The sequence below is a fragment of the Vulpes vulpes genome, chromosome 2 (genome assembly GCF_048418805.1).
Source record: "Vulpes vulpes isolate BD-2025 chromosome 2, VulVul3, whole genome shotgun sequence".
Taxonomy (NCBI): Eukaryota; Metazoa; Chordata; class Mammalia; order Carnivora; family Canidae; genus Vulpes; species Vulpes vulpes.
The window spans coordinates 140,625,047-140,769,225 of NC_132781.1; the positions used below are offsets into that span (position 1 = coordinate 140,625,047).

At 43.3% G+C, this 144,179-nt stretch overlaps 2 protein-coding genes across 3 annotated transcripts; one reads left to right on the forward strand and one right to left on the reverse strand.

Moving 5' to 3' along the window:
• Nucleotides 1-15,743: 15,743 nt before the first annotated feature.
• Nucleotides 15,744-36,540, reverse strand: IRX5 (iroquois homeobox 5). 2 transcript variants are annotated; one of them, XM_072750214.1, is made up of 4 exons: nt 36,175-36,540; nt 34,707-35,112; nt 33,769-34,548; nt 15,744-15,858 (listed from the first exon to the last, which is right to left on the reverse strand). In XM_072750214.1, the coding sequence occupies exons 1-4, from the start codon at nt 36,421-36,423 to the stop codon at nt 15,794-15,796; spliced, it is 1,500 nt and encodes a 499-aa protein (XP_072606315.1). In that variant the 5' UTR covers nt 36,424-36,540; the 3' UTR covers nt 15,744-15,793. The 2 variants fall into 2 exon arrangements, with proteins under 2 accessions (XP_072606315.1, XP_025867497.2); XM_026011712.2 differs by lacking the exon at nt 15,744-15,858 and having other exon boundaries at nt 33,175-34,548.
• Nucleotides 36,438-98,140, forward strand: LOC112929561 (uncharacterized). Its single transcript, XM_072745282.1, has 5 exons — nt 36,438-37,451; nt 43,821-43,886; nt 48,521-48,601; nt 90,746-90,820; nt 95,945-98,140. The coding sequence occupies exons 1-5, from the start codon at nt 36,438-36,440 to the stop codon at nt 96,017-96,019; spliced, it is 1,311 nt and encodes a 436-aa protein (XP_072601383.1). The 3' UTR covers nt 96,020-98,140.
• The last annotated feature ends 46,039 nt before the right edge of the window (nt 98,141-144,179 follow it).

Genomic DNA, 144,179 nt, shown 5'->3' on the forward strand with positions numbered 1-144,179 from the left:
GGAGCAGCGACCAACTCAAATGTTGCTGGTTGATGAACTGAGGGGAAAGAGAATGATGAAGGTCTTGAGCCAGCAATCCTGCTCCGGCTTATGTATAACACATGTCCCCTCTGTTCACGCTCATTGGCCAGAACTAGCCTCCTGGTCCATCCAACCACAGGGAGCCATGACCTAGAGAGGAAAGTCCAAAATACCCAGTGGACGGCATTAACGCCAACCACGAAAATCACAGAATGTACTTCTAAGGTTGTTGAGGAAATGAAATGACCAAAATCCACAGTAAGTTCTATATAAGGACAGGCTGCTTGTGTTGTGATGACGATGATGGTGGTGGTGGTGGTGGTGGTGGTGCTTCTTATTAGTAAGGATATTAAAATAGGACCCAAGTAGGCGCTCCTGGGTGGCTCAGTTGGTTAAGCATCTGCCTTCAGCTCAGGTCATGATTTTGGGGCCCTGGGATGGAGCCCCAAGTCAGACTCCCTGCTCAGCAGGGGGTCTGCTTCTTCCTTTCGCTTTGCCCACCCCCACTCATGCTCTATCTCTCTCTCAAATAAGTAAATAAAATGCTTTTTTTAAAAAAGCAGGATTCAAGTAAACTATCAATGAAGGTATAACCACTGCGCTAAATTGTTATTAAAATGGTATTAGAAAATTTGGTTTCCTGGCTCTGCCACTAATTTACTGTGTGATCTTAGGAAAGATGCTGTCCACCTCTGATCTTCTGATTCTTCTTTTGTACAATGAGGGTATTGGGTTTATTACCTGGGAATGAGCTTGGGGTTAGTAAATGTAAATCAAAGGAGTCAAGGGGTTGGCTTTTGCTCACCCCACTAGCTGGGGTGGCATGCGCTCCTTGGGGCTGAGCTCAGGAAAACCCTTGACTTTGGAGCAGTCTGCATCAGGCTTATGAATCTCAATCCCTAAATTATGGGTGACAGTGGCTTCTTAAAGAGGAAATGAATTGTTGCAACACAATCCAGCCATGTTGTATCGATATGATTAGCTAGTTATCCATGGAGTGCAGTAATTTGCTTTGATTTTTAAGTATCCGTTAGCAGCCAAGTCCTAATGAGGCGGCTCTAAATTGATTAGATACTCCAAGATACAGCACGGTTCACAGATTGTTTCAGAAAACTGTCAAGAACCCGAGACTGGCATTTCATTGGATTTAATGATTGCCGGAGAAGGTGTGCATCCCAGCCAGATACAATCACATTTGTCAGCATGATCCTTTTAAGCACAATTCAATTAAAGTGTTATTCTCTAATTTTATTAGAACCAGAGCCCAGAGCTAATGCAAGCTCCTGATATTGCGTCAGGAGGGGAGTGTGCACAATTTAATTTCCCTAATTGGAGTTTAGTGATCTAACATGCTTTTCATATCTTAATTCTTGGGATAATCTCCAGTTTTTGCACCTGCTACAATTCCTTTAATGGAAATGAGGAATCAGATGCAGCGGTTATTCCTGGCATGGAATCACTGGGTCACATCTGCCTCATTGAAGGGAATTTGCACATCTGGATCCTCTGCTTTGACCTGATCCTTTCCCACTGATCTTGGCCTTGACTTTGATAAGGAGCATCTCTAGCCTGCATATGACCAGCATTTACAACCAGGCTGCCAGCCTCAGAATGAGGCTATGGGAAGAGCATGGGCTGGTTGGAAATCAGCTCCATCATACAGCCATCCATCCACCTGATCAATACTTAGCAGGCACCTACTGTGTGCCGGTACTGTGTTAGGTGTTGAGCAAATCAGACATGGTCTCTGATATCAGAATTCAGAGCCTGCTGGGGACAGGGTCCAAAAATAGGAATCACCTGAATAACAAAACATTGGCCCTTGTGATAAAAGATGTGAGGGGATAGGACAATGTAAAAGAGACATTGTTCTACTCTAGGTTTGGTCATAAGGAGGGCCTCTGAGTATTTCATCCAAGACTCTAAGGAGTTCCTGTGGTCTTGTATGAGGGCCAAGGGAAATGCTTTGAAGCCCTCATGCAGGGCTTTCCTTCTGGTTGCAATGTCAACTCCCTGCCCCAGAGAACTCCGTCCTCCAGGTCTTGAGAAGTACCCCAATGCAGGAAGAAGCCTGGAACATTTGCGGAGCCAATAGTGGGCCATTTAATTTAAATGAAGTGGAAGGTTCCAAGAATTTAGGTTAGAGAGGATGGAGGCCAGATCCAATAGAACCTTATAGGTCTCAGTTTATGGCTTTTGTCCCCATGCTTTTGCCCCAGTGTGGGCAGTAAATGATGAGGCCACCCACTTACCAGTCAAGGTGAGGTGGAGTATTTTATTACTGACATTGTCTAGAATTGTTAGTGTGTGGTGATAACAAGACTATAAGAAGAGAAAAACAGCAAAAATGTATTGAGCTCTGTGTTCTGCTCTTCTTTGCATTATCATTGGATTCTTTTGATGGCCATAGGAGGGCACTGTGATTGTGTCCTGTCTACAGATGGGAGAACGGGTTCAAGGAGGTAAGTACTTTGTGCAAGGTCACCAGCTAGTGAATAACAGAGGAGTCTGGCGGAGCCTTACCCACTTGATCTCCTGATGTCATATCCTCCCCTCTACCCTGAAGCATAGGGCCTGTGAAAAAAGGAAGTTCTGAAGCTTCATCTAGGCCATGTTGGATGTCTAAAGCCCCGTGGACCTCACCTACCCCCCTCCTCAGCTCTAGACTGGCCTAAGCCAGTCTGAATCTGGCCAATATTCAATGGCAAGATGTCCAGGACTTCCCTCATTCCTGACACAATTACTCTTGGGACCTGGCCTGGCCACATCAGCTGGTGTTGGTCTCGCTGAAGAAATAACACCCTCACCATGGTCCACAGCTACATGACAAGTAAGGATGCTTCTCACTGATCAGAAATGGCTTCCCATTGTGCTCAGAGTCAAACCTCAAGTTCTTTCTGTGGTCCATAAAGCTCTGGAAAATCTGGCCCCTGCTCAATCTCCAACTCTGTCTCCTAATACCCTCTTCTGTGCTCCAAGTCTTCTTTCTGCTCCTCCCTTTCTTCTCAGTACTTTTGGATTTATTGAACCCTCTATCTAGAACATTCTCCATCTAGGATACTCTCCCCACAAATCCTTTTTCAAATCTGAGTTCAGATGTCACCTCTCGCACAGGCTTTTCCTGACCAGCCAATCAAAACTATCCCTCCATTCTTGGTCCTATCCATCTATTCTATATTTTCTTACAGCACCTATCACTATCAAAAATTATCTGACATATGTATGTTTTTGCTTATTTATTATCTCTCCCTCCTGACTAGAATGTAGTCCCATCAGGGTAGTCCTAGTCTATTTTATTTTATCCAGCACCTACTACACAGCCTGGTGCACAGTAGACGATTAATAAATATTTGTTGAATGGATGTATTAGTGGAAAGATGGACAGGAGGGTGGATGGATGAATAGGTGGATGGATGGATGGATGGATGGATGGATGGATCAATGGATAGATGATGGATGGATGTTGGTTGGAAAGATGAGTGAATATATTGATGGATGTCACAGAAAGAGCAACTAGAACCTTAGACCATTGGGCCTAGAATAATCTTCAGAAAGAAGGTCTAAGCCTCTTATCTTACAGAAAAATAAGCTGATATCCTAAGATGAGAATAGACTCATCCAAGCCCAGAAACCTGGATTATAGTACTTCCTTTGATTCTGGAAAAGAAAGAAATAGGGGGGAAAAACAGAAAGAGAAAGAAAGAAAGGAAGAAAGAAAGAAAGAAAGAAAGAAAGAAAGACAAGAAGGTGTGCTGAGTAACTAGAGGAGGTCTAAGTGATAAAGTGGAAAGAGCACTGGATTAGGACTCAAGCATTTTGCCAAATTGAGTCTAATATGTTTTCAGATATCCAGCCTCATATTCCTTAATCAACTCAGTTTTATCCCACATGACCACCCCCCAACCTCGGCTGCTAGGCTAAGAGATCAGCTGATCCATAAGCAGCAACTCCATTGCAACCCTGCCTGAACGCATGAGCTAACCAATCCTAGATCCTTCTTGGGGATCTGACCCAGGAAACACCAGGAGAAGAAAGTGTAGCAGAAACACGGAGTCATGATAAAGAACAAAGTTGCAGACTAGGACCACAAACTTGTTTTATTCAGCCTTCAGAATAAAAGTTGAAAACTTAAATTTGCTGCTGACATGTAAAACTCAGACATCATATAGAAATCCAGATACCTGCCTTTGCTGAAGAGATCAAATCAGGCAAGGCTAGGCCCACATGCCTGTGGGGCAACCATTGGCTGGCACAGAGCAACAACTGCCCTTTGTATCTGTCACTCACAGTACATCGAGGAAAACAAAACCCATTCCAAGAATGCAACAGAATTTAAGGCAGGTCCTTAGCTGCAAAGATGTTCAAAGAGCTTAAAAAAAAAAAATCAATGAGGAGAAGGTGAAGCAGTCCTGAGCTAGGAACCAGGACAAAAGGGACAGAGAGGAGGTGATATTACAACAGCTCCAGCATAGACACTGCTGAGAGTCTAGAACCATGGGGGGGGGGGGGGGGGGGCGGGCTGCCCTGCAAGAGTGAGGATTGTGGAGAGAGGGGCCAGCCAGCAGGAGGAGGAGTCACAGATCTAGCACACCTGCTGCCAGAGACACTATCCACAACAGAGAGAGAGAGAGAGAAATACCCTGGCTTCTCCCTTCTTCCTGTCCACCCACTCCACTCCATCCCATGTCTCCCACCAGCACCTCCTATTGGCTGAACCAGTAGTTAAAGGATCATGGGAAATGTAGTTTACAGGCATCCACCCTGTGATGCAGCACACAACAGGAAAGGGAAGGGGAATCCATCTGAGAACAAACAGGTGAATGACCTTTCAGATGGCACAGATGCTATCCACTTGCCACCTGGCCCACTGCACCCATTATGTTAACTGCCTGGACCCATGGGCAAGTGCATTTGTGACCCGTGGTGTTGAGAGAGGACCCAAGAGCCAAGCAAGTCTGGACAAGTTGATGTTTTAAGACAGCAAAATTCTGAGAAAGCAGGTGTAAGAGTAGAGGAACAAGGTACCTCTTGGGAGGCTGAAGAAGCCAACTGTCAGCGAGGCTTCAAGGGTGGTAGAGCCCAGGAGTGCCCAGGGAACACATGCACTCCTGACTTGAGACTGGAGCCTCTTCCAGAAGCTGGTGGCCTTCTTTCTCTGGTTCTTGCCAGTGTGCCCTCTACGACATGAGGTCCCTTAAATGATCCTGTTTCTTGCCAGCAGTAGAACCCAAATGGAGGGGATTCCTGGGTTGCTCAGTGGTTTGGTGCCTGCCTTCGGCCCAGGGCATGATCCTGGAGTCCCGGGGATCAAGTCCCACATCAGGCTCCTTACATGGAGCCTGCTTCTCCCTCTACCTGTGTCTCTGCCTCTCTCTCTCTCTCTCTCTCTCTCTCTCTCTCCTCTGTGTGTGTGTGTGTGTCTCATGAATAAATAATTAAATCTTAAAAAAAAAAAAAAGAGCCCAAATGGAACAGGCAACTTTGAGCTCTGAAGTACTTCCCTCACTCTCAGGACATCTGCTTCCTGATGATCTTATTTGAGTTTTATAATAATATGGGAGATGGGCAAATGGTCATTCCCATTGGACAGATGAGAAAACTGAGGCCAAAAGAAAGATTTTATTCAAGGTCACACAGGGAGTCGCTGGCCTAGCCAGGACCTGCCCCCCACCCTCCCCCCGAAGGCCCACTTCTGGGAGTTTCAGCTCCTCATCATCTTGTCCATTGTGTCACTGACGAAGGTGCCCCTCCTAACAACTCAACTCCTTTGAACTCCCAAGGGCAGGCTTTGGCTCTTAACATGCATGAGCTCATGTCAGCTTCCCAACGCTCCTGTACCCACGTACTCTCAGTACCTGCCTTGCAGAGGAAGTAAAACTGAGATTCAAGGAGGAAACGTGATCTGCCCAAGGTTTATGGCTTATTATCAGCAAGTCAACAGGCTTGCTCTCTTTGGGTCCAGGCCAGATGGCACCTCCCATGCCTCACATCGTATCCCCAGGTTGAGACATGAGATGGTAGATACTGATGACAACGAGCCCTGACTGTGTACTTGTAATATGTCAGCTACTTTTCTAAGTGTTTTACAAGTATTAACACATGTAATCCTTGCACGAGCCCTATGAGGAAGCTATGACTTGCTGCCATTACAGATGAGGAAACCAAGGCCCAGAGAGGTCAGGCAGTTTGCCCGGGATCACACAGCTGGGAAGCAGTGCGGTCTGGTCCAGAGTCCCTCTGCTTCTCTGTCTCATCTGCTAGACAAAAGCCCTCTTCAGGCCTGGGGGGACTAAGCAGCATAGGAGAACAGCATCTAGGGATGGGGACGGGTATCCAGGGGAGCGCTGGCCGCCCCAACTCAGCACAGTACCAGATGAATAGCATGTGGAGCCCAGACCAAGGGCTGGAGGGCGCTCCCAGCTGGGATGGCAGGGACCTGAAAATGAGATGCTCTTGTCTGAGCCCCACACCCTCCCCCACCAGGGGCTGGGTTCACTAATGGAAACCCACGGGCTGTGGCCAGTGAAAGATGTTGCTGCTGGGGCAGGTGGGCACCTTGCTCTGCACAGGGGTGATCTCACTGTCAGAAACGATTAGGGGTGAAGTTTGTCTGCTAAGTCAGGCTGGGGGCCGAGGCAGGGGAGCGGGAGAGGGAGGCTATTAAAGCAGAAAGAGAAGCAGACAGAAGATGGGGGGGGGCGGGAGGAGGCGGAGTGACATGGGGAGAGAGAGGGGGAAGAGAAGAGAGACATATTGAAGCAATTGGGAGAAAAGCAAAATGAGAGAGCAGGATTGCGAGCAAGCCCTTCTTCGTGTCCCCTCCCCCATGCCTCTCATCCATCCCTCTTTTCCTCCCTTTCCCCCCTTCCAATCCCCCACCCACACCCCAAGTTGGCGACTGTCATCCTATAAATAACAAACAGAATGAGACTGGCCTTCTGGAGGATGATTGAGGGAAATGATTAAATAATTGTCTTTGCAAGCCCTGGCTGAATAAAATGATTCTTTCCAGCCTGTTCTTCCCCGGGGTGGGGGGGGGGGGGGGGAGGAGGCTGGGGTGGGGGGGGAAGGGCAGGGGAACCAGGTCACATGCCTGCTGGTGGAATTACCTCTCAGACTCTCATGGGTGCTGAAGATTCATTTCATCTCATCATCATGTCTGACTGTCCTGGCCAGGTAAGTGCTCACGACAGTGAAAAATGATCTGTGGCTCTGGAAAGGGCACCGGAGAAATAAAGGCAGGCCTCCAGCCTCCATCCCGGAGTGGGAACCCAGAAGCCAGCACCTGGGGTGACAGGGAGCCCAGAAGAGTCCCCTGAGCCCCCCCAGATTCCTCAGCCCCGCATTCCACGTCTTTAGGGCAGGAACCTCTGCTACTCTTCTAGGCCCCAGGGAGAGAGAGGGTCACCCCCAATTATGTCCCTGCTCCAACCGAGCAAGGGTTACGATGCTCCCTGACTTTCATTTGATCAGAAAGATCAACTTGTCCCCCCGCCCCCCAAGAGAGTAACTTCTATAACACACTTTCCTCCACAACTTGAAATCCTAGCTCGGGAGCTTCTGGTTAGAACTCCCAGCTACAGGTGACCAGCTCCCATGAAAAGTCTCTGCAGACCGTAACTGGTGGGATTTCTTTTTGTTTCTGTATTTGATAGCGACAGTGCTAATGGTTTGTCACACTGTGCCCCTGGCACCACTTGGCCATGTCTCCTTCCTTCCTTCCTCCCACCCCCTCCCTTATTTCAACAAGCATTGGCTGGCACCTGCTCTGGTACCCAACCCTGTTCCAAGCTCTGAGAATATATAGCAGTGAAGAGGACAAACGAGGGGCACCTGGGGGGCTCAGGGGGTTAAGTGTCCGACTCGTGGTTTCAGCTCATGTCATGATCTCAGGGTCGCGAGATGAGCCCCAGGTCGGGCTCCCCATGTAGCACAGAGCCTGCTTGCGGTTCTCTCCCTCTCCGTCCCCCTCTCCCTCTCCCCCTCCTCCATTTGAGCTCTCTTTCTTTCTCAAATAAATAAATAAATAAAATCTATTTTTTTTAAAAAAAGAAGTCAAACGAGGTCCCTGCCTTCATGTGATTTACATTCTACAAGAGATTACAGCCAATCGATAAATCCACAGACAACAACACTCTAGTGTTCAGTGCTACTTTTTTCTTTAAAAGGGGGGTCATGGGTGGGGCAGGGAGGGATGGGGTGGGCAGGGGCGCTAGGAGGCCAGGCAGCAGGGAAGGCTCTCTGAGGGGGTCTGTGAGCAAGTGGAAGGGTGGTCAGAGGTGAGGTGGGCGTGGGAGGATGCGGGTGGGTCCGTGTGGGGCCGGCTGAGCCCTGGCTGAGATGGGGGCCATCTGGCTGCGGGCCTGGAGGGGGACACGGAGGCCGTGGCCCCGTGAGAGGAGCGCCAGCGGGTGGCGGGGGACATCGGGCTGTGTTGGGAAGCTAGAGCTGGCCGGATTTGCCTAGACATTGGAGAAAGAGTGGAATTATCTTTGGTTGCTGGCTGGGTGAAGGGAAGCCGAGGAAGCCGTCCCCCACCTCGACCTTCCTGCCTGAGCTCTCTGGTGGCCAGTGGAGGAGAAGGCCCTCCTTGCAGAACATTTACTCTTGCCACCCCTGGCGGAGGCCCCTCTGCAGTGTTATAGCCCCCTTTTTGCACAGGGAAAAAAAAAATATGCCTCGATTTCCATTGATCCATCCTGAATCAATGCTTTTAAAAAATCTCACGCACATTTGGCTTAAGAGCCAAAGCATACATTTTATGTTTTGACATGGTGTCATCGATCGGAGGCCCGCGCGTGTGCCCCACCTGCTGGAGCCCCCGCCCACCCTGGCGGCTGGCCTGGTCGCAGTGCGTCCTTAATGGCCTTGCCCCCGCCTGCACCCTCCACGCCTCCCCTGGCCCTCAGCACGGGGCCCTTTCTCAGGTTTTTTGAAAGGATCGATATGGTGCTGGGGCCCCCCGCTGCTGCCTGTCACTCACTCTCCACCATGCTATAAATTATGTATCTGCCTCTCTCTCTGGCTCCGGCTAATTTCTATTGCATTTGGCCGTGGCCCCGCGATGCTTGACTCTTCTCGGCCTCGGAAGCAGGGGTGCAGTTGAACTTCAGTGAGGACGCGGGGCAGGGCAGCAGGCTTAGGGAGAGGGGTGGTGATGGGGGAGAAGGAGGCAGCAGCTGGAGGTGGGAATGGAGTGGGGGGTGGGCTGGCACTCGGGACAACTGAGCGGCTTCCACGGTGGTCCTGGGACATTTTCAGGGGTCAGGGGGCCATCAGGGCCCATCTCCCCCACCTAGGACAGAGGAACATAATTCTGGGGCAGAAGGAAGAGATTCAAGGTGGCATAAAATGGATCTTCTGCCTCGGTTTTTATGCCAACAGGGAATTTTGCCAAGACTGGAGCAAGCCATTGGTAGTGAAGACAGTGGGCACAGCACCCGCTTGCTGGGGAGTGGGCTGTCCTGGCTCCGGAGGCTCCAGAGCACCCACCCAGAATGCTGCGTGGTGTGTTCCAAGAGCAGTGGGCTGGAAGGCAGGAGCTCCCCTATTTGCTGTATGACAGAGACAAGCCAGTTCCCTTTCTGCAAAGGCATAGGCAGGAGACCAAAGAAGCTGGTGTTTGTGACAGCTGGCAATTAGTAGACACTTACGATGTACTATTTCAGGCCAGCTTCACAACAGCCTGGGGACAGTCCCAACGCCTATTCACAGATGAGCAAACTGAAATCTGAGAGGTTTAGCCAGTTACCCAAGATCACACAGCTAGAACTGAGAGTTAAACCAGCACTATCCAGCTCCGAAGACCTGCTCTCTAGTCACTCTGCCCTGCTCCTCTTGAGGTTCCCAAGGCCCCTTCCTGGTCTCTTCCTCTCTGGTTCTCTGAGAATCTGTTCCAGTGGGCTTTGCACTCTTGCTTCCCCTGCCCCCGGAGCCTTTCCCGGCTACAGTCCTGACACCTTCTCCCCCTCTCCTCAATCTGCATAATCACCATGCCCTCCTCTATGTTGACCTGCTATGTTGGACAAAGGTGCCCAATAGGTTCCTATGTTTTCCCCACCTAAGCGAATTTTTGCAATGAGACATAGATGAAGATTTGAGCCAGAAATCCAGGTTATATCATCTCTGCTTTGCAAGATTCACCTAGAGCAAATCCTTTCCTCCATTTGACCTTATTTTTCTCATCTGTGAAATGAGTATAAGGTAATGCACATTTTAAGTGCCTCACAACAGACCCAAGGAGGAGGGAGAGAAATGGGGTAATTCTTCAAGATCAAAATAGGTAACCAGTGAGGAAAGATTTTGAAGCTCTGAAACATCGTACACAGGAAAGATTACTACAAATCTTTGTGCAAACACAGAGGTGTTTGCTTTCTTTAATTATTTATTGGGGCACCTGGGTGGCTCAGTGGTTGAGCATCAGCCTTTGGCTCGGGTCATGATCCCAGGGTCCTGGGATCGAGTTCCACATTGGGCTCCCCACAGGGAGCCTGATTTTCACTCTGCATATGTCTCTGCCTCTCATGAATAAATAAATAAAATATTTTTTAAATAAAGATATATTTATTCATTTTAGAAAGAGAGCATGAGCAGAAGAAGTAGAGGGAGAGGGAGAGAGAATCTCAAGCAGATTCCACATTGAGCATGGAGCCCAACTTGAGCATCGATCTCACAATCCTGAGATCAGAGCCTGAGCAGAAATCAAGTGTTAGGCAACTAACTGGCTGAGCTGCCCAGGTGCCCCACAAACACAGACTGTTTTACTCCGCACTCCAGGGAGTAAGACTCTGACACTCTGGGTAATACTAAAGGGGAAACTGGGAAGATAATCTAGCTCTGCTAGGTGATAATGACTTCTGTCTACTGGTCTTGGGGTTCCACTAAGGCCTGGGGTGGATTTTGAACAAGGAACAATGTTTCCAAATTGAGAACAATCACAGTCCCTGACCCCCGTTCCACTGATGTGAGTGGATCTCTAACCGACAGAGCCCCCAGGTCTACAAAGCTCAGAGCTCAGAGCATCCACTCATGTCTCCCAGGGAGGAAGGGTCTCCGGCCCTGAGCTGAGAACCAAGCAGAGAGACCTATTACTTTGAAATTCACTCATATAGGCACTCATTTATGAGTAAGTCAGTATCTGGAAAGCACTTGGCACAGTGCCTGGCACACAGTAGGTGCTCTATAAGTGCCCATCTTCATCATTCATTCATCATTTTACTCATTTGCTCCTCAATCACAGCACTGGTTTGTTTGCACCACACCAGGGGTGACACTTGTACGTATCGGGGGTCCTTGCTCAGTCCCTTTCTGAAGCCAGACCCTGGACCAGGGCCTTTGGGCTGCACCCATGAATAAGAGAGCACCCCACCCAAGGAGCTCAGTCTGTAGCAGAGGAGATGGAGATGTCTATAAATATCAGTACCTCCAGCGTAAGGTAGAAAGCAAGAAATAGCCTTTACAAGAACCGAGGAGGAGGCAAGGGGCAGATAGGGATCTCAGTAACCTTCAGGACGGGCTGTCAGTCAGGGACACACCAGAGGTGGAAAAATCTAGTAGCGCCTGCCCCACCTGCAGTGGGCAGCAGTGACCCATCTCCAGACAATGTTTTTTGTTCAGGAACAGTAAGGCCAGGATTGCCAGGTCTTCAGACTTTTTTTTAGAGAAGCTGGAAATCCAAATTTTCTTGCAATATTTTCCAATTTTTAAAAATATAAAGCGGGATGCCTGGGTGGCTCAGCGGTTGAGTGTCTGCCTTTGGTCCAGGGCGTGATCCTGGGATCCAGGACCGAGTCCCTCATCAGGCTCCCTGCATGGAGCCTGCTTCTCCCTCTGCCTATGTCTGTGCCCCTCTCTGTGTCTCTCATAAATAAATAAAAAATATTTTTAAAATGTTTTAAATATGTGTATATATATATATATATATATATATATATATAGTGCAAGGGCACCTGCGTGGCTCAGTCAGTTAAGCATCTGCCTTCAGCTCAGATCATGATCTCGGGGTCCTGGGAATGAGGCCTACATCAGGGCTCCCTGCTCTGTAGAGAGTCTGCTTCTCCCTCCGCCCCTCACCCCACTTGAGCTCTCTTTCTCTCAAATAAGTTTTTTAAAAAGCAAATATAGGGGATCCCTGGATTGCTCAGTGGTTTGGCACCTGCCTTTGGACCAGGGGGTGGTCCTGGAGACCCAGGATCAAGTCCCGCGTCGGGCTCTCTGCATGGAGCCTGCTTCTTCCTCTGCCTGTGTCTCTGCCTCTCTCTCTCTCTCTCTCTCTCCTGAATAAATAAATAAAATCTTTAATTACAAAAAAAAGCAAATATATAATGCAAATCGAACAAAAGGGCCACCAATTTGCAAGTCTGGTTTGAGCTTTACAAGAAATCAATGCTTTCCCAGAGAAGGCTTCGTGGTGGTGTTTCAACCTGACCTTGAGGACTTGTTGATTCTGACAAATGGGGCAGGAAGACAGGATTAACAGGGACCTTAGAGAGAGAATCCAGTTCATCAACCTCATTTCTCAGATTAGAAAACAGAGGTCCCAGGGACTGGTTCCACTTGGTTGCTAGTTAACAGGGAATGTGAAAATGAGGACAACTTTTGAAGCATAGGTGGGAGACAAATTGTAGAGGGCCTTGAATGCCAGGCTAAGGGACCTGGATCCAAAACATGTATGCCTGAGAGCTAACTCTTCCGTCACTTACCACGGGCCAGGCTCCACGCACCACCTCATTTAATCTCCCCAGTGCAACTCCTGTCATCCCCATTTTACAGATGAGCAAACTGAGGCTTCGAGTGTTTGAGAATCATGCCAAGTCCTCACAGCCGGCCAACAGCAGAGCAGGGGCTCAGATCCAGGCCTTTCGACCCCCAGAGTCTGTGTTCCCCACCACCATGTGACACAGCGAGAGAAGAGTAGAGCAGTGGATTTCCAAGAGATGTGCCACTGCCTACACATACTTTTAAATCCTCTCACTCATATACTCCCAGGGCCCTGTTTTGTTTTATTGACTTGAAGATTAGGTTTCCACATTTCTTGAGAACTCTCTCCCCTCCCCTTTTTAAACACAGCTGTCTTGGAGGGTGGGGAGGAGGAGTGTTTTAAACAGGAGTTGTTCAACTAATTGCCAATTATCTCTGAATAGGGTATGGTTTCCAACAGCTGTAAGGGATTTTGGTCCCCATCCATTGCCTACTGTTGCTGGTACTTGGAGTGTGTTGAGATATTCTTGGCCTCTTGCTTCAAAGAGAGGAACCAGTGCCTCAACCCTCCCCCAACCCCCCATTCCTGCAGACTCTCTCAGCCCTCTTTTGTACTGGCTGGCTGGCTTAGGAGGCACTGGCTGTTTCTGGCTATAAGAAGATGGGCAGAGACTCTCTTTCTTTCTCTGAGCATGAGTGGCTTGGTACCTATGGGAGCCAAATTCTCCCCGGGGTCTTAATACCTGTGCTGTCACTTCCCAGTCTGTTCTAGCATCTCCCTAAATGTGCAAACGGTTCTTGCTCAAATATGACACCAGACTTCACCTCCTTCCTGCTCAATCCAGGAGAAAGCTCCAAAGAAAACCCTCTAATGCAAAATGCCAGAAGACCCCAATGCAGATGGGTGATGTTAATTGTCCCTTCTGGCTCTGTCTGCTGGATTCCTGGGAACAGGCCGAGGGGCAAACCTTTGTAAATGTTAATCTCCTTATGCTTAAGATATCACACTAGCTTTGATGTTTGCAAACATGTTGACTCCTATCTTGGTTGAGGGTGTGTGGCCCAGACAGGCCAAATGCCTGTTTTGTCTTTCGTCTTCCTCCAGGAGAGTTCAGTGATAATATGTTCACCTCCAGCTGAAGTATGAAAAAGCCTCTCTTCAAAGCCAGGTTGGGGTGAGGGGTGGGCAAGATGCAGTGATGCTTGGGGCCACTACACCCTCATCCCCAGAAACCAAACTCAAGTTGAGTCATTGTCTCACCCAAGACCCATTGGAGTCAAGTAGATGACTCTGTCCATTATAAACTCCCGCTGATGTAGGAAGGAGGAAAAAAGGATGGGTTTTAAAAAAAATCCATTCATATTTTTATAGTTAGAGTCGTGCTAGTCCTGCAACAAATCAAACCAAGAGTGTATAATGGCTCAAATACAACGGAAGTTTATTTTTGCCCGATGTCGAGTCCAAAATGGATGCTCCTGATTGGAGGTGGCCTTCCTCCAAGAGATGATTCAGGAATCCACATATTCATTGTCTTGAGGTTCTTTTATTTTCCTGCATGGTGTTGTTGTGCTCATCTGCAACAAGCTGTGGAAGGAGAAAGAGAGGGAGGAGAAGGCACACCCACTTCTTCACAGCGAGCACCCGGAGGTATCACTTCCTATCAGATTCCGTTGCCAAGAATGAGTCATATGACTTCACCTAGAAGCCAGGCGGGAAGCCAGAGTTCCGGCTTGTCACTGACACCCACTGATGACCTACACTCAGGAAATGGGAGCGTGGGTCTTTGGTGGACAGTTCGCCTCTCTGCCACATACTTGGGTTGTAAGGAGACCCCTGGGATCTGGTTGAGTTAGAGTCAGGAGGTATAGACTTGAGCTTTCAGTCTGGCTGTCAGAGTCCTTTGGGGTGAATCATGTCATCTCTATGAGTCTCAATTTCCTAATCTGGAAAGTGGGGATAATGCAGAAGGGAAGGGGGAAGGGACGACCATGTTACATACCATCACACATTCTCCCTGCAGTTGCCCACTCGTTTTAGATATAATAGTATTTTAGGAAAAATGTGATGATGTTGACAATTTACATGGCTTCCAATGGAGGGGAAAAAAAATGGTTGAGAGAGCTAGTGATGCTGGACCTAGATTCCTAGATGATGACTATCAGCTAGAGCCGTTGGAGAGGCATCACCACAAAGTATCGTACCATCCCCACCACCACCCCTGTGTGGTCCACTTTACTCATTTACATGGCTCATCTGGTCCCTATCAGCAAGCAATTTTGAGACCCCTGAGCTATACCAGTGTCATATAGGTTAGTAATGATAATCCCTCTCAAGCTGGGGAATGTTTTACTCCCACTGTTCTGCTTCCCAAGGAACTTAGGCATTTGCCAAGCCTCCTCCCCAGCTGCAGAAGCCTCATGCATCGGCTTAATGAACTGATCAGCTCTCGAAATTGCTTATCAACAATGAAGGTCGAGGTATAGAATGTTTTTGAATTGTTGATTTTTTAAGATCTTGGCAAGACCATTAATGTTATGAATATACCACAGCACAAACTTCAGAATCTTGTCAGTTTTCATAATGTAATGAATGGAGAAGGTTTGATTCAGATCCTTGTGAGTCCAATAATATGATTAGGAGGCTGGCCTGCTAGGAGGTTGGAGCACTAGGGGAAATGACTGGCTGACTGCTATAATTGATTGGCACCAGTGGTGATGCCAGGGGCATGGCTTGGTTGGGGCAGGCTAGTTATCTTCTACCAATGTCCACTTGGATATCCCCGGGAAGGCAGTAGATGAACAATCATGGAAACCTTTAAAAGTCTGTCGACAGAAGATAAGTTAAGAAATAGAATTATGTAAGACTGCTGGGCAGAGCAGGGCAGCAGTAGAAAAGAGAGAGAAAGAGGGAGAGAGAAGGCAGGAGAAGAAGAAGGAGGAGAAAGAGGGGAATGATTCTGTATCTATTATTTGGGACAGACTAAAAGATGCTGCTGTAACAAAAGAGCCAAAATCTCAATGGCTTGAATCAACAAAGGTTTATTTCTTGCTCACGGTCTGGATCCATCGAGGGTCAGCAGGGCTCTCTGCTCCACATTGTCCTCAGTCTGGGACCCAGGCTGATGGAGCCTCCACCATCTGAAAATTATTATGGGAGGGAAAGAGAGAGAGTGGTAAATCATGCAGTGGCTGTTAAAGAACCCCACCTGGAAGTGACACATACCACTTCTCTGTACATTTAACTGGCAAAGGAAGTCTTAGGCCATGCCCCACCCAGAATGACTGGAGAAGTACAATCCCACCACACACCCAGGAGAAAAATGGGAAGTCTGTGATCAATCGTCATATCTACCTCTCAGAGTTTGCAGGATTCTGGATCTGGAAAGGATCTATACTTGTTGGGACTCTTTGGGTTGCACTGAAGAAGAAACTACTTAGAAGGGAATTTATTAACTCCCAAACCCCAAATCCAGCAGCAGATCTGTCAGTCTTCAGGCAAAGCTGAATCCAAGGATTCAAGGTCTCTAAGGTCTGCTCTCTTGCCATCTCTCAGCTCTGTTCCCTTCCATGTGGACTTCCTTCTCAGGTTCCCTAGTTCCAGAGTGCAAGTCCAATGGGAAAAGACTGACTCCACCCCTCCCCCATTTTAATAAAAATCCTGAGCCTCAATGTCATTAGACCAAATTAGGTCACATGTCCATTGCTGAACCAATTATTGTATCCAGGGCAAATGGAATGCTAGTCAGGCTTACATCCTAAGTCTAGAATTGAATTAACTTCACGAAAATCTCATGGACCAAGGAAAGGGTAAGGGTGGATCTCCAGGGAATTTTAGGATGCTGGACCAGAATGGGTGTCCAAAAATATACACAAAGAAAACAATGCCCAACCACTACAGGATGCAGAGGGGCTCCCACTCAATGATTTTTCCAAGTGTTGTTTTGTAGATATGCTTTAGGGATTGCCAGTGAAGGCTAGGATGGGGTTCCTGCACTCCTTAATCTCCTTTTCAATTAAAGTAGTTGTACTATGTTCCACAGAAAAATCTTTTTGGAACCAAAAAGGGAGGTCCTCTGCTTTCAAAAAAAGAAAGAAAGAAAACATGCAAGCAGGGGGATTAAACACTACTGCTCTTTGATTCCTCCTCCTCATTTTACAAGAAATTGAAATTCAGAAAGATTAGTAGATTTCTCCTCATGTCTCAGCCAGAATTGGTCATATGGACACCTAGCTGCAAGGGATGCTGGGAAAGTAAGCATCTGGCAAAGGGGAATGAAATGATCACGAATGACCTAGACATAAATGGCATATCCCTTAAGGCTGGGCACATTGCCACCCCCAGCAATGTTGAAGTTCCTTCAGGAAAAAAGGAAGGAAATGGCTTTCACGGAGCTGTTGACTATGGTGGTATGAGTCTGATCTCACTGAGAATTCCTTCAGGCTATGGCTGGTCCTTATGCCTCTGTTTATTCCTCCATTGGTCTCTAAAATTTGCCTGCAATGATCTCCTTCACCCCTCCTCAAGGTCCTATGAGACAATGAATCATACACTGACTTTTAAAGTGCCCACCCAGGGGTGGCCTGGCTGGCTCAGTCAGTAGAGTACATGGCTCTTGATCTTGGGGTCATAGTTCCAGCCCCACATCTGGGACAGAGTTTTGTATTTTTTTTAAAGATTTTATTTATTTATTCCTGAGAGACACAGAGAGAGGCAGAGACACAGGCAGAGGGAGAAGCAGGCTTCCTGCGGGGAGCCTAATGTGGGACTCGATCCCAGGACCCCAGGATCATGCCCTGAGCCGAAGGCAGATGCTCAACCACTGAGCCACCCAGGCGTCCCAGAGTTTATTTTTAAAAAATTAAAAAAAAAAAAACCTGTGAATTGCATACCCAAGATCATGCAACTAGTAAATTTTGCTCATCCTTTACTATATGCCTTTAGCACAGAGATAGAAGACTGAGGGAGGAGGGAGCTTTGAGCAGTCCTTTTACCACATAGGGATTGACTCTACAGGGTGGGGGACAGAGTGAGAATGTTGGGCATGCCAGGCAGAGGGAACAGCATGTGTGAAGGCCTGGAGGCCAAACAATACAGAACAATAGAAAACAGTTTTACATATTTAGAGCATAAAGTCTGAAGGAGCATCATCTTATGGAGTTTGGGCCTTGCATGAGGCCAATAGAGAGCCGTTAAATACTTCAGGTGGGGATTTATGCCATTACATATGCAGTCTATCTTCAGTGGGGAAAATCAACTAACTGCAGGAGCAGGACAAGAGCTGGGAGGCCATCAAGGTGGCAGGAGGTGACAGTGATCAGTGGCCTGGATCACAGTGATGGTGGCAGGAATGAAGGGAAGTGTAGCCTCAAGAGAAAAATCAGAGGTGTGGAATCCACCAAATCTGAGTCCAGATTTGGTAACTGGAGGTGACAATTGGGAGAAGTTGGGAAAAGCTGAGACTGACTCATAGGTTTCTTTTTACTTTTTTTTTTTTTTTTAAGATTCATTCATTTATTTGAGAGACAGAGAGAGAGCAGAGGGAGGAGCAGAGGGAGAGAATCTTCCAGCAGACGTCCTGGTGGGTGCAGAGCACAACTTGAGGCTCAATCCCACGATCCATGAGATCACGACCTAAGCTGAAACCAAGAGTCGGATGCTCAATCGACTGAGCCCCCCTGGTGCCCCCTGACTCATGAGTGTCTAGATGGTGATGCCCTTTACTGAGGTGGGGCCGGTGGGAGTGAAAGATGGAGGACAGGAACCCAGGCAGCCTGGCTCCGGAGCCTACACTCTTAGTCACAATGTGCTTAGGACTCAGGACTGGGCTTGGGGCATTAAGGGAACCCTGATCAACGTGAGAAACCTCCCTCACTGGATGTGGGTACACTGGACTTCCCAAGCCTTCATGCGGCCAGCTCTGGACCCTGCGTCCAAGCCACCCCAGGCCTTTGCTCCTCCATTCCATCCAAGATAGACACCTGTGTCCTCAGCTTTGCCCCAGGACAGACAACCAGGGTGCCTGATACACATCCTGATAGAACTCTAGTATGTGCTTTACTATTTCCTCAACCTGCGTTCCCAGAAAATCACTTGGATGCTCTCACCTCAATAACCCTGAAGCTAAGCCTCTACACCTGACACAGTATTCATAGCAAGGAGACAAACATAAATTATTTAAGCACTTGATAAACTCATCTTTAAAAAAGTGTTGAAGAATCAATGCCCCCAAAGAGCTAAGTCAAATAAATAGTTTCAAAAAAAAAAAAAAAAAAAAAGAGGAAGGACTGCCCTGCCAGATTTTGAGACTGTGCTGCAAAGCCATAATAGGACAAACTGTATAGTACTGACTTAAGATAAATAGACCGGGAGAGCTTAAAACCACATCTCCCTGTTTATAGAAACATACGTGCAAAGACAAAATGTCAGTTCAAAGGTCATGGAAGTGTGTGCTTTCTGGAATCATCTTGCTTCTGTCCTAATGTACAGGCACTGAGTATGTTACAGGCAGTGCTAAAATGAATGACTTCCTAAAGCACTCCATGGACAGGCTCACACTTATTCCAACCAGACTTCTAGGACTCAGATAGTGTCATCACTGCTTTACTGTGGGGAACTCAGGCTCTGAGAGGTTAAGACGCTCGCCCGGGTCACACAGGTAGTATGTGGCAGAGGTGGGATGCAGACCCAGCTTACTCTGACCCCAGAGCCAATGCTCTCTGCTGTCTCTTCCCCACACAGAGAGAAAGCAGTGTAGGCTGGAGCCCTTGAGAAAGCCTAGAAGCTCCCAGAAGCCCTTGAACTCAATCTCCAGTCTCTGAAGCATGAGTGGCTTTAGGCAGGTGACTGGCATGGATTGTTCTGAGCCTAAGAATCCAGCCTGGAAAAAAGGCTTGGAGTGAGTGTTTAGCCAGTGGGACCACACAGCACAGGATACCCATGAGGGATCTTGGGAGACAGGACCACATAGGAGAGAGGGGTCAGACTCATGAAGAGCCTCGACTGACAGAGAGGAATTGGAACTTTGAATCTTTTTGAAGTGCAGCTTTGATTTTGTCACTCTCCTGCTCTACAACCTTCTATAGCTCCCCTGGCTACTGTCTCCTAGTTAATAAGGGGAGAGTATGTAGATGCAAAGATGTGGGGGAAAGCCTGGAGACAGACCTATTAGACATCACAGTCCAAGAGGAAGAGGACAAGGTGTGCAGGGGAGGTGAGAAAGGAAGAACATGTGGTTTGGGGCAGGATTCTGTGAAAAGCCCCCACCCTTCTAACCCCACCAGCATCCTACTACTCTCACAAAATTAAGGGTCACTGCTTCCCTGAAGCATCGGATAACATTGCAAGGTTAGCAACAAGCAGGGACCTTATTATACTCACAGAAATGAGCCATGAAGAGCCAGAGAAATAGCTACTGCCTAAAGCAGCAAAGAATAGCCAACAACTCCCTCCTGTGCTCCTCTAGGCACAGAAAATAAGGGTCAGACATTCCCAGGGGTTCATATCTGGCACCAACTCAGGCAAGTAAATCTTTCAGGGTCTTGGTTTCTTCATCTGTAAAGAGGGCCCACCCTATAGTTTTGAAGAGGTTCTACTGAGATCATGTACATAAAACCTTCCATATAATAACGGGCATATCCTAGGAGCTCAATAAGGTAGCTACTACTGTTGATAACCAAATTATTGTTTAAGCAACACACTAACCCTTGAACCATGTGATCAGCAGCTTTCGACAAAAGAATAGGTGTTAGAATTTTCAAATATCACATATTTTATAGCCCCCACCCCCACCCACTGCGAGGTGGAGGCAGGTGGGCTTTAGGACCAAAAAAATGTCAGAAGACAAATTCCACTCGATTCAATTCCAGAAGTTATAAATTGTCATTCTTCCCGCTATGGAGATTGCTAACTATAAATGGGTGGAGAGATAGATGAGCAGATAGTAAATCGTGAAAGCTGAACATGTGTTCTCTCTTTGAGGTAATGATTGCAGAAAGAAAGAAGAGAAAGAAAGAAAGAAAGAAAGAAAGAAAGAAAGAAAGAAAGAAAGAAAGAAAGAAAGAAAGAGGAAGAAAAACCAGTTCCTCTTCCACAGGCCCCTTCTTGTGTGACAGAAGCCCACAGTGTCACCTCTAGGAGTTTCTCATTATTCAGCAGTTTTTGGAATGAGTGATTGATGTAATTAAAGTTATTGGTAAAGAAAGACTCAGTCACCAAGGAATAGATGAGTCAGCAGAAAGTTTAAGTAATGAAATAATGTTCCAAGGAGTGATTCTTAAAATAAGCTCCCCCCCTCCACCACCACCACTTAACTCTAGACATCTTAACCATTGCCGGTCAGCAAAAAGAACTGAAGTAGTTAAGACGTGGGAAAACACCACGCGATTATAGAAGTTCTCGGGTGAAGTCATTTCAACAAAAAGAAACCGTTGTATGGAGTAGTATTAGGAAAAGCATACATTTCTAGAGCATCAACCATGTGCTTTGGTGAGCTTTGCTCACGTTATCTCATTGAATCCTCACCTCTGTGGTGAATACCATAGGTATTCCTGTTTTTTGGATGAGGACACTGAATTTCAGAGACATTAAGGAAATCTCCCAGGGCTGCACAGCGGGCAGTTGGCACAGATGGGAACGGAAGCCAGGCAGATGGGCGCTGGGGCCCACCTACCTGTTCAATCACTACAGCTCCTGGGCCTCTCTGTTCAGATTTCTCAGCCGCTTAATCTGGTTCACTAATATACTCTGGAGAACAGAGTGCTGGCGGGATTTGAACTCATGTCAGGCTGACCCCAGAGTGGTTTCAAATTTCACATTTCTTTTTTTTTTTTTAAGATTTTATTTATTTATTTATGAGAGACACAGAGAGAGGCAGAGTCATAGACAGAGGGAGAAGCAGCCAGTAGGGACCCCGATGTGGGACTCGATCCCAGGACCTCAGGATCACACCTGAGCTGAAGGCAGATGCTCAACCACGAAGCCACCTAGGCATACCCAAAATTCATATTTCTGCAGGAGAATACAAACCAGTGCATTGACTTAGGATCCATTCACTTGTTTTCATTTCTGCTACCATGTATTGGGCCCTGGACCCTGTGTTGGTTTCATGAAGGTGACTGGGGCAGGGAGACCATCAGGAGGATATAGGACAGTCCATATGACAGATGACAAAGGCCCAGACCAGAGCAGCAGAGAGGAGGCAGTTGAATGAGATCCCATAGAAGGATCTATGGGACCTGGGAAGTAAGGGCATGTGGAGGAAAGAAAGGAGGCCCCACCAGGTGAGCAAGCTGTGCAGGAGGTCCTCACCTGGGAAGAGAAGAGGAGGAAGGAGCAAGATGTGATGAGGAGTATTGACTTCCCGTGACATTACATCCAGGGCCCAACAGTCCCCCACTTATTAACCATAAACAAGATTACTATGTGTCACCGTGGGTGGCTTCAGAAAAAGGAGAGTGGGATGGGCACTTGCCACTTGTGAGCAGCTGGAGAAAGAGGACATGTGGGACAGCTAGAGGTAGGGAGCTCTCAAATTTGGGGGGTGGCATCTAGCTCCTCAAGCCCTTCACCTTCCCCCATACAACTTTGCTCAGAGTTGGAGGCCCAGGCCCCCTCTCCTTTTCCTAAAGAAGGAAAGAAGGTCCAGAGTCTTTTGTGGTGTGAAATGGTATATTGGTCTTGGCCATTTCCCCCCCAAGAATGGCCCACAGACAAGAAAAAAGGGGGCTGAGGCCTTGCAGATCCAAGGGGACAGAAAGAACAGCAGCTCAACAGGTTTGCAAAGATCCTCCCAGTTTGGTCCTGCCTTCTCTAAAACAGGCGTGGACATGGGCATGACAGTACAAGGGATTTATTAAGAAAGGAGCATGGGTGGGCAGCCCAGGTGGCTCAGCGGTTTAGAGCTGCCTTCAGCCCAGAGTGTGATCCTGGAGACCTGGGATCGAGTCCCGTGTTGGGCTCCCTGCGTGGAGCCTGCTTCTCCCTCTGCCTGTGTCTCTGCCTCTCTGTCTCTTTCTCCTCTCTGTGTATTCTCATGAATAAATAAAAATATTTTTTTAAAAAAAGAAAGGATCATGGGGGGGCACCTGGGGGGCTCAGGGGTTAAGCACCTGCCTTTGGTGTGATCCTGGGGTCCTGGGATCAAGTCCCACATTGGGATTCCCACAGGAAGCCTGCTTCTCCCTCTGCCTATGTCTCTGCCTCTCTCTGTGTCTCTCTCTCTTTTCTTTTAAGTTTGTTTCTCCTTTGTTTTTCTCTGTGTCTCTCAATAAATAAATAAAATTGAAAGAGAGAGAGAGAAAGAAGAAAAAAGAAAAGAAAAGAAAAAAGAAAAAAGAAAAAGAAGCATAGGGGAACCAAGGTGGGGATGGGGAGGCAGCCATCCCCGGCTCTGTCACCAAACAGCTTTGTCATCTTGAGCACCTTGAACAAGTCAGGGACCTCCGTTCCCATATCTGTAAAACGAACAGTTCCTATTTTCCAAAATATGGTAAGCACATCTCTGGGGCCACAGGACATGGTGCTAGGTAGGGCGAAGAGATGCTCATGTGGCCTGCATGCCTTTGAAGACAGCGTGCAAAGCAGGTAGGGAGCCCAATGCCGGAATGGGGAATGGGGTTGGGGAGACTTCTGGGAGCAACCAGAGACCCCCAGAGATGTGCTCACCTTCCAAGCCCAGGCCACCAAGAACCTCACTTCATGAATTTGCTTTTCGTCATTGTCTTGTTTTGATGGAAAGTGATTGTCGCTTTTCAGTTACAGCAATGGTATAAATATTCCTTTCAAAATGATGGTGACAAAACTCCAAAACTCGAAGGATGTTATTATGTTAATAGTAGTTGCAATGAGGCTGGGACAGGGGTTTGGAGGATGGGAGCCCAGAAGGTTTTGAAGAGCACTTAGCAAAGCAAGGGCTCATTCCTTACAGACTCAGGTCCCATGGAGCCTTCTCAGACATTGCTCCTACATGGTCTAGGACCTATCAGGTGTTTGCCAGATTCAAATGGGGAAATTAAAAAGGAAAAATAAAGTAAGGAAGGAAAAAAAAAAATGTCTGGAGAGAAAAACAACCCCACCAACCAAAATAAACCAGGCCAGTGATTTTTCTACCGCACTCTTCATGAGAGCAGAGAGGTGGTGTTTATTCTAAATGAGTCCTTTGCTCCAAGCTGCCACTAATCCACGCTTTTCTGTGATCCAGGAAAGCTGGTCCTCAACAGCCAATGAAGATCTTTGCACGTATGAGTATTTGGAAAAAGAGCCACCTATTACCACAGGGTTTGGATTTAGATGCTGGATACAAGTAGAGGGCAAACAAAACTAACAAACAGATAAAAAAAAAAAAAAGAAAAAGAAAAAAAAAAACCATTGTGGTTTGGATCTAAAAAAAAAAAAAAGTCTCAGAAATGACAACTGTGTGGTAAGTCTGATGTCAAACCGAGTTAGCTGGGGAAGGTGTCTGGGATGCTCTGGAACGGTGAGGGTATTTGGAATCTAGGGCTAACAGATGTCTCACTCTGCTTGAAAGATGTCAAGATGCTGTTCCTAAGGGCCTGTGGGTTCCCTTGGGGACAAAGCCACTGATAGTTTTACAGAAAAAAAATGCCCAAGCTGACGACCATATATTCAACACAAGGAGTCAAGAAAAGAATTGAAGGAGAAAAAATAAAAAAACAAAACCAGTCAAGCTGAGACATAAGGAAAGGAAGGAAGGAATTAAAAAATAAATACATGAAAGATTCACGATTCAGGGCCTTGCCCCCTACTCAAATCTTTGGTAGGAGTTGCTCTGTGAACCTCTGGGTAAAAAAAACATTAATTTTTGTTCGCATTATGTAGGATAATGGTGGGCAGGCAGACAGTCACTTCCAAAAGGAGGAGCAAGCAAATCTCCTCAGATAGCAATGACTTCTGGAAGAAAACCCTCCCTGGCAGGGGCATCAGGCTCAGTCCCTCCTTGCTGCTGAGTGTCTGGGAGAGATGGCACATTCCTAGCCTTCCCCTCATCTGTACCTTGCACACGGAGTCCTGAGGAGGCAGCCGTCCTCCAGCAGCATTGGAGGAGGGCTAAGATGTTTCCCGGCCCAGCCTAAAAATATCTCCCTTGACAGCCTGTCACAGTGTCTGAGATTCCACCATTATAAATTCATTCCTCTCTGTTAAGGCGTTTTGTTTCCAGTTCTCTGTTAAAATACAGATATCCCCGAGAATTTAGCTTGGGTGAGGCACAGATGGGACACAGCCCAGGAGTTAGCGGGCCTAGATTTCTCACTCAGTTCTGCCTGTAAGCTCACTGTGAACTTGGGTGAGGCATTTTCTTTCTGGACCTCAGTTTCTCCACTGATAGAAAGAAGAAAGAAAAGAAAGAAAGAAAGAAAGAAAGAAAGAAAGAAAGAAAGAAAGAAAGAAAGAAAGAAAGGAAGGAAGAAAGAAAAAAGAAATTAAGAAAAAGAAAGAAAGAAAAGGGCAAATGTTGTGGGCAGGGAGCTCTGAGATGTCTGATTCCCGGAAGGAGCATGACATGTTCGTTTTAGGGTTTGCCCTGGACTCTGTGCTCTTTGTCACTGGAGACCCAGCATGCCCATTTGGGCAGTTCTTTTGAGCTGAAGGGCTTGGAGGTCAGGTCAGACAGTGTCTTATTTTCTAATAATCATAATCATAATCATAATAATAAAATTTTTAAAAAATACCTGTTCCTCTCTTCTATTTGACATCTCAGCAAATGGCATCTCCCAAGCCCCTTAGTGCTCAGGTTGAAACCCTTGGAGGCATCTAGAACTACCCCCTGCACCTCACCCCCCTCTCCACATTCAATCTATCAGCAAAGCCTGTTGACTCTACTTTCAAAATGCAGCCTAAATCTGATCACTGGGAGCAACCACCACTTCTCTGGCTACGACTGTGGTCCAAGACAGTGTTCTCTCTCCCTGGATTCTCCATCAGCCCCCTAACTGGGCCCTGCTTCTATCTTGTCCACCCAGAGTCTCAGCTCCTCATGCCTGAGAATGCCTTGAAGACATAAATTAGATCCCATCACTCCCCCCAAACCATCCCTCTCTTCCTTTCTCTCTCTCATCATTAAACCCAAAGATCTCACTAGTAACAATAAAGCGTCATATAACCTGGCTTTGCCTTGGCCTCATCATCTCCAACAAAGGTCCCCTTACTGTTGCTCGAATCTCTTCCTACCTCAGGATCTTTGCACTTGCTATTCCTTCTGCCCAGAAATGGTCCCCTCCAATATCTTCATGGCCTACTCCCCAACTTCTTTCAGGTGCCTGCTCCAGGGCCACCTCTTAAGGAATGCTTTCCAGACTGCCCTGGCTAAAATGGCTAAAAGAGCACACCCCCTTCCATGTCCTTATCCTACTAAATTTTTCTGCCAATACCCATCACCCAGACATTGTGAGAAGACATCATCACACTCATTTGTTCACTTTACGTCTCCTCCTCCACAGTGTAAGCTCCAGAAGGGCAACCTTTGTTTTGTTCACCGCTGTAAAATCATACCTGGAATGGTGCACCGGGGATATTTTAGGTGCTCAGTTAGTAGATATGAGAGGAAGGGAAGAGAACAGGTTAAGCAGAACTGCACTAACCTGGAGGCTAAATCTAAGGATTCCATTGGAGGGATCAATGCCAAGGTCCTTCCTGCACTATTCCAGCAGGGTAGGATGTCCTGGGGAGTCAAAGGTAGAGTGGACTGTCAGAAGAGGGAGGTGGGGCAGCATGGGAAATACAGGGTAGGCAGGGGAGGTAAAGCATCTCAGCTGAATTTATAAGTTTATGGGCTGCAAGTTCTTGATTGAGACCAGAGGAAGCTAAACAGCCATTGTGGACAAGTTCCAAAAGACAGGATCCTGCAGACAAAGGGTAGGTTGTCAGTGAACCACCAGGAGGACCAGCCTGAAATTGGTTCTACACCAAAGCAGGTTTTCTCAGGTCTGATCAGGTCACTCCTCTGTCTAACTGCCTTCTCGGGATCCCAGTGTCCCCCATCAAGCCCCAGGGAGTGTAGCGAGGCCAGAGAAGGTGGGAGGAGGGAGAGTGCAACAGCCATTATGTGGCAGGATCTCCCCACAGCCTCAGTCTCCTGCCCTTCTCTCTTATCCCCAGGCCTTGGCTAGTGTCTCTCATGAAGTAAAGTCATAAGAGAGCATCACCCTAGTAACTATATTGAAGGACAAGTGGGTGCCTGCCACTCAATAGAATCCTCACAAAACCAGGGGAGGTACAGGCTTCGTTTTACAGATGAGGCCACTGAGGTTCAGAGAGGTTATCTGATTGATCCAAGACATACAACCTAGTAAGTTGCAGAGGTTAGGACTTAGCCACCAAAGCCCAAGCACCCAACCCGTGAGCCATAACGTCTCTGAGCTGCAGCCCACGTCTCCATCCCGACACTGCCTGGGGTTCCCTGGTCACAGCAGTCCCAGTAATTGAGAGGCTGAGGCTGGAGAGGCTGGAGAGGCTGGAGAGGCTGGAGAGGCTGCCTCCCGCTTTGGGCCTGCAGCCACAGGAGCCTGGCCTCCCCCCCAGGCCTGAGCAGCCCGCCCGCAGGGGGCGATGATGGGACGGCGGGAGTCGCCCTGAACGCGGGGTTGGCCAGCAGAAAGCAGAGAAGGGCAAGGAAAGCGCCCAGGGCCAGGGCCAGGTGCTAGGGGAACCCCTTGCAGGGCTGAGCAACCCCCCGGTTGGGGGGGGGGCCGCACCCCAGCTGTGTTGAGCGCCGCCGCCAGGCCGCTGGTGCGGTCGGGAGCTCTCCAGCCCTTGTTTGATGAGCAGCGGCCAATAAATTCATTAATCATCATTTTATGCCTCATCAAACCCCCTCCAAGCCCCTCCATGGGAGTTACACAAATTAGCCCCTGAAAAGACAGTAATTTCAGTATAGCGAGGTAAGTGCTTTCTGATGGGCTCCGCGCACAGAGCTCTCCTGACAAGCCAATCCATCAGCGCGTTGGGGTTGGGGCGCGGCCGGCGCCCAGCAGCCCTGGCCGGCCTCCCCTGCTCCAGCCCTCCCGGCCCTGGCCAGCCTAGCCTCCGCGGGCTACCTGGAGTGGGCCTCCGACTAGGGCACCCCGGGCCGCGGCTCCTTTACAGCCGCACCGCAGGCTGTGTGTCCGGCCTCCTGTCCTCACGCACCCCCACCTCCTCCCCAGCCCTTCGCAACAGGAGAGAAATCTGGCGGTGGGGGAAATCCCAGGCCCCATTTAGGGAACGAACGGGGAGGGCGACGGAGGACTAGTGCTCAAGTTCTGAACTCCAGCCCCGGGGAGGGGAGAGCCAAGCAGCCCTTTCTCCTCCTAATGTCTAGATGTCCGGGTTCTGGGGCCCCTTGAAATTACTGAAGAGCTGTATGTATTGCGTGCGCCCTTTATGGGGCGGGGTGGGGCAATCCATGGCATCCTGACGATTGGGAAAGAAATCCCAATCTTTCCAAAAGAGAGCCATCTGGGAACAGAGAAGGGGGTCCTTCCACGGGACCCTGGTGGCGGAGGTGGGGTGGGGCGTACCTAGCCTTTTCTGTGGCCCCAGCGTCTTTCTCTCTGAGACCGTCACCTGGGGTGAAAGACGACGCCTGGGGAAGAGAGTAAGAAAGGATTTTCTGTGGAATGGGCCGGGCCAGTTGGACTCCAGCCTGGAGAGCTGAGCATGACAGGAGAAAGGAAAGAGCCGGAGAAAATTGTGGTGAGGAGTAGGATATTTGCAAACACGAAGCCCGCCCGGCGCCTTCTCACTTTCTGGTCCTGGTGCCCAGAATGTCCCACGGGCACCCTACCCGGCGGGCAGGGGCCATGCAAACGGGGTCAACGAGGAGCCGCAGGCCGAGCCTACCGGCCAGCGCACCGTGACCGGCCAGAGCCCGAGCGCCGAGCGACGCGCAGCTCCTTCATTAGCTTCCCCTCCGCGGCGCTGCATGCCTCGGAAAATAAGTTAGCAAACGGGGAGCCGTTTATCTCTTTTATCTTGGGGCCTGATCCAATTAAATAAGTGCACATTTACATTTGCATCCATCAGGCGGGAGCGCTGAGAGCCCGGGGTTTGCTCCGAGCAAATAAAAGCAGATTTCACTGGGAAAAGTGGCGTCTGGGCGCGCCGGGCTCGTCCGGGCGCAGGAAACAAGCGCAGCCAGGAGGGCCGCTTTAGGGACTCAGAACTGGGGCCTACGGCCAACAGGAGGCTAGAGACCCGCAAGGCCCCAGAGAGGCAGGCCTGGGCAGGGGCTGCAGCCAGAGCTGCATCCCCGCCCCAGAGGCGATCCTCCGTTAGGCCACAACCTGGGCCCCGCCTTGTGCCCTGGACCCAAGTCACATTTAAACGAAAACGAAAAGGAGACTAACTCTGGCCAGGTCACCGAGGGAGACCCCTGAGGTGGGTCTAGGGACAGTCCTGCAGTTTTGGCCAGTTTGGAAGGAGGGCAGGTGGCAAGGTCTCAGTCAGGCCCGATTTTCCTATTCGATGGCCCGAGTGGAAAGAGATTCCAAGAACCAGGCCGAGGACGCGCCTCCGCTTTCCCCCCCAGTATCTCTGCAGGACGGGAAGACCAGTTGATACCAGCGGTTAGCGCTTCTGGAGGGGTGAAAGGGGACGCCCAGGTGTGCACCTCTTGCTTTGCAGCGCCCACCTCATTAAGACGCTTTCGAAATAGGAGCGTTTTAAGAATGCGCAGGTAGTTTTGTTTTCCCTTTTCCTGTGTCTGTACAACCCACAGACCGAAAGACGGAAACGGTTTTTGGGGGTGCGGTCTCGTGGTAGACCCCAGACACCCGAAACCGCAGGTGAACCAAAACTGCGCGGGTTCCGGGACCCTGGCGTGGCGAGGCCCGCAGAAGCGGAGGCGCGCACCTGAAGCGGAGCGGAGCGCGGCCCCCACCCGCACACTCGCTCCAGCCGTGGCCGTAGGCGTATTTCTCAATCGCCTGCTGCCTGGTTTCTGGTTTCCGAGCCCGTGGCCAAACCGTGGCGGGAACCGGTAGGGTTAAAACTATTCTAGTCGCGGGCCCCGCTTTCCAACTCGTCAATGCTGTCTGGGTCGTGGGACCCGAGACGCAGCGGGTGCGGCTGGCGGGACAGTTTGAGGGGTTCAGAACGAAGGTCCCGCTGAGGGCTGGGGGGCAAGGCCAGGTCTTGCCTAAACTCCTCCTCTCTTCCCACCGCGTGGCGCCCGGGGACCAGTAGGCGGCGCCCTTCCTAACCGGCATCCGCGTTCCGCGCCCTCTGGGGAGCGCAATCACATTCCTTTCACTTTGGGCGCTTTGCAAAGCGCTGTTGCTTGTCTCTGCCCGAGGTGGCGGCTGGTCGTGGGGGACAGGTGGGCCGGGAGGCACGATCGGGTCTAAGACTGCACGTACGGACCCTCCCCCGCAACCCTCCAGGCTCCCAGAGCTGCGCACCTCTAGCAAAAGGAGAGAGGCCCCGAAGGGTTTGTAAACCAGAAGGCCTCGATGCAGGCCCCGCACCCAGGCCAGGGAACGACACTGCGGGCCCTAGCACCCCGAGCCAAGGAGCGGGAGGTGCCGCAGCAATGTCCCCTTTCTGTAGCTCCTCCTCGGTGCCCGCTTAGGCGCCCTCGGGGATTGACTAGGGTTGTTGGCTCTTCACCCCCAAATCCCATGAACTGATTCGGCCCCGCAAAGAGAGGGAAGGGAAGGGAACGGACCCAGCAGGTTCTGGTTCGGCGCTGCCTCAGCGGGATGACTGTATAGACCCCACGCAGTGACCCCGCTGCCCCTGCTGCCTGGGATTCAGCCCTCCTGGTCCCTAACTGCCCAGCTAAGCGCTCCTCCGGGGGCCGGAACCAGCACAGCCCAGCGCAGGTGGCAAACGCCCGCGCAACCCCCGCACCCAGGTGTCAGGCACCGCCTCGCGCAGCTTCCGCGCCCCAGTCCAAGCCTGCGAACCAGCCCCGACCCCACTGCAGCCACAAGTTTGCCCCCAGCGCCTCTCAGACGCTGCGCCTTCCCGACGGCCCAAGACGCGGCCGGGCGGGGCTCCAGGAGGCACTCGGGGTCGAAAAGACGCGAAACTACTTCTAGGATTAGGCGCGGGAGACATCTCCGGACTATCCAAACCCCGAACTGCCCGGCAGGCTCCCCCTAACTGGGAAGTCTCTAGACACCAGAAAAACCACTGGCCACGAAACCCAGCTCTGCAAGGGGCAAACCCCACACTCAATGGGAGGTTTGCATGCAAGATGAAGTACGTAAGGAAGCCCGTAGACACTGCAGAGGCCAAGGGCAGGAGGGATGCGGGCCAGGGGCAGCGACTCGGGCTCCAGCCTTCGCGCCCCAGCCGGTCTCGCTCTTCTGGCGGGGGAGGCTCCTCGCGCCGCCCCGCGTTGGGGAGAAGCGCCGTGGGCTCCGGGGTGCGGGGTCCCGTTCCCAGGCAGCCCCGCGGGCATTCGGCTCCGGCCCCGAGCCTCCGCGCTCCGCCTGGGGAGGCCCGCGCCGCGCTATTTGCATATTCCCGGGAACACAGGGAGGCCTGCAATTTTCTTTTTAAAATCATTAGGCAGGGTTTAGGGGCAGCGCTTCCAAAACCCCGCAGAGCTGATGTCGTCCTTAAACCCTCTCTTAAGAGAAGGGGACTGGCCTATTCTTCTGACTTTTTTAGAAGAGAAGGTGACTCCTGGGGCTGCATATTCAACTGGGGGTGGGGGTGAGGGGGTGGAAAGCTGCTTGTGAACCAGGCAGTCGGCGGGGTGGGTGGAGGGGGCCGGGGCGCGGGGGTAGGGGGGTTGGTGGGTGGAGGGCAAGTCATCTCTGGAATTCAATTGTTAAAAAAGAAAATCATTTATAATTAAAGGGACAAAATAAAATACGATCGTCTCATGCATATTTAATCATTCGCACTTCCAGCTTTGAAACCATTTTTCCCTGCGTGAATTTTTCTCACTCATTTAAACTCTTAAGTCGACTGTTGTTCGCAAAAAACATCTGGACAATGCAGTTTTCAAACTTGTTTGAATTCGAACAAGCTAATGGAACCCCGTCGCAGGTTGAAAACAAAAAAAAAAAAAAAAAAAGAAAGAAAAGCAAAAGTTAAACCTCCGGTGAAAGTTTGGGGTGTGTTTAAAAAACAAGTAGGGTTGAAGTAATCTTGAATAGAAATGCAAATATGTGCATTCTGATTTAGCCTAATTAAACTAGTGTTACGTGCAAACACATTCTCTCTCTACACTCGGGCTTTGGGTTTAATAGAGCAAATTAATTCCCCTCGATGGAGTATGTTTTTGCAGTAAACCCTCCCCTCCCCCGACCACCGAAAATTTCCCACGTCCGCGGTTCCTTCTCTCCGGCGCAAAATGGAGACGCGAACCCCGACAGTACAGGCGGGCCTCGGGCACCCGGCGGTGTCTCTTCCTCTGTTGGGGTTGAGACTCATCCTGATTTTTCATTTTGAAATGAACCATGCGGGATTTCAACGGGGCGGGGGCGGGGGGGGGGCGGGGGGGGGAGGGAACCTCAGAAATACTTTAGCGCCTTGGACTCTCGACTCCGAGACAGGAAAAGTGCTAACGCGACGACAAGCCAGATGGAGTTCACAACAGCCTCATTATCTAAGGCCAATGTCCTCGAACTTTTCAAAGCCACTTGTCCAAAAAGGGGGCCCGTGCGTGGAGCGGGGGCTGGGGGCGCCCCGCGGGCGGCTCGCGGCTCCCCTCACCGCCCCCAAGCGACCGTGGCGCGCCCTCCCCCACTTCCGCCCACTCTCTCCAATCTCCGACTCTGCCGAGTGCAGGCTTGTAATTCAGGACAAGTGTGACACCTACCTGTGAAAGGGGGGAACCGTCCCCTAGCCGGTCCCGCGGCCCCAGCCTCGCTGCGGCGCGGGGATCTGCGGGGCCGCCTACCACCCGCACTGTCGCGGCTGGAACATTTACTAATTTAATCAAATCCAGCGAAGAGATCAATGCCCAATTTTGAAGGGGTAGGGGAAAAGAGTGACTTGGGAAAGCCTTCTCCTTGGCATCCCCTAACGCTCCCCGCCCGCATTAGCCCACAGCACCTTTGAAATAGTAATAAGGGCTAAATCCGGCATAAAATCGAACTCATTAGCAAAGTTCACCAGCTGATTGCTTTGCATAAAACACGACACTGATTGGAAGTAATTAGGTTAAGCGATGGAGCTCGGGTGGTGCGCGTCTCGAGCAGGCTTTGCCATCTCTTCTCCCTTCTGGGCACACACTTGGGTCTCTCTCCTCCTTCCTCCAGGGTCCAATCTCCCCCAAGCAGCCCCCCATCAGTGATCCAAATCTGCATTCCCGGCAGGGCTAGGGTCCCCGGGGCTTGCCGCCTAATTACGGTTTCCCCTTGGCACACCGAGGTTGCTCTGCGGAACCTTTCATTCCCCACTTCGGAAAAAAAAAAAAAAAAAAAAGTTGCAGTTTCCACCTTTTGTCCAAGGCGATGGACAGTTTATTGAGGCTTCTAAAAAGTAATGAGTGGCTCTGATTATGTTAAAATCTCTTTTAATTAAATATTTTGCATTTTACAAAGGCGGCTGCAGTTTCTTTTACTTTTTAAATCTAAGAGTATAACCTGTTTCCTTTCTGTAATAATACTTTAGCTCATACCCAGCAAAAAATCAATAGGTGTAAAAAAATTAAATTAAACTTGTATTTTTAAACTATGAAACAGCTTGGGGGAACACAAATGTATATATTTATATTACAAAAAAAACATTAAATGCCTGTACAGGTGTCTTAATTTCATAATTTACTTCAAAGATATTGAATTATCAATTTAAATACAAAAATGCTACATTAAATATACAGAATAAGATTTAATACAAATCCTTTTTTAATTTTTTTTTTTCTTTTCGGTTGGTTAAGACATTTTTGCGTGGGGGGCGGGGAGATGTTTACATGTGTATGTCATCCATCTCCGAGAACTATAAACTTTTTAATAGGAGGGGTAGTTTTGTTTTTCTCTCTTGTTGATGGAAAAATAACTGCCAAGGCCATGTTTTTTTTTGTTTTGTTTTGTTTTTTTAATAAATTAGGAAAGTCCGGGACCGACGCAGCCCGCGTTAAATGTCGGACATACCTTTCTTCAATTCATAGGGAGAGTCTTTGCACAGGTCTAGTTGAGACTGGCTCCGCAACATTTTCGGGTCTTTAGCCAAAGCGTCCGCTCGGTTCAACACGGTCTGGTTTAATCCATTGAAATGCGAGCCCGGACCGGTTGTGGGGCCCGGCCCTGGGCCTGGGTGGCCGTGAAGGTGTCCAAAGGAGCCATAGTTCGTGTAGCCGGGATAGAAGGGCGCCGTGTAGTAGAGAGGCCGGGACAGCACCGTCCCGCCTGGAAAGGGACACTGCGCCGAGGGCGAGCGCGCTGGCGCCGGGGCCGGCGAGGCGCGGCTGCCTCCCAGGGCTTGCCCCGCCACCGGCCCGGGGCACGGTGGGCAGGGAGAGCCTTCGCTCCCGCCGCCCCCGTCCTTGACCTTGTCCGAGGATGTGGCGATCTCTGCCAGAGACCACAGTTTGGGCTTGGCGAGCACCGCCTGTGGCGGCGGCGGTGGCGGAGAGTGTATGACCGAGGGCCCGCCGGGACCGGGGGGCAGCTCGCCCGCGGCTGGGTGCGGGCCCGGAGCCGGCGCGCCCGAGGGGTAGTGAGGGGCCGGGTCCTCGGCCAGCCGCGCTGCCGCTGGCCCGGCCGGGGAGGGCCCGCCGGCGCGGGGGGGCCCGGGCAGCGCGTCCAGACGGCCCTCGGATGGCGGCTCCTTAAAATCCGAGTCGCTGAGGCTGCCCTCCGTCTCCTTGCCGGCGGGGGTGGGCGGCCCCTGCAGCCGTTCGCAGCCCGCAGCCGCCTTCTGCTCCGCTCCTCCTGCGGGCGAAACCCCAGGCCGTCAGGGGCGCGGGGGCTGCGCGCGGCGGGGCCCGGGTCCCCGCCCGCAGAGGCGGAGAGCCTCGCCCCCACCCTCCGGGGACCCCGCTTTCCCTTCTAGCTCCCGCTCCAACACACCCTCTCCCGGGCCCACCAACCTGCTTCGGGGCCCTCGGAGTCGCCCTTGCCCTCGGGCTTCTGGGGCTCGTCCTCGTCGTTCTTCTCCAGGTCGATGTTCTCCTCCTCCTCCTCGTCCTCGCTGCGGTTCCGCGGCGTCCACGTCATCTTGTTCTCCTTCTTGAGGCGCCGGCGCGCGTTGGCGAACCAGGTGGACACCTGGGTGAGGGTCATCTTGGTGATGATGGCCAGCATGATCTTCTCGCCCTTGGTGGGGTAGGGGTTCTTGCGGTGCTCGTTCAGCCAGGCCTTGAGCGTGGCGGTGGCGTCTCGCGTGGCGTTCTTTCGGTACGCGGGGTCCCCGTAGGGATACGAGCCCAGGGGCGCCGCGTAAGGGTGGTACCCCAGGGAGCCGGCCATGCCCGGCGTGTGATCGTAGGGCGAGCCCTGCAAGGAACAGGCAGAGAGAAGGTGAGCGTGGGCCGTGGTCCCCAGCACCACCCAGACGACCAGGGGCACACTTGCCCTGCGCCCAGGGGTCCGCGAGCCGCGAGGCCCAAACGCCGGCTTCCCCAGGGGTAGGGCTGGCGGGCTCAGACCCGGGGCAACTCCTCCTCCTCCTCCTCCTCCTCCTCCGCAGGCAGCGGGGGCGCCAACTCCTGACTCCGGTGCTTCCGGGGCGCCTGACGCCGTCCCGGCCTCGGCGACACCCTGCAGGGCCAGTCCGCCCCCCGAGCGCAGACCCGGCCACCGCGGCCAGGCCCTCCGCCCAGGCAGAGGCCTGGGCAGCGGCAGCGACTCGGCACTTCGCGCCCTGGTGGCTGCGCGGCAGGCGCCAAGGAGGGAGGGCGAGAGAAGTCAAGGCATTCCTCGCCTCCCAGAGAAAGGCGAAGGAAAAGCTAAGCCTCGCGCGGGCTCTCCCACCCCTCCGAAAATGTTACCCCAAACCGAAGCCACAGCGCTTTTCCAGAGAGTGCACCCGGCCGAAAAATCCCGGATGCACCGCAGCTCGGCCGACTTTTCGGAAATTTAATACCTCCAAATCGGATTGCGGAGATAGGATTACGGATTTGCAACATTTTGGAGGACTAATTAAAGGCGAGGCCAGACACATTTACATAGACTTAGCACGCTTCTGCTCGGATTTCTGGTCCATTTCTTTGGGACTACTTTTCCAAAATGGCAAAACCCGAAATAGAATAAATACAATACAATACAATACAATGAGATGCGCAGGGCGGCCCGGAGCTCACGTTCGAACCGAACGCTGCTCCTTAATTGCAGCGACCTCTCCCCCAAAAGCCCTGTCAGCTCAGCGCCCCAAGCAGGACGCGCGGCTCCGCTCTCCCAGCAACTCCGGAGCCCGAGGCCCGGACGACGCCGAGCGAGACGGTCGCGCAAGTTTGCAGGGGCCGCGAGGCTCGGCGGGGGCGGTCCGCGGTGGCGCCACGGCCCGTGTCCTGCGCGGCCCCAGCCGCCCTCGCCCGCCGCGGCTCCCGGCTCACTCACCACGTACGACGAGAAGGCGGCGGCGGCGGCTGCCGCGGGGTCGGCCCCGTACTGGAGGTGCGAGTTGTAGCCCGGCGAGGGCGCCGTGAAGGCGGTGGAGCCGGCGTAGGGCGAGAACGCGGAGCCCGACGACGAGCGGCCGAGCTCATCCGTGCGGGGCCCCGAGATGACGCTGGTGCTGTACGCCGGGCACGAGTAGAGCGCCAGCGAGGCGGACGGCTGGTACAAGTAGCCCTGCGGGTAGGACATGGCCACACACGGGCATGGGGCGCGCCGCGCCGCGGCCGCCAACGAGCCGGGCGGCGCCCTGCGAGGGCGAGCGGGCGGGCACCTGGCCTCCGGCTGCCCCCGGCTGCCGCTTGTCGGGCCCCGGCTCCCGGGCTCCGGCCCGCGGCGCCTCCTCGCTGGCTTCCCGCGCGCCTCCGGCGGCGACTGCCGAGCCCGCTCCTCTGCGCGCCTCGCTCGCCCCGGTTGGGTTTGCCCCCCCTCCCCTGCTGCTTTCTCTTTTTCCCCCTCGCTCTTTGCACTGGGGGGCTCTGCTTTTGGCTTCGCAAAGGTCCTGCCAAGATGCTAAGTTGGAAATTGAGGATTCTGACGCCTTGTGCGCGCCCGAAGCTCCTCCTTCCCGGGGTGTAGTCGGTGGGAGGACTGGCAGGAACCTCTGGGCGGCCGCAGCCAACCCGGCCGCCAGGCGCGCCTCGCCCTCTCCCTCTTCCTCCCCGGCTCCCTCTCCCGCTCGCTGGCGCTCCCCTCGCCCCTCCCTCGCGCCCGCCTCTCCTCCGCGGCCCTCCTCTCCACCCTCCTTTTTTTCCTCCCCCCTCCTCTCCCGGGTCTCTCTCCCTCTCTTCTCTCTTTCTCAGACTCTCGAGCGCCGGCCCCAGGATGACAATCACATCCCAGGCGCGCCGATCTTTTCCAACTTTCCTTCCCAGCGAAGTCGGGGTGGAGCGGCGGATCCGGCGCAAGGCGGGCCCTGCTGGCGGGTCCGGTCGCTCCGAGGCACAAAGGCGACGAGGCGGCTGACTGGGCGCCCGCGAGCGCTCCGCTCTGTGCCGGCCGCAGTAAACCGCGCAATTAGCGGACGTCTTGCTCCGCAAGAGGCTGGGCTCCCAGGCGGACCGCCGCCTACCTGCCCCCGCCCGGCTTCTCCCCGCAGCCGGGGAGCCGGGGAGCCAGTTGGAGACCCGGAGTGGAGGTCCCTGGGAGAGACGGAGGGGTGCCTGCGTCCAGGGCGCAGGGGGCCCGAGATGAGCGGCCCTCTCCGCCAGCAGCAGCAGGTGGGCGAGACACAGGCCCTGGACATCTGCACGTCTCCGGCCTCCCTTCCACCAGCTCCCCGCCAAACGGCGAGGGAGGGGCGGGGCCCGGGACGGCGGGGCAGCCTTTCTCTGGAGGAGAGGTAACGGGTGGGAGCTGCCCTACGGAGAAGCAGCTGTCCCGGAGCGGGCCTCCGGGCCCTCCCGCCCCCGCCAGGACGCACCGCCTCTTTCTCGGGGCTTTCCATGCTCGGCTCCCCCTGCCAGGCCGGGGGTGGGGGTGGGGGTGGAGGGTGAGGGTCCCCTTCCCCTTAGCGCGCACTCTAACACCCGCCCCCGCTGCATTGCAAACACCCGGCATTGCCCAACCCAACCACTGTTTGTTCAGCGAGGCGCTGGCAAGGCAAACACACACAACTGAGTCACAGGCAGAGCCCTTGCCCACGACGGCCACACGGTTAGAATACAAAACAGACCCCCTGCCTGGCTCTCCAGCCCGCGCCGCCAGGAGCCAGACGCGCTCGAACTCCGGGACAGACAGGGGCGCTGGTGAACCTAAACAGGGGGCTGCTGGCACGGGGCGGGGCACTCCCCTGAAGCTCAGGGCGCAGGGACTTGGTGAACTTGTATAAGGCTGGGCCACACGCAAGCCGAAGCACAAGCACGCGGTTCCCCACGGTGCCTTTCGCCGGCAAGATACGCTTTATTTCCAGAGCTCCAGTCCCCGCACAGCAACCCGCTCGGTCAACTCGGTGGCGATGGGCGGCGGGACTTCACGCACGCGCGCTAACTCCTCCCCCGCGTCCGCGTCCTCCCGGCCCCGCCCCTCCAGCCCACATTGGACAGTGCTTCGGCCGGCCCCGCCCAGTGCCTCCCTGCCTCCGTCTCTGATTGGACGCTGGCCTCCATCGGCCCTGCCCCTCAGCGACGGGAGCCCGCGGCCCTCCGAGTCCCGGCGCCGAGGGGGTGGGGCCGGGCGGGGCGGCGGCGCGCTATTGTCATGGAGACGAGAAGCCGGCGGCCGCGGAGGCGGGCGCAACCCGGCCCAGGTGGCTGCCAGCCGGCGGAGACGGCGGCGAGGCGGAGCGGCGGGGACTGCCGGTCGGCGCGGGAGGGAGCGCGGAGCTGGGCAGCGCTGGCCACGCGGGCAGCAGGGTTCGGTGGAGGCCGGGTGGTCGCGGGGGGGGGGACCCCGCCCCGCTGCCTCCGCTCCCGCCTCCCGCGGCCCTGGCGCTGCTCAGCGCCCGCCCCCGGCTCCGCCCGCCGCCGCCGCCGCCGCCGCCGCGGCCCCTCGCGCTAACGGTCGGTAGCGGCCCGCGCGCGCCGCCCGCCGGGGGCTCGCGCCAGCCACGAGGGAGCGTCCGCAGCCCGCGCGCCCGCGCCGGACAGTAGGTGAGTCCCGCGTCCGCCGGTGCCGCCGCGGCCAGGCCTCCTGCCCTCCAGCCGCGCCCGCGGCCCTCCGTGCAGCGGACCGACGCGGCGGCGCCCCGTGCGGCGGCGGGCGGGCCTCTCGCGAGGTCGCGGGCCCCGGGCCGGCGCGCGTGGGCGTATCCCCTCCACCCACGCGCGGCCGTGGCCGCGGAGCCGCGGAGGAGGGGAGTCGGGGACACCGACGTCCTCCTTCCAGCACCGGCCGCCCCGGGCCGCCCCCGCCCCGCCCCGCCCCCCCCTCGGTCCTCCTCCCGTCGTGGTTTCGGTGTCGGGGGCTGGAGAGAATCCTGAAAGATACTGAAGCATTTCGAGTTTATGGTTCTGTTGCTGTGGTTGTCACCTCCGCTCTACGTCAAATTTAAGACTCATTTCTTAAGGATGTCTCTATTTTCTGCTTTATTTGCACATTGATGGCTCTGCTGCTCGGCTGGCCGCGGCCGCCCCGCGTCTCCGACTTGTGCTAATACGGGAAGTGGAAGAACTGGTGGTTGGCAGCGGACGGGACTCAGAGCATCTGGCGGGGGTCCTCCGTGTCCGTGGGGAAGTTTTTTTCCTTCTCTGGTGGCCAACACGAGGTTTCTCCCCTTTTGATCCTGGCCGTGGGTGCGGTTGAGGTCCGCTCCCCCCTCCCTCCCTTCTCCTTTATCATCAGCTTTCCCGCTTGGGACCCTGCGCGCTCGTGCAGCCGCGGTCTGGCTGGCCTCGTGCTGGAGCTTCGCCCCCGCGGCGGGGGGAGCCCTCGCCCCCTCCCCCCACGTCCCCCAGATGACTCCTCTTTTGGCGTGGAGGGGGGGGGGGAGGCGGGGGGGATTATTCTTGTATTTGTGTCTTTCTGAACATTTTTAACTCCCACCGAGGGTAGGCGTGCCCTGTTTGTTTTTAATGTGGCACTTTAAAAAATTGTGATCTTTAAGACTTCCTGAAAAAGGTTCCTTGGTTTGTCGCGTCCTCACGGATGCGGGTACGCGTAACTCTTAAAATGCAAAGCTTCCAAGTAAGATCCACAATTGCATGGCTAAGACGTGGCCGCAGAGCTCGCTCCCCGCCTTTTGGCTGTGCAGTCGTCATCGTTTAAATCAAGCGCAAAAGAGGTTATTCCTGTTTATTTAGCGTAATAACTGTTTACAGTTAAAACTTTAAAGACCCATAAAAGTGGGTCTGCTGTATTTTAAAGATCTCATCATTCTTGCAGGAGAGACACAACACGGGCACTAGGAAAGGCAACAGATTGCTCCTGTCATATCGCTTTGCTGTTTCGGAGTGTACTTAAAGGATTATGATTGATAAGGCTGTCTTGCCAGAGAATGTTGACACAGGTGTGCATCGTTATCTTAATTAAGATCCTGAGAAAATGTTGTCTGTAAAATGGTGACATAAGAAGGGCGGCATATTTTTGTACAGTTTTGCTTTTGGAGAATTTAATTGCACTTGAAACCTGTCTTTGAGCTTCCAGATTTTGTGAGCACTTTGGCAACAGAAGTTTTAGAGAGAAATGGTAGTTTAATGTTAAGTGCTCTGGCATGTAGTAATACTACTTGTGGCTTTTGGGCCATGCCTTTGTCAGCTTTCTTTGTGCTCTTTGTGGAGTCATGGTTACTAACTTAGGAAAAAAAAAAGCATAAATGAGACAGTCTGTTATTAAGCAAACATTTATTAGCGTTGAGAATAAATCTGTAGAGGAAGGCTCGCTTAATGCGCAGAAACAGGAATATAATAAAAAGGCAAATATATGAGAAATTTATGCTACTTTATATTTTGGGAAACTGTCTCCTAGAATGTTTTAATGATCTAAAGTAGTTTCTCTTTTCACATCATCAAGTACTTAGCTTAGTTCTTTATGGAATGCCTTGTTTTTATTAACAGAAAGAGAAGAAAACTGTTTTATTTCTTCCAAAATGCTGTTATAAATTCAAATTATGGGCAAGTGGGCATAAGTGCATTTAGCCTCTTATTAGTTTAAGGATCTGAATCATAACCTGGGCGACCACTAAAATAATATTACTGTCCTTTACTTCAGATTTCTTGAATGCAAAACAATAGCGAGACGGATGCTGCTGATTATATTACCCTTGGCTCACCCAGCACCTAATACCCTTTAACATAAGTATTGCATTAAGATTTTCCCCCTCTCTTTGTAGCTCATGATTTCCTGGAAGCTGGCTGTCCATCAGTGTGTATATAAGATGTGTGAGTGTTTTTCTTTAATATTAAAACTCATTGTAGAAAGAGGAAATGAAAGTGGAGGAGGCCATAGGCATATGATCGGAGAAGCCAGGTGTAGAGTCACAGCTCATTCGTGACTCCAAGGATAATTAGCTGGCTAGAATTACATGGTAAACTAAAATCAAAGAAAGAGTTATTTAGATTTGTTTGCTGAAACTAAAACAAGAGCATTAATTTCGAGATAATTACTTTACTTATCCCCCATGCCCCCCATCAAAATTTTTGTTCTGGCAGCTAAGATCAGCATCCCTATGCTGTTTATCCATGTGTTATTTTCAAATTTTATATGCAGTGTTAAAAGAAATGAAATAAGAATGTGAACTAATTACCTATTGTCTGTTTTAATGAATAACACTAAATAATTGTTAATATATTTTTACATTATAGAAAGCTTAGGAAAAAATTAAACATTCTTCAGTTGATAATGTGCAAGTAAATGAAGTCATGTAGTCATAAGCGAGTTAAATGTGTTCTTTAAAATAGAATATCAAGAGAGTATCGTATTTGGAATACTGTTTTAGCTCTGAGGTAGCACAGCCTTTTTTTGTGTAGTAATAGCTCAATATATATATATATGTGTCTATATTTCCCTTCAATTTCTACATTTTATTGGCTCTTTTAATTTTAACATCTTTTTGGTATATTGTTAGCTGTTTTATAGGGAATAATTCTGCTTAAAAGATGCAGTTGATGCAACTCTAAGAAGATGTAAAATCCTGGACTTGTTTTTCTCTTGTGCAGTAATGACTATGGTTTGCTGTCACAGCACTACTCTGAAGTATGATACTTATAACTTATTTCTGCATAAATTCACGGTGTTTTCATAGCTAGAGTATATCTAAGCACCAATTTAGCTTGGCGAATTAACTTAGATGCTTCAAAATTGAAAACTAGTATATTCTAATGTAGTTCAAGTTTAAATCTTTATTAGTAAGGATGCACTTAACATTTGTTCAGGAGAAGGAAATACAATTTTCTCCTGCAGTTGTCATTTATGTAATTCATTTTTCTAGCCTTTTCTCAGGCTAATGATATTCCACACCTTGATACAGCCTTTATTTGTTTATTTGGAGTAATATGGAGTGATACCTTGGAGAAAATTAGATTAGATATTCCTATCTAATATCCCCAAAGTATTTAACTAGTCTTCTGTGTTTCTTTAAGCAGAATCATTTTCATTTTTGTGTGTGTGTGTGTGTGTGTGTGTGTGTGCAGTTTTTAAGTATGACGCTTCCATAATGCATTTGGATGTTTTAGTTCACTTCTGAATTATGGGGTTCCTCCAAATGTTGGCTGAAATTTGTCCTTGCATATCCCCAAGCTCATCTGCAAGTGAGTGTCTGTAACACAGTGTGTTTATGTATGGAGTAAACCCAAAATAGCATCAGTGTTGGTTTTACCAAAGTATTTATATTGGTAATAGGAACTAGGTACAGAATGTAAAGAATGTCACTTGAGGCCTTTGATTATTAAAATTTTACTAAATGCATTAGCCAGAGGTTCGGTAAATTAGAAAAATTTCTGATTCGTGGAAATACACTGAATAATTAATTTTTTATGATATCATTGGATGGTGAAATTTGTAAACTCAGTGCTTTCCATAAAAGTCAAGACTGAGGTTACATTTTATAGGAATGGAATTATTATTTAAAGGAAATAATCTGTTTATACCAAATTATAGTCTTTGATTATTTTCATTACCCAGCTCTTTTAAGAATAACTTTAATAGGAGGATCAGCTCCAGGCATGGGTACTAAACTCTTTTCATGACAGAGGGTGTACAGGTATGTGTAAAGCTTGTCATTTCTCATCAAAATAGGGGCCGCTGAATATAAAGATGAGAAAAAATTCTTTTGCAGAATATTCACGTTGTCTATTGGGGGAGAGCAAGGAACTGGATTTAGTGGTAGAGAATATTTTGTTAAGTAAAAAAGATGATCGTATGACCAAAGGAAAAAAGGCTAATTTAAACAGAAAGCAACTCTAGTTAGTACAGCCTGCGTAGAACAAATGCTTCTGTATAAACTTTCAAAGGGCTTAAAGTGATTTTTAACATAAAAATGAAGTGATACATAATTGTTTTCAAATAATACACTTGTGTTGCCAGTCTCTGATTGGGTCTTATGGAGACGGGGTTTCATGTATGACCAGGAGCTGATGCCTTACAGCAAGTTAGAAAATACACAACAGGAATCTAAGGAAAATGTGAAGTAGTGAGCAGCTGATTTCTCTCCATTTGACTTTAAGCTTAACCTTTGTTGTTTTGTTGTTGTTTTCAACCATGTGTAAAACTGTTGAATTTTTACTGAGTATTGGTTGGCGATTCCACCTCCCCCCCCCGCCCCCACCCTAAGAAAAATCTAAACCTATATGCAGATGGGTTTTGTTTTATATCTGTTGTCAGCCAAAATTTGCTATTAAGATTCATGTTTCATCTGTATTGATGATATTCATATGTATTAAAACTGGTACTCTTTTTATATAAAATAGGTGGGAGTGTCCCCTATTTAAAAAAAATATGAAGAAAACATGTCATTTCAACAGTAATGGGTTATGGTTGATTAATTGAGACGGTTGTACTAAATGTTCTCTAGTGGAAATAGCTAGAGTATGCTTTTTGAGAAATGTGTCATTCAGGAATAAAATCAATTGAAGTATTGGTAATTAAATTGTAATTCCATGAAGGAAGGAAGTGAAGGAAAGATGAAGCTAACTGTTGCTGTTTTTCTTTTTAAGAATCTACAGTTCATAATGGAGCTACTGTACTGGCTATCGGAAGGAGGAGATTCGGAAGATAGGGAGGTAATATTATCTCTTTTAAAAGAATACTTTCCTCTGTAATCCTGAGCCTTTATTACATATAAGAACTTTATCTACCAGACAGCAATTTCTTTAAATGTGGGGTATGAAACGATCTGATTTTCCTGTGCTGAGTTTTGAGCTGCTTCTCCGAGGACTGTGGGCTGTGCCGGGAGAGCTGAGAAATCTCATCTAGGCATACTCAGCACCCTTAAAATAGCTTCTTTCTGAGAATTAGATCTGTGATGGTAGCCTCCCCAGTTCTAGTAGACGTCATTTTAGTTTGTGGCTGATGTGCGTGCATTCAGCATGTTGCTTGGCTGTCCTCATTTACCTCCCAGTCTTTGTTGCCTTCTCTGGGAATGCACTCTCTGCAGGGCGATCTACTGCCAGCCTCACCCAGACTCTGAGTGGGAGACTTGGTGGTTGACAACTGGCTCCAGAGCTCTGCCAAGGAGTGAGCCTGGGCCCAGCCTGGGCTGCTCTGGTGCAAGGGATCGCACACACATGGGTCCTTTGCCTTGTTCACCCCTTTAGGTCCCTTTCCATTTTCCTTGCAATCCTAGGTTACGGATAATATACTTTCCTTTTCCTCTCATTAGGTTGGCTTGCTGCTTCCTCTGCAGCTGTTGCAGGGATTCACATGGAATGGAAGACTCTGTTTTACTCTGGATGATATCGTTGATCATTTACCCTTGTGGGGTTTTTTTTTTTTTTTTTCATTTTCAAACATCTAATGTTAGTGTTAAAGAATGACTCTAAGATTATTGAGGAACAATATTCATGCGCAATTTGTAGCCAGAAGAAATTTGTATCATGCTGTGTTGCCACATTGAATATGCAGGTGAAATTAAAAACAGAGTAAAACCCTTTTATGAAAGACCACTGACTGTGTCTAAGAATGTTTATGTAGGCTTTAGTTGGGGGAATGATATTTATATCTATTTTTTTTTCCTTTTTAAGAAAAATGATATACTTTTCTAGTCACCAAAAACATCTAATTCTTGAACTATACCTGTGGAGGGATATTAATAGGACAATAAAGGGTTTCATGGTATCCAATTATATAATTAGGAAATTGGTAAGCAGTGTGGTAGCTAAAACCAAATTCTTCCATTAAAAGGGCTGGTGTACATTTAAAAACAAAAACCTGCAGAAAACAGACTCTTTGAACTTTAAATCAAATGACGTTTTCGGTTAACAGAACAAGAAGGGGAAATATACCAATCTCAGGTTCTTGTATTGATGCCAAGGTAGAGGTTGTAAGCCGAGGAAGCCATTAAGATGTAGCCTAGGAAAAATGGTGATATCAAAGTGATTACTTGGAAAGCAGTTTACATTCACAAAACAATTCAATATTATGACCTTGACCAACTTTTACACTTCAGATGCTTGGGTTATTACTCCAGTTTTTAAAATATCACTCGATAGCTTGGGTATAGAATGCAAGGGTATTTTTGAAGTGACTGGGTCTTGCTGGTCATCTTAAAATAGGCTACAGTATTACAAAGTTGAAATGCAATATGTATTAATAGAAGGAAAATATAAAATTTAATATCCGGGCCACTCAGAGACCTTTATACCTACTTTAAAAGTATAATCTTGACATCTATGATACGATTTTTTTGTCTTTGTTATATGAGCAGAATTATGGATATTCTACAATCCAGATGTCTCATTTATTAATCCCAAATCCCATTCTCTGTAGTGGACATTGAAGATAAAAGGTGTACGTGGGAGAGTCAAGTTTTGAGTCAGAGGCTAGTTTATTAAGCATTCGGACGTAGACCAGCAGCCTTGATTAATGTGGGACCGTGAAAGCGGACAGGTGAAACTGTTTTCGGCTGAAATTTACTAATGCAGCAGTCATTAAAATTAAATGTTTGTTAACATAATAGCGATGGCGTTTTCTCCTCCTCCTCCTTGTGGTTTTGTCCAACTAGATGTTACAGTGGCAGTTGTACTGACTGTTGAGTGTTTAAATGATGACACCATTATGTGAAGTGATTTTGAAATGAGAGATTTCAGCCAAGAATTACATCTGCTCCCATCTCCTTCAAATCATACTCTCTGGCAGTACAGATTATGATTGATTTGTTTGTGACAGATTGCAGGAAACAGTCATTGATTTTTCAATATTTTACCTTAAAATTATTTACAGTTGTAACCATGGGGAGGTATTTCCATGGGCTGTCAGCCCCTGAAAGACTAGGATAATATTCCCTGCTCTCTGACAAGACAAATTACCTGTAATGAGTGCAGTAGCTGAAGGGTATACTTTTATTTTAAAATATGTCAATAACCCCAGTGACTAAACGAATATTGATTTAGCATAATGAAGCCTGAGTAATGTGAAAATGAGCTTTTTCAAGGAGCCTGGTAAAGACTTTCTTTTTAGCTGGTTGTAAGAAGCTTTTCATTCTTTTCAACCAGCTCCTGGAGATAAGGAGTTTTATATGCAAACCATCAGGAATGATAGTGTTGTTTGTGATAACAACCTGGGGCCAAATATTTTTGCCTTTACTTTTATCGATTCTTTTTTGCAAATCTGATTTTGAGTCTTAACTTTCAGTCATAGAATTTGATTTCCTTGATCTTATCTTTAACCGACTTAGTATATTCACAGTTGCAGCATATTTTGCATTAGAACCTCCAGTCATGAATATTAAAATATAACTATATGTACGATCATTTGTAGATGACATAATCATTATCTTAGGACATTTCAAACGGGTTATTGTAGAATTTAATGCACCGTATTTTATGGGAGAATAATTCCCAGTCCCTGGACATCAGATTGCTTTCAGTGAATGAAGATTAATTTACTTAGGCATCGGTGCATGTTTTCATTTTTGTCCAACTTCCCTCCCATTTTTTGAATGTAATTCCCAACTTTTCATAGATTAGGATCCTAATGCATAAGGTCCTCCAGGCAAGAATAATAGTAGAGAAGTATATAGCTGTATTTTAGAATCCATCAAGGAGCCTGAAGACTTTGTGCCTGAATAAGTATCTTCGTATCTGACTTGGTTAGGAGAAAATAGGGTAAAAATTGCTAGTAATATATAGCAGAAAAAAGTAAGTATTTGAACAAGATATCAAACTGATAATTCGTGGAACTCCAACGTACTTTATGATAACTAATACTAACGGCATCTTATTAAAAGCAGTAGGTAAAGGCCCTTTAAAAATTAATAATGAGTTCCGATTGAAATAAAATTCAGATGGCTTTTTGTGAGTGCTAGTTATCTTGTAGGATGGCCCTGGAAATGTTGCAATAAAATGAAAAATAGAAACCTATTTCTTAATGGAAAAAAGGATAGACTCTAGAACAAAAATTATCATTTCCCCCATCCTCAGGAATTTGCCTAAGGGTGTGACACTCTGCCACTGGTCTTAGTTGTATTCTGCAGTAGATCCGATGCTTTATAAAATCACTGGTCCCATGGTTTCAGATACTGTAAGATTCTATTTCTCTATCACCCCCTCCCCCAAATTCTTGTGCTTTTTCTATAAACAGACCTTTGAAACTAGAACTGTGAGAAATACATCATTATTACATATAAAACTGGTTGCCCACAAATTCTTCAATTATTAATTGGCTTTACAGTTTTTTTTTTTAAGTTGATGTACTAACTGTACAACTTATCCATGGATAAGGTGATATCTATAGATATGCCTTCCAGAAAAAGAAATGAATATAGGTTTTTTTTCTCCGTAGTTTTTTTAAATAAAACATTTTTTTCCCAGACAAATCTAGGCTAATGAGAACATCTATATTGTCATTTATTTTGGAGAGAAAAAATAAATGTATTATTCTCAGCACTTCTTGACCACATCATATAGTTTAAACTTGTGGGTTCATTTTACAGTGCATGTGTAGAACTACTTATGTGAAGTAGGTTTTAATAAATATGTAGTTAAAGTAAGGCTTTTTCTGGGGAAATGATTCTCTTTTGGATACTACATCCTTCTCCATTTCCCCCCCTTGAAAAAAAAATACTCTGCCCTTGTTCTTTAAGGAAAAATTATTTATATAGAGTGTTTTTAAATCATGCAACTCATTGCCTGGGGTTAGTTAAGACATTTTTTTTTTTTTTTGAAAAGGAGAAAATGCCCCCTTTTAAAATATCTTTCTTGTTATTTGTATCTATTAAGATAAACAGTTTACTTTGATACGGTACATACCAATCTACTTAGTTAATTTTTTTTCCAGAATTTATTTTGCTGTATTTGGTCTGACCTTCTATGATAACTTAATATAGGAACAAATTAGCATATAATTCTATTTTCCATGTGACCTCAACCAGTTGCAGAATCATACCACCACTTTTGGAGGGCAATTCGATAGTGTATGTAGACTGTAGCATTAAGTGTTTGCAAATGTTTAGGGCGTCCTGGCTAATGTGATATTGAAAAGATTTCAAAATCATCAGTGAGAGGAAATACCCCAATTACTAAGGTATGAAAACACCTCCTAAAGGTACCATTTTTAATTAATGTACATAATTGATTGGTGATTTGTCTTTCCCCCAAGCAGAAAGTGCAGTTGGTTAAGTCTGAGATATTAGGGATTGAACGTGACCATGATCATGACAACTAAATAGATCTTTTTTTTCTCTCTCTCTCTCTTTTAGATTTGGATATCAGGCTTTGAAACTTCCTGTGGTCTGTTCAATCTAGACACAAAGGACCTGGGACAATCAAGTGCTCAAGAGGTTTAAATTGTTTTGGATGTTCCTATTTATAGACAAAAATATTTTTCCAATTCAGATCCTCACTTGTTATACAGAAGGTCATGTTCTTCTTGATCATCCATTTTGTTTGAAATGACTAGTATTGTAGAGTATCACCAAACATTTTCTGTTTGAATCAAAGCATAGAAAAAATAAAATCAATTCTGTATGTTGACTTTTTTCTAAAATGTCTTTATTGGATCGAATGAATGTTTATACTTGAAAAAAGAGGGTTCCGGAAAAAAAAAAAAATCCCTGTCTCTGTCATAGCGATTCTTCCAGCAGTTCAGCATCATTATATATGTAATATAACTATTACATTTATGGGAGAAAAAAGATTTGAAAAGTATCCATGCATGTTTTTTTTTACTTCTCTATATTAATCCCCTTGGAATAGAACATTTCTCCTCACAAAATCTATTAGCGCAACTCAGATACATGAAAATGTTGCCTTAACGGGCAGATCATTTGATATGTGTTTGAATATTTGATTTATGTAAAGAAGATGATATCCAGTTCTTTCACAGAGTTCTTATATTTGTGTAGACCGACTAATAATGGGTTGCCTTGCCATTGGGAAATGCCTTGTTGTGGTGTGTGGCATCTGTAGGAAAACAGAAGGATTCCTCTGGCCTCTGCGGTGTCTGATCAGAGACAGTCCTCAGTGCGGAAACTGGGGAGATTCACAGATGCCGGTGACACCCATAGAAACTACTGTGGGTCACTGTTTTGTGCTTGACCCAGTTTGTACTCCATCCACTTCTGTAGTTTTTACAAAGAATCAAAGGTTGCTGTGATTATTCTTAAGCTTGGATCTCAATATCGCCAAGTAAATTTATTAGGCTAGACTATTTCTTTTTAAATTTTTAATTAAACTTCGTATTTCAAAATAATTCCAGATTTCACCCGCAGCTAACTAATGGAGGGCTCCCATGTACTTTTTACCTGGTTTTGCCAATAGTGACGCTAATAACATGTAGTGTAATATCACAGCCTGGCCGTTAACATTGCTACAGAAGGTACAGACATTCCCATCACCACAGGGATTCCTCATATTATCCTTTCATATCCATACTCCCATCTCTCTTGCCCCTTCTCCTTAACCCCAGCAACCACTCGTCTGTTCTCCATTTCTATCATTTTGTCTTTGCCAGAATGTCACAGAAGTGGAATTCCATAGTGTTACCTTTTGGAATTGGCTTTTCTTGCTCAGCATATTTTACTGGAAATTCAACTTGTACTTATTCAGGACTTTGTTCTTTTTTATTGTTGGGTAGTATTCCATGGTATGGTGGTCCTGCAGATTGTTTAACTAACCATTCACCAGTCGGGACTTCAGGGTTGTTTCCGGTTTCTGACTGTTAGAATAAAAGGGCTATAAACATTCGTGTACAGGTTTTTGTGTGAACATAAGTTTTCATTTTTCCTGGGAAAAATGCCCAGGAGTGCAATTGTGGGTCATATGATAATTACACAGAGTATTTCTTTTTATGACTAGACTTGATTTTGTGTGTGTGGAAGGGGAGACAAGGCGGACATCGACATTTTTGCGGTGTCTTTGCTTTAACTGGATTTGTTTCTGATTTTAAAATATGCAGACTATCTTGAATAACTTGTAGCCAGATATCAAAAACAGTTCTCCACAACCTAGATTTTGTTCTTATTTTTAGAGAAATACTTCTGGAAAAAACTGCTGCTTTTTTTTTTGTAAACAATTTGTATATAAAGGGATAAAGGTAGATATATATTGTAGAGAAGGTGCTGCAGAGCTGACGGGTTACTTGGAGAAATGTAGGGGGAGTTTTCCAAGTGTTAATACAGACTTGGCGTTCAAGGACATACCATGGTATCTTCCAAACTGATAGACTTGTGCTTTTGTCACTCTCATCTTGCCTACGGTTTTTTACTTGTAGAATTAAATCATTATCTTAACAGTTCGTTCTCTGTAGTGTTGCATTTCATGCTCATTTGATTCAACTATAAGACTTGTGTTTGTAAGGAAAAGAAGGAAATAAAAGCCAAAAAGTGTCTTTCCCTAGTACACGACCCCAAAAAATGTTAACTACTTTATATGGATGCTTACAATGCTTACTGGAAGGAACAGCTCTGTTCCCAACCCTGGTGGAAATTATACTGCTTTATTGTATGTGCCTTGACATAATGAGACATGTACAAAACCATGAATGCTGTATTTTGGGGGTGACCCACTGAAAAGATTTTTCGAGGACAATTTTGACTCTGATTTTCTTCCATTATATATACTGACTTTAGAACTCTCAGCAAAGACTGAGCTCCATTTCATTTTTAGAAGCATTGGATGTCACTTACTGGTTACGATGATCCTGCTAACAAAAGTCAATATTATAAATCTTTAATTTTTTCCAGTGAGGCACTAGGCTCAGAGGACCCCAATCTTTCAGGGCTTCTAAATATAGTTTTTATCTCAGCATGTTATGTTTATGACCACAGTGATAGAAATGGCCTAAGACAATAGAATCATCCTTGCCCTTAAAAATGACCTGGTTATAAAAGATAGCATGTGCGCGTGTGATCTTTAAATACCAGTAGGTCACTCATCGTTGAGGAGCTGCCGAAACACCCCATGTTCTGGCACTTCTAGGCACTGGGAACCTAAGAGCCCCCCTCTTCTCTCAGCCTGGTTCTCCGTAGGGCATAGAATAGGGGGTGGGGACAGGGGAGAAAGTAAAAAGAAACCGACAGACCGACAAGACTGCATGCTACTAGAACTCCAGAACCTTCAGAACTCGGAAGAAAGTCTAGGCCAGCTGGAACTGCTGAAGCAGGCCTCACAGAAGATGGCAGACTTGAAGTTTGAAGGAGCATATACGTGATACGGAGAAGGATATCCGCAGAGACAGAAATGAGCTCCTGTGTGGTTTAGTTGAAAGAAGAGAGGAATCTGGTCTGGCTAGAATTTCCTGGGACATTGCAGGGGTAGTCACTGCCCAAAAGTCTATTTAACAGCTTCCTATGTTTTAGGAACTCACCAGAAATGTGGCATGCTGTTTGAAAGAGTAATATTTAAATTTAAATATGTGGGTTTGAGTGAAAAAAAAAATACAAGTGGGTACTCTTCCTCCTTAAACTAAGGCTTGGAAGTATGTCTTAGCTTTTAAGCCTCCATCTGTTGGGGGGTGTGTGTGTGTGTGTGTGTGTGTGTAGAACAAAAGATTCTATTTTATTCTCTTTACGTTTGATAAGGAATAAGAGGTTTTATACTTATTCAGCATCTTAAATGCATAATCTGTAAGACAATCATGCTTCTTAGAATTCTAGTTTATTTGGGGCCTTAAATAACAAAAGAAGTTGGGGACTTAGATGATTTGATCAAAGTGGTTATAAAAGACATAAAAATTAAGGTAGTCAGGGTTCTATATGTAATAATATTGATCCCAGTATACCCAACTACATGACATTGCCAACACAAATCGTGTTTAGTGCAAAAGCTATGCTAGGTTGGCAACTTAAAAGTCTTGAGTATATATGAAGAGGAAGCATTAAGGAATCATCGTGTAATAGTGTTTAGCAGTTTGAAAAATAAAATAAAACTGCAATTTTAGTCAGGTTTTTAAAATTTTTTTACAAATACTGCAAATCATAGGTTGGTTACCACTAGACTTCCTGACTCTGCCATGATTGCTGTATTCTAGGTCTATTCTTTTAAAATACCAGGCACTTTATAATTTTGTCTATAATTGTTTATATATATATTCTCCACAAAATCTTTTTAGAACAACTTATTGCTAAATTACCTTAACCCACTCGCCATCTTTAAACTTTTATGTATGCATACACTAAAGTGTGAGTTGCAAGACACATTGGTGGAGTATTTTATTTTTCTAGGCGCCTTATTCAAAATACCTTTCAAACTCAATGCATAAAAATAGCAGGCCACTTTCTTTTGCATGCTTTTGAAGCTGGAAAAGACTCATTTTACATATGAAGAAACTGAGTCCCAGCAGGATGAAATGACTAACTAGTAAGTAATGATGAGGACCTTTTGAATGGAAAACAAAAAGTAAACTCAGGTGACTTGATGCTTTCCCCAGTTCTGGAAATTCAATTTAGGGAGGCTTGTATCACAACCAGATTCTTGATGTGTTCTTGTTCTATATATGTCAGAAATAAATGTCTACTTTGCCGTCTGCACATGTCATATTGACATTTGGTCACCAAATAACGGGTATAAGTAGCAAGTTCAAGCGTATTAATCTCAGAACTGAATTTTAACCAATAGAATATTGCATTCATTCACTTCTCTTTGTGCATACCTGCTGTCCCTAAACATTGTAATAAATCCAGGGAACCAAATATGAATCCGACATGTTCCCTAAAATCAGTAAAGTGAGCACAGGGCTCAGGCCTGGAGATGAAATGGTGAACAGTATGCAGTGTTTGTTTAGGAGCTTAGGGCTTAGCATACCATGGAGATGGGGCATAAACAGACCATTTCACCATTTCAGCCCAGCACAGAATAGTCGCGTGAGCTAGGAGAGTGGCCAGGGAAGGAGAGGTATTAAAGGATTGATGGAAAACACTGAGATGCTGGAAATAAAAGGGCTTGATGACCCATTTCATATGAGGGTAAAGAAGAAGTATGACGATGAGGGTGTCCACAGGGCTTACACAATCAGGTCATGGTGTCAGTGTTCTGGGACTAAGATCCCAGGCGAGTAGGTCTGATGGGAAGAAATGGCACCCAAACAGTTGGTTTTGAGGTGCTAGTAGAGTGGCCAAGGAGTTTGGATCTCACCAACGAGTAAGCAGGCAAGAAACAAATCTCTTCTTCCATAGTGGTGCGATTTTTTTTTTCCCCTTAATGAGAAAATTTCTCAAAAAGTGTGTTTGTTTTCTGTCATTATTCCCTGTTTCTTTATCATGTGATACAGCTATGAGAAGTAAGTCTGAGATGAAGGGTTCACTATTACCAGGCAATGTTTGTTATGAAAAAGATGGGGTTCAAAAGTGTGTAAAGGAAGTAAAGTAAGTGTTCCCAGCCATAGTTGTCTCCAAAACATGACGTGTACTAAATTTCAATTGTGCACAGAAATTTTTTTAAAGATTTATCTACTCATGAGAGACAGAGAGAGGCAGAGACATAGGCAGAGGAAAAAGCAGGCTCCCGTGGGGACCCTGATGCGGGACTCAATCCCAGGACCCTGGGATCGTGACCTGAGCCGAAGGCAGATACTCAGCCACTGAGCCACCGAGGTTCCCCTGTGCATAGACATTTTAAGATAGGGATAAAACATTTCCAAGGAAAAAACACTGGAGACTGTTTTTGTATTGAGAAACTTAATGGGTTTGGATTACAACATATGCTTAAGTGATTAGTATGTAATTTTTTTAAAAAGGTTTTATGTATTTATTTGACACAGCATTGAGTGCACAAGCAGGGGTAGTGGCAGGCAGATGGAGAGGGAGAAGCATACTCCCTGCTGAGCAGGGAGCCCAATGCAGGGCTCTATCCCAGGATCCCGGGATCATGACTTGAGCCAAAGGCAGATGCTAACCGACTGAGCTGCCCAGGAGCCCCGATTACTATGTGATTTTATCTGGATCTTACTACCGTAGACATTCATCCCACAAGTACTTAGCGAGTACCTGCTAGGTATTGGATACTGGAGATCATTGGTCATAGAGTACAGAGACCACAGTGGACACGGTCCTTCCCTCACAGAGCTTATAGTCTAGCCAGTGGATTGTTAATCATGAAGGTAGCTTTTTATGATATTTCTGCCTGTATATGCTTAATATAATTGGCGTACATCATGAGGAAAACTTAGGACTCTCAAATCTATGAAAATGAACATTTATACCTCCAGAGGGCACTGCCGTGTTCATGGGAGTGGGGGCGGGGGGGGGGGGGGGGAGTTCAATGCTACCTTGACTACCCGATGGCTGGTGGGAAGCAGAGACTGGAGCAGAGATGGACAGTAGTTCCTGACTATTCCAGAGTAGTTATGAAATAGAGAGTTCTAACTTGTTTGCTCATAAGAGTGAGGACCAAAATTGTTGAGTTTGAATATGCAGATTTTCGAGTTAAAAGGGAGTTGGAACTTGGTACTTACTTGAATTTTTTACTTTGAAACCTAGAAGCTGACTTAGTGCATGTTTTGATTGTAAAACCAAATCAGATCGTTTTTTGAGCAAACCATTATACATTATTTCTGTACCTTTCCAATGGCCAACCTTACTACTGTCCCTCATTTTTCAGAATGGGTAGCTTGTCTCTTGTCTAGCTAACTGCATCTTTTTTCTGTTTTCTCCTGATTTCTTAGCTGTCTTCTGTATCTTAAAAATCTCCTTCACTTAATTTATCTTCCTCAATAGCTCCCATTCTAAAATGTTCCCTCTAGACTTGGACTCTCCCTCTAAGCTCCACACGGAATATTCCCCTCCTTAACTGCCAAGCTTATAGAAAGATGTGTCTAGAAACTCAAAACAAAAAACAAAAACAAACAAACAAACAAAACAGAAATGTGGCTTTATGTTAGCTTTCTGCACTCTGGCTTTCCATTTAGCACATGTGATCTGGTTTTCTAGTTACACAAAGGCCTATATCTGGTGTTTTTCAATCTCACTGGACTTAGCCATGCTGTGCATATAGCAGTGTCTTTGGCTTCTGAAATGCTGCTGTCCTGAATTCTTTGGCCTCTAACCCTGTTGCTTTTGTAGGCCGCCTCCCTTGATGTATCCCTCAAATGTGACTGCTCTACTGGGATGTAGCCTTCCCTTCAGAACTGTTTCCTTGCTTGAACCCTGGTCTCAGATTTTCAGCTGTCTGCTGGGACAGCTCCCGATTGGCCCTCTGTCCTCTCTGCCCTGAGTCTACTTCTTTCTATGCCCTCCTGAACATGTTATATTGGTTCATGACATTGAAGAGCTCAATGTCTTCATAGAGCTCTTGCTCTAGTACCAAATCAGATCAGTGTTACTCTCATACCTTCTATCAGGCTGGGTCAATTTCACCTTCTAAAATCTCTTAAATCCCACATCTTAGTCTATTCCTACTATCATGCACAGCCTCCCTCCCCACTACCAACATTCCCTACCATGGTGGGACATTTGTTAGGATTGATGAGCCAACATTTACACATCATAATCAGCAAAGGCCATAGTTGACATTAGGCTTCACTCTTGGTGTTGTACATTCTGTGGGTTGGGACAAATGTATAATGATATGTATCCACCATTATAGCATCATATAGAATAGTTTCACTGCCCTAAAAAAACCTGTGCTCCACCTATTCATCCCTCCCTCCTCCCCACTAACTCTTGCCAACCACTGACCTTTTCTATCTCTGTAGTTTTGTCTTTTCAGATGTCATATAGCTGGAATCACACGTATGTAGCCTTTTCAGATGGACTTCTTTCACTTAGTAATATGCATTTAAGGTTCCTCCATATGTTTTCATAGTTTGATAGCTCATTTCTTTTTTAGGGCTGAATAATATTCCAGTCTGTGGATGTACCACAGTTTATCTGCTCAACTAATGGAGGACATCTTGGTTGTTACCGAGTTTTGGCAATTAAGAGTAAAGCTGCTGTAGGTTTTTGTGTGGATATAAATTTTCAACTCCTTTGGGTAAGTACCAAGGATGGCCATTGCTGCGATGTATGGTAAGAGTATTTAGTTTTATATTTATTTGCCAGACTGTCTTGCAAAGGTAGCTGCACCATTTCCCATTCTCAACAACAATGAATAAGAGTTCCTGGTGCTCCATATCATCACCAGCACTTGGTGGTGTCTGTGCTTTGAATTTTGACCATTCTAATAGGTGTATAGTGGTATCTCATAATTCTTTTGATTTACACTTCACTGATGACCTACAAAATCTTTTCGTATGCTTATTTGCCAGCTTCTTTGTGGAAATGCCTGTTAAGATCTTCGGCCCATTTTTAAATTGAGTTGCTCATTTTATTGTTGAATTTTAAGGTTTCTTTGTCTATTTTGGATAACAGTTCTTTATCAGATGTGTATTTTGCAAATGTTTTCCTCTTTTCATTCTCTTAATGGTATCTTTCACAGAGCAAAAAAAAATTTGATTTTAATGAAATCCTACTTGCCAATTCTTTCTTTCATGGATCATGCCTTTGGTGGTGCGTAAAAAGTTATTATCAAATACAGTATTATCGAGAGTTTCTTCTATGTTATCTTCTAGGAGTTTTATAATGTTATGCCATACATTTAGGTCTGTGACCTATTTTGAATAAATTTCTGTGAGGGGCTTAAGCCCTGTGTCTAGATTCACTTTTCATAGTACCATTGGTTGAAAAGGGTCTCTTTGCTCCATGTTTTGCCTCTTCTTCTTTATCAAAGATGTGTTGACTAGATGTATATGGGTCTGTTTCTAGTCTCTATTCTATTCCATTGACCTATTCATTTATTCATTCACTAATGCTACACTGTCTTAAGGTTGGGTAGTGTCAGTCCTCCAACTTTGTTCTTCTCTCTCAGTCCTTTGCTGGCTATCGTGGATCTTTTGCTCCTCCATATAAATTTTAGGATTGGTTTGTCTATATCCACAAATAACTGCTGGGATTTTGATTGGAATTGCATGGAATCTATTGAGCAGGTTGAGAAAAACTGACATCTTGATAATATTGAGTCATCCTATCCATGAACATGAGCTACCTCTTCATTTATTTAGTTTTTCTTTTATTTCTCTCATCAGAGTTTTGTAGTTTTCCTCATATAGATCTTGTACATATTTTGTTAGATTTATACCTAAGTATTTCATTATAATTATAATTTCAAATTTCACTTATTGCTGGTATATAACAAAACATTTGACTTTTCTATATTGAACTGTATCCTGCTATCTTGCTTGTAATTGTTAATTACAGGGTTTTTTTTTTATTATTGATTCTTTCTAATTTTCTACATAGACAATCATGTCATCTGCATACACAGTTTTATTTCTTCCTTCTTAATCTGTATACCTTTTATTTCTTTTTCCTGTCTTATTACATTAGTTAGGACTTCTAGTACAATGCTTAGGAGTGGTGAGTGGGGACATCCTAGTTTTCTCTAATCTCAGTGGTAAAGCTTCTGTTTTCTCACTGTGAAGTATGATGTTATTTATAGGGGCTTTTGCCAACAATCTTTATCAAATTGAGGAAATTCTACTCAATTAGTTTACTGAGAGTTTTTATCATGAATGAGTGTAGGATTGTATCAAATGCTTTTCTTGCATATATCAATAATATGTGATTTTTTTTTCCTTTTTTAGCCTGTTGATGTGACAGATTACATTAATTGATTTTCTGTTGTTGAACCAGCCTTGTTCACCTGGCATAAATACCATTTACACTGCCATGGTGTATAATCCTCCATCTGTGTTTTATTATTCTTTTTATACATTGTTAGATTCAGTTTGCCAGTATTTTGTTGAGAATTTTTGCATCTATGTTAATGAGAGATTTTGGTTTGTAGTTTTCTTTTTTTTAAATCTCTAAACATCTTTTTCTGATTGTAGTAGTATGGTAATGCTGACTTTATAGAATGAGTTAGGAAGTTTTCCTCTGCTTCTGTCTTCCAAAAGAGACTGAAGAAAATTGGTATAATTTCTTTCTTAAATGTTTAGTAGAATTCATCAGTGAACCCATATGGGCCTAGCATTTTCTGTTTTGGAAGATTATTATTGATTCAATTTTTGAATAGAGGTCTATGCAGATTGTTTATTCTTGGGTAAGTTTTGGCAGATTGAGTCTTTTAAGGGATTGATCTAGTTCATCTAGATTGTTGAATTTGTGAGCATGACATTCGTAGTATTCCTATATTATCCATTTTATCCCCCGTTCAGTTATATTAGTAATTTGTATCCTCTTTCCTTTTACCTTAATTAGCTTGGCTAGAGGATTACCAGTTTCATTAATTTCTTTCAAAGAACTAGCTTTTGGTTTCATTGATTTTCTCTATTGATTTCTTGGTTTTTTTAATTAATTTTTGCTCTAATTTTTATTATTCCTTTCTTCTGCTTACTTTATTTTTTTATTTTTTTTTAATTTTTATTTATTATTTATGTATTATAGTCACAGAGAGAGAGAGAGAGGCAGAGACACAGGCAGAGGGAGAGGCAGGCTCCATGCACCGGGAGCCCGATGTGGGATTCGATCCCGGGTCTCCAGGATTGCGCCCTGGGCCAAAGGCAGGAGCCAAACCACTGCGCCACCCAGGGATCCCTCTTCTGCTTACTTTAGATTTAACTTGCTTTTTCTCTCTAATTTCCTAAGGTGGAAACTTAGATTATTGATTTTTGAACTTTCTTTTTTTCTAATATATGCATTCAAAAGCTATGAATTTTCCTCTAAAAACTGCTTTTCCTCCATCACACAAATTTTGCTAAGTTGTGTTTTCATTTTGATTTAGTTCAAAATGTTTTGAAATTTCTTTTGAGATTTCTTCTTTGAACCATATGTTATTTAATATTCAAGTATCTTGAGTCTTTCAGCTATCTGTTATTAGGTTTCATTAAGTTTAATTCCAGTGTAGTTTGGGAGCATATATTGTTTGAGCCTTATTCTTTTAAACTTGTAAGGTGTGTTTTATGGCCCAGAATGTCATCTACCTTAGCAAATGTTCCCTGTGAGCTTGAAAAGACTGTGTATACTGCTATCATTGGATGAAATAATCAACAGATATCCATTATATTTAGTTTCTTGATGGTGGTGTTGAATTCAACTATGTTCTTACTGATTTTCTACCTATTGAGTCTGTTCATATATGATAGAAGGGTGTTAAAGTCTTCAACTATAATAATGGATTCATTTATTTTTCCTTCAGTTCTATTAGTTTTTGCTTTGCATATTTTGACTCTGTTGTTAGATGTATACACATTAGGGATTACTGTGTATTCTTGAACATTAACCCCCTTATCTTTATGTAATGTCCCTTTTTATGCCTTATAACATTACTTGCTTTGAAATGTATTGTGTCTAAAGTTAGCTACTCCTGCTTTATTTTTTATTAGTGTTAGCATGGTTTATCTTCCTCCATCTATTTACTTATAATCTATATGTATCTTTATATTTAAAGTGAGTTTCTCATAGACAATATATGCTTAGGTCTTGTTTTTTTTTTTAATTTACTATTTTTATTTTTTATCCACTGCTACTATGTTTGCCTTTTAATTGGTATATTTAGACCTTGATGTTTACTGATTCTTGATATAGTTGAATTAGTACCTACCATATTTGTCTCTGTTTTCTATCTGTTGCTTTTGTTCTTTATTCCTGTTTTTGTTTTCTTTCTTTCTGCCTTTTGTGATTTTTTTTTAAGATTTTATTTATTTATTTGAAAGAGAGAGAGAGAGAGAGAAAACGAGTGGGGGACAGGAGCAGAAGGAAAGGGAGATGCAGAATCCCTGCTGAGAAGGGAGCCCAATGTAGGGCTCAATCTCAGGACCCTGAGATCATAACTTGAGCCAAAGGCAGATGCTTAACCTACTGAGCTATCCAGGCATCCCACCCTTGGTGGTTTTAATTCTCCATTTTATAGTATTTCATTTTCTCTCATTTCTTCATATATCAGTAATACTTTTTTTTTTTTTGCTTCTGTAGTGGTTGCTTTAGACTTTACAATATACATTTACAACTAATACAACTTTAAAATAATACTATATCACTTCAGAGGTAGTGTAAGTACCTTATAATAACAAAATAATCCTAATTCCCCCATCTTGTCCCTGTATCACTGCTGTTATTCATTTCACTTGTCCATATACATACATAAGCATATATAAGCATACATAATCAAATACATTGCTTTTATTATGATTTTGAACAAATAGATCAATTAAGAATAGAAAATAGAAAAAAGAGATGTTTTTGTTTTGTTTTGTTTTAACTTTCACTTATTTCTTTTCCAGTGCTCTTCCTTTCTTTATGTAGATTTGAGTTTCTGACCAATATCATTTTCCTCCCCTCTGGCTCCTTTCAGGATTTTCTTTTAAGATTTTATTTATTTATTTGAGAGAGAAAGAGAACACAACAGGGGAAGGGAGAGGGAGAGGGAGATGGGAAGCAGATTCCCCACTGAGTAGAGAGTCCAACGATGTGAGACTCAATCCCAGGACCCCAAGATCATGACCTGAGCTGAAGTCAGACACACTTAACCACCCAGGCACCCTTCTTGTCAGAATTTTCTCTTTACCTTTGATTGTCTGCAATTTAAATGCTAGATATAGTATTTCTTGGCACTTTATTCTACTTATTGTTCTCTCAGTTTCCTGGAACTGTGATTTGGTGTGTGACCTCAATATTGGGAATTTTTCCGTTATTATTACTTCAAATATTTCTCCTATTTCTTTCTTTTACTTCTGGCATTCCCAATATGCATATGTACCCCTGTCATAGTTGTCCCACAGTTCTTGGCTATGCTGTTCCAGTATTTTTCAGTCATTTTTCTCTTTTTGATTTTGGAGGTTTCTATTGAGATATCCTCAAGATCAGGGATCCTTTCCTCAACCATGCCCAGTCTACTTATAAGCCCATCAAAGGGATTTTTCATTTCTGTTATAGTATTTTTTTTATTTCCAGCATTTCTTTTTGATTCTTTCTTAGAATTTCCATCTTTCTGCATATCTTGCCCATCTGTTCTTGCATACTATCTATTTTATCCATTAGCATTCTTAGCATTATCTATTTTATCCATTAGCATTCTTAGCATATTGATCATAGTTGTTTTAAATTCCCATTCTGATAATTTCAATATATTTGCCATGTCTGGTTCTGATGCTTGCTCCATCTCTCTAAATTGTGTTTTTTGCCTTTTGTATGCCTTGTAATTTATTCATGATAGTCAAACATGATGTACTGGGTAAATGAACTATTGTAAATAGGCTGTTATCAATGTGGTGATAAGGCACAGAGGGAGGGAAACCATTCTACAGCCTTATGACTAGGTCTCAGTCTTTCAGTGAGCATATGCCTCTTGCCTAAACTTCACGCATGTTGAGTCATCCCACCACCATCACCCACCTTGCTGAGGTGGGACAGGATGACTAGACTGGGCTGGACTTATACATTTCCCTTCTTCATTGTGGAAGGCTATAGCCAGCTGTGAGTGTGCATTTCCTTTACTGTAGGTCTGTTAGGCTCTGATAAAATACACAATCCACAAGCATTTTGGGTAGGGGGAGATCCAGTTTAATTGAGAAGTGATTGATATACATTACTGCAAGTAGATGCACAGCTTGATGGTTTGATTTACATATAGTGTGAAATGATTATTTAGTTAACATCCATCATCTTCTGCAGATACAATTAAAAGAAAAAAAATATCTTCATGTGATGGGAACTCTTAGGATCTACTCTCTTAACAACTTTCCTGTATATCACACAGCAGTGTTAGCTGTAATCCTCGTGTTGTACATTACATTTTTAATACTTATTTTTCTTGTAACTAGAAGTTTGTACCTTTTGATCTTCGATACTTTCTTCCAATTCCCCTTTCCCTACCCTCTGCCTTTGGTAACCACAAATCTGATCTCTTTTCCTGGGAATCTGGGTTCTTGGTGTTTGGAGCAGGGTGTTAGCATTATTCTACATGTGAGTGAAACCATATACATTTATCTTATCTGACTTATTTCACCTAGCATAATGCCTTCAAGATCCATCCATGTTTTTGTACACATTGTACATAGGATTTTCTCATATTTTATGCCTGAATGATATGCTAATATTATGAATATCCATTCATCCATCAAAGGATTCTTAGATTCTCTCGAAGTCTTGACTTATAAATAATGCTGGTATGAACATGGGGGTGCAGATAGTGTCTTCATTTCCTTTGGATAGATTCCCAGCAAGTGATTGATAGAGTATTGGTAGTTTTATTTTTAATTTTTTGAGGAAACTCTACACTGTTTTCCATAGTGGCTGTGCTAATTTGTAATCCCACCAACAGTGCACAAGGGTTCTTTTTTCTTCACATCCATGCCAGCATTTCTTATGTCTTATCTTTTTGATGATAGTCTTTCTAACAAGTATGAGGTGATATCTCATTGTGGTTTTCATTTGCATTTCCTAATGATTAGTGATGGTGAGCATCTTTTCATGTACCTGTTGGACATTCCTATATCTTCTTTGGAAAAAATTCTATTCAAGTTTTTGCCCATTTTATAATTGGATTATTTATTTTGGGTTTTGTTTGTCTTGTTTTGTTATTGAGTTATACGAGTTCTTTATATATTTTTATATATATTGGATATTAATTCCTTATATATATATAGAAATTTCAGATAGTCCCCATTCTATAGGTTGTTTTTTTTTTTTAATTTTGTTAATGGTTTCTTTTGTTGTGCAGGTTTTTAGTTTGATATAGTCCACTTGTTTTTTATTTTGTTGCTTGTGCTGAGGTGTGATTTTTAAAAATTCATTACCAAGACCCAAATCAAAGAGCTTTTATCATGTGCTTTCTTCTAGGAATTTCAGGGTTTATATTTAAGTCTTTAATCCATTTTTGAGTTAATATTTGTGAGTGGTGAAAGATAGGGGTCAAGTTTCATTCTTTTACATTTGAATTTCCAATTTTCCCAGCACCATTTATTGAAAAGACTTGTCTTTTTTCCAGTAATTATTCTTCCTTCCCTTATTAAATATTATTGACCGTATATGTTTGGATTTATTTCTGGAATCCTAAGTCTGTGCCACTGGTCTATTTGTTTTGTTTTGCTGTTTTTTTTTTTTTTTTTAATGTAGGTACCATATTGTTTAATTACTATGGCTCTATCATATAGATTGAAATCAGGAAGTGTAATGCCTCCTGCTTTGTTCTTTTTCAGGATTAATTTTGCTACTCAGGAGACCTTTGGTGGTTTCATATAAATTTTGGATCATTATTTTTTTGTATTCATAAATGCCATTAGAGTCTTCATAGGGATTGCATTGAATCTTTTGGTACATTGACATTTTAATGATAGTAATTTTTCTAATCCATGAACACAGGATTCCTTTCCATTTATTTGGGTCTTTTTCAATTTCTTTCATCAGTGTCTTGTATTTTAAAAGTAAAGCTCTTTCAGCTCCTTGGTCAAATGTATTCATCAGTATTTTATTGTATTTGGTTCTATTATAAGTGGGATTGATTTTTTTAAGATTTCCTTTTCAGAAAACCTGTTGTTTGTGTATAGAAATACTACTGATTTTTGTATATTAGTTTTGTTTCCTGCAACTTTACTGAATTCATTGACACAGACATCTATTATCAACCTGTGACAAGATAAATATCAAAGATAGGAAAAAGATTGGAGAAATCTGTATAACAATTTGACAGTGCCATGATATCCAAGTGCACGATTTTGTATTTTACAAAAATACTGACCTGCAGAAGACTGGAATTAGAAACAAAATCAAACAACAACAAACCATTGGTCTATCGCTACAGATGGATGAGAAAGCATGGGACAAAGAGGCAGTTGAGAAAAGTGATGATTTGGGGTAGAAACTATATACTTTTGTAGTTGTCCAGAAAGTGCCTTGAGTGCCTAGGGAACAGGTCGAACTACCTCAAGTACCTAGAGAAGGATGATTAGGGAATTTCAGAATGGACATGGGGTAGAGGGTACAGCGTCATAGGGGAGAGCAGAGATGCCCCCCCTTCCTTCTATCTCAGCCCTGCTCCTGTCAGAGTGATCTTCCTAGAATGGAGATCTGATCATGTTGCACCTTGCTTAAATCCTTCATACAGACACCCTTCTGCCTAACACTCCTCTGCCCCTCAGCAGCATCTAACAAGGCTGCTCACCACCTGACCAGGGGACTCCTTTAGCATTGTTTCCTACCATTCCAGCCATGCATCCTCATCCCACAGCAGCTGGTTTTCCTGGAATGGACCCCAGCAGGCACTGCCACCTCCTTGCCTGCATACCTGCTGCCTCTTCTGTTTGGAAGGCCCCTCCTCCTCTCACCTTTTCTAGTGACTGCCACCCACCCATTCATATTTCATCTTCCATATTTCTTCTTTGTGGCTCTCCTGTACTTGATGTCAAATGCATAGGCCAGGCCCAGGCGCTCAGTATTGAGAGAGCCTGGAGCTGGAAAGGGAACTTAAAAATCCAGCCACACCTCTGATAATTCCATGGCCTTGTGTCTTCACTGGGCATATCACACTGGAAAGGGAAATGCATTTTAGGCCGTTAGGTCAGAATAATGACTAAATAACTCTGAAACCAGCACCTGGATATCTCAGGGATGGGGGAGAGCAGGGAAGAGACTCCTTGAGGTTGGTGGTAGGGGAGGTAGCTTTCCACGATGGAGGCAGCTGTTCTGGGATTCCCATCCTGCTTGGAGACAGCCCCCAAGAAAGCAGGGTTTAGCAAACTTTATCTCTGAAGAGCCACATAGTGAATATTTTAGGCTTTGTGGGCCGGACAGCATTCATCGCAATGGTTTTGTCACTGCAGTGCAAAGACAGCTATGGGCAAGTGGGTATGGCTGTGTTCCAATGACACTTTTACAGAAGTGTTCCATTAACAGTTACAAAAACAGGCTGCAGGCTGGATTTAGCTCATGGGTTATAGTTTGTCAACCCCAACTCAAAGGAGAGAGAGTATCCCCCTTTGCCCTGTCTCTAAACAGCCTTTCAGAGGCCTTGATAAATTTACCTGTAGAGTTTCTAAATCCTGGGTTGTTGGATTTTTTTTCTTTCCAAATAGCACAAACAACGAGTCATCTGCTTCTACTTGCCTATCAGCAGAGGCCTGAAATGTCCTTTACCAGTAAAATGAAAGATGCATGGCCCACACTGAACACTGTAAGTGTAAAAGTAGTCCTTAACCCAGATCTGCATGAGATAGACGGGTAAGATTCCTGCTATGGAACTGTTTGGGACTGAAATGTTGCCATGAAGTGATTCAGGAACAGCAGCTTGCACTGCCTGGGTTTTGGTGGGCTATGTAAACTTGGGACCTAGAGAGTCGAATTAAACTTTTCATAAAGTGGGGTACAGTTGGGACTTCATGAATGTGCAGGTCCATGGTCTAGATAGACTGTCTAGAATTTTCAGCCTGTATGAAAAACTGCAAAGCTTACTAATGTGTTAATAGTTAATAGAGAGGTAGACAGTACAGTGACGCATACATTAGCCAGTAGACATTAAAGGCAAGCACACTTGTTTCCATGGTTATATGCTCTATAAAATGCCCAAACCAATTGCTACATCAATTAAAATCTAAAACAGGAAGGCCTGGGTGGCTCAGTGGTTAACTGTCTGCCTTTGGCTCAGGGCATGATCCCAGGGTCCTGGGATCGAGTTCCACATCGGGCTCCCTGCAGGGAGCCTGCTTCTCCCTCTGCCTATGTCTCTGCCTCTCTCTCTCTGTGTCTCTCATGAGTAAAATCTTTTTAAAAATAAAATAAAATCTAAAACAATGGGGTTACTAAAACCCTGACATAACCAGCACCACACAAGGTAGTGAAGGAAGGGATAGCCTTTGTCACCTCCCGTGGTCCCCAAGAGGCTCCATGGAGGTCACCCTGCCTCCCTAACTCCTCCAAGTCACACATCAGGACACATTTTGTCATCCTGACTGAACAGGACCACCTAGTAATGATGCTAGTGCCAGGAATGCTGTGAGGCTGGAACCCTGACTTTGTCCTCATCATCTCTTGATGCTATTTTGAGTGTCCTTGGATTGGCCATAGTCCCCTACTCTGAAGGCTAACCAGAGCAGGACATTGTTCACTGAGAAGCTTCCGTTCCAGAGGTGGTCCTAGTCAGTGTGGCCTTTGCAGCTATCAGTGGAGCAGAGTCCTTTAAGATCTCAAACTCTCTTTCCTCACATATTAGATGTCTACATACTCCCAGGAAGCACTGATGATATTCCTGATATTTCCTATTTTTTATTTATAGATTGAACCACTTATAAATTATATTTCAGTGCAACATCAATTTAGTGAGCACCTACTACTTCTTTATGATGTAAAACCAATAAGAATGGTGTAGAATATTACTTTGTTGTCACACAGATACATAGGCTGGGTCTTTTTTCCCATAGACTCTTTTCTCACCATTTATCTTTGAACATTTCGTTAAGAAGTCTACTTAGAATAAATGTATCAAATGAAGAGGATCAGTTTTAGCTTATTTTAATGTTATGTACTTTTATGCTTGAATTATTTACTACGGGTTTGGTTATTGACCTATTTTATTCGTCATTTTATGACATACATATTTTCAGTGGAGACACTTAGGCTAAGCTATATTTATTTATACCACAGTACATTAACCATAAAACTATCTAACTACAGTAAAACCACAATAATCTGGAATCCACAGGGAGTGTATTATACAAGATGGCCAAGTTTTAAAAATCAACATTAACTATTTGTAATGGAAATCTTTTAAAAATGGATCATGTCTTTCCCCCTTCTCTTGGAAACAGTCTCATTGGACTTGATAGTGACTCACGGTCAACAGTAAGAATCATACTGTATAACTCAGCTCTCATTAAAGGATGTGGGAGTTTGGTTTTGTTTTATTTTGTTTTGTTTCAGTTCTCCTTGTCATTTGTTGAAAGGCTCTTGTTTCTTCCGTTGCTGTCAGCTGTATTTCTCACCGACTTTACCTGTAGTCCTTCCTCTGCCCTTCAGATTGCCACCTTTATGCCTCTGTGTACTTGGGGACCAGCCGTGGCACTCGTTAGAATACAGACAGACCCAAGAAAGGGCTTCTGGGGGCCCACTAGTGGCTCACAGGCCTCATTGGTGTATTAACTTGCAAGCAGTGTCCCTCCAAAAACACTTGTTCCCTAACATGTCCATTCTCCATGTGTTTTAGCCAACTGGGTGTTTAGTTGGGGAACATCTGCTCTAACTCCTTCCCTCGACATGCCTCTCTGCTTAGCAGAGCTCTGCAGAGGTTGAGAGTCCCCTACACGATGGGGGAGCTCTGTGCCTCCTGTCTGCGACCTAAGGCAGCTAGCTGAACACTCCTTAGAAAAGAAAATCAGGTTTAAAACAGACTTCATTTTAGTTCATAGTCTATTAAATGATGACCATATTGTGATAATATCCTGCTTATCCTGCTTAAAAGGAGAGTTCTCCTTTTCTTCTTTATCCTTGCTTCTATTTCCTTTTATAAAATGCTCAACGTATGCTCTTTAGGCTTGTAATTTATTGGGACTAAAGCTAAAAGCCTTAATTCTAAAAGAATCTCTAGTCAAACTGTGAAGTCCTTAATTATTCTAATTTATTTTTTTTTTATTTCTTAAGATTTTATTTATTTACTTGAGAGAGAGAGCATGAGGGGGGTGGGAGAGAAGCAGAGGGAGAAGCGTACTCTCTGCTAAGGGGGAGCCTGATATGGGGGCTCCATCCCAGGACTCGGAGATCATGACTGAGCCGAAGGCAGAACCTTAACCAACTGAGCCACCAAAGTGCCCAAATTATTCTAATTTTTTAATGCACATTATTATTGATGCATTACATATATTTTTAACTAGGTTCTTTGCACAATAACAGAATGAAAAAAGCATTGTTAAAGGTCACAGTAGGTGAATGTTAGACTAGAAGTCTTGGTTACCTTAACATTTCCATGGCACTGCAGCTTCTCCAATGTTTTCATCATGTTTTCTTATCGAGTCTTCCTAACAACACAGTGATTATATTGTTCCACATGTCAGAATGGGAGACCAGAGGTATGGGGGCACCTAGTGCCCTGCCCAAGGTCATACCAGTTAGTGCCTTCAGAACTGAGCCCAGATCCTCAGCTTCCCAGACCAGCTCCCTGACCCTCAGCTCCTAAATAATTGTATTGGTGAGTGATTGGTGGGACTTAGTTCTTAACGTGCAGATTGGAGCTGCCAACCACTTTGATTTGGATGAAGCATCAAAATCATCCAAAGCGAGAATAGGGGAATTTGATGGGCATGTGATCCTGAGGGGAAGCAGTCTGTTGTCTTCAGCTAGTCCTGCTCCTGCTCCTGCTCCTGCTTTTTTGGCATCTGAGAGCCAGCTGGTTAGTTGGGTGCCATAGTTTAAGGGCCCTGGGACAAAATATAGTGGCTTTAGTAATTATGTGGATAATTGTCCAGTGTTTTAGGGAGCCATGTATTGTTTTATTTAATTGTGTTTTGGATACAGATTAGTAGTCTATTAACAAAATCCTTATTTTTCAGAACTAAATGCTAAATTATTTTGGAATAGTTTTCCTATCTATTCTTTAATACAAACAGTATCTTTACCACTTGTGTCTTTATCTTTAGATCTTAAAATTTAAGCTGTTTTTTGGGCTGGAAATAAGATAATTTGCAATACTAGATTTAACATGTCATTTACAAATTCTGTGGCTTTTTAAGAATTGTTAATGATAATAAAAAAGAATTGTTAAGGTTAGGCCATAGTAAGCCAATGGCCAATGCTTTTAAAGTCTGATGAGATACTGCCTTCCATATAGAATAATATTGAAAGAAACCTTAAGCAGATGTATATTTTTCTTTTCATTTTTATGGACGTGTATTTTCTGATGGAGTGGAAATGCTTCCTGAGGAGTCACCCTGACGCACCAAATTCTAAAATACTCTCATTATCTACTTTAGTTCTTAAAAATCAGAAATTTAGGCTGATCTATTTATATTAACAGGCGGATACTATCAAGTTAATCCTGTAATTAAAGTCCATTTCTCAAAGATGTTACTAAAATCTTCAAAATATTAAAGACTTAAACCCTAAAAATTGGTATGGAAATGATTCCATGTTCCCTATTATTTTTCTTCTCTCTCCCAGAGTGATTAATTTCACTTTCCGTGTCTTATTCCATGAGCCATAATGCTTTTGCTGAGATTCCTAACTCAGTGAAACCTGTTTAGGGGATCATCTCTGTAAGAAAGACAGCTGCCGAAAAGGCATTCGCTTTCTGAGCATGGATTTTAGATTATGGCCAATCAAGACTCGAAGCTGGAAGAACACCTGTCAGAGACGTTTTTCTACAAGGAGATGGTCTCTTTAATCAGATTTCATTGCACTTCAGAAAAAGGTTCATTTAAAAATGTGGGTAAAACAGCATCTGCTTTTATGATTCATCCTCACCATAACTTTTAAAGCTGAGAAACCAATTTAGAACTTATTTATGACATTGTTCTCTGGTGGAAGGAGAAACTGCAACGGAGTGTTGAAAAGGAAGAACTTTCCCAGACATTTGGTTTGGAACTTTTCTCTTGTGACAGAAATGTCAGAATTTATTTTGGGGGCTTTTTGTGTGTGTGACTATAATTAACGATAGGAATTCTTAGGGGCAAACTTTTTAAATGGCTAAGCTAAATTGTGAATACATGGAATGAAATCCGGGAAACCTTCTTCTGTTGAAATCTGTTGCATTTATCTCTGAACAATGCAAAGCATTATTGATACTGACTGGTGTTTAGAGGAGCTACGCTTGACTTTCAACTCTGCTCTAATTAGAGGCACCGTTAAGTACATAAAATGTAGGTACTTTCTCACATCTGCAGACTCTATTGAGTGTAACTATTAGAAGACAAACTTCATTCTGCAAACCGGAGTTTAATGGTATAACTGTGCAGACCGGAATATCAGTTAATTTTCAAAACATTTTATTCTACACCAATTAGCTCAGGTCCTGGAGGGCAAAATGACAAGAGGTTACTCGTTCGCTATGTATTTAATTAATTGAAAAATGCTCAAATTGCTTTTACAGTTGTTATTAAAAAGTAGAATCAGTGTTGCCAGTGCTCAACCATAATTGGAACCCCAGGGAATTAAATATTTAGCATTAGTAATGTAACAGCACTTAGGACACAAATTTCTATTTTCGTAATGAAAGCTATACACTGTGAGTACGAGCGGCTAAGACGACAGCCGTGACAAGTGAACCGGCCTGGGATATTTCAATAAGACACCTCATTGGACAGCAAGTCTTACCACATTACTCGTTTGTAAGAGATCTGCAAGTTTAATTCCCAGTAGAAACCCGTTACCCAAGTATTTAGATTTCTAATTGCATGCAGGATGAACAGTTGGGCAAATGTCTTGCCATAAGTGGCTGAAATGTATAGTGCTTTCTAAATAATCCTATATAAGTTCATGCCTTTGTCAATTTAAAAATAGCAGGACTGTCAGGGAATAAAGATCTTGTTTGTTTTAAGTTTAATTACATTTTAAGCATAAATGCTTTCAGTGTTACAATGAGAAAAGTTGGATACTGGGCTCTAATGAGCTGCGCGGGTAGACGGCTGGAGACCCTAAGGGATTCCTTCCGTAAATTAACTGGATAAAAGTACTTGGTTAGGATATAGTTGATGGCTGAGCTGTTCTTAAAACCCAGTTATAGAGCTGTCTCTCCCTCCTGTTTTCATTCTAAACAGGCCCTGTAGAGACTTTAACAGCTGCCTGTTACAACTGTTCAACTTGTCAAAATGTATTATATTACTCCACTAATAAATAGCATTAAAGGGTATTTGACTTCATTTCTCATTTTCAGAGGGGATCAGGCCGATAAACACAACTGGCTTAGGCTGGCCTTATTTTAATTTGTTTATGTCATCTAAGTAATATTGAAGGCCCGTGGTTTGAATTTTGCAAACATTTTCCAGGGGACGTGAAACTCACAAAATAGTACAGACATTGGAAACAATTAATGGAGGCAATTTGTTATAGAGTCTTTGTCCCTGGAAGATGGAGGACTTGGACATTTTTAGCACACAAAGTATTTGCAAAACCATAACTAAACTGACGCTCTTTGAAGCACAACTAGACTAATTCCTTCGCCACTCATTCCATCTTTCCTTGGGAAAAAAAAAATAGTTGCAGGATGATTTGATTTCCTAATTTTCTCTCACTTGCCATTGTCTCTATGTCAGTGTTTTGAGAATGTAACCAAACTGATCATGATTTTCTATTTTATTTCTTGTAATTTTTAGAAAGGCATGTGCTTGTTTTAAAACAAAAGGTGGGGGGCGCCTGGGTGGCTCAGTCAGTTAAGTATCCTACTCTTGATTTCAGCTCAGATCATGATGCCAGGGTGGTAGGATCGAGCCCCATGTTGGGCTCCATACTCAGCAGAGAGTCTGCCTCTCTCTCTCCCTCCCTCCCCCTCTGCCCCTCCCCCACTTGTTCTCTCTCTGTCTCTCTCCCCCCCTCCCAGATAAATCTTTAAAAAATAAATAAAACAAAAGAGAGAAAAGAAAAATGCCAGGGTTTATCTGATAAGCTTTCCCTTTTGCTTTCACCCCCGATCCTACTTACCTTCTTGGTGGTAACAGTTTGCAAACAGTCTGATAACATATTAAACATTCAGAACACTTTCTGTGCATATTATACATCTGCACATACAGGTATATATTCATGTGTATATTTTACATATAATGCTTTTAAAGAACAGAATTTGGGTCATTCTGTGGATGTCTGTGACATTTTTCTTCCCACCTAATTTATCATAGACATCTTCCCATACTGGTGCCTAGATCTTCCTCCTTTTTAACAGCAAATTGCCATTCCAACTTTTGGAGATGTAAAATTCACTTATCTATTGCCTATTCATGTCACTTAAAGTCGTCTCCAGTTTTTGTTAGAGCAAATAATGTTGTAGTGAAATTCTCAGTGTGCCTAGGCGTGTGCATTTTGCGGCATGTATGTGTGTACATTGGTTCATGTGTCATAATACAATATTGAACTAGTATTTAGTAAGTGAATACTCTGTGCCAGGCAGTATTTGAAGCACTTTACATATATGAACTCATTTCATCTTTAAAATAAAGCATTAAGATATATTATTATCCCCATCCCTATTTTACAAAGAGGGAAGCTGAGGCATGAAGAGGTTAAGGAGCTCGCCGAAGGCCATAGTGAAAAATTAGCAGAGCCAGGCTTAAAACCCTGGAGGTTTGGCACTCCAAAGTCTAAGTTCTTTTTTTTTTTTTTTTGAAATTTTATTTATTTATTTATTTATTTATTTTTAATTTTTATTTATTTTTTTTGGTTTTTTTTTTTGTTTTTTTTATTTTTTTTATTTATTCATGATAGAGAGAGAGAGAGAGAGAGGGAGGGAGGGAGAGGGAGAGAGGCAGAGGGAGAAGCAGGCTCCATGCAGGGAGCCCGACATGGGATTCGATCCTGGGCCTCTGGGATCGTGCCCTGGGCCAAAGGCAGGCGCTAAACCGCTGCGCCACCCAGGGATCCCCAAAGTCTAAGTTCTTAACCAATACAATGTGCTTGCAGAAATACTTTGTGTTTTTTCCTTGTAATATGCCTTTCCTTATTAGCAAGTTTGAATGTAGTTTCATATTTTTATTAACTTTATGTTTCTTCTCTAGAGAGGTGACCTGTTCGTGTCCTTTGCTCATTTCCTATAGTATTGTCTTACTATCAAATTACAGAAAATATCTCTCTGTTATACATTTTAAAAAAGATTTATTTATGTATTTATTTTAGAGAGTGAGAGTGAGTGAGTCAGGGGAGAGGCAGAGGGAGAAGGAGAGAATCTCAAGCAGACTGTCTAGGGAGCATGGAGCCTGGTGCAGGGCTTAATCTCACAACCCTGAAATTATGTATGACCTAATCAGAAATCGAGAGTCAGACACTTAACTGAGCCACCCAGGTGCCCCTACTCCTTGTTATATATTAAATTTTTTTCTAAGCCTGTTGCTTGTATTTTTACCTTGTTTTATTTTAATATTACCAAGTTTTGCTTTATGGACTGAGGTATGAGAAAGCCTTTCACTACGTCAAGTTTACAAGTATGGTTTCCCATATTTTCTCCTACTACTTTTAATTTTTTTGAAGTTTTGATCTTTAACATATGTGGGATTTACTTGGGTTTGTGTATGAAATAAAAATCAAACTTTTTATTTCTGGTAACAACCACAGGTTCCTTCTGTAAACCATCCATTCTTTTTTCTCCATGGTTTGATATAACCATGATATATGATTTGATATATGGTTTGATATGACCTTTGCCTAATGCTATTTCCACCTACACATGTCTCTAAATTGCTGGTTCTTCGGAATATGCCATTTGCCTAATCCTCCAACATTACAGTTTTAATCATTAGTATGTAAAAGAAAGCTTAAATCTTTTAAATTTTGAAAAATAATCTCTATCAAATACTCTTAATCTTAAATTATAAAAGCAACATGGACTTATATTAACAAATGCAAATCATTTAGAAAGGTATAAAGTTGTGGTAAAGAGAGATGTCTATGTCCTAGTTTCCAGAAGCTGTGAATATGTTCCATTACATGGCAAAGGGAATTAAGGTTGCAGATGAAATTAAAGTCACTAATCAAATGAGCTTAATTAGGGATATTATCCTGTATTATCCAGGTGCACCAGTGTAATCACAAGGGGCTTCAGATGTGCAACAGGGGGGCAGCAAGGTCAGGATCAGAGTGATGCAATGTGAGACAGATCAACTGAGCATTGCTGATTGCAGGCTTTGCAGGCAACAAGGCCATAAGCCAAGGATAATGATCTTTGTTTTTTCTGAGTTGGACTCTGTTTTCTCAGTTTTATGTTCTCTTCTTTATTGCTTCTCATTTTCATGGATCACATCTTCCCACAGCTTTCTAAAGAACTATTCATGGAAGTAAAATATTTTCCTCTGAAAATGTTTTTATGATAGGTGTCACACTTTTCCAAAAGTTCTATTTTATACTCTGATGGTTCCTGTTTTATGACAGCCTGTTCTTGTTTCATAGATGTAGCATCAAATCTTATTTCTCTGAGGTTATTAATAATTTGATGGATCTCTTTTTTTATTTGCTTTATTTTTAATTTGGTAGCATCTGGGAGAAATCCAGACAACAAATATATGTAAGTATTATTAACCACACTTTAAATTTGAGTAAATTCTGGGAAAGCCAGAATTTGAACATAGGCCTGTTACCGAAGTTTGTTTGGCAGATAAAACAAGATGGCAAAGTCACCACCTTGTTTTATCTGCCTTCCAATAGATTTGGGGAGCCATTATGAGGGTTTTTCTCTTTTGCTAGCCAGTGGGGGAAGTTTGCAAAATTAACCTCATGAATGACATTAGGGTTTGTTTTTTTAAAAGAGATTTCCTAGACTTCACTTTTATAAGTTACAATTATATTCAAAACCTAAGCCTATAGTTAGTTTCCTATTGGTAGTATAACAAATCACCACAAACTTAATGGCTTCAAACAGCAGATATTTATTCACTTATAATTCTCAAGGCCAGAAGTTCAAAATGAGTCTTACAAGGCTAAAAATCTAGGCATTGGCAGAGCTGGTTTCTTTTGAAGTCTCCAGGGGACAATCTGTTTCTTGCTCTTCCAGATTCTGGTGGCTGCTTTTGCTCCTTGGCTAGTGTTAATAATTTGATTTTAAACAATACTCTCTTTCGTTCGCTGCCTGGTCTTGGTTTCCTCCAGATCCCATTTTCCTGTTTTAAATAGTGCTATTCTCATGGTGCCATACATGCAGTAAGCAGGTGCTCCGTATATGCTCACTCATGGAGACGATAGCACAGACCAAAAAGCAGGCTCATGAACAGAGACTCAGACATGCGCTGGCTGGCTCAGTAAGCAAAATGAACAGTAGCCTAGTAATGATATCATTGGCTGCCAAGTCTAACTGACTGCTAGGACTAACTGTCTTAATTGCTTTACTGTGATTAGTGTACAACTTAGAATTTCTGCATCTATTAATTGAATTTGAAGGGAAGAACTCACATAGGGAATGGTTGTGGAGAAGGCAAGTAAAAAAGTGTGTGAAACCCCACCCCTGAGCCCCCCACCAACTTCTCATTTCCTGAACTGATGCACAGGAAGGTCACCCTTGTGGTCATTTTCCAGTTGTGCAAACTTCTGTGACCTCTTCGAAATTGGGTCTGATCCACCTCAGGGTAATTACAGAGTATCTTAATTAAACCAGTAAAGAGCTGAGAAGCTTCTGAAAGTTGCTGGCTGCTTGTGCTCTCAGAGGTCTGTGGAAGGGCAAGGTAATGATCTCCATGTGGAAGATTCTGGATGGAGGTGTCCTTGACCATGGATGCCTGGCAAGCCACCCCCAGAGGTTTTGCTGTTGCTAATGGACTTTTCCTACTTCTCCTGGGGCTTCCAACCTCTTGGTTTTGGATTTGCTTGTCCTCTTCCTCAGGGCCTTAGTTCAACTATCACTTCCTCAGAAAGCCTCTCCTGGGTCTCCATTTTCTTTCCCATGGATTATCTCTCCTCCTCTCTAGGCTGAAAGCTTTGTCTTTTGCTATCGCTCTACTCAGATTCTGGCACCAGCTTCATCCATCTCGGTTGAGTGAATAAGTGAGACTAACCAAAGCAGGCCTAGATTTTTCTAGATGGGAAGAAGTGTGCACTTTTCCTTGCATCTCACCTGGAGGAAGCTGCCATCAGAAGTACCTGTGGCACCTTGTAATGGTGTCCGATCCGGAACCACATACTGCTTAAGGAAGGAGTGACATTGGGATCCTTCTAGAGAGGAAGATTCTGTGTTTCTATTTTCCTCCCATTCCTCTTCTCCTCACTCCACATCTGTGGTCCAGCTGTGATGAGTGTTCCTTTTGGAGGAAAGTGTGTAGCTCAGTGCTCTGGGGTTGGAAGTTGACCCATGGTGTCAAATAATGAGAGCTCATGTTTATGGTGTATTTGCTGTGTGCCAGGCACCATGCTTACATGTGCAACATGCACGATCTTATTTAATTCCCACATGAGGGTAGAGTACCTCCATTATTCCTGTTTCATGAGTAAGAAAACGGAAGCTCAGAAGGCAAGTTCATTGATTCACGAACGCGATTCATGAACTAGGACTCGGGCCCACGTCTGTCCAGTGCCAGCGCTTCCACTGGTAAAGTCATGCTCTACTTTTTCCGTGGTCCTGTTCTCCCTCCCATTTCTGCATCGCAGAATGGCTGGCTGGAGTCATGACATCTCAGAGAAAGGAAAGAGCACGGGGGTCATCTCTCCCATCCAGCTCTCGTTGGCACAGAGGAGAAATGACATTTCCAGCCCCCGATCTTTTGTAGCGTGAACACCGCACTGGGCAGCTCACTCCTCACAGGGCTGTGAGACTCGTATCTGCAGTTTCCCCAGGCAAAGAGGGGCATGAAAGCCAGCCACAAAGCATTTTTGGCAAATGCACACACTCTTTGGTCCATGGGATAAAAGAACCTGTAGTCTGGAGTAACCTAATTAAGTATAGTGTGCAGCCTGAGAAAGATCCTGGAGGGACCTACCCTGACAAGTATTTCCTTCTGACATACCATTAATGCAAAACACCTAAGATGCAAGTGGCCCCAGAGCCCCCGGGGTCCCTGGGCTTGGTGTTAAATGCAGCCCTCCAAAGCAGCCCAAGACTGCAAGACAGCATAGGATAAAAACAGCAGGACCCAGTTCCAAGATTTGCTGTACAGAACAAATTCTGGGCTGAAATCACAAGACATCCCCCTCCCCGCCACTGCCCAAGTTCATCTACTCCTCCAGTTCCTTAAGCTTGAAAAGATTTGAGGGCAAGGGGAATACCATCGAAGTAAGTAGGTTTCACATCCTGGTGATGTTTTTGTAGCTGCCACATGTGGCCCCGTGTTAAGTAGCTGAACATTTCTGCTTGCTGGCAGCCAAAGTCAGCCCTCACCTCCCATGGAGCTCCTCCTGACTTCAAAAAGCATTCCATGGGGTTGCAGAGAAGAGGAAACGGAGGACAGGGTTACCACTTATGCTGCCTGAATTCATTTTCTATCCTTGTGCTCGCTGCTCCTTAGAGCCATGCAGGAGACAGAAGGGCAGAGGAACTTGAGGGTTTTTCTTTCGATAACATGCTAGAAGCCCCGATATGTGAGTGAGAGATTGGATTCTCTTAGAAGCAACATTTTTAAAAGCATCACCCAATGCAATTTCAATAGGGAAGGTCCATGTACCAGAAGCACAAGGTATGCTGAATCAGTTAAAAGAAATCCTTGTTACACATAAAAGCTTATCTCTTTTCCTCTCTCAGGAAAAGAACAGCCACTTGGAGTGTTTGCCACAGTATGACAATTCCACCAGTGGCACGCAAAGCCGGCCTGACAAGGCACTGCTTATGGAAAGGCATAAAATGTGCCATTTACAAACCCTCACTGTGCATAGCTGGAAAGCATGAATGAGACTAGATAAATATAAGTTAGCCGGACACCCCCTGATCTCAGAAGTCTTAATGCTGGCTGGCCTGTCAAATTTTTAATTTTTGTTTTACCTTTTGCCTGTGAGTTTCTCAGAGCTCAAAGGGATCGTTCCAGTCTTCTCCATAGTTTTTCATATTCAACATAAACCAACACAATCCATATTTTGTTCCATTTTCTATTTTGCATGAAGATTTAAAGTAATATAGGAATGGATTTTCTTTTTTAAATCTGCAAACTTTGGGCAGAACTTTTAGCACAGTACAATAGGTTACTGCATGAGCCAACTTAACTCCAACGAATTGGATCTTAGCATACTCTGTTAGATTGAGTGACCAGTGGTTGACTGATTTTTATTTTAGAATGTAGTCAGGCAACAACCGTTTGTGTACTTCACGGTGCATAAGGAACCGTGTTAGATGCTGTGGGCATCACGTAGGTAGGAGGAAATGAGCCTCTCTTGTGTTTTCCTACTGCAGTGATATATATTGAGTCTTGGATCAGACTGGATTATGATTCTCCTGGGGAGTAGAAGAGTGGGACCCTCTGAGCAGCCCCTGCTCCTCGAGCTGTCACACAGTGGTCTGAGCCTGACTTGAGTCGGTCCCTTTGCCCCTCCCCCTTCTGACTATGCCGGGGTGGGGGTGGGGGACTGTGACTGATGTTTCTCTGCATGAAGCCAACTGGCCCATTTGGGGCTTAAACTCAGGTTCTTAGACTTCTTAGCACCTTTCTTTAGACAACTTGGCACTTTGGATGTAAATGCTAATTGTTAATCATTAGCAATGGGTTTCTCTAATGGAGTTACCTAGGGAAGGGGCTCACCCTTAGAGCATGAGCTTGATCTTTGGTATAGAAGCAAGCAGAGTTGGGGTGTTACAGGGCCAATAGGTCCCCTCTTGCATTCCAGGGTACAGCTCAGTGGACAATGCACCCCTTGACCTAGCATACTCCCAGATAGTATGCACTTATCAGTGGCTAAATAGTACTTAGAGATTGCAAAGCCATGGATGCAAACGTGTGAGGTACAACCCAATTTTTTGGTGGTGACCAAAGGCTGCCATGGTAACTTTTGAGGAAAAACTTGTCTTCTCTGTAAACGTTTGATCCTATGGGTTAGTCAGCTCGAATTAGAGCAACCTGAGAAGGGATTCAGCTGATGGACTTTGTTAGCTCAAGACAGAATGTTTTCCTTATGTTCTTGAATAACAAAGCTTGAATGTCACAAGACATGTATGTTTAAAGAAAAACATTTACTTTTTAGTGAGTTCAGAGTTGCTGAGTTATGATACTAAAATACATGCTGTATGCACAGGAACCTGAATCTTTGAGAGGCTTTAAACCTATAAGAGGAGAGTCAGAAGGGCCCATTAACCAATTTCCAGATCTAATTAGTAACCTCACAGCACACTTACCCCTACCCTTCTTCCCCCATATTCAAACAGTGTCCCTCATTCACTCTGGCACTCCTCTCTGAGCGCAAATGTGTCATCAGAATCTTTTTTCTTTTCCTCCTCCTTCTTCTTCTTTATTTATTTGAAGGGAGGGAGGAGAGGCAGAGGGAGAGAGAGAGATTCCTGAAGCAGACTCCCCACTGAGCACAGAGCCAGACTCAGGTCTTGATCTCAAGATCCCATGATCATGACCTGAGATGAAATCAAGAGTTGGCAGCTTAACCAAATGAGCCACCCAGGCACCCCACATCAGAACCTTTCTTAACACAAGAGTTCAAAACAGGTGATTGGAACTGGCCCTCAGGAATGACATTTATATGCCAGCTCTGATCAAGGTAGCTTCAATCAAGGAGATTTCAGTGTGCCACTTGTTTTGATCCACACTGGTTTGTGTTTGGATATTCACACCTGCTTTGCCTCATGACTTTTGTGTATTTACCATCCATGGCGTCGATTTCCACCCTACACTTATTACACAGGCTCTGGTATCTATCTAGAAGGAAAGGAGCTTTTCCAAGTCCTGTGCAATTTCACATCACAATGTGATGCAAGGTAATAGTCACTGACTTTTAGCCACGTTAGCTAGACCTTCTGAGTTTGAAAAGTGAACCATGTTCAATCTTTTAATTAAAGTTTCATGAAGTCTATTGATTGGGAAAGAAGCGTTTTTGAAATTAGGTTTGAATACCTCAGGGTACATGTTCTTCAAGCCCAAATAAAGGCTCTATGTGTATGTATTTGTGCGTAGTCACAATTGAACGAATAATAAAACCCTTTTGAGCACTTATTATTTGCCAGGTACTACGCTAATCATTTTACACGTATTTGGATTCGTTTTCTAGGGCTGCCATAATAAAATGCCACCAACTGGGTAGCTTCCACAGTAGAAATTTATTTGCTCATACTTATGGAAGCTAGAAGTCTAAGATCAAGGTGTCGGCTGGTTTGATGTCTGCTAGGGCCTTTCTTCTTGGCTTGTAGATGGCCATCTTATCCTCATGTCCTCATGTGGTCTTTCTTCTGTGCGTGTACATCCTTGGTGTCTCTGTGTGCCCAGATTTCCATCTTTATTAGGACACCAGTCATAACTGGATTAAGGTTCACCCTAACAGCCTCCTTTTTTCTTAATCAACTCTTAAAAGCCCCCGTCTCTAAATATAGTTACATTCTGAGGTCTTGGGGGTTAGAGCTTGAATCTAACGGTGTTGAAGCCTCAAAATGTTTGTACTAAGGGTGCTAATGCTAACAAACATCATCTCCATTTTAGAGATAAAGAAATGGAGGTTCATAGAAGCTGAGTCATTTGCCTGATGACTTTTATGTAGCAAGACAGGCATAATATTTGCGTGTTCTGTATTTCTTTTTTATTTTTTTTTTTTAGATTTTATTTATTTATGAGAGACACACAGAGAGAGGCAGAGACATAGGCAGAGGGATGCACAGGCTCCCCGTGGAGAGCCTGATGCAGGACTCGATTCCAGAACCCGGGGATCATGACCAGAGTCAAAGGCAGATGCTCAACCACTGAACCACCCAGGCATCCCTCTATATTTCTTACTCTGGTGTATGCATAAGGGCTATAATTTTGTTGATATAATAAATTTTATGTTTTTGTTAATTTCTAATTTTTTAAAAAGATTTATTTTTATTTCTTTGAGAGAGAGAGAGCACTCACACAAGCAAAGGAAGGGGCAGAGGGAGAGGAAACAGAGAATCTTAAGCAGGCTCCATGCCCAGAGCCTGACATGGGGCTTGATCTCACAAGGCTGAAATCATGACCTGAGCCAAAACCAAGAGTCAGACACTTAACCCATTGTGCCACCCAGATGCCCTAATGGAGTGAATCTTAAAAGGCCCATTGAGACTTCTAGATTTCTTCCAAATGAGGTGTATGTAGCAAGGTTATTAATGGAGCTTCTTCCCTTTACCATTTGTGTGACATCTGGCAGGTCACTTCACCTCTCTGGCCCTTGATTTTCTTGTCTATAAAAGGAGGGGTAAATAATAGTACCTGCCTTAGAGGGCTGTCACGAGGAGGATGTCCTTATAACAATGTCAGTACATAGCAGGCATTAAATATGTTGGTAGCTATTATTTATGTGTTGTTATTCTGAGAAAGATGTATTTTCACAATGGGCAAAGTGGTTATTATCACTCCATTCTAACGTTTGAAAGTGTTATTACATCCCAATTATTTGGAGTCACATAGTATCACAGTTTTAAATATTATCATTTTTTAGTATGTCATGTCATTTACATTGGCAGCATGTCAGAGACTGGTGTAAGATGTCAAAAGTGATTTAGTTCATTGGCTGTGTGTCATAAATGTGACACAGCACTGAGAATCAGATGGACAGTACCTGCGTGTAACACGTGCTGGGCGTACCAGTGGGTTTTCCTTGGAAGTAGGTGACATGCCAGGCTGAATGCTTTTCTGGGGAATCCTGAAAGACCATAAGATATGATAATTATTCCCTAAAAAGAAAAAAACAGTTTTTTAAATGGCCTGACACAAATGGCTCTGCAGTCACTCTGTTACGCTGAGGTCTAAACAGTAGAATGTTGTAGAATGAGGCCCACCAGAGCCCATGTTGAGTGGTACAAGGTGGCTTATCTTTTTAAACAAAGCCTTTTGTGCTCTTGGTCTTCCGTGTTTAAGAACAAACTGAAATCAAATCGATGAACTAAGGAATACAAGAAATTCTTTATATATCCTTAGGTTAGGCTATGCAAGAATCTATATATTTGGTTATTATTTTATGAATATTGCTTTTTTATTTAGATAAAATACTTGAAATAAATGACCCAACTTACCAATGTGATTGAGTGGTGGAGTGAGTGAGCCCTGTATTTACAGGCTTCGTGCTTACAATGACATGGAGAGTACAGTCAGGAAACTAGAAAACAGAATGCAATAGGATATTACCTGTTTCTAAGGTTGCAAGTAATGTTCCCAATTTTTTATCTTTCCTCCTTTCACCCAACAGTTAAATATAAATCACATCATATTTTTTTATTTATTTATTTATTTATTTTTATTTATGATAGTCACAGACAGAGAGAGAGAGGCAGAGACACAGGCAGAGGGAGAAGCAGGCTCCATGCACCGGGAGCCCGATGTGGGATTCGATCCTGGGTCTCCAGGATCGCGCCCTGGGCCAAAGGCAGGCGCCAAACCGCTGCGCCACCCAGGGATCCCAAATCACATCATATTTAAAAATATATTGTCTATTCCTGAAATTATATGTACCTTGGACATATTTAACCAAACTAAAGTCAACCTAATCAAGCAGTAGTTACAAATATGGCAGCAAAACGAATTAGAGGGATATCCTATTAAAAGAGAAAGATAGACACCATCACTGTGAAGTATTGTTGCAATTTGCTATTGTTGTTGGCTGCTGGTACAAGTCCAGGAAAGTATTGTGATGTGTTTCTGTCCAGGTGTCTCACTGGAATGTGACCACATGGGAGTGTTGACCTGCTGCCCTTTCTGGGCAGGTTCCCACTGCCCCATGATGCTGCCTGTCAAATCCCAGGACCTGGTTTCTTCCTTTGGTAGATAGTCACACTGACAGGCACACTAGCTCACACCATCACAGTGCTTCACTCCCTGAAGATGTGGTGACCCCACAACGTAACAAGCCTAATGGTTGAACAAATAGGGAGTTATTGGCTTTAATTGCACAATTCTATGTGTTGAGCAAGTCGTATTTTTTAAAGACTGTACTCCTCAACTCCCTTGCAATTAGCCTGGGACTACATGACTAGTTCCAGCCACTGGTAAATGGAGATGGCATGTGTCCCTTCCAGAGGAAGCATAGGTGACTACAAGCATAAGCATGGGCACTCCACACTCTGTCTTCCCATCATGGCAACCTGTGTTGAGCTGGCAATGTCAATTCAATAATAGAATCTGGATTGTGGAGTCTTAGGTGGAGGACCACCACCCTCGTGAACTCACCGAACTCACAGAGGACTTAATGTGAGTTCAATAGACCTGTATTGTATATAACCACTGGACTTTTTGATGCATAGCCCAGCCTATCCTGACTAATGCATTGAGTGTCATAGGAAATAACTTACCTGGTCATGATTTTGTGGATGCTGATCTAGAACTCCTGCTTAGGTCTAAAAGCACTCTTTATCCATTCTAATACTATCTCTTGGTTAGAACAGGGAAATGTGACATTGCATGCCCCTAGAGTATGCTGGTATAGGACATTATACTCTGATTCTGTCTTCTTCCTTCTCACCAGCCTGTGAGTGATGATCAGAGGAAACCCAATTGGTAGCCAGGTTGATGGATGTCTGAATAGTATTCATTCTACTAACCCCAGATGGTTTAATTTAAATTGCCCATCTCTATTCATCAGCTGGATTCATCTTATGACCAGAGGGCTGAGTGGGTTAAAGGACGGAGTCAGAGCCTTGGATTAGAGAAGTCACATGTAAGGTCCATGTGGGTCTGGGCTTATAAAATTTTAATTCCTCTAGAGCTTCTAAATGATTCCAAAGGGCATCACACTAGTTCTATGATGGGATCGGAAAGATGGCTGTGTTGCCCAGGATGGAGTAAACCAGGTTTGTAGATAGTTATTCACAAAGAGCTGATGATTTATACTGGACCTTCATTCATGTGTTCATTTACTGGGCATTTTTAATGTCTCCAAGTATTAAAAAAAAGAAAGATCAATAAAACCAGTGCCCTTGCCCAGCAGGAGCCAACCATCTTGATGTGGATTCTGACAAGCGAACAATTATAACACAGCGTGATAGATATTACACTCTATAGAGACAAGCATGGAGTGCCATGTAATTGCCAAAGCAGGCCCCCTGATTCAGCTGGACTGGCCTGGAAGAGACAGGAAGGTCTTCCCACAGGAGCAGCCCAGCAAGGCCTTGAAGGCCAAATGGTCCAGCCAAAGAGCTATGTATAAAATTATAAAGCCGGTGGCTTTCAGACCTCAAGATTCTCTAGGGTGGCTGATCCTTAACTTCCTGGTCTTGAGCCCACGCAGTCCATGAATAGGTCTCAGGTGTCTTATAAAACCCCAAAATGAACCCAGAATTTTGTGTGCAGCTAAATTTTTCTGACTATGCTTTCCCCAAATTCCTGAAGTTTTCTATACCCTCCAAAATTGCTCACCATTGCCCAGAGGACACAGCAGTTCTTTGGGAAATCTAGCTGCTTTGTGGTTGAGAAATCTGCTTGCCTGTGGAAATCCAGTGGTGAAGATAAGCTTATGGAGAATAATGTCACTCCAAAGAATTTTCCACAACATTCTTACATCTGGGACCTAATAAAACAAAATGGCTTGTAATGTCAATGCCAAGATTTTGCTTTCTCTCTCTCTCTCTCACAGACACACGCACACACAAACACACACACACACACACACACCTCTTTTAGAAAATTCAAAAGATAAACATATAATTATATGAAAAGGTTTTCTCCCATTCTGCAACCTTATCACAAAGTTAAACAATCTTAGCTGCTGCTTATATTTCCAGGGGGGAAAAAGTCAATCATAGACCAATATATACATATTTTTGTTTAACCTAAAAACATCAAATTGTACATACTGCTCTATCTCCTGCTTTTCTGTTCTTTGTCTCTCCATGACTGGTACATCTCAGAAATCATTCTGTAGCAGCATGTGCTGGTCTGGATGATTCTCTGGATGGCTGCGACGGTCTTCTCGCAACCCTTCTTGTTGGGTTGCATTGTCCCAGCTGCCCAGCCCTCTGGCGTGATGCTCCTTGAGGTTGCTTCCAGACATCCAATAACGCCAATACTGTCGCACTGTGTATTATCCTCATCCATCTAGTTTAAGGCACTTTTGCCAATATTTTCCTAGATTAAATTCCTCGCAGGAGAGTTGTTGCTTTAGAATGTAAGTGCCTTCACAATATTGGTAAATATTACCAAACTGCCCCTCAAAACAGCTGAAGTGACATTATCACCCATGCTGGACGAGTGCACCTGTGTCTGCACACTACTGATATTACCGAACATTTTAAATTTTGCCAACTAGATTGGTAAGAACCATTCTTTCACACTCGCTTTGATTTGTATGCCTTTAATTATGAAGAAGATTGAGCACCATTTTATACATTTATTCAGTTTGTATTTTTTACAACTCCGTGTGAATTGCCTATGCATATCCTTCGTCCACTTTCCCACTGGGTGTGTGTTTTTCAAACAGAATTATTAAAATCGTTTGTCAATTAAGGAAACGAGCCAACAGCTTCACATGTCCTTAATAGCTTCCCCAACTTCTCTTTTGTCTTCTGCCTTTATTTAGAGTACCTGGGGCCATGTTAAGTTTTTAAATTTATACGTATTTAAATTTATCAACACCCAGAAAAGCTGTTGAGAGTTGAACCAGGTCTCACGGTCCCTTCAAGTCTAAAGAAAACTGTAATTAGCTTGTTATACTAAGGACCACACAGCCTAAAGGAATGCGTGCCCAGAGGTGGGTCTTTGCTGACTTTGGCAGGTGTAGGGCAGCTCTGTTGTATAGGACTTAACAATTGATTCGTCTCTCCTGTAAAAAACGTTACTCTGGATTCCAGCCGCTAAACAGTTGCTACTGCAGTCAAGATATGATTTTTAAAAATGACTTTATTGTCGCCAGAGAAGTCATATAGTTCACTGCAGTGATTGGATTTTTAAATCCAGTCTGTTAAATCATGCCTATCACTCAAAAATGTGCTGGGTGAGTCTTTGAATGTCTGGGGCGGAAGGAAAGTGATTCGCAGAGGGATGCACCTCCCTAGAAGGCTTGGTGAACTCAAGGATACTCTGAGACTTCATGGGGGAGTGGGGAGAAGAAAATAAGAAATTGGAAAGAAGATATTAAGTTACTTTCAGGTAGCTTTAAATAATTTATAATCTAGTTTTCAACTTTTGGTGAAACATGGATCTTCATCCTTATAAGTTTTTATAGCTATAGAACTTACACTATTTTTTTAATTTTTTTTATTTTTTTTATTTTTTTTTATTTATGATAGGCACACAGTGAGAGAGAGAGAGGCAGAGACACAGGCAGAGGGAGAAGCAGGCTCCATGCACCGGGAGCCCGATGTGGGATTCGATCCCGGGTCTCCAGGATCGTGCCCTGGGCCAAAGGCAGGCGCCAAACCGCTGCGCCACCCAGGGATCCCTAGAACTTACACTATTAAGGAAAACTCAGTCATCTAAATTATAGAGCTTCTCAACACCTTGATATGCAGATGAGGATCTTGTTAGAATGCAAGTTCTGATTAGGGTGGAGGCTAGGATGGGACTGAGATTTCTGCATTTCTAACTAGTTGCTTGTTCCCAAACCTCATGGTAGCCAGGCTCTAAAATACACAGAATCTGGGGCACCTGAGTGGCGGTGTTGGCTGAGCATCTGACTCTTGATTTAGGCTCAGGTCCTGATCTTAGGGTCATGAGATCGAGCCCTGCATCTGGTTCCACACTCAGCTCAGAGTCTGCTTCAGATTCTCTTTCCCTCTGCCCTTTCCACTTGTGCTCTCTCTCAAATAAATATATATTTTTAAAGATTTTATTTATTCGAGAGAGAGAGAGAGCACGCGCAGGGGGCAGAGGGAGAGGAAGAGTGTGGGACTCAATCCCAGTACCCCAGGATCATGACCTGAGCCGAAGGCAGACGCTTAACTGACTGAGCCACCCAGGGGCCCCTCAAAGACATACTAAAAAAATAAAATAAACAGAATCTGAATTTTCCTCCTATGCTTGCTGGCTTCTGCTTCCTTCCTTCTTCCTTCTTCCTTTCTCTGGGCACATGATCAGATAGTATTTATGTACATGCAAACACATGCTTCATATATGTCTTCATGTTTCTGTTTTCTAAAACATTAATTGAGCAATAGGCCATTGTTACAGAAACCAGAATGTACTTCATGACAAACCATTGGGTACAAGGCAAAACACTGACAAATTGATACTTTCTTGCTTGGTCACGCCTGATTTAAGGGAATGAACCCCAAATAGGCAATGTGAATTGGAAACCGACTTCAACCACATTTAAATCATTCTCCTTGAAAATATTAGCAGTTGAGTGTGCAAACCAATATTTATTTTCTAATCAAAGGTCTGCGGCGGATGGTTTATAAATGAGAGAAATGAGGGAAGAATGCTTCGAGATGTTTCTCGTAATAGGAACGGAAAGGGGATATTTTATTTCTTTAAATGGCAGACACGGGGCCTCAACTAAAAAAAAAAAAAAAAAAAAAAAATTTCATCCCGCTCCGGTTTCTGTATGAGAAACTGACCATCATTTGAAAGGCCAGGGCCCGTGCTTCTATGCCACCGGTTATAATAAATATTATTCAGTGGGAAAAAAAGTTGAAGATCCAGCCACATTAAGGGAGAATCTATTAACAGAATAATTGTATGGCAAGGACCCCTGAAGAAAAGCTTCCAAAATTCCATTATCTTAACTGTCACTCGCCACTTTGAGTTGTCTTGGTGCTGTGTGTTTTCATGAATTACCCGAGCTGTTTGTTTTTGCTTTATCCGTCATCACCCTGTCAGCCGGGCCATTCATAACAACTTTTGGCAGCTCATCAGGGGAGTTCAGAGCTTGAATAGGCCCCTATCCACTCTCACACCTCATTGTGTGAAACTGTTTACTAGCATTGCCTTTTTCTGTAAATATTACAAGCAGAGCCCTGAAGGAGAGACGTGTGAAAACAAAATGGCCTACCCTTGTCGCAGCTGGCTGAGCTAGCAGATCTGGGTCGGCCCAGACGCTGCAAGTCCCTGCATTTCATTTATTCAGCCCAATAATACCTAGTCACCAGGCTTGAAGTCCCGTGTATGCTAGTTAATTAGACAATATTTAATTTGACTTAACATTTGTGTCAGCTTGGTGGAAGTGAGACTTTGTAATTAGGGAGTGCAGAGCGGCTTCCTGTCACCATTCTGCACCCGTATTCTAAATTAAGGCACACTTTTGCAGTGTATTGTCACACTTGATGTGCTGGGTTCCCCCCGCCCCCCGCACTGTCTTTCATGCTTGACTAGTAACAAGGTGGCCCAGAATATACAACCAACAGCAAATGGACGCCGTCCCCCGGACGTAGCGGCCCAAAGTTTCTGCATGATTCACCCACCAGAAATAATTCCCTAGCTGGAGAGAATGTCAACAATTCTCCGTGGAAGCTAAGATCACCAGCCTGCAAATGGGTATGATTTTTTTTTTTTTATTTTTGGTCTTTATTTGTACTGAGGTTGGATATGCACAGATTCTCAAAGCATCACATAGTCTAAATTTTGGGAAGAAAAATAGCAGTCTCCCCAGTTCCTCTTCCCCAGAGGCAACCACTTTCGGCTCTTGTGGCAGATTGTTTAGAAATTAATTTCACAGTGAGAAATAGCCTGTTTCGCTTTGCCTATTTTTGAATGTTCTACGAATGGAATCATATTGTTGTAACTTGCTCCTTTCACTTACCATTAAGGTATTCTTTTTAAATTACTCCTCCTTTTTTTAAGTCGAAGTGTAATTATGTAAAATGCAATGCACAGATTTGAAATGTACAGTTCAATGAGTTTTAAATGAATGCACCCACCTAACTGTACACCCATCCAACTGTGGGGTATTTCCATCACCCCCAGAGACTTCCCTGGTACACCTTTGCAGTTGATCCCCCTCCATGAAGCAATCGCTTTTTTTCTACCATCACAGACTCCATTTCCCATCTCTAGAACGTCCTTGATGCCATCATACAGTAGGTACTTTTTTGCATCTGTCTGCTTTTGCTCAAAATGATGTTTTTAAGACTCATGCAGAAATCTATTCCTTTTAATGACCGAATGACATTTCCACTGCAGAGTATACTACCATTGGTTTACAGATGTACTTGCTGATGACCATTCCCATTGTTTCCAGTCTTTTGCTATCGGCTTCTCTTTTATTACCCAGTCGGAGAAGTTCTTGTATTTCTAGACAACCTGTCCTTTGTCAGAAACGGGCTTTGCAAAAATTTCTCCCCACCTGTATTTCGTCTTTTCTCCTGTGGTATTGCTTAGTGAGCACAAATTTAAAATTTTGATTATGTCCTATTCGTGACTTTTTTACAAGGGCTTTTTGTGTCCTGTCAAAAAAATCTTTGCCAACCATTAGATCATACGGATATTCTCCTATGTTTTCTTTGAGAAAACATTGAACTTTATGGTTTCAGATTTTACATTAAGGCCTGTCACAACCTAAGTTTTGTGTATGGTGTGAGGTAGAAAGGAGGATCTTTTTTCTTTCTTTCCTTTTTTTTTTTTTTTTGTATTTTTTTAATGGATATACAATTATTCTAATGTGATTTGTGGCAAAAACTTTCCTTTCCCCAGTGGATGTGTGTGGATGTGTGCACGTGTGTGTGTGTGTTTGTACATGTGCCTTTTATGAAAATCAACTGACCATATGTGTCGATCTCATTTAGGAATTTATTCTGCTTCATTGACTTGTTTATCTGTCTTTATGCAAACAGTATAGTGTCTTAATTATTGTGGTTTCATTGTAAGTCTGGAAAGCTCACAGTGTAAGTCTTCTAAATGTGTGCTTTATGTAAGGTTCTTTTTCCTATTCTTCCTCTTTTGCATTTTCATAGACATTTGCAATCAGTTTGTTAATTTCTACTAAAAGATTCATGAAATTTTCATTGGGATCACACTGACTCTATTGATCGATATGGGCAGAACTGACACTTCAGCAATATTAACTTTTCCAATCCCTAAGCATGTCACATGGCTTATGGAGTAGGTTTTGGGATATGAGTCTTGCATATACTTCCTTAAATTTATTTTTGGGTAGTTTATGTTTTTCCTGTGATTGTAAATAAACTGCTTTCTGATTTTATCTTCTAATTGTTCGCTGGTAAAGAAAATTGAAATATAATTAACATTTTACATATTGACCTTGATTCCTAAGACTTCACCAAATTTGCTTTCAGTTCTGGAACTTTGGACATTGAAATTTGGTAGATTTCTTATAATGTTTTCTATATATATGATCATGTATATCATCTTTTCCAGTTTTGCTTTTTTTTAATTTGTAAACTTTTTCAATTTTTCTCACATTTTTTTTTTTTTTACTAGCTAGCACCTTCAGTGTATTACTAAACAGAAGTGGAGACAGTGACTATCATAGCTCCTGAAGTAAGAAGCATTCAATATTTCCCCACTGAGTATGACATTAACTATCCTCCTTTTGTATATGCTCATTATCAGGCTGATGACATTCCTTTCATTTCCTAGTTTTTTGAGGGTTTTTTTCATGAATAGGTGTGGAATTTTGTCAAAATTTTTGCATCGACATATTTTTTCTCTTGATTCTATTAATGTGGTGAATTACAACTATTGATTTTAAAATGCAAAACTAACCTTGCAATCCTGGCCTAAGTTCCACTTCTTAGTAATATTTATCCCCATCATAAGATGCTGAATTTGATTTTTAAAATCAATTTAAAATATTTAAAATATTTTATTGAGGATTTTGTATATATTTACTCATGCACCATCTTGATCTCTGATTTTCTTGTAATGTTTTTGTCAGGTTTCGGGAACAGGGTCATGCTGGCCTCCTAAACCAACTCAAATAGCATCTCCTTCTATATTCTCAGAGTTTGGGGTAAAGCTGATATTTGTGTTTCTCTTACAATTTTGATAGAATTTGTGAGTAAAAGACATCTGGGCCTGGGCTTTGCCTTGTCAAAAGGTTTTTAATTATGAATTCAATTTGAAAATACAAAATGAATTGTTTGCATTTTTCTGTTTCTTTTGTGCTGATGTTGGTAAGATGTGCTTTGCAAGGCATTTAACCACTTGTCCTAAGCTTTGAATATTTTAAAAGATTTCATCTATTTTTTTGACAGGGAAGAGCACAAACAGAGGGAGTGGTAGGCAGGAGCAGAGGGAGAAGCAGGCTCTCTGCTCAGCAGGGAGCCTGATGTGGGGCTTGATCCCAGCACCCTAAGACCATAACCCGAGCAGAAGGCAGATGCCTAACTGACTGAGTCACCCAGGTACCCCTAAGCTTTGAATTTATAGGCATCCAATTATCAATGCTTTTGTCCTTTTTTTGAGAATTGAAACTCTTTTCATTATGTAATAAGCCCCTTTATTACTGGTGAAATTTCTTGTCTGAATCCAACTTTTTTTCAAGATTTTATTTATTAATTTGAGAGAAAGAGAAAGAGCATGAACAAGGAGAGGGAGAGAGGGAGAGGAGGAAGCAGGGATCCCAGCATGAGGCTCGATCCCAAGACCCTGGGATCATGACCCAAGCCAAAGGCAGATGCTTAACTGACTGAGCCACCCAGGCACCCCTGAAGCCAGCTTTGATATTAATAAAGCTACTTCAGCTTTCTCTTGAGTAGTGTCTACAAGACATCTCTTTTTTTTCTCCCAACCTGAGTCTTTATATTTAAGTTGGTGGTTCTAGAGGCAGCAGATAGTAGGCTCTTATTTCTTTATCTAATCTAACAATCTAAATTTTGATTAGTGTAGTTTATATCACATGTGACTATTGAATTAAAACCTATCATCTAACCAACTGTTTTCTATTTGTTCCATTTGTTCTTTGTGTCTTTTCTCCATCCTGCTTGCCTCCTTTTTGATTAATTGAGCCCTGTTTATGATTCAATGTTATTTCCACCATTGGATTCTCATGGACACCTCTGAAAAAAAATTTGGTAGCTACCTTTGAGGTTACCATATATGTCTTATATAATTAAAATCTACATTCAAATAATATTCTGTTTCATGAGGAGTATAAGGACCCCAATACAGTCCTGAATGTCTTGCTCACATTCCTGTTTTATTGCTGCCACATACTTTTACATATGCCATAAAAACACAAGACTACTATGTTTGCTATAGAGAGTTATCTTCCAGAACAGTTGAAAACAATAAAAACTGGATGTTGAACTTTATCTTTAGTTATTTCATTTCCAGGGTGCTCAGTTTCTTTGGGTGGTAGATTCCAGTTTCTTTCTGCTATTAGAGTCCTTCTGCCTGAAGCACTTCCTCTAACCTTATTTACAGCATGGGTCTGCAGGCAATGAATTCACTCAGGTGTGTTTTGAGTTTGTGTTCAGCAGTCTTTATTTCTCCTTTGTTTTTTCTTTGAAAGACATTTTTGCTGGGTATAGGATTCAGATTTGACAGATTTTTATTGTTCAATTACAGAGATATAATCCATTATCTTCTGGGTTGCATAGTTTCTGATGAGAGATCTGTGGTATTCTTATCTTTCATTTTTATTCTGCTATATCGAATGTTCTTTCTGTCCTGCCTGCCTTCATAATTTTCCCTTTGTCCCTAGTTTTCAGCAGTTTGAATATAATATGCCTTTGGTGTGGAGGTTCTTATGGAAGGGTTGCATTTATTCTCCTTGGTATTCTTTCAGTGTCTTGGAATAGTTGTTTGATATCTGTCATTCATTTTTGAAGATTCTTACATATTAATTCTTCTTATCATTTCTTCCTGGCATGCTAATCACACTTAGATCTTTTATATATACGTATCTCTTGGATGCTCTGCTGTGTTTTGCCCTTCAAACTCCATCCTTCCCCACTGTTCTTCAAATCAGTGCTGGGGCTGTTATGAATTTACTTTCCATATGTGTGAAGCTGACTAAAGAAAATTTTGTTGCTGGGACACCTGTTGCTGAGAGGCTGTCTTTGGCTCAGGGCATGATCCCAGAGGCTCAGGATTGTGTCCAACATGGGGCTTCCCCTGGAGAGCCTGCTTCTCCCTCTGCCTGTGTCTCTACCTCTCTCTGTGTGAATAAACAAATAAAATCTTTTTAAAAAGAGAAAATTTTGTTGCTGTCATCTCCTCTCTTCTTCTCCAAATCCCTGAAGGTTCATCCTTTTAAAAGTTCGTTTTCTGCCATTTTAGGAAGCTGAGTGAAAGTAGATGCATGTGTGCAGTCTGCCATCTTTACCAGGAGGTCAGCTTTGAATTTCATTATTTAAATTAAACTTAAGCAGTGATAAGGATGAAATTTTCTATCATCTCTGGAATGAAATAATATATTATGTTTTATTTTCTCATTTTGAAAGACTTTTGCATCCTCAGAAATAAGAGAAAAATCACAAATAATAATAGCTAACATTTATCATACATTCTACATGCCAGTGTTGTAAATGCCACTCTTGTACTAACCTAATCCTCACAGTGACATTCCAGTCTAGACAATCTTATTATCCTCAGTTTTATAGTTGAGAATAAACTGAGGTGCAATTAGATTAAGTAATTTGTCCAAACATTCAGAAATAGAAAATGATAGAATTTGGTTTCTTAACCACTCTACACTGAGTGCCTTTAGAAGATGGGAAGATAAAGGCTTTTAGGTAATATATCTTTGCTTTTGGTCTCTGGAATTCTTCATGTACTACTGTTACCTCTCTAAGAGTCATAATCAATTAATCAGCAAGTACATATGCAGTGCCTATTATGTGACCCAACTTATCTTGTCCACTGGGGGTGTAAAGAACATAGCAGGGCTATTTCCTTCAGGGAGTTTACATTTCTCCAAAGAAAAGGGTCCCCAAAATATGAAAATAAGTTTTATAGTCCAGAGGGGTATCACCATTCAGGGAAAAAAGAAACCTCGATTTGATCTGGGTGCTCAGAAACTATGGGAACACATTACAAACAATGACAATCATTCAAAAGTTTGCTCAGCCTCTAGATTATCCAGGGAGGTTTTCACCTTTCCTTTTACCTCTTTTTGCCCCCAAATTCTTTTTTTTTAATTTAATTTATTTATTTATGAAAGACACAGAGAAAGAGAGGGAGAGACATAGGCAGAATGGAGAAGCAGGCTCCCTGGAGGGGAGCCTGATGTGGGACTTGTTCCCAGGACCCTGGGATCACACCCTGAGCTGAAGGCAGATGCTCAATCACTGACCCATCCAAGTGTCCCTATTTTCCCTAAATTTTTTGCTGTTGTACTATGTATAAGTACTTCTTCTACAGAAAAAAATAAGAGAATTGTTTACAAACTCAAAAGTTCTTTATAAAAGCTTAAAGTGGAAAGAGTCTCAAATTCTTGGTCACACTCAAATTCTTGGTCTACATATGTATCACCTGGAAGAGATACACACACATACACACATGTACACACACTTTATCCCAACTATTTTCCTTTCCCCATCAGGATGGTTAATGGAGAATTACCACATCTTAATGGTATTCCCTAGTATTTCTTTAGTAACTGTGAGTAAATAAAGGGTGTTGCTGATACAATATTATCTTTAGATTGGCTAGCACAGTATCTTGAGTCTTCAGAGGCACCTGACTAATATTCATGGTTTCACTGATTGAAGGAATGAAATGAAAGGAAACCGAAGGTGAACCTTCTCATAAACAATAGTGATCATGAGTCTGTATTTTGATTTGAAGAGATTTTCCTCAAGCCTCATGCATCAGCATGTCTCAGGGAGGAAGGATGCTCTGTAGGATCAAGGGACTGTATTCATTCATAGTCATGCCCCACACCCTTCCACTGCAGTGCAGTAGCTGGCAGATAGCAGATACTCAATAAATACTTGTTGGATGCAAAAATGAATCATTTGACAGTACCTACTTGGATGCTGGAGGAAGCCAATGTGCCACATAACAACCTATCCAAGGGAAATTTTCAGACAAAACTAAGAGTAACAACAGAATAATTTTTTAGGAAAAATCTGACAAGGTAGTGGTCAGACCATCCACTTTGGGACCATGCAGATCTGGGATGTAGGACTGACTCTGCCACTTATGAGCTAGCCATGTGACCTCAGGAAAGCTGCCCAGCCTCTGCAAGTCTTCATCTCCCAATTTGTCCATGGAGGGCCATACCAGTATTTCATATTTGTTGTAATGATTAAGTCAAATATTCTACATCAGGAGCATATGTCATGACCAACTGCCTTAAGTGCTCAACAAATGGTAAATAACTAGTTATTGTTACACAGAAATTTCAGAAGTGGAGACTATGGCCATTCGGATCTCTAGAGAATCTTGACAAAAATGGGGAAACCTAAAACGGAGGTGTCTACATCCTTCCTATGTTCCTCTTTTCTTGCTTGAGGAATTTTGAGTGACCTTCATTTGGCTGTATGAGTATGTGGAAAGGTACAGGATGGGACAGGAGCTAGAAATCCTTTCCACTTCTAGAGAAATGCCCTCTACCAAGGATTTATGCTGACAGGGCAACAGAGGCCCACCCTATCAGCTGAGAATGAAAACAGCTACAGACAATGGGATATGACACAGTAATGAGTTCTCATTTGTCAGGTGTCAGCTTGCTGATATGGTCTAAGGATATGGTGTTCAATAATTCTTAGAAATTGGTAATAACAATACCATTTACACAGCAGTTCTTCTTGCAGTTTTGAAAGCACTTCCACACACATTATCTGTTTTAATTTCCACGACAACGCTACAAGGAACCTGAAATAAATACCACCACTCCCATTTTATGGATGAGTAAATACATTCTAAGAAGTGAAGTGACCAAGCCTCAGGCCACTCAGCTGCTCAATAATTGACCTAAGACTTGAACCCAAGTCCTCACTGTGGGTTCATTACTTTTTTTCCATGAAACTTTAGTAGGCTGTTTGCCTTACAGGATCCATCTATTTTGATTATGAAGTGTGCTTGCAAATGTACTAGGCCCTTAAGAATTTGTGTTTATAAAATCACTTAGTAATTGGTAGTATCAGCCTGTTTTTAAAATCTTATTTTCTTTTTGATCTAACAGGAAATGAAGTTTTTCTTCTGGATACACCAGATCTTTGATGATGCCAGTAAAGAAACATCCACACCCTTTGGTTAAAAGATGAAGCATGAGGCTGTGGTTATTTTAATCAGTTACTCCATGGAAGGTTGAAAGCTGCTAAGCAGAATGAATCTCACGACAGAGAGCAGTAGAGCTCGAGAAGGTGTATGTAACCTTACCAGCAGATGAGGTCTTGGTGGATGCTTCCTGATTATGGTGTCCTTTTCATCCTCAATTTATATTCCAAGTTGTTACCTAGAATAAATCCCAATGTTTCTAATTAATGCACTGTCTTTGTTTTGAATGGAAAAGGGAAAATATGTTGATCCCCCTGTAGCAGCACAGGAAATATGCCTAAAACGGAATATCTTTCACCATCATGAATAACATTAGTCTTTACAGTTCTCCAGAGTAAATTATTATTGTATAGTTGGCTTCCTATTTATATAGATTGGCAGCATCCTTTGAGTTTCCAGGTGACAGGAATTCTCTCCAGAAGTCATTCTTAAGACTATTGTCAAACTCCTTAATGAAGAATTAGAAGCCAAAGTGGGTACGCTGTATGAACAACCAGTTGGCAACAAGCTGATCCTCTCCTTTCTGGATTCTTCAGAGAGGACTGACTGATAAAGCTATGAAGAGCTGTTGACCATGCCAAGTCTGCTGGTGTGAGGGCAACTGCCGTGCCACAGTCTATCCTGAGCCTGTCTTGTGTATTTCCAATTACTTCAGTATGTGATCCTTACATACACCCCTGCCCTCTGATGAGATGACATGGTGATCATGAGCGTAAGGATGTCACATGCACTGTGCTACATTCATTCTCTAAATAATCTCATTTTATTCCAACAACAATAATTTGAATCAGGAAGAAATGTTAACACTTTGCACATTTCAAAATGAGGGCTCAGATAGCTGATCTGCTTTGTCCAAGGTCACACAGCTATTAAATGGCAAAGTAAGGACCTGAACCTAGTTCTATCTACTCCCAACTCAATGCTTTCAACCATCACCTTCATCATCTCCACCAAGATAGCGACTTTCCTGTGGTAACTGCTAGATGCTGGAAAACATGGGCCTGAGAGAACTTTTAAATATGAAATTATAACTCTTTGCCCACTGAGATTCTTATTTTTAAAAACCCAGAGGAAGATTATATTAATATATTTACTTAATATTTATGTGCAATCTTTACATTTACAAAATGCTTTATAGTGTAACAGAATGGGCAGAAATTTTTGTTTGGGCATATAATTGTGTTTTCTTTCATATTCAATTATTCCTTTGATTTGTATAATATGTTCTCCACTTGGCCTTCTGAGATCATGTACAATGGTAACAAATTTTAAATAAGATAAATAAAAGATTATTTTGTATCACTCATAGGGAAAACTGACTAGGGCCATGCCTGTCTCCGTTCTTTATAAATGGTATGCAAAAGAGTATAATGCCATCCCCAGAATACTGTCTATAACACCAGCTGTGCTTATTCATGGTGCTTTAAAAATATATTGAGCTCCTATTCCTCATTTATTCTGTGGTATTCACTTTCTGCCCTTCAGGTGGTTGAGGATCTCACCAGTTTGGATGAGGAAATAACTTTGGTGAGCATCAATCTCAAGTAGCCATGCTATGCCCTTCTTTCATTGATCATCAAGCAAGAATCCTCAGCAGAGCTTTCTTCCTGACAGTTCCCTCTGCCTGGAAATCTTTTCCCAGATGGTCACATAACTGCTGTGTTCAGTTTCCTCTGGCCTGAAATCAAGAGGCACCTTCTCCAAGAGGCCTGCCCCAACCCCAGATCCCAAAGAACCCCTTATCTGAGGTGTATTCTGACATCTCTTTTATTTTCTCTTTAGCACATAGTACTTTGTGTTAAGAACCCTAGAGTTCCAGGGTTTGGTGAGAACAGATTTTAAAAATATGTCGATAGGCCAATATTATGTCATTTTTAAATTGCCACCATCTGCTTTAAGATGAATCTTTTAAGGAATCTCCGTAGCGTAAAGTATTCTGAGGGCTTACGATACATTCCCTGTCTTTTTAAGGACCCAGGTCATTACTGAGGATGACATACAAATATGAGGCTGGGTCAAATGCCTATATGTGGTCAACTTACAGGTTCTAAATAACTTGTATGTGTAATCAGCAGATTAAAAGTTATTCTCAAAAAAAAAAGATTGTCTCATCCCTGTATGCATGTGTGCGAATATTAATTTTTTTCTTTAAAACTTGGAGGCAGGGGATCCCTGGGTGGCTCAGCGGTTTAGTGCCTGCCTTAGGCTCAGGGCGTGATCCGGGAGTCTCAGGATCAAGTCCCACATCAGGCTCCCGGCATGGAGCCTGCTTCTCCCTCTGCCTCTCTTTCTCTCTCTCTCTCTCTCTCTCTCTCTCTCTCCCTCTCTCTCTCTCTCTCTCTCTCCCTCTCTCTCTCTCTCGTCTTTCATGAATCAAATAAAATCTTAAAAAAAAAAAAAAACTTGGAGGCAGAAGTGCTTCAGTCAAGTGTGGTTAGATCAGGGCAAGGGCACCAGGGTGGCTCAGTCAGTTAAGTGTCTGACTCTCGGTTTCAAGGCTCAAGCCATGATGTCAGGATCGTGAGATTGAGCCCCACATCACACTCTGCGTTCAGCACAGAGTCGGCTTGAGTTTCTTTCTCCCTCTTCCTCTGCTCCTGCCCCCTCATCAAATCAACCTATAAATCTTTAAAAAAAAAAAAAAAAAAGAGCAGTCCTGTACTGGGGCAAGGGACTGCAGGGGGGACAGGCAGACTGTTTAAATGGTTCTCAACTCAGGCTGCACATTATTGATAATGTTATATCCTACCAACGAGGACCAATCAAATTCTGACCTCAGGGGGTGAGCTCAGGCGCTAGTATGTTTTCCCGAATCACAGGGAAGGGTGAGAACCACTGCGGGTCAACAGGCAGCCAGCAGCTGTTCTTGAGGAAAGTGAGCAACAGTTGTTGGCCTCTGCTTTCCCCAGGCCATCAGGTAGAGGTGCCCGATTCCCATTCAGCTCAGAATCCCTGTGTCCACATCGCCATGGTTTCTAGAACTAGTCTTTCACACCCTGTTCCAATGAGCCTAGTGGTGCTGTCAGTTCACCCTCCCCTTGGGCCTGGTCTTCAATTTCCTGATTGCTCTTCGACTACCTTCCTGGTTTCTCAGCCTGCTGGTACGTAGTCAGGCACAGACCTGCCAACCTCTTCCTCTTGGAGTCAGGCCCTGTTCCCCGCGCCCCAAGCCACCAACTGGGGTCCTGCTTCAAATGGGTTGGGTGACCCAAATCACAGTGGAGTCCCTCCTGACTCATCACAGCTTGGCACCTCTTGCCACCACCAAATCCTCTGACAGGTCCATCACCTTGAACATGGACCCCTGAACAAGACCTTTGGATTCACAAAGAAATGGTTCACCTCGTTAGCAGTCTCACGGCAAGGGGAGGTGTGAAGGATGGGGACCATTAGTGAGATCAGTCCACCACGGTAGGCAAACAGGAGGTACTGATGGAGCATTTCTGGAAAGAAGCGAACATCATACAGACATCAGCTACACAGGGAGTTTACTTTCACCTGGAGTGAAAATAAGGTGTGACACAGTGACAGTGGTGATCACATGGCTGTGAAGTGCCCAAAATTTGGCAACTCAGTGGGGCATGAGAAAGGTGTGCAAACCACTTAGATAGGTCACTAGTGAAAACCACAGAGTGCCCCTCAAAGGCATGAACCTGAGGAGACGGTGGGCTTGGGTTAGATTCTGTCCAGGACCAGTAGGTCCACACTGCAAAGCAGCCTTCTCCCGGGGAAGCAGGGAAGCCCCGGCTACTGCAACCACAGCCAGGGATGTGGGAAGCCTATACACCCAGTTGTTCCAGGCACCCTGGGTTCATCACCTGGCTTCCCGCACAGGGGCTTCAGCTCCCAACCTCCTCTTCTCCAGGCGCCTGGGTGCACTGCATTTCCCTGACCCTTTGAAATGTGAGAGGAAGTGTCATATATCACTTCCTTGTGGAAGCAATCAAGAGCTACCGCTCTATTTTGTTGTCACCATTGGCCCCTGCAGCCCGCCCCCACCAGACAATGAACCATCAGCCTCATGTTCAGATGGTGTCATCAAAAGATGGTGGAGCCTTGGGTCTCTGAGTGACTATATACAGCTCAGCCACCTGCTGGCCCACACTGGACAGATGGCATGAAAAAGATATGAACCTTTCTTGTGCTAAGCCACAGAGCGGCAGAGGGTGTTTATGGTTGCAGCAGAGCCTTGCTTATCCTGACCAATTTGAGGACTTGCTGCATGAATGTGTCCTTGTAAATTCTCTGGAACTTCAATGTTTACCTCTAGCCTGGTAAAGTAGTGGAAGCAGGTTTTTTCTTTTTTCTTTTCTTTCCTTTTCTTTTCTTTTCTTTCTTTTCTTTTCTTTTCTTTTCTTTCTTTTCTTTTCTTTTCTTTTCTTTTCTTTTCTTTTCTTTTCTTTCTTTTCTTTTCTTTCTTTTTTTCTTTTCTTTTTTCATCACCGAGAGAGGGAAAGAGTTTCTGGCCTCACCTTCCTGTGCTCGTGTAAGTAGGTGGAGGCAAAGGGAAGAAGAATGAAAGAGGACTGCTGCTGGCATCTTATTCACTGCCGTGCATGCAGTCAACCTGTAGAACAGCCTGGCTAGAGGATTTTCATTTTTATATTACAGACGAAGGAGAGCTCAAGAGAGGTTAAGTCATTTGCCTAAAAATCCCATAGCTGGGACCAGAACCCAAGCCCATCTGACTTCAAAATCTGTGTTCTTTTCCCACAGCATAAACATACAAGGAGTGAGCTTTTAACTCCTTCTAGCCTGTTCGTATTTTTCTCCTACCCATAATCTCTTTAAAATAATCTTTAGTTAGGTCAATCTACTATTCAAAGCTATTATTCTTAGAATTATGTTCTTCTTTCATTCCACCCAGATTTGTTTTTACTGATCTTTGACACCTGAGGTGCTACAAATCTATGTGTTTGTTTAAACTCCAATCAAACACACTCGTGTTTGTTTTAAGTTGGAATATCACCGCCAGCATATCAGGAAACGCCTTCTCAGCAGCTTCAGGTTTTAAGAAATGTGAGGGTTGCTCTTTGTGGCGAGGCTCTAGGAGGAGAGAGTGGGATGAGACAGAGGAGGAACAGGTTTATTTGTGCAAAGAGGGAAAATGAAGGTTTACTCAATTAACAGAGACCTTTTGGTACGTGGGATCTTCTCAGCTGCCAATCTGTGACCCTTAGAAATGTTATGAGGCATTTACTTCCCGCTGGGCCTCACCAAAAAAGTCAGATGAAATCACGGTGCAGACCCGCAACTCCCCCCCTCCGTGCACATGGGATGGTTCACTTGGCTTTGAAAGTGCAGCCAAGCTGCTTCGTTCAGACATCGGCAGAGGGCAAGACTCGGCCTGTCTTCTCTGACTCCTGACATGACTTCTCGATGGAGAGCCAGGATTTTTCTCAAGTGTAACAATATTAATTATCAAGTCACTTTAAAACACGTGTGATGTATGTGTGCATTTATTTCACAGGAATGGTATAAAGATTAAATACTTAATGAATCCATTTTTCATATCAAGGATATATTTGCCCTACGCCTAAATATATCTCTCCCTTCTGTTTCTCATGAGAAATATAGCTATCTTTATTATGTAATCAGTAATATATCATTCCTTCTAAGCAGGATCTAATTTTAGCAACATGATGAATGGCCCAGGAATGTACTCCACTGCCCTCTGCAGAAAGGAATATATATCAGACCTGCTCAGGTGTGTGTCATTTCTTTATATCGAGAGCTTTCTGCTCCCCAAGTGGCAGCCCGGGTTTTTCTGGCTGAAAGCCCCAAGTTCTGTCTCCGTTTCGGCTCGCGCAGGCACCGTTAGGAAACGACCATGTGTGAACAATAACCAGGTTTGCTAGCTCCAGCCAATGAGGGATGTGGCTCTCTTGAGCCTGGGTTTATTGCACCAGCTAGAAAATGACCCACTGGGGTTTTTTTCCTCCTCCAATTCATTTCTGAGCAGCAACTGCTTGCAGAGGACTACTCCCAAGTCCCCAACCACCAGTTCTCATTTTTTCCCATTTTGTCTTTAAGCAGAGAAATTTCTTTAAAATGCAGGAATTATTCCACTTTGACTAGCACGATAAGGTATCAGTATCTTCTTTTTTTCTTGAGCTCCAAGGAGAAAATGTTCATTTTTCTTCCGTGCTACCTGTGAGTTTTCTGGCTGCTTCTGAACATTCATCACAGGTACCTGCACCCCACATCTTGATAAAACTTTAATTTTAAAATGATGTTGAGGGCACCCGGGTGGCTCAGTCGGCTGGGCATCTGCCTTCTGCTCAGGTCATGATCCCAGGATCCTGCAGTGGAGACCCGAGTCAGGCTTCTTGCTTAGTGGGGAGTCTGTCTCTGTCTCTCCCTCTCCCCTTCCCCCTCCCTCTCCCCCCTGCTCATGTGTGCTCTCTCTCTCTCTCTCTCTCTCTCGTTCTCTCTCAAATAAATAAGTAAAATCTTTTAAAAAATAAAATGACGTTGAATTCGTTTTTAATTCACCTGTAAGAGAGGCAAAGCAGTACTTTAGCCTCATTTTGCAGCTGTGAAGATTGAGGCTTGGGCAGATTAAAATGTGACTCATTCAAATTTTGAGATATGGCCCCGTAAGGACCCAAACCTACAACTCCCTATCATGCTACTGACTATGCCTAATATTTAACGGTTTATATACAAGATGGAAGATGAACTTTAGGAGTTTTTGTTGTTGTTGTTGTTGTTGTTGTTGTTTTTGCAAAAATTGTATATGTAAAACTTTGAAATTATTTGGGCAACTACTATATTTTTTGATCCTAAGATGTCATTTTTCCCCCTCATATTTGTGCCTCTGAACCTGGGATACACCCTACAGCCAATAGGGAATCATAATCTAATTGGCAGTTCTTTTTCTTTCTTAGTGGTCACAGCAGACTGATCCCTAAAATGTCCCAATCTTCACCCCCTCTTCATCTCCTTGGCCTTTGCAATGTCGCTTTGTAACAGGTCAATTTCCTTACGCCTTGAAAACGGATTGGTCTCATCTTTACTTATTTCTGTAGAGGGCGCTATGGTGCCCTACCTATTCCCCTTTGCTCTTACCCACTTCAGCCTGCCTGATTTCCAGAAGCACCTGCATTTCCTTGCCTGAGGCCGTCTCTGGCTGCCAAAGCTCTCTTTGCCTGCTGTGATGGTTTAAAAATATGTTCACAGTTTCTTTGACACTCCTCCCTCCTCTCCTCTTGAATGTGGGCCAGACTTCATGACTTGACTCGCTTCTGTCAAATGAAATGTGGTGGAAATGACAATGTGATTTTGAAAACTGGGTCATAAAAGGCACTGTGGCCATGCTCTGTCTTAGATCACTCACTTTGGCATAAGCCATATGTTTTGTCATGAGGACCCTAGAGTTGTCCAATGGGAGAGTCTACAGGGAGAGGAATTGAGGCTTCCAGCCAAAAGCCAGCACTGGCTAGACAGCTGTGTGAGTGGGTTATCTTAGATCCTCCACCCTTAGTGAAGTCTTCAGATAACTAAAGTCCTGCCAATTTTCACTGCAACCTCAAGGGGAAGAATCAACCAGCTAAGCTATTCCAAAATCCTTAACCCCCACAGAGGATATGAGATCATAAACATGTACCATTATATTAAGCCACTAAGTTTTGGGATAATGTATTGCTCAATACAGAAATAAACCCATCCATGTGGCAGGCTGGAGATGGTGGCAGATTACCTCTTGACAGCATTCCTCAATCAGTGACAACAGTAGGTTGTATAAATACCTCAGCTTCCTCACCCCTTTGGGTAGGATAACTGAACTCCCAGAGTTTCCCCAGGATTAAGTCCCAGTTGCCCAGAATAATAACTGACTTGATAATACCCATTATTGGCCATTTTCCCTTCTCTTTCTAACTTCCTCACTTCCCTACTGGTGTTTCCCTCATTTTCCGTGTTAAATACCTGCTCTCAAGTTCTTAGCTCAGAATTGCCTCTTTTGGAGAAAGTAGGAATGCAAACTAGGGCAATTCCACATAACAAGTTGCCAAGTCCCATGCATTTTCCTTTAAAATTCTTTTTCCATGGCTGCAGTTCAATAGCACCAACCTGAGCTGATGCACAGGATACATGAATGAACAGGAGTGCCTGGGTGGCTCAGTTGGTTAAGCATCTGATTCTTGATTTTTTTTTTAAAAAATTTTTTTTTAATTGTATTTATTTATGATAGTCATACAGAGAGAAAGAGAGAGGCAGAGACACAGGCAGAGGGAGAAGCAGGCTCCATGCGCCGGGAGCCTGATGTGGGATTCGATCCCGGGTCTCCAGGATCGCGCCCTGGGCCAAAGGCAGGCGCCAAACCGCTGCGCCACCCAGGGATCCCTGATTCTTGATTTTAATTCAAGTCATGATCTCTGGGTTGTAGGATCAAGCCTCATCCAGCTGTGCTCAGCAAGAAATCTGCTTCTTTCCCTCAACCTCTGCCCCTCTCCCCACTTGGATTTTTGTGCAGTCTCTCTTTATAAAATAAATAAGGGAATCTTAAAAAAAATTTTTTTTTAATGAATGAATGGATAATTAATTAATTAATTAATTAAGCAAACAGCAACAAAAAAATTCCTTCCACTTCACACATATATAGATATGTGGGTGAACATATGCCCCCTCCCCAATTTTTAACACGATTTCAAACTTAAAAACAAAAAAGAAAACCTACAAGTGTCAGAAACAGACAACATACTGAGCTGCCATAAGAGAGAGGTGAAATGAAAATGCTCCCATGTGAATCAATAGGACAGAGAAGCCTCAGCAGCTGAAGCTTGAAGCACTATGAGCAGGATCTTGTAGGCCTGAGTAGGCCCCATGAGTGCCAGGAACAGGAACCAGGCTACATGCATGAAGCCAGGGGTCCTGAAGAGCTATTCTAGTATCTTCTGAGTCAGGGATTAATGAAACCATCCACAAGTCTCAGGGAATAGTAGGGAAGCTTGTAAGCTTCCTAGGCCATGTGAGTAGTAGAAATCATCCCCCCAAAATAGAGATTCGTGCCACAATGGTGTAAGGCCTGGTACTATTACTCAGGTATCTCAAAATAAGAATTTTCTTAAAATCTTGTCCAGAATTGTTAAATGTAAAAATACTCAGAAGGATGCTCTAGAGCACATGAAACTTCCATAGACTCCCCTTTCTCTGTCATCTCCATAAAGAAGAGTTTACAGAAAGAAAAAATGAAAAAGAAAGAAAATGAAAAGAAGAGAAAAGAAAAGAAACCACAGAAGGAAGCCAAACACAATAGAGGGGACAAATGAGAAAACCTGCATTTCAAGAACTAGAAATAATAGAATAACAATCAAAAAAGATTCAATTTCAAATGAATATTTTAAAACATTTCAAGACATGAAAAAAGGAATGGTAACACAATCCAAGAATAAAATTATTTGAAAATGGGCAGATTTTGCTGGGGGAAGTTCTAAAAATGAAGGGGAAAAAAAAAGGAATGAAAACCTAATAGGCCAGTTGGACTATAAGTAGATGTGGCTGATGAGAGAATAAGTGAACTGGAAGACAGATCAGAGGAAATCACCTAGGATATAACACAAAAGAAAAAGGGATGGAAAATACAAAAGTTGATTAAATGAGGTCTTACATAGGTTTCTTAAGAGTTCCAAATGGAAAAAAAAATAGAGTAAAAGGCAAAAATATCATAGTAAAAAATTACCATTATCTAAGACATAAGTCTTCAAATTAAAGCAGCACACCAGGTGCCATGCAGTATAATTAGAAATAAACCCACTTTTAAACACAGTAGTTGAATTGCAGAGTATTAGCCTTAAAAACTAACAGAAAGAAGAAGAACACATTACCTTCTATCAAGAGCGTACTTCTCAAAAGCAGCCATAGTTGGCACAATACAGCTATTGTGTTGTAAAGGCAAGGATAGGTCCACAGGAAAAATGCACTTAAATGCTGACACACACTATCGTCCCAGAGTGGAAGTAAAATAAAGTCAACTTTAGACATCAAGAAACTATTTTGGCAAATAACACTTTGTGTTGAGTAGTATGTGAATATTTACTTTGGCAAAAAAGGAAAAGAAGTAAAATGCAGCATTGAAGAAATGGATAAATGTAGGGTAGAGCTAAATAAACCCTCAGTAGTATAATTTAAAATGTCTCCTTTATGAGGCTCCTGGCTGGCTCGGTTGGTAGAGCATGTGACTCTTGATCTCCAGGCTGTAAGTTTGAGTCTCACATTGGCTATAGAGATTACTTAAACACAAATTTTTTTTTGAAGTCTACCTCTATGAATGTTTAAAGCTAAGGTAGAAATAAATTTCTAAGTCATAAAACCATGAATGATATAGAAGATCAGAGTTAAATCACACATTATTTCAAAAGAGGTAAGTGATATTGGGTAATTCTAGACTTTAATTTAGGTGCAAATATTAAGACAAGGGTAGCCCTAAAGTATAGAAATTGAATACATAACTTCCATACCAGTAGAAGAAAAATGTAAAAATGCAAACTGGAAAGTTACCCACCAAATCAGGAGAGTAGATTTTCCTTGGGAGAGACAAGTGGTGATGGCAACCAGGAGAGGTTGGGGTGGGAAGGCAAAACAAACTCCATGTTATCTGCGGTGTTCTATATTTTTAAAACATTTAGAAAAAGATGGGGCACCTGGGTGGCTCAGTCAGTTATGTGTCTGCCTTCAGCTCAGGTCATGATCCCAGGGTCCTGAGATCAAGTCCTGCATTGGGCTTGCTGCTCAGCGGGAGTCTGCTTTTCTGTCTCCCTCTGCCCCCTCACTTGTGCTCTCTCTCACTATCTCTCTCAAATGAATAAATAAAATATTTTTTAAAGGATTTTGAAAAAAAAAAGAAATAATTAGCACATGCCTTGTATCTTTCTCTATCCCTTTACCAATGGAATAGGATCTTGATTTTTCCCTGATATTCAAGGTCCCTCCTAATTTGCCTTTTTTCCCCCCTAACCTGCGTTTCCCATTCCCATCAGGCCAACTTCCTCCCCTTTCATACATCCTCTTCTTTAGCATTAACGCCTTTGTTATCCAGGTTTTGCCAATCCATAGACTTTTCTTCCTAGCACCTGATGCTGACAACAACAAATAGAATGGTCTGTGGCACATGATGCAAACTATATTCTGTTAACTCTGATACATATGTCTTATATTTTATATCTCTTCTTTAATTGTTTTATTCAGGAGATCTCTCTTAAAAGATTATAGAAAATCAGAGCTCAAGAACAGTGGTGTTTATTAGACCTTGCCCTGGAATCCCTCATGGCATGTTCACAGCTAAGCGCATGGTAAATGCTCATAATGTATGTGTTCAATTGAAAGCAGTCCCTCTGGGGCACCTGGGTGGCTCAGTGGTTGAGCACCTGCCTTTGTCTCAGGTCATGATCCTGGGGTCCTGGGATCAAGTCCCACCCTCTTTCTCTGTGTCTCTCATGAATAAATCTAAAAAAAAATCTAAAAAAAGAAAGCAGTCCCTCTGGTGGAAAGACAGTGTAGAACAGACAAGGAACAAAGGAAATTTTGAGCATTCTTTGGTGGATAAATTGCACAGATGAAACAATAATATAAGTCACTCATTTAAAGGTTATTTTTTATTTTAGTTTAGTTTCTTATTTTAAGTAGGCTCCATGCCCAGTGTGAGGCCTGAACTCAGGACCCTGAGAGCAAGGGCCACATGCTCCACTGGCTGAGCCAGCCAGGGATCTCCCTACTTCAAGGCTTTTATTGACCTCAGTGATCGAGAATGTATTTGAGATTTAAAAAAAGTTGGCTAAAACCATGGGGCTTTGGTGTCAGACAGGCTGGCTCTGAATATCAGTTTAGCCATGTTATTACTATCTTTATGACTGTGAACAAGTGACTTAAGTAGTCTGAGTCTTAATTTTGTCATATGTATAGAGGGGAAAATAGGTATTACATGGAAAGCACTTAGCACAGCACTGGCACACAGTAAATATAAGATAGGATTTTTATTAGCTAAAATATATAAACCCAAAGCCATGCATGAGATAACCTAGTTCTCCTTCACCCTCATTGCCATCCCATAAAGGAATCGCATTTATCTGCCTTCTAGAAGTCAAATATGTTCACCAATGAAATGTAAGCATAAAGACATATGTGATTTTCTACAGAATGTATGAGACCTCCTGAGCAATTTGCCACTTCCCCTTTCTCTACATGGGACTGTGGAAGCATGGATGAACATGGGGCCTCTGTCAGCCTGGTCCCTGCACGACCACGCTGAGTAGAGCCCTTCTGCAGCCCAAGGGAACACACCAAATGCATGAGAAACAAACTTTTGATGTGTCAAGCCCCTAGAAATTTTGTGGTTGTCTGTTCCTGCAGCAAAGCCTAGCCCATCCTGACTAATACAATGCACTAATGGTCGTACATTTCCACCCCAAGCTCAGAAAAAACTATCTAAAGCCATGCCTTGGACCTCACCTGCTCTGGCTAAAAAAATACTTCCTTCAAACCTGATGAGGCTTCCATTCTCACAGGATATTAGAAGCAAAACACTAGAGGAGAAATGAGCTGAAGTCAGCCCCGAGCCCATGGAGTGGAGAGAACTGTAAGACTGTACAGATAACTGTTAGGGAAACCATGAACAGAAGCTAAGGAGCTCTGAGGCCGTCTAGGGTAGGTGGAATTAATTCGGCCTACTAAGAAGCCTTCAATGTCATGTCTGTAGCATCAAGATGCTCTCTCAGTTTGTTATAGGTTGTTTTTCTTTTTTAAATTTTATTTATTTGAAAGAGAGAGACAGAGCACAATCAGGAGAGCAGCAGGCAGAGGGAGAAGGAGAAGCAGGCTCCCCGCTGAGCAGGGAATCCAATGCGGGTGGATCCCAGGACCCCAAGATCATGACCTGAGTTGAAGACAGATGCTTAACTGACTGAGACACCTAGGCGCCCCAGCTTATTACAGTTTTTATTACATTTTCATTTTGTGTATTCATTTTATTTATATTATTCTCCACATTTTTGAATACTATATATAAAAAAATGCTTATTATCTCCCAAGCATCATGGGGAACACTTGAAATAGTAGTAGCAGGTGTTAACACTCCCAGCATCCCTCAGAGGCGGCAGGCTCTGGTCTGTCGCTGCAGATGGGAATGGGACTGTGATGAGATATGTAACTGTTCCCAAATTTGAGCAGCAGCAGCAACAGCAGAGTGTCGTGGGAAGCCAGCCCACATCGTGCCAGAGTCCTTGCAGCATCCACCCTCTCCACGCATTTAGCAGAATGCCACAGGCTGACCCTCAACAAAGACTAAATTATGTTTCAAGAAAGTCTGTTTGAAAGGCTGCAAAACACGTGTGACATTTTGGAAATTTTTATCCAAAAAAAAAAAAAGAGATTCAACTATCACAGGTACTGGTGCTTCAAAGGGTCTAAAGCTCGGGTTATCAGGAAAAGCCACATGTGGGAAGCAGCTCTCTCTCCCATTGCTGGATCAATGAGACAGTGTTGAATTTCAATGATCTTATAAATGCAACAAGAGTGATAAATATAAATCTATTAAAGCTCTTACATTTAGAACAAGTAATCTGTATTCTTTGGCCATATAACTTTTTTTTAAATTTTTTTTTAATTTTATTTATTTATGATAGGCACACAGTGAGAGAGAGAAGCAGAGACACAGGCAGAGGGAGAAGCAGGCTCCATGCACCGGGAGCCCGACGTGGGATTCGATCCCGGGTCTCCAGGATCGCGCCCTGGGCCAAAGGCAGGCGCTAAACCGCTGCGCCACCCAGGGATCCCAACTTTTTTTTTTTTTTAATTGCATCTCTCAGAAAAATTTGCTGGCCCCTGCTGAGTCATTTCCTTGGTTCTTCACAATGTGGGGAGAGGGGACCAGGGTGGGGGCAGGGAGGGCTGGAGGGAGGATCGAGCACTCTGTGGCGTCCACAAGGTTTCCAGAGAGGCCTCTGGTTGTCATTCCATCTCCCTAGTTGCTTCCTTATGGGAAGGATGGCTGCTAACACCCAGGGGTCTCCACTTGGAATGAAAGGAGCAGAGAAGAACCAAGTTGGGCATCTCAGAGACATTTCATTGCTACAGAAAATTCTGCCGGAATGACATCTCTGGGGGTTTCACACTCTCCTGCCCTGGAAACCCACATTTTCCTCCATGATCCACAGCGAGGTTTCACTTTCATTGGACATTTGATTTTTGTCTTCATTTTTGCACCACCATGCAACAAGTAAGCGAGCATATTCATCAGAGGAGTGTTGCACCGTTGTTTAAACGTGACCGTGGCAATTTCAGTTTTCTCCAGAGGGACCCTTAAGAACGTCAGGTCCTTTTCCCCGAGCTGTGTTTCTGACCCCCATTATCGCTGGTGCTGTGCCTTAACGTACCTTCAGAGCAATTCAGATACTCCAGAAAGGGGTGGGGGGAGTGCAGATGCTTACTATCAGGCTGCTTCTGACAATTCCTAATGTAATCCATATACTACACATACATTCTGGTTACACAATTTATGAGGTATAACAAGGGGGGAGAAGTGAAGCCGGGATATAATTGTGACTGATGTGAAACAGACATGGAGAATGAATGGCCTTACAACATTTTCTTTGAAGTTTGTTAAAAGCAGTAAAGTGATATTCACTATAAGTGAAACCTGCTGTTACAGACATCCACTGGCTTGAGGAGCATTTGCTCTTTACTTTATTTCTTGAATTTTAATTTGCCACTCGAAGTTTTTAAAAAACCTCTTTTCGATGTATGATGGAAGGGAAAGAGCATAAGAATCAGGGAGCACCTACTGTGCGCTCATTCCGTGCCAGCACTTGACACCAGGGCTGGCGTAGGAGCCTCGGAGCCCACAGGAATGTGTTCATTTTCATTTGTTTTAAAACCAGAAGAAAATAAGAAATTTAATAATAATATAATATAAGAACATATTAATCAATTTGTATAATAAGATTAAGAATTAATATAATAATAATGAATATAATAATGAATCCCCCCTGGATGATATTTGTCTTTTTATCCCTTTGTTTTGGAGGAAGGGACCCATGAAGGCAGAGTGCCAAGGGCCTGCGGATTTCATAATGTGGCCCTGTTTTTATCACTTATCTCATTTAGTTTTCCTGAATTATTCTTAAAGAATGAAAGACGTGGGGAAAGTGATGCTTCCAAGATTTAAGAAATCTTTCTCTTTTTTAAAAAGATTTTATTTATTTATGCGTGAAAGACACAGAGAGAGATACAGAGACATAGGCAGAAGAGCAGGCTCCCTGTGGGGAGTCTGATGCGGAACTCGATCCCAGGATCCCGGGATGATGCCCTGGGCCCAAGGCAGGTGCTCAACCACTGAGCCACCCAGGTGTCCCTTAAGAAATCTTTCTAAGGTCCTCACACTAGGAAGCGGTAGAGCCAGGTCCTAAGACAATTGTCTAACTCTTTCCATTGAAGAAGACTGCGATGCACAAGCAGTTCTACATCTGAACACCTGGTGTTAGGAATGAAAAATGTCACTTGTATATTTGCGAACAAATAAAGGAATGGCAAATCCACTCTGAGGGTGGCATGTGTTTTTCCACACAATATAAGAAGATGTATTGAACAATTTGTATCCCAGATGTCCCCAAGTTCACCTGTTCAAGGTCAGGACCTGTTTGTATAAGCCCCCACAGGAAGTCCAGGCTCCATCCCATCCCTATTGCCTCCCTTATCTTTCTCTTGGGGTTCCAGAAGACCACTTCTGTGTTGCAGTCCCGATTAATATGCATAGCCTCAGCCCACTGCCTCTTACCAGATAATTCAGTTTTGGGGCAGGTTCTTTTAGCTCGTGGATGCATGTCCCTGCCCTATTCTTCAAAGTACAGCTAAGACGGGGTTGGGGCTTCCAACCAGGTTTTTCTGAATTCTTGGGGGATCAGCAATACAACACAAAGAGTAACGTATGACTAATACCTGGGTTGACCAACTATCCCAATTTCCCCACAACTAAGGGAGTTCCCAGGAACGTTCAGTTTTAAAACTGAGACAGTGCCAGGCAAGCCTGGATGAATTGTTCACCCCATTAAACTACAGGTGTGTCTTGAACCCAAAGCCCTAACTTGACCTCACTTAGAGCCTCACCTTCACCATTAGCCTACCGCAGCTTATCTATGCTGCTTCGTCTCCATCCCTGTAATCCTGCTAAGCATGCTCTTTCCTCTGATTCTTAGACCCAACCTTTCTTGGTCTCAGAAAGAGAGACATCTCTCCTCTAGTTTAAGACTAGCCTTCTTTCCTGCTTCAGCCTAGTCGATGAGGGACATTTCTTCTCTTGTGAGGAAAGACCTGTGCTTTTTCAGTGGAGTGCTTTGATTTGGAGAAAAACAAAAACATTCCTAGAAGCTAGGAATAAAAGAAGTCTTTTTCAATCTAATAAAAGCATCTTTGAGAATCCCATAGCTTTAATAGTGAACAACTAAATATTTTCCCCTTAGGATTGGGCACAAGATTAAAATATACTATTCTACTTCTTCTGTTCAACATTGGGTTGAAGATTATAGCCAATAAAAATCAGGCAGGAAACAGGAATAAAAACATATAGATTGGAAAGGAGGAAGTAAATAGTAAATCTGTCCTTATTCACAGATATCCTGATTACATACACAGAAAATCCTAAGGTAACTACAAAAACAAAAAGTGCCAAAATACATAAATTTGACAGGGTGCCAGGATGCAAGGTAAATGTATAAAAATTAATTGTATTGCTACATGCTAGTAGCAAAAAATTAGAAAATAAATTTAAATGTTTTTAATATCATAAAAATATACCCTTAAAAATAAGTTTAATAAAATGTGTAAGACTACCAAACTGAAAACTATGAAATATTCCTGAGAGGAACTGAATGACTTAAATAAGTGGAGAGATATGTTATCCATGGATCTGAGCATTCAATACAATTCAGATGTCAATTCCCCCCAGATTGATCTCTAAATTAAATGCAACCACAATAAAGATCTCAACAGGCTTTTGGTCTACATGGACAAACAGATTATAAAACTCAAGTAGAAATGAAAGTGGTCAAAACAACCTCAAAAATAAGAACAAATTTGGAAAACTCATACTACTTAACTTGAAGACTTATAAGGAAGGTACAGTAACAGTAACTAGTATGGGATTAATGTAAGAATAGATGGATTAATGAAACACATAGAGATTTCAGAAATAAATCCATATTTACATGCAACTGATTTTTTGACAACAGTTCCAAAATAATTCAATAAAGGAAATCATTTAACAATTGCCACTGGAAGAAGTGGATATCTGGGGGGGGGGGGGGGGGGGGATGAACCTTGACCCTTACCTCACACCATGTACAAGAATTAATTTGAGATGGATCATAGACCCAATTGTAAAAGCTGAAACTAAAAAGTTCCTAGAAGAGAATATAGGAGAAATATTTCATGATCTTGGGATAAAGACTTCTTAGAAAAGATACTGTAAGAAATAACCATAAAATTTCATCAAAATTAAAAACTTCTGCTCATCAAATCCCACCATCAAGAATATGAATAGACAAAGTACACACTGGGAGAAAATATTCACAAAAAATATATGAGTCATAAAATTTGTATCTGGAACATATAAAGAACTTTCATAACTGATTACTGAAAAAACAACACAACTCTTAAAATGTGCAAAAGACTTGAACAGATGATTCACAGTAAAAGAGGTACAAATGGCCAGTAAGCACATAAAAAAAACACTCTACATCATTAGTTATCAGAAAAATAGTAATTAAAATCATAATGAGATACCACTACACACCCAAAAGAGTAACTATAATTGTAAAAGACTGAAAATTTCAAAAACTAATGAGAATGTGGAGTGACTAGAACTTGAATGTATCTCTGGTAAGAATTTGATGTAGTACGGTCATATGGAAAACTCTGACATTTTCTTGTAGAGCTAACCCTACACTTATTCTTTGGTCCAGCAATTCGGCTCCTAGCTATATACCTAAAGGACATGACAACATGGGTTCATAAAAAGATGTAGAGAGGCGAGTTCATACCAGCTTTATTCATAATAGCCCCTAATTAAGAACATGTCCACCCATTGGAGACTGGGTAAACAAATGGATATATTCATAGAATGAAATACGACCCAGAGGCACCTGGCTTGCTCAGAGATGCACATGACTCTTGATTTTGGGATCATGAGGATGAGCCCCATGTTGGGTGCAGAGATTACTTAAAACAAAATTTTTTTTAAAAAAAGAGTGAGGGACGCCTGGGTGGCTCAGAGGTTGAGCGTCTGCCTTGGGCTCAGGGCGTGATCCCGGGATCTGGGATTGAGTCCCACATCAGGCTCCCTGCATGGAGCCTGCTTCTCCCTCTGCCTGTGTCTCTGCCTCTCTCTCTCTCTTTCTCTCTCTCTCTCTCTCCTCTCTCTCTCTCTCTCTCTGTGTCTCATGAATAAATAAATAAAACCTTTAAAAAATAAAAATAAATAAATAAAAAGAATGAAATATTACCCAGAACTAAAGCAAAAACAACTTACATGAACAAAGCTCAAAAAAAAAAAAAAAAAAAAAACCTATGCTGATCAAAAGAAGTCAGACACCAGGAGTATAATTGCATTTATACCAAATTTAAATCAGGCAAAGTTAACCTATGGACCAAGGTATATATGCAGGACAATGGAAAACATGCTGACCCAAAAACTTGTATGCAGTGTTCATAGCAAAATTATTTATAAGAGCAAAAACCAACCCAAATATTCCATCAACCGATGAATGGGCAAACAAAATGTGGTATAACCATACAATGAAGTATTATGTAGCCATAAAAAGAAAGTAACAATACATGCAACAATATGGACAAACCTTAAAAACTTATGGTAACTGAAAGCCAGACACAAAATGCCACGTATTGCATGATTCCATTTATAGGAAATGACCAGAATAGGCCAACCTGTAGAGACAGGACATAGATTACCATTTGCCAGGAAAGGGGGATGGCAAGTGACTGCTGATGGGTACAGGTTTCTTTTTATCCAGAATATTCCAAAATACTCTGGAATTGGATAGTGGGGATAATTGTAAAATTTTTTGAGTATCACAGGCACTAGTGACTCATACACTTTTAAAGGATGAATTTTATGGTATGTGAATTATATCTCAATAAAAAACTTATTTACAGTGACAGAAATTTGATCAATACTTGACTCAGTCAGGATGTGGATGGGGATCAACAGGGAAAAGATAGGATGGAACTTTATGAAATGATGGAAATATTCTATATTATGTTACGACCCTGAGTTATATGGCTATATGCATTTTTCAAAACCTAATCAAACTATAACAAGTAAGAACTGTGCATTTCACAGGTAAGTTTTTTGCCACAACAACAACACACATGAAAGAAAAAGAAAAACAAACTCAATAAAAATTGGAATAGAATCTTAATCTACGTTTGATAATTTCATCATATATAATCTCATTTTGCTTACCTCTGAAACTCACTGGAATCATATCATTACAGTTGGAAAGAAGATAAACACATCTAGTCATGGATATGTTTTAACAAGTTTTTGGAAGTGCTTGCCAATTAATTAGTGAAAATAAGAAATGAGTTTCATGTATTAGAAAGGAGGTGACGAGGGTACTATTATCTACAGTTACTGAAATTGACCATCTGAAAAACCCAGGGAATACTGAGAGACTGGGGCTTTACTATCCTAATTGTAAGACCAAGAGGCATCATAAACAGTAAATGTGATTTAGAAAATATGATGGTTTAAACAGCCTCATTTAAAAATTAAAACACACACACACACACACACACACACACAAACACAAACTGCTCAGGACCAGTATAAGGAAAGTTATTAAAGTCTACTGAGGAACATAAAAATAACTTTAATAATTCAAGAGTGCATCTCATTTTTGCATGGGTGGACTTGATATTATGAAGATATCACTTCTCTCCAAATTCATACACATATTCAGTGCCAAGGAAATCTCAGGAAGCTTTTTATGAAACTTAAATACATTGGGACAACTGATCATCTGTGAACAAAATTGGCTCCCGATTTATTACACACCTGACAATAAAACAAATTTAAGACGGATTAAAGGTTAAATGTAAAAATAAAACCGTACTAGAAAAAAAAAAAGATAACTATTTGTTAACTTTGGTTCAAGAAGGCTTTTGAGGAGTAGTTTTGAAGTGTATCAACAAAACTAGACATTAAAGTGGGAAAGGAGTTAACTCCTTAAAAATGAAACACTTCTATAGGACAGAAACCTTAAAATTAAAAGACAAACGTTGGGGAAAGCACTTGCCACATATGTGGCTGACAAAACGTTAATATCTTCAATATGTGGTTTTGTAAGGCTGCTTTCTCCTGAAGTGAAAATAATCCAGTTCAAATACCGCTGAAGCATACAGGAGGACTTGCTAGCTTCCGTAACTGGCAAGTCCAGGGATGGAGTGATCTAAGCTCTGTTCCATGTTGGTTGTCTGTAGTCTAGCGCCTCCTACCCTACCAGCTTAACAGTCCCCCAGGAAAGACTGCCATTTCTCTGAAGCTCTGGCAGGAAAGGTTTTGGAAGGATTTTAGTCCAGGTAGGGTCACAGGTCCATCACTGAATAAGCCTGTGGCTGGAAGAGGGTCACTTTTCTTATGTTCTTAGGTTCTAGTAGTTTATCCACCAATGTTTCTGGCCAGGCATGGATCATGTGCTACCCTTATGGCAGGGAGAGGGGTAAGTCAGTGCCATACAAAATACCTGGAATACATTTTTCATAATACAGGGTGATTCTGTTACCGGAAGAAAGGAGAAGAGATGCAAAGGATCAAACCCAGCAGGTTTTCACTAACATATATAATGAGTTCTTACAAATCAATAAGAAATAGAATTCTCAAAATGACATGAAAAGCCATGAAGATTCACCATTAATTAAATTTACTTTCCCTGAGTCCTATTCTTTTATAGTTCTGCTAAATGCTTTCCAAGATTGTAGTTAGTTAATTTTACAGATTAAGTGATAATATTTTATCACAAGATACTAATATGTTATAATAAGCTTCTTTGCCTCTTAGGTTAATACACAGAGTATAGAAACCTTCTGATGACAATGTTTGAATTCAAAGGAATATCTCTAAGTAGTGAGAATTTGAGGCATGATGATTAAGTACAGTCCCTCAGGCAGAATGAATGCTCAAATCTTTATTTCACTAGAGTTCAATAAATCTTTCTTCTTTCATCTTTGAAAAGTAAGGGAGGGGCTTGTTCATCTTATTTAAAAAAATAATAATAACCTATAATTTTGTGGTGATTTCATGTGCATGTTTCTAAAATGAATTTAGGGAGCCTGACTTACTGATTTCATTTTAAATTTAGTTTGTCTTACTGAAAGTAAAACTAAATTATTACTTTTATATGTTTTACCCATTTGCTCAGATTATAAGTTTTACCTGTTAGATTTCACATTAGTGCTTTTTAAAAATATAAGCTTTATGTTTTAGACCTATATGAAAACATTCATAGAAGATTTAAAAAGTTTAAATTTTGAGAAAACAGAGGATTCCTGTGAATCCTCAAACCCACGAAGCACTTATTTCGATTTTTCATTTGTTTGCCTTTGTGAATGGTACACATAATTTTTATAAAAGACAGGGAGAAAGAGAGAAAACTAACAGCAAGGAGATAGCTCCAGAGAACGCCTGTAGATTGTATTTCATTGAGTAAATAAAGATATATGCTCTATTTACAAACTGTGTGCCTGGGCAAGTCATTCATCTTTCCTGTGCTTCAGGCTCACCATTTATGAATGAGGATTACGATGGTACCAACCTTAGAGGGTGGTTTTGAGGGTACAATGAATTTAAGTGCTTTGAAGTGTACGTAGCTCAAAGTAAATGCACAGTCAGTTGGCTACCACTGTTATTTTGGGTCATTTCTTTCTTTTCTTTTCTTCTTCTTCTTCTTTCCTTTTTTTAGCAGACTCTATGCCCAGCATGGAGCCCAACATGGGGCTTGAACTCACAACCCTGAGATCAAGACCTGAGTGAGATCAAGAGTCAAATGTTCAAAGGACTGAACCACCCAGGTGCCCCCAGGTCATTTCTAATCTCAGCCCAGCCTGCTGATGCTATGTTGCTGACGCTGTGCAGGGGCCCTTCTGGGGATTACAAGTACTTCCTACTTGACAGAATGCAGTTAAATAGAGTTGAATAAACTTAGGTCCTTGAAGTCAAATTCCCTGGAAATAGGTGTTTCATTAATGAGTAAATAAATGGTCACTACCATTAATCAGAGGTGCAAGGTGTCCTCGGAGTTCCTCGCTACCTCTCTGTGGCCCTGATCCTAGGGCGATTTATCCACTGCTGTTTCATTCCTCTACCAATCTGTGAACTCCAAAGAGGGCTATGATTTATTCACTACTAATTCCCCTGGATCTGCTGAGGGCTGATCACTGATCACAGGGCTCACTGAATATTTGTTGAATAAGTGAATGAATGAATGAGCAAATGAACAAACAATCAAACGGGCATATGGCCCTCCAACTCTCTTATTTAACTAGCACTCCACTGTCAGGCTTGAACAGTGTGCAAGTCAGAACTAGAAGCCCCACAGGCTAACTACCTGGATGGCAAACGGACATGTTTCATCTACTTGAAATCTATTAAAAGATCATCCTTCACAAATTCTTTCAAGCTTCTTAAAAAGAGGAAATTCTGTCATCATATGTGCGGCAGCTATGAATTTCAAAATTTTTCTTTGAGAAAACATGAAATATTATACCAACTTAGATAAAAATCTTTTGGCTACTTTTTTTTTGGTCATTCATACATATATATTGTCAAAGATGAAACAGAATGGAAAGGTGGTGACCAAGAGGGAATGCGATTTAATTTGAGGGAAGCAGAAGGCAGAGAAGGAAGCAATAAACATGGTCACATTTGCTGAATATTTTTCTCTGCCTGGAAAAGAAAAATGTCCCCTGATATGAATTCAATACAGGAACAGAATGAAACATCAGTTCAGAAAGTTTCTTGAAGATTTGGTTTTGCTTTAGGGTCATAGGTAAGTCTTAGGTATCGCTCTATTTTTCTTCAGTGAAACTTGGCTTATTTCATGTTGTGTAGGATGAACAGTTTGGGTCCAGTTTGGCTGGTAGTTCACCAAGATGCTAGGTCTCATTCTGGCGTGGTTGTTGCTGTGGTAGTTGTCACCCACATTTTGGTGTATAGCTCATACCTCCAGCATTGATGTGAGACTCAGGGTTCTCTTCTGAAACAGGAAATGGAGACTCAGAATGAAATCAAATGGGGTAGACTCCTTAAACCAGAAATGTCTGTTGAGGAAAGAGATCTTTCTATGGGGTCCTGCTGTGGTCCAGAGGTTCGTCATTCAATTCAAAGCTAAAAGAATGCAGGCAACCCATTGGGCTTTTGGAAGTGGTTAATTTAAACTCTTCCCCTCTGAGGTCAGAATTTTTTTTTTTAATTTTATCTATTTATTCATGAGAGAGATAGGCAGAGAAGAAGCGGGCTCCATGCAGGGAACCCAATGTGGGACTCGATCCCAGGACTCTAGGATCACACCCTGAGCTTAAGGCAGATGCTCAACCACTAGCCACTCAGGCATGCCTCTGAGGTCAGAATTAATCAAGAAATAGCTACAAGAATCAGATAGATGAAAGTCAAAACATTTTTATTGCTGTTATCATCATTCAACTAGGATATATGGCTGTTATCTGTGGCACCATTTTGGGCTTCCACCTCTTGCCTCTCACACCCTCCTCCAAGATGTGATGTCAGAATGGCCCCTTTGTAAAGCAGAACTTCTTTGGTCAACTGCAAATGGGACCACTGTCTCCCATCTAAAACCTCATCAGACCAGATCAACAGAAATGAAACTCAGAAGCTCAGGTCCCAGCCCAAGGCTAGGACCATGTGGATGATTTCTTGCACTTAATGTAATCACCTCCTGGTGTTAGAAGCCTCCCTGGAGAATTTTATCTACTCGGTGTTTTCTATACTTACCAAATATAAAAATGGAAATGTTAATGCTGTTGGTGATTTTATTGTTTTGTTCTCTTGACCACATGCCTGTTAGTCCTTGGGCAGGTGGATTCATTCAGTTGCTCATTCATTTATTGATATGCTTACTAATCTTTATGGAGTGTGCTTTTGACACTGTGCTGGACCCTGGGGTTACAAATAGAAATAATTCCAACTCCTATCCTTGGAAACTTGGTTGAGTGGCGGGGGTAGCGGATGCACATAGAGATATTTTGTGATATGGCCAGGTAAACCAGATCATAGAGGCACACAGACTTGTGTGAGCACTCTGCCTGAAGGTGTGGGACATTTGGGTGTCACTTAACCTAGGTCTCGAATGAAAGGTGCAGAAAGAGTGACCCTCCTATGTAAGAGAGGCCGCTCTGGCAGGGCCTGCTCTCCTCTAGTGTGAAGGGAAGTGGGGGACACAGCAGGAAATGTGGGGGCAGGCTGGGCTCAGACTGTGGAAGGCTTTGTAAGACAGAGGAAAAAGTTCAAGCTTCATTTGGTAAGCCACAGGAAGCAAGCAGAGGTGTTAAGCAAAGGTGTAACTGGCTCCGTTTTTCATTAGGGAGATAACTCTGCATTGGAGGGATGGGATTCATTCTCAGCAAAGTTAATCCTTAAAGGGCAATAGGCATTTGGCCGCTGAGAAGCCCGGCTTTTAGCTTAGTGTTTGGAGGGTCTCGAGTGATATTGATGTAATTGAGCTTTTAGCAAAAAAGATGAAATCGTAATAGCCAGTATGTTTAAAATGAAAAGAACGTGATTTGCCTTATAATAATGCACCCCCTAAAATAAATCTTTAATTCAACCTATGAATCTTTAATGCCAAGAATGCAGCATAATACTTTGAAATGGAAACTTGAGAATCAAGCTTTGCACCATCAGCCCTACCGTGGGCTTGGGGCACACAAATTGAGCAGTATGAACTATTGACACCTCCTGGTGGCAGCAGATGTGTGCTGTTTGCCTGGTCAAAACAAGAAGGAAATGAATCAATGGCATTAAAAAGAAACAACAGGGGCAGTCCAGAAGGAATGGATGGAGGATGAAATGATCCTGGTCATGGTGGGGTCCCTGGCTGTCGAGAAGGAGAGGAAGCAGAGGGAGGCCTTGGAGGAATGGGGACTGGGATGGGGTGGCCACCACCACTCCCAGTGGGAGGGTCTGCGTAAGGGTGCTTCTGACAAATTTAAACCCAAAAGGTAGACCACCCAGATACATGTTCCAGAATGTCCACCGGCAGTTTTGAAAGGAAATTGTTTTCATTTTTTGGTTCTAACCATCCAGCCCAATAAATGCTTTCTTATAATGATCTTTCAACCCTATAAGGCCTTTTGAACCTTCCCAGAGCCCCTTCATGTATGGTTTTGGATTTAATAGAAACGGTGGCAACTTGAGGGAAGAACCAGCTGGAGTCACCATATTCCTCCCTTGTGCTTTTCCTATTTGAGTTATTTTAAAAAGTCGTGGAGATGTTAACCTGTGAGATGTTAAATGACAAAGAGCAAAAGTCCATCAAAGGCCATTTCAGATGTATGCCTCCACCTATGACAAGAAGGAACAAAAAGAAGCTTTAGGTTTCCGACTCATGGCAATGGCTCAGAAGCGAGATGGGAAGATCAAGGGTCCAGGCTTAATCATCCACTTGCTGGGCAACGTAGGATATATCCCTTACACTTTCCAGGCCTCATGTCCCTCCAGGTAGAGAGAGAAGATAGACTCTGAGAGAGCTCCAGGATCTAGTGGGGGCAGGTCTGCCTTATGAAATTCATGGGTCTGAAGCATTTTTGTCTTCATGGTCCTTTCCTCCAGTAAAAAACTAAAAAAAATTAAAATAAAAAAATTAAAACTATAGTTTACTAGGGCTTTGGTAGAATAAAAATATGATCAAGTCCAGACTGAATTTGTCTTCATGCCAACAGCTGAAGTATATATCTTGCTTTTTGCAAGAAGCAAAGCATTCTGGCGCCAGTGGGCCCTACATGCGGTAACCCCCTGCTCCTCTTGGGGAAGGGAGCCCTGAGTGGGATAGGGAGCAGATCTGGGCAGCCAGGAGAGGTCAGAGCCTCCAGCTTAGCCTGGAATCAAACTTGCACTCAGCCACTTCCTGGCTGTTTGGTTTAGACAGATTACTTAACCTTTCTGATCATCAAGTTTCTCAAAAGTTGAATGATGATAATAAATCGTAATGACAGTGCAGGATTTTTGTGGGGGTTAAATGGGACAGTGCCTCCAAATTCAGGCCGGACATTTAGTAAGCTCTCAATACATGGACACTGTTACTATTATCATTATTATTATTATTATTATTATTATTATTTTATTGTTGTCATTGCTTTCCCTAAAGGTCTAACCAGTTTGGAGAATGTGGTTGCTTGGCTCAGTGCAGGGCAGCCACCTGCCTGCCCCGAATTTCCTCCCTCCAACATGAGCAAGGCTCTTTCCCCCAGCAGGCATGGAGCCTAACTGATGGTAGCATGGCTTTGGGTTCTCTCTCAAAGAGCAGGTGGGACTCTCAGGATGGGGAGCCAGCTGGTGGCCCTCCCCAGCCTTAGGCACAAGCCCATGAGCCTGGTTCATGCTCACGGTTTGTGAGCAGAGCGATTTCAGTGTGGCGTCCCCATTGCATAGGGGGGTCCTCTCTGCTGCCACAGAACAGGGCAATCCCTAAAAGGTAATTATTGAACACATTTGATTTCATTTCCAAACCCCTCCTTCTTTTGTTACATATACAGATTATTATAATTTGAAAATGCCAGCAGTACAAAATTTAAATACCTGAACCCGTCATCGCACGTTACAACTCGAGAACAGAAACGTTCCATGAAGGGGGTGCATGCGTGTGTTTGGGTCTTTTGCTATCCTAAAGTTTCCATAACTACATCTGTTTAAGATTCTGTGGGTATACGGAAAGCACATACTGTTGACCGAGGAGGGCTATTTTTGCTTTACCAAAAGCCAATCACACAGGTCAGTGGCACCCCCTTGCTCAACCGCTATTCTTTGGGCATTAATTTTAATGTTTAAATAGCAAGTGCATTTTCCAAAGGCTGCATAAAGCACTAGATAAGTAGAAGACCACTGGCTTGGGAAGAACGAATGCTCAGCGAAGCCTTTCGCATAGAGAGAATGCTGAATATCTGCACCATTAGTTAGCATCAGAATCAGTTATGGTTGTCTGACTGATGGACAATTTTTTCCCGACCTGCTCTCTTTGCAAGTGCCCTATACTGTCTAGACAGTTGCATATTATTTATACATTCATTTCAGATTTTATGTTTTTTTTCACTGAAGTTGTGCAGGTTTCATGCAGCCAAGTAACTATTGGAAATGCACTTCACGAAAAGCCATATAATTGCACCAGGTGAATGCCTTCTTTCTTAGAGTTGTGTCACCATTAAAATAATTTTTAAAAAAAGAAAAGACCATCTTACGAGCTTTGGAAGAAAATGAGACCCAACTCCTCAACCTCCACTCTAAGTACACAGAGACGCACGTGCACACACACACACACAGACACACACACACAGACACACACACACACACACACACCCCTCCTGTCTTCAGAGTACCAGCAGCAGGCCATGGAGGGAATTAAAGACAGCTAATTTCAAAGGTTCTTAATCAATTCAAGTTGATCCCATTTGTTGATTAGGGAGTCAAAATGCATTATTTGCATTCTGTTTCAAATTCAGCATTTTCTTGCAGAGGTTCCAGGCTGGAGAAATCTCTTTCAGAGCGATCCCCTTGGGCAGAAAGGGAGTTAATTTGAAAACTCTGGTGAGTCTGATGGGTTGTGAAAGTTCCACATGAAACATTTATAATGGCTCCTTTCAGGGTGGTGGGTTTGTGTGTGTGTGTGTGTGTGTGTGTGTGTGTGTGTGTGTGTGTGCCTGTGGACTTCAGTAGTCATGAGCTTTGTGTAATTAACTGGGTAGTTAGCAGAATGCCCCCTCTCCATCCAGACACTCAGGTTGCATAGAACTTACAGCCACAGGAAGGGGGAATGGCAAAGTTTAGAGATCAGTTGGAGGGACATTCCCTTCCCTAGGTCTGCCTGCAACTGGGTGGAGGGGTAGTTCTGTGTGAGCCTCAGGCCCCAAGTCTGACCAATCCACTGCTCCAGATGCAAAGTTTAAAACATTGTATTTTCCTGGTTTCATAGAGGGGTTACTATCAGTGGGAGACTGAGGTTTGAAACGGGTTCCCTCAAGCCCAAGCCAGTGACCTGGTAAGCTCTGGAAAGTGTGCCCTGGCCTGAGTCAGAGGAAGTGAACCCAAGGGCCAGTTCTCTTGGGACCACATGCTCAATGTAGCCAGAAGTGAGGGCATGCATCTGGAAGTCCCCCCGCCCCCCTCTGATTTCACGCACTGTTACTTTTTGCTAGGAAAATCCCAGCCCTGCTTAGAAAAGAAGTGTGTTGATGTGTTATGTCCTACATAGCGGGAAAACACTACTTCTTTGGGGCAAGATTATATATTAACCTATTTGCATCTCATTTATGTCAACTGGAAGTGGTGAAGGTGAGCACTTCACAGGAATCGTGCCAGGGATGAATGTAACTCCCACTGGATACAATGTGTTCTATAGCTTTGGAACCTCACCCCCTTACCCCCTGCCCCCTCCAATACATACAGCTTACTTCCTGTGTCCCATGGCAGGGGGGGGTCACAATTGACATCTGAAAATTCTCCCTGGCCACCAACTGGCCCACCATGTTCTCTTTAGCAGCCAACACCAACATTAAATTGTAAAGCTTGCTTATCGTGTGGCTAACGTGATTTTGGATGTAAAGAGTCCCCAGGAGGAAAGCCTACTCAACAGTCTTTTGGGAGGTGAGAAAGTTTTCCTTGTCTAAATACCAGTTCTAAAACACACCATTTCCTTCGATAACAGCCCAAACTGGCCCTTTTCAAAGGCTATTTCTTTCTCAGCCTTGATTTTATTTTCTGTTCCACTTCTACAGTAGAAGATTAATTCCTGCATTCTGCACATTGCCTGGAGTTCAGCGCACATGTTTACTGAGGTGTACAGCTCTCAAATAACTTTGGTGCTTCTTTCACCCACTGTTAGGAAGTATATTTAAAAGAAATTGCCTTTTATAGATTTAAATTACAAAAGTACTGATATCATGCAAAAGGCAGTTTAACTCATGCAAGCATACAAATAGGTAAATCTTAGGGAAAAAGATACCAAGGCTAATATGAATGTAAATAGGATTAGCTGCCTGCATTAGCAAAGGCTGTGAAATTTAAAGTACTTTCTGTTAGGTTATTCTTTAAAATACACCTATATTTCATGTGTGCATTTGTAGATATTTGGGAATGCATTTTACTTTGTCTTGGGCTTGCATTTCAAAACAAGTATAGACAAATGGCTCTGACTCCTGCTTATTGGCAGCCAGCGCAGATGTGGGATTTAATCTTCTTGATGCTTAAATATTTATTGACATAAAATTTTAAATCTCTAAAAAAAAAAAAAAGAAAAGAAAGAAAGAAAAAGTTCGACCAAGAAAACATAGATAAATATTGCGAAGAAATTAGATAACAGAGTATGAGTGAGTGGTTTGGGGCCATTTTGCAAACAATAGCCCGTGGGCCTGATTCAGCCCACTGCCCATTTTTGTTCATCCTCAAAGGTAGGAATGGTTTTCACATTTTTCAATGGTTGTAAAAAAAATCAGAAGAAGAATAATATTTCATGACACATAAAAATCATATAAAATTCAAAATTTAGCGTCCATAAATAAAGTTTTATTGGAATCCAGCCATGCCTATTTGTTTAACTGTTGGGTGCTTTCTCACTACAAAAGCAGATTTGAGTAGTTATAACAGTGACCCTTTGGTCCCCAGGATGTAAAACGTTTACCATCTGCCTTTCGTAGAAAATGTTCACCAGCCCCGGATGTGGAGTACAAGTATCTTCATGTACTTTAGTGTTGAGAATTAAAAGTATTTAGTTGGAGTTGGAAAGAATGAGAGTGGAGGTTGAGAAGTTGGGCTCTTTTTCTCTAGAAAGCATCTCCCGTATCTGTTTGAATTTAGACTGTTTTCTTAGCTAGAAGCACCAGAAACATGAGAGGTAAGGCCTGTTGGTTTTTTTTTAAAAAATGAAGCCACAACCTAGCAGAGCACCCAGGGGCCCACAGGTATGACACTCTGGAAGGAGATGTGGTTGAGTGAGAAGGGGAGATCCCTCCTCCAGGTCCAACTTGCGAGATTCACACCTCCAGTCTGCCACGTGGGATGTTGTCCTTAAAGCTTCTCTGTGCCATGTTGACCTTAGGCATAAAATAGGGGCAATAGTGAAAACTTGCCTCATAGGTTTATTGCTGGAATGAAATGAGATGATGCATTATCTAATGTTGAGAAGAAGGCTTGGCCTTTGCAAAGCTCAATTAGTGCTAGCAATTATTATTCTTTTTTAGATAGGATGTTTTCATTTGAGTCCTTGAGAATGCTGAGAGATAACTTTTGTTGTAGAAGCAGCTATCTTTCTGGTCAACATATCTTTAGAGGGTCCATCAGGTAATCGTGCTTTGGGGTTTTGTTAGCAGAACACGCCCATGTGGTGTGCATGCCAGCTGAGGATAAAACACCAAAAATGCACTTTCCAGGAGACCTTGATTATTTGCCCCAAGCTATGCTAATCCAAACTGTTGGACGAGACTGAGAGAATGGCTGAATTGTTTTACTTCTGCCCACTTTGTCCTATAGAACATAACTTTACATCTAGCTAAGGATGTTCAAGATCATCATTTTTACATGAGGACATGGAGGTCCAGTGAGACCGGGATGAACTTGGCCAAGACCTGATAGTAATGCAACCTCAGGGCCATGAGCAAGATTCAAGTCTTTTCACTCTCTGACCTGGAGCTCCTTTCACAGGAAGAAACACGCACTCAGCACCCTTCTCCTTAGTGCCATGATACTGAGCTCAGGGCCTAGCATGCAGCGAGTACTCAGTACAGTAAATACAAGAACAAGAAAAGTAGCAAAAAAAAAAAAAATGAATGAGCTCCTTGAGTTCTTCTAAGCACCCCAAAACACACACAAACATTTGAAAGAAAGGACTATTCCAATGGTTAAATGAAGAAAACTGTCCACAATGAATTTTTTTATAGTAGATCTATCGCACTGTCTTATACCCGAGCATCTGTCATGATCATGAGAGTCCAGTCCGTCATTCTTTTGCCAAGAATTATTCCTGCTTCAGCCCATAGGTACTGAGTTTATGCCTTTTCCTTTTCATTTTTCACCTACTCATTATTTATATTATAGCAGTGTAGTTTATGAGTCTCTATAAACCACCTTCAAACCATATCGGAGTAAGGTATGGTGCACATAAGTGAATGAATAAATATGTGGATGGATAAAAAAGTAAATAAAAAACCAAAAGGAGAATAAATGGTAAGTTGGGTGAAAGAGAGTCAATCAACCAACCATTAATCTCTTTCAGACTGGCACACCCTAGGTGCTTAATGAATATAGGTTGACAGGATAGCTAGATTAATATATTTTAGAAAGCTTTTGAGCAGGTGAAGTTGCCACAAAAATGTCACCTTGCTATCAAGTTGACTAAACTGGACACATTATTACAGAGCCCTTGAGTGAGATAAATTTTTGGTGTCTGTCCTCAAGAGGGATCTGGGAATATGCAGGCACCTTCTTGCCAGAGTAAGTCTGATCCATGAAAATCTAGATTTTCAAAACAGATCAAACTCATCTCCCTACTCATTTGCTCATTGAGTCGCTACACTTCTGCCAGTCCAGTACTAAGTGATGGGGACCCACAGCCTTGTTCCTGCTCTCATGGAGCTCATTGTATAGAGGAGTAATAGGCATTGAACAGACAATCTGAATGGTGGGTTCTTCCTGGAAGTGTGAGCGGCACACTTTAGTGTGAAAGAGCTGATGGGGAAGTCAGATTTAATCACGTATAAATTGAAACATGTTCTTCCTGAGGTTTAATGGTATGTTTCCCACAGGTAGGAGGCATGACCTCACTCCAACCTCCAGCACTTTGGGGAGCTTCTCTTCTCACTAAAGAGCTTAGAAGGCCAAAAGCCAGAGAGACCCATCAGATCGAGATCTACGTTGGTCCACACTGCTCCTTTTCTGAGGTTGTGTGCACAAAGCCAGGATCATTTAGAGGAAGTAGGAAAGAACTCAACTTGTGAGATGTGTCAAGTGATCAGACGCCCCTGTTGGTGGACTGTGTGTCTGGCAACTGTCTCAATATGATGATGAATATTCATCTCATATAAATAATACATAACTGATATTTTTGTAAGCATCATTAACAATTTATACATTTGATAGGCATTTGGTGGAAGCATTTGATGAGCTTCTAGATTGTACAAAACACTGACCTGCCTACTGTGGAGGTGGTGACCATGAAAGTGTGCCTCTCATGTCCCCCTTCAAGGAAGAACCCACCATTCAGCAGCAAGCCAGGCAGTTACCTGACAGCCTCCAGCTGCTGGCCTTTAGAACCCACTCAGCTTTCAGCCAACACCCATGCTCTTTCTTGGGAGTCCCCAGATCTTGGCCAATTTTGCCCAGTGCAGAGCTTTATCAATGTACAAGCTTTGCTCTGAAGCTTCCTGTTGAGATGACTTTATCAGATGAACCTCATGTTCTGAGGTTCTGTCTTCCTTATTCTGCTTCCTCCCCACTCCTCTCTTCATCACTGTCAGGTCTGCACTGTGGCCCAGTGGCTTCCCCCCAATCTGTCCAGCTTCCTCCTTTGTCCCAGGCCACCTTCTAAGATGGCACTCAATGATCCCTGCCTCCCGGTATCCATGCCCTTGTGTCATCTCCTCTCTAGAATATTGGCTGGACTTAGTGACTCATTTTCAACAAACTGAAATCAGCAAAAAGTGATGGGCAGTCACTTTAGAGAGTAGGTTACTAAAGACCGTGACTTTACTACCACTCTCTTGCTTTCTCCCCCATTTGCTCACTTCCACAAGGCAGGCTGCCATATTGTGAGCTGCCCTATGGGGAGGCAAAAAATTTCAGGTAGGCTGCAGCCTACAACCATCTGTGGCCCTCAGTGCAATAGTCTGGGTCCTGCCAACTACCATACAAGTGAACCTGGAAGAAGATCCTTCCTCATCTGATCCTTTACACAAGACCAGAACTTCACTGACACTTTGCAGCCTTGTGAGAGACCACAAGTCAGATGTCCCCAGTTCCCTTCTACCCTTGTTCTCAACCCATAGAGACTATGGGGTAATTGGTTACACAGCAATGTCTGAATGATAAATCCTCTTTTATCTTTTACAGGCATGACTCCTACAGGCAGAGTCCTAACTCTGGACTCCGTTCTAGCCTCTGCATTCTGGAAGACCCAACCGACCCATAGGCCATCAAATCTGAGGCTTTCAAGAAGAGTCAAGCTGGGAGTGCAGATGCAGAACAGGAGGTATGAGATTTCCTGAGCATGAGGTGAGAAGAGAAGGGATCAAGGGTGGGATGTGTGTGTCACTTTAGGTGCTGGAAGAAGAGCCAGTTGAGGAGATTGAGGAGGGGATCTGAGAGCTTCCTCCCCCAGACAGCTTCCTTCACACTTCCCTGGCTCCTCTTCTGCCTCTCCACAGAGGCTGGGTGAGCTACCCCTCTTTCCTTGTCCTGCAGACTTACAGCCTGTTTTATAATCACTGCTTGCTGTGTCTACCTCCCTAGGAGCCCATGAGGAACCCTCGAACACAGGGCTAGCATCTTACTCACTGTTGACCTCCCCAGTGCTTCGCGAGGCTGATGTTTAGAAGAAGCCCATTTAATCTTAGGACACACGTTATGATGAGAACGTATGAAACTGGAAAAATAGGATGCAAGTTTGATTGCAAAACCAGAAAGTCAGCTAACAACCGCTGTATTGTGTAGTTCAACCCTTACCAAGGAGGTGGGGCGGCGGGTCTCAAGTGTATTTACAATGATTAAAAAAAAATACAAACCTAAACTATAGCTCACCCTTGTCAACATCTGCCTTGTAATATAGGCAAAGTAAAATACCCAATTTTCTCATTTAATATATGCATGTAATATATGCAAATTTTTCTAATTTAACCCTTGTACCCTATAAGACAAAACTATTTCCCGTTTTATAGTGAGCAGACCAAAAACGAAGCATTGCTTAGTGGGCAGCAGAGTGAAGCCTTCATTGCAGGCCTTGATTGTTGGGACTTGGCAGATCTGCTCTGTGTGAGATCATGACATCAAGCGAAGGCTCCCTGGGACTTCTATCTACAGTTAGATTACGCTTCTAGTGTCCAGGGGCCGAATCTCCAGGCCATTCAGAGGCTGGGAAGTTCCTCCCCTTCTGCTGAGATCTATGAGGTGATGGTCAAATACCTGATGTGGCCAGGTGGGCCAGGTGTCTAAGTTCAGCCTTTTCTGGGGGAGAGGCTGGCTCACCAGTGAGAATAATATGTTAACCATCGATGACCTACCTTGCTCAGGTGCCACTCTGCTTACCTGTGGTTCAATGTCATAGAGATAAGGACAGAGTCTATCCCTTGAAATATGCCACAACCATTTGTTGAAGAGCCAAAAGCTTAATCAAGAAGCCAGTTAGTGTTCTTCATTTGGAATCATTTTTCCTTAACCATCCCCTACCCTGCCCCTAAATCAGCCAGCTATATGGCTATTCTACTGAAACAGTTTCAATAAACTGATTTTTCCCAGCACCATCCACAAACAAAAAGCTGCAGGGATTATATACACGCAGGTCCAAAAGCTCTTAAAGCATCAGGACGAGCATGTTTTCCTTGTAGTATAGAATCTTCATGCTGAGTGAGCATCTGGTGGTTACACTGTATGCATATTTTGGCAATCGCCAGATAGTTGCACAATTATCGAACCAATTTTGGTTAGACGCATGCCATGTTTTCCCAGCAAAATTGAAAAATACATGCAAATGACCACGGAAGGCATTTTTTTTTTTTTATTGGCTGGACTCAATGAAACAGTTATTTTGAGTGATTTTTTTTTTTTATTTGAATTTCTATACAGGACCTCTAGTCAAAAGCTTTATCTGTTTCTAATTTCTAATACAGCAAAGAGGAAATTTATTTTAGGGGCCAGGAAATACTTCCTTAATCTTGATGTGCTTCTATCAATCTAGCAAGTAGCTTTGAAGAACTAGAGATATAAACTCAGCAACTGAAACCAGGATGAGGCAAGGGTACTGCTTTGACAGAAGTGCCAGCCAGTTCCACTTTCAAAGAGGCTACAATGCGCTGGCGTGGGACAAGCATAAAGACTGGCATCCCACTTTCTTGCTTCTTTTTTCAAAGTGTGGTCCCTGGCAGCATCAACATCAGCTGGTTCGAAAGACAGAATCTCGGGCCTCCCCCTAGACCTATGGAATCAGAATGCCCCTGAACAGGAGGCCCTGGGTGCTTCTTCTGCATATTAATTCTGAGAAATCAGTGTAGTGCCAGTCTTGTCTGGAACCTACCACACTGATCTGAGTACTTCCCATATTTAAAATGAGGAATTTGGGGCACTCAGCCGGCTCAGTCAGTAGAACATGTGACTCTTGATCTTGAGGTTTTGAGTTCAAGCTCTGCACCGGGTGTAGAGATTACTTAAAAAAATAAAATCTTAAAAAAAAAAAAATGAGGAATTTAGCCTAGAGCAGTTGCTTTCTAAAGTAGGATCTCCCAGACACTCATATCATAAGATGATCCCGGTAGAAAGGATTCTGTAGCCAAACATGTTTAACAACATACTGTTACTTAACAATGCATACTAGTTTATTAAAGGCTCAGAGAAGTCCTGCAATAAAAGGGCCTTTTTAAGTGGCATAAATTTATGCTGTCTCCGAACCATTTTTCACATAAAATTGAGTATCATCCCAAGGAATTTGTGTTGCACTGAGCATACTCTGCAGGAAATAGTTTCTAAAGTCGCTTTTACTTCTCTCATCCTATAAAACAAATTTCCTCCATGCACGTCCGTTAGTATTTGTGTTGTGACAGATTGTACCTTTCAATAAGCCTCTATCAGATCTAAATGTCACTCTTCTCAGCTTGTTTGAGCCTTTAAAAGGCTTGACCTGGAAGCCTAGATCAAAAGAAGACTAGTATAGAATGGCCAACCATCCTGTTTTTGCCCAGGACTTTCCTGGTTTTAGTACTGAAAATGCCTTGTCCCAGGAAACTTGTCAGTCCCGCACCAACCAGGGCAGCTGAGCAACATAAAAACAGAGCAGTCTTCACAAGACAGGCAAACTGCCCACCTTCTATTTCTTTTCTCTCTCTAGCCAATTCCCATCCCCACTCCTTCCCTCAAATAATCAACACAGGAAGAATTGCCTGGTAGTTTGGTCAGATTGAAAGCAAAGCAAAAAAAAAAAAAAAGAGAGAGAGAGAGACTGAGAGAGAGAGAGAGACCAAGTGACCAGTAGTTGACTTTGTAGACACAGATCATATGGGTTTCAGTTCCAATGAATGCATTTGTCCCAGTCCGCCACCCTGACACAAGAAGAAATCCCAAGCTTAAGGTAGACTGTGAGTCTTTGCTTCACAAAAGCAGATTCATCACAATTGAAATATAAAGATCTGCTTTGGAGGAAGCATGATTAGTGCTAAAGGTGTCAGATGTATTTTTGTATCTTTAATCAGTTCTTGAAGAAATGTAGTATCCCCCGTAGGAATGAAATCTAGATCACTCGGGTTTCTAAGTATGAACATTCTGTGTAGGTAGACTGCTCCTGCCCTTGAACCTTTTTTCCTGAGGCTTTCAGATACATTATATTTGATTGACGAGATCCACGCACATGTCCAAAATTCCTAGATCAGAGATTCTGTTTCCTTGTCATGGTCTAACCTCTGTGAAGTATACCTCTTTATTAAACACTTATGAAGTTTCTGAGTCCTTCTTGTAATCCCTGTAATTCTAAATTCCAGCCTTACCTCCTTGCATTGCATTTTCCTAGTTTGACTTAAACAGAACATTTCAAAGAAGTCGTGGCGACCAGAATTGGATACCTTCTTTTTTTGCAAGAGCAAAAACAAGTATGAGCATCCTTTAAATAACAATATTTTCTGATGTTAATGTCGAATTAATCCAAGAAATGAATATGTATTGATGGTATTCTTTTGGGTTTTGAAAATCCTTACAACCACATAATTAAATGAGTGCCTTTAGAAATACTGATAAAAGCCCATTGCCATTCAAATATCTATACAAGACAATGGCCGTAAGCTGTGGGCTTGGGAGATTAGTTTGGCCACGAGCCAGTGTTTATCACAATATTTCCATCTCAGCTGATAAAATTTAATCATTCTTATTTAAATAGAAATCAGAATTAATGCAGGTTTTAAAGAGAAGGAATAATAAACAAATCGCACTATCTTTATTTCAGAGCTTCTGGCATATATTCAGAATGGAAATGCTAGCGGTTGTTGTGCTGTTTTTCTAGCCTGGACTTTCATTCCAGAGTCCTCAAAAATAATGAGCTATATTGCTTCTCGAATATTTATTTCCTCAGCTCTGCTGTAAGTAAAGTGGTTTCCACCCTCCTCTCCAGTGGGATAAACAGGGCTTTGTGTGAGACAGGCACACGGACTGAATTGGAGTCAGCAGCACTGTTCCTCCCAGGGTGGCCAGGGGTTTGGGCTGACCTGTGGGCATCCTCACACCCGGGGGCCCCTGAGCCCAATGGCAGGAAGTGAGAAGGTAGCTGGGGTGGAGGGGGGTGCCTGGCTGACTCTGGACTGGAGCAGGGGGCTGCTCCCGGTCAAGTTCAGAGTCAGATCTCCCTGGGAACAGCCACATATCACAGCTTCCTACAAGCAGTTACAGCCCATTGGCCATTTAGTTCCACTCTCTTGGGGGGTGAGCTAGTGGAGGTCCAGAGAACCCAAATGTCTTGCTCGCCCAGGGTCACCTGTCAAGTTAGCGGGAAAGCCACCATGCAGTCAGGTCTCGGAGCCCAGCCTGGTGTTCTTTTGAGTCCTTAAAGGTCCTATTCATCCAGGGCAACTCAGCACCATTTTGTTTTGACTCTGTCTCTACATTTCGCTTCATGTCTCAAATGCTTTATACCAAACCAAGCCCTTTCAAATTGAAGTATGTCCTGTGCACAAAGTGAACAAAGCAATGAAAGGCACTCAGTTTCCCCCAGGAATTTTGTTTCTTAGGTGAAGATATCTAGAGAACCTCTTTTTCCTTCAATAATATTGTTAAAATTTTAAATGTCTTCCATGTCAATATAAAAAGACAAGTCCCAGTTTGTCCATGACTTCGCTGTCTCAATAATATAAGTAACATTAAGAAATACATGAAATAAAAGGATTCCAATAGGTAAGATTTACTGATCATCTACTACATTTACTAGGCTCTTCCCTGCACTCTTATTTAATCCATACAACATCCCAGAGAGCTGGGTATCATTCTTATCCCCATTTTACAGATAAGAAAGCTGAAGGACAAAGGGGTCATCACAAGCAAGTGGCAGAGCTGGGATTCCAACATAAGCAATCTGTGTAGCCTCAGAAATGTGGATTCTCAATTTCGCCAACACTAAGAATTTACCCGAGTTTTAGGTTTTATTCCATCTTCAAACTTTATTATGCATCTCATTGTTTCCATGGCCATATAATCTCTCCCAAGTAGGAATCAGGCCCCATTAAAGTCAATAGGTGTAAACAGATTTGTTAGAAAAGACATTTTGGAATCAATTTGACTCTATTACTTTTGACTTTGTTGTGAATTTCAGTTTGGGTTAAGGGTGTATCAGACTTCAAAACATCTGGTTAGGTCATTTAAGAACTTTCCTGAGACTTCACAACCCCTTAAGACTTCCTTTCAAATTCAGACATTTCCTCTGTCACCACGCTCTTAAAAATGCTTTGAGAAACAATGAAACAATGCTTGATTCATTTGAGAAAATGCATAGAGGCCTCCTTAATCTGGTATCAATGGGAATAAGATGTTTCACATAAGTAAAATCTTAGGAAACTAAACCTTAGAACTCTAAGAGCTGAAAATGTTTTGTTTTGTTTTTTTCCCACTAGTTTTTGGTGGCCACACATCTTTTTTTTTTTTTTTTCTTTTTTGGTCTGGTTTAACAATTTTGTGATAAACCCAAGCTATGATTGCAATTATTACTAATATACTATGTGCCCCAGTGAGAGTCTCTGGGAAAACATTCTTTTGGGATCTAGGATTCCCTGACACATGCTACTTAGTAATAACGTCCCCTAAATCACTTGAAACCCTTAGATCCTAATATATAAACAGAAAGACACCGCTTGATGGCAATGCCATAGTTTGAATTCAGATGCCTGCTTGCATTTTGATAATGTGATTGGTTGTTAGGAATATGAACACAAGCTATGAGTTGATGAATTGTGGGCGATCTGGCCCATGCTGTCTCTAAGAGGCATGACTATTTCCTGTAGATAGTCCCTAATGGGGCAAGACATGTCAGCTGGCCTGTGCTACTGCCATTAGCTCTGCTGCAACCTCTGTGGGACCATTGTCCGCACCCTGAATAGACTAGGCTGAGACTCTGGGACTCTCTGGAAGCCAGGACATTAGCATCTTTCTACTCAAAGACATTTAGGTGGTTTCTACTTTTTCACTATTAAAAACAGGGCCGCAAAGAACATAAGAGGGGGGTTGTCTCCTTGTGCACATAAACTGAGGGTATCTCTGGGACAGGGACCTAGACCTAAATTCTAGGCATTGTCAACTTTCCCCGGGACCACTGAGTTGCTCTCCAAACTGATGACACCAATTTACATTCTCTTCTGCAGTATATAAGAAGGGGTACCCATTCCCTACTATTCTCAACAACACCTGGTCTTCTCGAATTAAAAAAAAAGTTATTATAGTACTGATAGAAATACTTTTTAAAAAATCACTTTATTGAGGTATGATTGATGAATGAAAAGCTATACATATTTAATGTAAAACAACTTGAAGTGTTTGAAGAGAAGTATAGATCTGTGAACCCATCACTGCAATCTAGGCCATAACCATATCCATTACCTCCAAAAGTTTCCTCCTGCCTTCTGTATTGTTCTCATCATTGTTATTATAGGAACACTTAATATATTTTTTAGCAATTTTTTAAGTGTATAATACAGTATTGTTAATTCTAGGCACCATGCTATATGGCAGATCTCTAGGACTAACCCTTCTTTATTACTGAAACTTTGTACCCCTTGACGAATGCTTCCCCATCCCCTCTCTACCCCAGCTTCTGGCAACTGCCATCCCAGTCTCTGCGTCTATAAAGTATGACTATTTTAGATTCCTCATATAAGTGAGATCACGCAGTATTTGTCCTCCTGTGTCTGGCTTATTTCCTTGGCATAATGCCCTCCAGATTTATCCATGTTGTTGCAAGTAGCAGGATTTTCTTCTTTCTAAAGGCTGAATAATATTCCATTATATGTACATATCACATCTGCTTTATCTATTTGTCCATCTATGGACATCTAGGTGGCTTCCATGTCTTGGCTATATGAATGCTACAGTGAACATGGGGAGGCAGGTACCTCTTCTGGATCCTGATTTCAACTTATTAGTCTTCTCCTTTGTGCCTCTTAGCTAGTGTGTTTTAGTCTTCTGTCAAACCGAAATTTTAAATGTAATAACTCAAATGTTCACCTATTTCCATGAGGCAATTACTTATGATCATCTCTTGATTGAAAAATCAATGACATAGAGAAAGAAGTTACATTTTGCCTGGCAATGGAGCCTGTTCCAACCATCTTGCTGCTTAAAAAAGGACTACTGGTGTTTAGATTTTTTTTTAATTTTTGCTTTATTTCTGAGAGAGAAAGAGAGTGAGAGTGCAGGAACATGCACGCAAAAGCATGGGGAGGGTTGGGGCAGAGGGAGAGAGAATCTTTTTTTTTTTAAGATTTTATTTATTTATTCATGAGAGAGAGACAGAGACAGAGACAGAGACAGAGAGAGAAGCAGGCTCCATGCAGGGAGCTTGATGTGGGGCTCGATCCTGGGACTCCAGGATCATGCCCTGGGCCAAAGGTGGCGCTAAACCACTGAGCCACCCAGGCTGCCCCAGAGAGAGAGAATCTTAAGTAGGCTTCATGCTCAGCACAGAGTCCATTGAGATGGACTTTATCCCACAACCCTGAGATCATGACCTGTGCCAAAATCAAGAGTCAGATGCTTAACGAACTGAGCCACCCGGGTGCCCTTCAATCTTTTAAATATACCTATAAAAGTCTGCTTAACCAAGACAGAAGAAAGAGAAATCATAATTCAGATTCCAGCATTCTGGGCAGTTTCTCTGCCCTCCTCAACCCGAGTCCAAGGATGAACAGTGCTGACCCCCAAAGAGGCAAAAGGCAGAAGCTGTGGGGAGATGATGAGGTCACGTTCCTCTTTGCCCAGAGAACCATGTCACAGGTATGACAACACAGAGCAACAGGCACCAGCCTCTGTGTTGGGGGACAGCAGAGAACCGGGGAAATCCTGTGCTGACTGGGGAGCAGGATATGCAGCCCAGCCAAGGAAAGATGCTAATGTGCAGCCCCGGGGATGGCACCTCATGGCTGTCCCCATCCCCCATGGGATTTGGAAATTTAGATTTTTTTAAAACTAAGCCTCCCAATGTTTTATATTATTTAAAAACTGGCAAAACTGAGACACCTGGGTGGCTCAGTGGTTGAGCGTCTATCTTTGGCTCAGGGTGTGATCCTGGGGTCCTGGAATCGAGTCCTACATCAGGCTCCCCGCAGGGAGCCTGCTTCTCCCTCTGCCTGTGTCTCTGCCTCTCTCTGTGTGTCTCCCATGAATAAATAAATAAAATCCAAACACATACATACATACATACATACATACATACATACATACTGGCATCTAATTTAACTCAATTTTTTTTTTAATGCTACATTACTGAGTCCAGTGCAGGCCTAACAAAAGAGGCCCAAGGGCTATAACAGGCTAATGGGACACCAACCAGTTTTCTTGCTGGGGATGGCATGGCCTCTTATGAGAGTCCCTATGTGTTTCCAGTTAAAAATTTGGCCCTTCTTAATCATGTCACTACCCCATAGATTTTCAGCACTCACATACCTAATTTCTACTAACTTTGCAATCATTTTCATTCAATGATTTGCAGTTTCTCCAGCGGTTTAATTTCTGTGTTTGTCTCACTATCTGGATCAGAGCTACTTAGGATCAAGTCAGACAATGGACTAGACTCTAGGGAGGCCCCTGCCTTCAAAGAAAGAAGACAGGAAGGTACATACCTGCCTGTACCAGGGGAGGTACAGCCCAGTGATGGCCTGAGGGCCAGAACATCTGCTTCTCAGACCCATTGATTATTCCAGTCATAACCTCTGGACTCAGCTTCCACATTCCTTGCCTAAACCATCACAGAAGGCCCTGACTGACTTTTAAAAATCACTGCAGCCAGAGTGACCTGGTTATGTTCCTACTTACATCCTTTTAAAGCTTCTTACTGCTCTTTAGATGAAGCCCCCAGGACCTAAGGAGACCTGCCTGGTTTGCACCCTCTCCAGCCCCATCTCCCACACCCTCCTTATCTTTTCCGCTTCTTGCCATTTAGTTCTCAAACCCTTTACCTTTTCCCCCTACCACTGGGCCTTTGCACATACTACTCCCTGTTTAGACCCTGCCCTTTCCCTGGTTAAACCATCCTCAGAAGGTTTCAGATCTCAACACCAGCATTGTTTTGGTGAGGAAAGCTTTCCTGAGCCCCTAGACCAGGTCAGGCTTCCCCATGATCTACGGGATTCCCAGCTCCATGAGAACAGAGGTTTTGTCTAGGTTTTGTCTAGGTTTCACCATTAAATTCCTAGCTGGTTGCACTATGCCTGGCACAATGTAGGCACAAATCAAATGCTCAGTGCATGAAGGTAGGCAGAAAAATAAGAGGTGTTGCCATGGTGTGATTTCAGGACTACCTGTGAGGTCCCTCTGTCCTAAAATTAAGTTTTCATCTGTCACCTCTATCAGGAGATAATGTCTTTAATTTTATAGTAGGAAATATGGCTAAAGAAAAAGCATCCTTCCATGTCCTTTCCCTGAAAATGGAGTTGAAGAGTACCAGGGTGAATTTGTGGGCACCAGGAGCATGTTCTGTGCCTTAATGACTTTGAATCCACCACTGCACCAAGTACCACCAGGAGAGATGTGACATACATGAAAAAAAAATGCATTTTCATTTTTTGTTTTAGATTTTATTTTTTTATTCATAAGAGACACAGAAAGAGGCAGAGAAATAGGCAGAGGGAGAAGCAGGGTCCCTGGAGGGAGCCTGATGCAGGACTTGATCCCGGGACCCTGGGATCACAACCTGAGCTGAAGGCAGACGTTCGACCGCTGAGCCACCCAGGTGCCCCAGTGCATTTTCATTTTGAGGATGCAGCATCTGGAAGGGATCCAGATACTTTGCCGCCCAAAGTGTGGTCTGCGGTCCAGCAGCCTCGACATGACCTAGGAGCTGGTTGGCTGTCAACTTCATGTGGACAGAAGTTTTGTCTAGTTTACTATTGCATTGGCCCAGAATGGAGGCAGGTGCACAGCATGTGTTCGATAAATGTTTGAATGAATGAGTGATGGAAAACATAAATGCTGGATTCAAGGGACATCGGACTGAGGGAATGTTGGAGATGGAGTGAAGGCTGAAGGAAGGAACATGAGAGCGTGGCATCACAGGTGTGCAGGTGATGGATTGTTTCCCTTTGGGCACACAGCCCTGAGAGAGGGGGTGAAGAGAAGGTGGGCAATTGTGCACTTGGCCTGAAAGGTGGAGCTTTGGCTTTGATTGAAGAAAAAAACCCCAGATAGCAGCTGGACTTCCTCCCTCCTTCTTGGCCTCACCTTGTCAGGGACATGGGGCCACATGCCATGTTTGGACATTGAAAAATGAAAAACAAAAAACCTGTTTGCTCTGTGAAACTGTTCCTATTGCCTCCAATCTGAACAAAACTTGCTTTACTTAATCCTCCACTGTGATCATTATTAATCAAGGCAACATAACCCCAACCCCTTTGTCTAAGCCAAGCCCCAGGCTCACAAATGCTCATGGGATCCTTGTAATGAGATCCTCACCAGTGCTCACTGGATCCTTGTAATGGGATCCTCATCAGTGCTCATGGGATCCTGGTAATGAGACCCCCACCAGTGCTCATGTAATTCATTACAAGAATTTCATGAGCACATGCAAGTCACAGAAAGAGGAAGAAGGAGGGCAAATGATGCAGTGACGCATCTGAATCAAGACTTGCATACCCAGGCAAAATGTAAAGGAAAAACTACATTTTCAAAAAGCTTTTATTCATTTATTTATTTGTGAGAGAGAGAGCATGAGCAGTGGGGAGGAGCAGAGGGAGAGGGTTAAAGCAGACTCCCCACTGAGCACGGGGCCTGACACAGAGCTTGATCTCAGGACCCTGAGATCATAACCAGAGTTGAAATCAAGAGTTGGATGCCCAACTGACTGAGCCACCTGGGCACTCCTACATTCTCTTATTAATATAATTCCTAGCAGAAACAGATCCATAAAATAATAAGCGCTGAATGTGGGACATGGAACATGGTATATTGTTTGGCAAATTCTCTGTCCTAGTGATGGAAACCATGATAGTTAACACTTGTGTAGCACTAACTGTGCTGAGAAACTTACTCATATTAACTCATTTTACCTTCCCAACAATCCAACGGAGAACCATGATCACGTTCCCATTTCACAGATAAGGAACTGAGGCAGTGAGAGATTAAGAAACTTCCCCCAGGATCACCTAGCCACTGAGTGAATAGCAAAGTTGATATCTGAACCCACGCTGCCAGGCTCCCTGGGTACATTTATCTCAAGCTCTATATTCTACATGGAAGATTACTAAATGAAGCATGCATGCATTCATTCTGCAGATCTGCAAGCCCCTGTTATGAACGAGGCCCTCTGTGTGGGGAGCCAAAGGCAAAAGCAGCGAGCCCTTACCCTTGCACGGTGGTTTAGAAGATAAATGTCCTTGATCGTCTCGTGGTCCTTTTCACAGCTGTGGATGCCTGAGAGCCAGAACACTTACATGTCTTTTTCGAGGTCCTATGATTAGAAACAGAATGACTTAGAACCCGGACCTGGATGTTTTAACTCCAGACCTGGTGTTGTTTCTACCCTAACATGCTTATTTAAAATACCAGAGGAGGGCAGCCCGGGTGGCGCAGCGGTTTAGTGCCGCCTGCAGCCCAAGGTGTGATCCTGGAGACCTGGGATCGAGTCTCACGTCGAGCTCCCTGCATGGAGCCTGCTTCTCCCTCTGCCTGTGTCTCTGCCTCTCTCTCTCTCTCTCTCTGTGTCTCTATGAATAAATAAATAAATAAAATCTTTAAAAAAAAATACCAGAGGAGATCAGACCTGCAGACTTGTGATAGGAATAAAACTGACTGAGCAGCAGTGTTTGTGATTTATAAGGACATATTAAATACCATGGGTAGATACAGAGTGTCACAGTGTCATGGACCAAATGCCACCATCCTAATGGAAGTACTCACCTCCTTCACTAGCTCTCCCAGAGAGGTGTTGGCGCAGGTTGTTTTAAAAGAGTAAATATAAAATATCTTTCTACGAGACCTGGGTGGCTCAGTTGGTTAAGCTTCCAGTTCCTGGTTTCGGCCCCAGTCGTGATCCCACGGTCGTGAGATCGAGCCCCAGGTCGGGCTCAGCACAGAGTCTGCTTCATATTCTCTCTCCTTCTCCCTCTGCCCCTATCACTCATGTGCTCTGTCTCTCTCTCTCTCTCAAAACAAATTTTAAAATCTTAAAAAACATGTATCTTTTGAAATATATGACTACATGGGCCACACTTTCTACTCAGAAGAGAGTATTGTCCTGAAACTCATAAATAAAATTCTCTAGAAAGTCCTCTTTGCCAGTGTATGAGAATGATTTGGGGTCCACATTTCTCCCCCTTATGGATTGACTTGCCCACTTAAAAGGTTGCCCTTTTGTAATGAACTCTCATTAAAATGCTCAGTTAGCGACATCGATAAGTTTATCCCTCAGAGAAGGCAAGCGTGCTGGAGCCCTAATGACATGGTCTTTCGCTGTTCTTGAGGCATTGATTTACCCTCACCTGCCAGAAATCATTAGCGAACGATTGCTATTTTCTGATAGTTTTGAAAGGAGGATAACTTTTAGTAAATAATCATTGGCTGCTTTCCCAGGGGGTAAAACCGGATTGGAGCCGCTCTGAAACGCCACATTGGTTTATTTTTTAGTGGGTGTATTTAGGAAAGGATGGAAATTGCATTCCAAGCAGCTAATTATAGGATAAGTGTGCCTACTTAACCAGGCAGCGAGCATGTCAGCTCTGCACAGAGCTCTCACATTATATACATTTTCTGTTCTCCGGATAATTAACAGGATCAAAATATTACTGTCAGATTCAAGGGGAAAATTAACACATTATCTTAATTGTCTTTTCTACTCAGGTACAAGGCATTACCATTTCAAAAAGGACTTGTCTAATACATTGGAATTTTAAACTACAATTCCTGAAGATGCCATTAATCCCTTTCCAAACTTTGATCTACTGTTGTGATATCTTTGGATCCTGGTTTCTCTGTTTCACGTTTGAACTCTTGGGTTAAAGATATTATTAAAAAGTAAACTTTATAAACTTACAATTAAAGAAATGATATCAAAAGATAAAAAAAAAAAGAAATGATATCAAGACAAAGTCGATAAATACTTAAAACTCAGACCTTCTAATTATCTTACTACATTTTACTATGATCGAAGTTATTGAGATTATTATATCTGTATGATGGAAAGGCCTTATAAAGGTGACTGGTATTCATTCATCTTTCCCCAGCTCTACACTCGGTGACGTTACATGCATAGCCTGACATCAGCCACAGTGGGGGTGTTTACACTGTAGAAAATGGTAAATACTAGAAGTCAAGGCTTTGCTGGTTGTCTAGACCAGGTCTGGCAAACTATAGTTCGAGGGCTGGATGCTTATTTTAGAGATTTTGTGTATTTATTTGAGACAGAGAGAGAGAGAGAGAGAGTAGGAGGGGCAGAGGGAGAGGGAGAAGCAGGCTCCCTGCTCAGCAAGCTGCGGGCTCAATCCCAGGACCCTGAGAACATGACCTGAGTCGAAGGCAAATGCTGAAATGACTGAGCCACACAGGTGCCCCTGGATGCATATTTTAGTGAATAAAGTTGATTGGAACACAGCCTCACCCACTTTTTTGCATATTATCTATGGCTGCTTACGTGCTAACACGGAGTTCTTACAGAGACCTATGTTCCGCAAGCCTAAAATATTTATTATCTGGCATTTTACAGAAAAGTTGCTGACCTCTGGTCTATAGTAAGACAGTGATGGAGAAAATATTGATAATGCAGCTGCAATTTATAAGTGTATCATGTCTGTAACCACTACATTTTTTGACTAGCTTTTGTCACTATAGAAGCCATGGATCTTCAGCTTCAGGCATGGCTGTATCTAGGAGTTCGAATGATGTAATTAGAATGTCATTTGATCTCCTAACTTTGCTTTCTTCTCTATCAACTTTATTTTCAGGCAGCACTTACCAAGATGTGATAAAATGGCTTCTCCGTGTCGCTGATGTCCTAGCTATAGTTTATAATTCCAGGTAAGAGGACGTCACTTTCACCATAGTTGAGACAGCCAAAGCCCTGTGTTGTGTTAACTTGCCATGGGTCATGGGCCCATGTCTGAACCAAGTACAGAGATAAGGTGCCCTGACTGGCTAGGCCTAGGATCTGGGCCCATTCTTGGAGCTGGGGGTTAGGATCAGCATCAGCTTACCCGAATGCCCTAAATGAGACAGAGGAGGTGTGGTTCCTAAAGAAAACTAGGCGACTTATTGGAGGACGAAGATGCTCTAATCCTTGGATGCTGAGCGAGCAGGAGGAGCAGATGTCCACTGTAAACATCATCTAAGCCCTCAAAGGGTGGTCCATGGGCCAGCATCACCTGGGAACTTATTAGAAATACAGAGCTTCGGGTCCCTTTCCAGACTTCCTGAACCAGAATCTGTATTTTCACAAGATCCCCAGGTGATCTGCATGCCTGTTTCGGCATTAGAAATGCTGCCCTGGGCC

Bases quoted from the DNA above. Each gene is read 5' to 3' on its own strand.
- IRX5 (XM_072750214.1), bottom strand. From the start codon at position 36,423: ATGTCCTACCCGCAGGGCTACTTGTACCAGCCGTCCGCCTCGCTGGCG. The intron at 34,549-34,706 runs GTTGGTGGGCCC...TTTCGCCCGCAG, and splicing joins CTCCGAGGGCCCCGAAGCAG to GAGGAGCGGAGCAGAAGGCG. The intron at 15,859-33,768 runs GTATGTCCGACA...AATAATTTTCAG, and splicing joins TCCCTATGAATTGAAGAAAG to ATGGTGGAGGCTCCATCAGC.
- LOC112929561 (XM_072745282.1), top strand. From the start codon at position 36,438: ATGGGGCGCGCCGCGCCGCGGCCGCCAACGAGCCGGGCGGCGCCCTGC. The intron at 43,887-48,520 runs GTAATATTATCT...TCTCTCTTTTAG, and splicing joins GAGATTCGGAAGATAGGGAG to ATTTGGATATCAGGCTTTGA. The intron at 48,602-90,745 runs GTTTAAATTGTT...TGTTTTTGTCAG, and splicing joins GACAATCAAGTGCTCAAGAG to GTTTCGGGAACAGGGTCATG.